Source organism: Helianthus annuus, chromosome 4 (genome assembly GCF_002127325.2).
Source record: "Helianthus annuus cultivar XRQ/B chromosome 4, HanXRQr2.0-SUNRISE, whole genome shotgun sequence".
In the NCBI taxonomy this organism is placed as follows: domain Eukaryota; kingdom Viridiplantae; phylum Streptophyta; class Magnoliopsida; order Asterales; family Asteraceae; genus Helianthus; species Helianthus annuus.
In genome coordinates this window covers 73,349,038-73,493,216 of record NC_035436.2, presented here as the reverse complement: position 1 = coordinate 73,493,216, position 144,179 = coordinate 73,349,038, and the positions used below count along the sequence as shown (strand labels likewise).

The window sequence follows — 144,179 nt, the reverse complement described above, 5'->3', positions numbered from 1 at the left end:
AGAGCCACTGGTTATAGTGAACTAGGTTTTAAAACGTTTTGTAAAACCAGACTATAACCGAACAACTTCGAAAATCGATCATGACACTCAGCTCCAGATTGCAAGGTTCGTTTCTCTCTCACTTTATACATTACTCGTTTAACAGTCACACACTCACAACGTATATGAACTGAAACGTTTAACACCATAGTGACTTGATAGTGTGACACTGCTCTTTGACTCATGTAAACCATAGAACTGTGATATCACCTGTTGTGTTGTCTGAACGGGGGAAACTTCGAGCGCAAGCTAAGAGGCACTGAGATAAGCATGCAAATTGCCTTATTATTATGGGTGCACACTTAATAATAACGCGGGGTGCATGCAAGTCCCAGTGAGGCTTATCGAGCGTGAGAAGGGTTCTGCCTTACTATGTGTGAACTTGGTAGTACGTAAATATCAGTATGATACTTGACTCCTATCTCGTTTCGATTCCTAAATCGGTTTATTCCCAACTATAGAAACATGAGTGGACGAGGACACGGACGTGGTAACATCACCATGACCCAGGCTGAGTTGACTGACCTAATCAATACTCGCGTAGCTGAGGCTTTAGCAGCCTATCAAGCTGGTACGGAATGTACCAAGTCCTCTTAACTTTTAAACCACGTACACGTCTTTTCATTTCTATAATGTGTTTCCTCCCGTTATTTAGGTCAGCAAGCGCAACCGCAACCTAATCAGCCTGTGTGCACATTCAAAATGTTTATGGACTGCAAGCCACAGACCTTCACCGGGACTGAAGGGGCTGTGGGACTCCTAAGATGGTTCGAAAAAGCAGAGTCTGTGTTTGCTATCTGTAACTGTCCCGCTGGGGACAGGGTGAAATATGCTGCGGGTACCTTGGCGGATGGTGCCCTAACGTGGTGGAACGCCCAGGTACAGTTGTTGGGCATCGAGGCAGCAAATGCGATAACCTGGGAAGACTTTAAAGAACTGATCAGGGAAGAGTACTGTCCTCGGGACGAGGTCCAGAAGTTGGAAAATGAATACTACAACTTGAAGATGGTTGGATCGGAAGTCGAAGCGTATGTGAAACGATCGTATGAACTGGCCGACATGTGCCCGAACTTGTCTCGGCCTATGCCCCGGAGGATTGAGTTATTTATCAAAGGGTTGCCTCCTCATGTGAAGAGCTTGGTCACTGCAGCCCATCTCAATGACTTGACCCAGATCGTTCGTCTGACTCACAAGATTGTGGATCAAGAGGTGGAAAGCGAATCGTTACCTCCGCGTATTTCAGCCGCTACTGCTGCTACACCCACTACCACTGCGTTCACTAATGATAACAAGCGAAAGTGGAGTGATCATGACAAAGCAACTAGTGCTGGCCAGACTCAGAAAAGGCCAGGCAACAGAAGCCGCAACATCAGCCAGTCGTCTTCTGTCAATCCAGGCCAGGGAAGCGACCACAGCCAGGGTTCGTATGCAGGGAGGAAGCCACGATGCAACAGGTGTGGCTATCATCATTGGGGGCCATGTGGTCGGACGTGTAACAAATGTGGTAAGGCAGGCCATGAGGCCAGGGATTGTAGGGCCTCACAACCCAAACACCAGCAGCAACAGAACCAGCAAAACCAAGGACAACAGGGGCAACCACCCCAGCAGAACCAGGGCTTCAGGAAGGGGTGCTATCAGTGTGGTGATGAGGGTCACTTTAAACGGGATTGCCCTCAGTTAAACCAGAACGCCAACAAACAACAACCGCCAGAATAACGACAATGCTGGAAGCAACAACAATGGCAACGAGGCAAGAGGTCGAGCTTTCGTGTTAGGACAAGGGGGCGCGATGAACGATATTTGAACTTATAACTTATTTTGGGTTTTCATTTTTTTTATGTTTTCGCTACTCAAACAAAGTTTGGTTTGAACATCAATCGTATTGGGTTTTATGAATTATTTTAACTACTATACTTTATATTTGATGTGATGGATGGTTTGATATTATTGAACGCACCTGCCGAATTTATGGACCTTATGAACAGGGCGTGCAAACCCTAACTAGACAAGTTCTCCATTGTCTTCATCGACGACATTTCCAATCTACTCCAAGAGTCAGGAGGAACACGAGCAGCATCTACGCCTTATTTTGAAGCTTCTTCAGAAGGAACAGCTGTGCGCTAAGTTTTTGAAATGCAACTTCTGGCTTCGTGAAGTCTACTTTCTAGGCCACGTAGTGAACGAGGATGGGATCCATGTCAACCCATCCAAGGTGGACTCGATCAGGAACTGACCTGCACCACGTACGCCAACGGAGATACGCCAATTCTTGGGTTTGGCAGGTTACTACGGACGGTATATCAAGGATTTCTCGAAGATTGCGCAGCCACTTACACTACTGGCGCAGAAGGGTGTCACCTATCGTTAGGGAGAGCCCTAGGAGACTGCTTTTCAGCACCTGAAAGATAGGCTTTGCAGCGCACTTATTTTCTCTTTGCCAGAGGGCACAGATGATTTCATAGTATATCGTGATGCACCCATCCAAGGTCTCGGGTGTGCATTAATACAGTGTGACAAGGTCATTTCTTACGCTCCGCGCCAACTTAAGAATCACGAACGGAACTACACGACGCCCGATTTAGAGCTGGGAGCTGTTGTTTTCGCGCTTAAGATATGGCGACACTACCTGTACGGTACCAGGCACGATTTACACCAATCACAGGAGTCTCGAGTATATTCTTTAGCAGAAGGATTCGAACATGCGTCAACGACGAAGGGTTGGACTACTGAACGATCGCGAATGCGTTATCAGGTACCATCCAGGCAAGACCAATGTTGTGACTGACGCCCTCAGTCGGAAGGACACTTTATCTCAGCGCGTGCGAGCGCTACAGCTTACGATTCAGCCTAGCCTTCCAGCACAAATACGGAATGCTCAGGTAGAAGCATTGCAACCCGAAAATGTCAAAGCTGAAGCCATACGTGGCTCACGACAGCGATTAGAACAGAAGGCAGACGGCGCTTACTACATAACTGGACGCATTTGGGTCCCATTCTTTGGCAAGCTTACTTTACGACGCGTGAGGCATTCGGAATACAGGAACAAACGATGATGCTCTTACCAGAATTGGAGGTCATCAGATCAGTTGGATATATCAGGGAATCCATCGAAAGCATGGGCTAAGAAGTCAAGGTTCGTTAGCAGGAGTCTTATGACAATCGTGAGGGCTTGTTAAACTCCAATACGTGGACAGAAGTTCACATAGGAACGGAAGGACATATTTAAACTTCGATATTCTCAATTGTTCAAAGGATTGCACCAACTCTTGGTATCACTGGTGAATTTCGGGACGAAATTTCTTTCAAGTTGGGGATGATGTGACACCCCAGGAAAAATCAGTAAATGATACAACTTACCTAGCTTCCTCAATAACCGCATGCTAAATTTCGGGACGAAATTTCTTTCGAGTTGGGGATGATGTGACAACCCAAGCTTTCAAGATTTTCACTCGACACGCTACTTGTTTCATACCGTGTTTTTCATGATTTATTTGCATGGTAACTTGTGCACGTTGATACATGATTGTTATACTATTGATGGGTGTGTAGTTGATGAAAACTTATTAACTTTTTATGATTGAATAAGCGTAGTCGTGCACCCTCACACCGATGCATTACACTCGACGAAAGAGTACACTTTCTCGACGAAACATAGAAATTTCGTCGCCACCCATTCTTTCTCCGTGTGGGCTTGTGGCCCAGGTAGGGCCCAGATATGAGTCTCTTATACTTACCTAATATTGATAACCGAAAAACCCTAACTCTCCTACTCTCAAAAACAAGTCGACGGCAACCATCTCGAAGAATCGTCTCAATCTTCCTTTCTTACTTCATTGGTTAGTGTGTCTCTTTAATTGATTATTGATATTCGTTTCTTTCACACAGTGGTGAATTCATGCAACTATATGATTGGTTAAAATTGTTACATGTATAATATGTGTAGGGCATGCCTGTATACAATGATAAATACGTTTATGATGAAAAGTGATGATTAGTATACGTTTAGATTATGATAATGTTGTTGTTAAATTTTGTCTGATGATCGATGATTGGGTACGGTTTTTATAATCAGTGGGTGCTTATAATTTTAGGATTAAACAACTGTTGAGAATGATATGGATAATGTGCATGCCATATTAGATAAAGTCTACTTCTTAAATTGTCGGCCATTGGTTCTTGTTTTGTATGTGCATTAAGACTTAATATATGACTGATAGTGCTCTCGAAAAATAGGGATTTAGCATGGATAAGTGGGATTTAATTGTTGCATAGTAAGTCAACCGTGTCAGATCGATTAACTCGGTCCAATAGAATAGTAATAATTGGATTTTCGGTCAAATGGCAGCTTGAAAACAACTACACTTGTCGGCCATGGATGAGTATTTTAATGATGTTTTTTTTTAGATTTGCAGGATGTTTGGATATTGATTGTTAAACTAGTGGGTTCAGTAGGTGAATGTTATGGAACAGTGCATGAAAAGGGCGGCTAATAAAGTCCCTAGGTTACAAGGCCAAATCTCGGTAGTGCATGAAGTCATGGGGGGATTTGGGCGGCCAACCAATCTGATTGGTGGGGTTGGGCGGCCAAGGGTGATCATTGGCTGTATTTAGCGGCCACTATAGGGTGCCAACCGAAAGTTTATGTTTGGAAGTAATGTTTGTGTGTTTAAATATTTCCATATAAGACAATTGACTTTCAGATCCATACATTATCATGATAGGCTTGTATGGATCGACATTTGTTAAGTAACAGACACACCCTGATGGGTCGCACAAATGATGGGCTGAGCATGTGAGTGGGCTGCTCGAATAAGGGGCCCTCGCACAAACCGAGCCCAGTTGACTGTTGTTTGTGTTCTCTTTCACGGGCTGGCATTCCTTGAGCCGTACCTGGTTAATAGTTGGACATGAAATGTTTGCAAATAAACTATGAATGTATGTATGAAGTGAGATTGAGCTGTTACATGTTATGCTGTCATTCGAGGACAATAGGTGAATAGATTATCGGTCACGACATGAACTATATGTGTGCGCTACATGTGCGATGAGTATGCTTTATGTGAACACTGAATATGTGAATTAATTGTACGTGAAAGGTGTGGAACATGTGTGTGTAGAACTGACTGTTAACGGTAACCCTTTTAGGACGTGTTCGTTCAACTGAATAACAAGTAACAAATCATACCGAGCAATCCCAGGTGAGTTCATTGCATTTTCTCAAGCATGCGTCCCGGTGGTTTGGGACAACTGGTAAACATTGGACGGGAAACATTGGGTAAATAACTTAATCGGTTTCGGTTATTGCCTGGAGGGCAATGGGGGTAATTAGTTGATAGCGCTATTAGGTACTAATTATCTGGGTTTCACTATGGTTGTTTAGAGGCACACTCCTCGGTTACGTAAGGGCGGTTCCCCTAGGGTAACTAACTGGACAACATAGTGGGTTGCTAAGAGGCACACTCCTCGGTTACGTAAGGACGTAGTCCCTAGGGTAACTAGCTTGAGCAACATCGTAACATATCAATGAATCGTATTAACACATATCTGGTAACACCACGCGTAATAACACCTTGAACTCACCAGCGTAGTCTGACACACTTGTTTGCATGCTTGTAGGTCGTTAACGTTTGGAACGTGGACTTGCTATCTGGGAGTGCTGGAGTGGTCATGGATCGAGACTCTTGGGTGACTTATAAACGTTACATTGATTTTGAATGTTATTATGAAACTATTATTAAACGAATTAATACATGCTTCCGCTACACAACTTTTGAGAATTGATAACATGTTGATATTTTGTATTAGTAGTTAAGGTCATGATGTATTTAATATCTATCATTGGTTCAATGTGATTGGTGGCTCGAACTCTGATGCGTAACACGCCTCGCGGGGTTGCCGCAGGTGAAATTTTGGGGGTGTTACAGTCTTTGTGCCCTAACATGTCTCGACCCCCACATCGGCGAATTGAGTTGTATCTCAAGGGCTTAGCACCAGCAGTTAAGTGGTACGTTACTGCTGCAAACTTAGACAATCTGCCCCGTATCGTCCGTTTGGCACATAAGATTACTGACCAAGAGGTCGAACGTGGCAACTTGCCGCCACGTGTTTCTGCTACTACCTCGACTGCTATAGCTACAACACCTGCCAGTGATAACAAACGCAAATGGAACGATACTGACAAAGCAACCAGTGCTAGCCAATCTCAGAAAAGGGCAGACAACAACATCCACCGCAGTTTTAGCCAGTCGTCTTCTGTGAACCGGAATCAGAGCAACAATTTAAATCAGGGTTCTTACGAGGGAAAGCTACCAAAGTGTGATAAGTGTATGTTCCACCATCGCGGGCCATGCACCCGGGTATGTCATAGGTGCAACATGGTGGGTCATATGGCTAAAGATTGTAGGGTCTGGCTTCCTAAGCAGCCGCAGTAGCAGCCACAGCAACAGGAGAGGCAACAGCCTCAACAGAATCGGGGAAATCAAAAGGGGTGCTTTCAGTGTGGTGAAGAGGGTCATTTTAAGCGGGATTGCCCTCAGCTTAACCAGAATGCTGGCAACAACAACAACGCAGGGAATAACAACAACGGGAACAACGGTGGGAACGGGCACGTGGAAGAGTATTTACTATTGGCGCGGGGGAAGCTCGCGATGATGGCAATGCTGAGACCGGTACGTCTTCTTTGAATGATCTTTTTGCTTCTGTTTTATTCGACTTTGGTGCCTATTTGAATTATGTGTTTCTAGGGTTCAGTCGCCAGTTAGGACTGACTCCCACCCCTCTTGTAAAATAAGCATGTAGTAGAATAAGTTGATAGTACATCGATAGAAGCTTCTCATGTTCTTTTTGGTTGTAAACTTGACCTTATGGGTCAAGTGTTCGACATTGAGTTACTTCTCGATACCCTTGTAAGTTTTGACGTGGTCGTTGACATGGACTTGGTTATCTATGCATCAAGCGGAAATTCTCTGCAAAGAGAAAATCGTCGTATCCCTCTCTCTCTCTCTCTCCCTTGGGGAATTCTTATCAGTTCAAGACCATTGTAGTGGCGCCATTGTTGGCATCGTCTCAGTCGTGAAAGTCTAGAAGTGACTACGGAAGGGCTACCCTGCTATACTAGCTCTTGTCACCGATTCGCAACCTTAGGAAAGGAAGATCGAGTATCTTCCAATTGTTCGTAAATTTTCTGACGTGTCTTCTGGAGAGTTACCTGGGTTACTTCCACATCGTTAGGTGGAATATCAGATTGACCTTATGCAAATCCCGATTTGCTTCTGGGATACAACAATCCCTTGGATTCGCTGGATACTATCGCAGATTCATCATGGGATTTTCGAAGATTGCGCAACTTCAACCTCCTTAGCACAGCGGGGAGCTGTGAATTCATGGGAAATAAAACAAGGGAAATGTCCTTTCAGCTTTTGAAACCCAACCCTGCAATGCATTGGGCATCACTTCTATCCGAGGATACTGATGATCTGGCGGTATACCATGATGGTTCGAATCAGAGTCCCAGTTACACATCAATGCAGCACAAGAAGGAGATGGCCCATGTGGTGGACTTACAGGAAGAACTGCACGAGTCACGACCTGCGGTGGAAGCCATGGTCTTTGGATTTAAGTTGGAGGCATTACTTGGACGGTACCAAATGCACTACCTAGACCGATCACAAGGGCCTCCCGTATACCCTTGTTTCAAAGGAGCTAAACATGTAACGAAATCGCTGGATGGAGCTATGGGATGAATACGACCATGAAACCTGGACGTGCACGAACTTTGCAGCCTGCTATCGACTCTAGCATACCTGATCCGACCCGCCTTGCCCAAACTGAAGAACTGAAGGGAGAGATTTCTCCAGATGGACCCATGTGGGGCATGGGGGAGCAACCTTTGGTAAATCGAACGATAATTGCTACTTCATGGGACGAATATGAACCTCACTATATAGCAACCCTACGGAACTGGTGCAGGCGAAGCACACGGGCCTCGATATCCTATTCATCTGAGTTTTGATAGGATGTCTTAAAACTTGAAGACCATGTTCGGGTGACCGGGCCTGAAGGTCCACATAACCACGCATGGGGATGAAGTTTGACATGTGAGAAAGTCAAGGTGGGATATGAGCAACCAGAAACACACGTATGGAAATGAGAACAGACTGCCATGGGTTTTTTACAACTCGAAACGGAAACATCATCACCTGGGTGATCATTGATGGACTCAAGATTACCAGCACACTTTCTTGCAATCAAGAAAACTGACGAGTCTTCACAGTTGTGAATGTTCCTCTGGGAGAGGCGGCTTTTAGGTACGAGGTGCCAACTCTTGTTACCTCTGATTTTGATTTACGTTTGATTTATGACAGACAATGCACAACATCTATGGCTCACGTCTAGACATGAGCATTGGACAAACGGTTAAAGTAAACGAACCACCCTGACACTCGAACCCATGCGGCGAGCATGTGTGGGACTGACCTTAGTAGATTGGAAGGACACTTACTTTGGTTGTGTTCTACTGTAGCAGATACCATTCTGGTATTCAGGCAGCTCTGTTGAGGCATCACATGAACGATAATGCCAATCTCCTTGTTGGATTAAGGCAATTAGCAACCTAATCCCAAGTCCAGGACTTGTATTCAAAACCCATGGGAAGATTACTTGGATCGGAAATCGTTTGGCGGCAATGAGTGACCGTCAGGAGAGCTGTTAAGATTAGGTGTAACAACTCTCACAAAAATCAATAATTAGGATAATAATTAGACAATAAGAAAACCCTAATTGAGACACCCAAGTGATTCTGCACAAACCCTAAAAATTTCAGAACAATCGGAATCAGGATCAGGACCCCTAAAACTCAAGGGGGGCAAACCCGAGTTGATGATTATCAACAGAAATTCGTTGTTAAATTATGATTGGACCAAATTTTGACTCAGCAAGGCTAGTCCCACGCGTGGCCACCCTATGACCCAAGGTGTCCCCTTACGGACCGTAAAGGGTTAGGCTTACGGTCCGTAAGCATGTCCAAATTCGTGTATAAATAGCAGACATTGGCACTTGAAATCTGTGATTGAAATGACGAAGAAATTCGTCTGAGGCACGAAGTTATACTCTGTTTACTACAATTAACACACACGATTCACGAGGTGCTGCCGCAATCAGGGTAATAACTCGATCGCTATTACGATTCAACGTCCGATCGATTATAACTATCCGATGATTGTCTGAGTGCTGCTCAAATTGAGCTGATACTTTGTTATTCATTGTGATTTCGACTTGAATATTTGAGTGCTGTTCGAATTCGGACTATGCTCTGTTATTCGTTGTGAATCCGATTGAATTATTAAGTATTGCACTTATTAATCGTTGTGAGGGTTTAATCTCGTGAATTGACGTAACTGCTGTATTAGTTACTAACCCGGTTGTGTGTGTGCCTTATTATTTAAATTAGGTTAATCACAGGCAAATCAGTAAGGCTTATACACTACTCGTTAAATCTGCAATGTGAGTCATTCTCTTTTCTCACAGTTTGTGAGTCATTCTCTTTTTATCAACTGTTTTACAATACTCCAAATTATTTTCAAAGTGTTATAATTACAGGGACTAAGTCGTGGATATCTTGATTTATTGGTTAGTGGGGTATTGTGCACATTACTATTTCTCCCAGTTAGGTTCATTGACCTACTAGGGAGGAACGTCACTTCAAGACTTGAAACCTTCACTTCAGCGGTTGTTCATTGACCTAATAGTGGTATGACCATCGTCACCATTGTGACAGAAAGCCAGATAAAGATAAGATAGGAACCATTGTATCGCTCTTATGCTGTAATTTATAACTATGGGTCATTTCCAAAAAACCTGAATGAACTCACTCAGTATTTTCCCGCTGACAAAACCTTTTTCAAACATGTTTCAGGTGATCTGTTATGAGCAAAGAAAAGTGCCAGGAAGCACTCCCAGCTTAGAAAAGTGGCTCAGTATAAATAAATAAAAGAAACATGTTTTGAAAATAAAGATTTCCCGGAGAAATCACATTATTGTAAATTAGGGGATTTTATCCCTCAGTTATAAAACGAGCAGTTCAAATTATTGAAAGATCCTGTTTTAAAAAGACTTCCGCTGTCGCCTAAAATTTAAATACCGCAGGATTTCTGTCCCGCGGCTCCTGAAACGGGTCAAACCAGGTCGGGGGCCGTGACAGAAATAAGGTGGTATCAGAGCCACTTCTCAAGCCACTGATTTAAGCCAATTAAGTATTTAGAAAATACTTAATTTCCATTAATTGCTATTTTGTGATTATTTGTTTATTTATCTGACTAATTGTGTACAGTATGAGCAGATCTTTATATGCTAGTCAATGTAGCAAGTAATGCAAATTCTTAAGTATTAGTACCTTTATTATCTACAGTCTAGGAGTCTTATCAAGAAAATCATAAAATTTACAAATAAAACCTCGTGTGATGTAAATTTCAGTTATTTTAATAGTACCCAGTAGGAACTAATATTTAAAAAGTTTTCTATAAATTTTATGAATTCTGACTATGTCTATTTTGCTAAACAGCATGAGTAACTTGTCTGAAGCCCTTCAGAATTTAAATCTCTATCCAATAAGAATAGAAGTTTCCAGAGATTTCAATAGATATATACCAGACATAGAGGAACCTATAGAATTCAACACTGTACCTTTCGAGAAACCTAAGCTCGAGGAAATAGAAATTGGGGAAAGTTCTAGGCAAATTGAAAAGTTACCATCTCAGGAAGAGTTAGATTTTATAATGGCAAGCTATAATACTATTAAGTCTGTTAATGAAAATATTTTTAATCGCTCTCTTGAAACACAACTACCAATGAACTTAGAACCAGCTATTCCAAACCCTTCAATCCACTCGCAAATAGACGAATGGTTGATTAACGAAATACAGTTACAAAACCATCCCTATAAGCTTTTTCCTCAGTTCAATTCAAAAGGTTTACCAAATCCACCAATAAGTAATGAGAATACAGCTGAACTTCGCCTTGGTAAAGAACTAATGGACAATGGAAATAGGATCCAAGAGATTGGGGGACAGATCTCCTGGAAATATGATGAGAGGGAACACCATTACTAGAATATCATCCACAGGATAGGGGATCTATGGAACTGTGCTTATATAATAGTAATAGTAAAAATCAACCTATAAAATCATTACAAGGTAAAAGTGTGTATTGATGTCTCCTATAAAATATAAAAATAGGAATCAAGAAATCGATAATTTGGTTATATGTATATTGTGAAATTTATGATGATTTTAGGTATAATTGTTGATGCTAATAAATTATATATTTATATATATACATTAATTATCAGATGGAAAACGCGAATAATGAACCAGTTAATAATTCTGAGCAACAACCGGAGGATCAATATATGACTAGGTAGGATATAGAAAATAACGTTGCTCAAGGGATAGCCAACACTATTCCAACAATGATAGCTCAAGGGATAGCCAACGCTATTCCAGCAATCGTTGCTGCTGTTAAGAATCCGGTAGAACCACAGCAAATCGTTCCTAGCAAACGTATTTCTGAAGATAACTTCAGTAATAGCATAAACGGAGGCAATGATCATGTTAATCATGACAATGAACCACAACAAGCGCCGCTCCCTAAGAAAATGAAAGTTGCAACACCTGGTTGCACTTACAAGGAATTTCTTGCTTGTAAACCATCTGAGTTTGCAGGCAATGAAGGAGCGACTGCGGCACTACGTTGGTTAGAGAAAACTGAGGCAGTAATTGCCATAAGTAAATGTGCTCAGGATGATCAGGTCATGTACGCGTCAAATCTTTTCAAAGAAGGGGCGCTAGAATGGTGGAATACGGTGTTACAATCAAAAGGAAGAAGGATGGCGTATGCTATGAACTGGGAAGAATTTAAGAACCTTGTAGAAAGAAAATTCTGTCCCGAATATGAAAAGGAACAAATGACAAACAAGTTTCTAATCCACCGGATGGTGGATGTAGATTGTCGAAAGTATACTACGACATTCTTCGAGTATGCTCGAGTAGTACCAACCCTGGCTTCGCCAAAGCCGGTACTTATTTCTCGATATATTTGGGGATTGATTTCTGAAATCCATAATATCGTCAAAGCTGCAAAACCTCGCACGATTGATGATGCGGTGGATTTAGCCAATACTCTGACCGACGAACTAGTACGGACAAGAGAAGAAAATAGAAGGAAGGAAGTAGCCCAAAAGATTACCCAGGTAATCCGTTCGGATAACCATAATGATTTCAAGAAAGGAAGGAATGGGCAATCTTCCACTAGTCCATTTTGCAATTTTTGCAAAAGAAAGCATTTTGGAAGATGCAAAGGATACTGCAATTTTTGCAAAATTCCAGGGCATCAGGAAGAAGACTGCAGGAGGAAGAAATTTTCAGTTTGTTACAACTGTGGAGAAACTGGACATCTTAGGCCAAATTGTCCAAAACTAAACAAACCATCTGACACTAAAGCCAAACATGCAGAAGAAGCAAAAAGGAATGCAAGAGCCTTTTAATTGACTGCTCAGGAAGCAGAGCTCATTCCAGATGCGATAGCCGTACGTCCTAGGTTACAACGTTTACACAAAAAGTATTATCTGACTCTGGTGCAAGCCAAAATTTTATAAATACTTCATTCTGTCAAACTCTTAACTTATCATTAATCGAACTTAGGCAAATCTTTACAGTCGAAATAGGCAAAAAGGAAAATACAGAACTCTCAGGTCATATAATTCTTTGCCAATCTAATGAAATTAGCCGAGTTTGATGTTGTGTTAGGAATAGATTGGTTAGTAGCCAACCCTGCTCGAATTCTCTGTGATAAGAACTTTATAGAAAATCCAGGCACCCGCCAGAGAAGTATTTATGATTACAGGAAATAAACCACGTAAGGTCACATGATGAATCATGAAGGTATTCACTTAGATCCTGCTAAGATAGCAGCAAATTACTAAAATGGAAGATCTCGCAATCCCTAAATGGAAATTAGGAATTTTGTAAATTTGGCCAGATACTATAGGCAGTTTATTAAGGATTCTCTTAGATAGATATATCCTTAACTAAGCTAAAACAGTTAATTCTAAATAAGAACCTAAACAAAAAGAAGCCTCTAGCATAAATTAACAAATATTCCAATCCTAGCCTTACCAGAAGGAACAGAAGATTTTAAAGTATACAGTGATGCTTCAAAGCTAGAATTTGGATGTATGGTAATGCAACGCAAAAAGGTAATTGTGTATGCATCAAGGCAATTGCAAAAGCACGAAGAAAGCCATACCACTTGTAAGCTTAAAAATTAGAAGCCACAAGTTACCCTTAAGATTAGGAAACATTATCTAAGCAAGTTTACTATCCATATGGGTCATAAGAATTTAAGATACATATTCGAGCAACAAGAATCAAACATGAGGAAAAGGAAATCCTCGGTGACTAAGACCGTGATATTTAGTATCACGAGGAAAGGCTGAAGACGGTTAAAAGAATTATACAAATAACAAACAAGAGCCGTCGGAGTTCGAGTTGGAGACAAAATGCTATTGAAAGTATTTCCTTGGAAAGGAGTAGTACGATTTGGTAAGAGAGGAAAACTGAGTCCAAGATATGTTGGACCATTCCCAGTGATCCAACGCATAGGACCAGTAGCTTATCGTTTACAACTACCAGAAGAATTAGCTGGAGTACATGATGTGTTTCATGTATCCAATCTCAAGAAATGTCTATCAGACGAATCCCTGGTAGTACCTCTTCAAGATGTGGAGGTAAATGAAAAACTGAAATTCGTGAAGAAACCACCACAAATAGAAGATAGAAAAGTCAAGTTTCTTAAACATAAGCAACTAGTACTAGTCAAAGTCGAATAAAATTCAAAGAGAAAACCAGAATACACTTAGGAACTGGAATTAGAAAGGAAGCAAAAGTATCCTTATTTTTTTATTTTTTTTTCCAGTAAATCTCGAGATTTTTCTTAAGGTGGGGAGGATGTAACAACTCTCACAAAAATCAATAATTAGGATAATAATTAGACAATAAGAAAACCCTAATTGAGACACCCAAGCGATTCTGCACCTAAAAATTTCAGAACAATCGGAATCAGGATCAGGACCCCTAAAACTCAAGGGGGGCAAACCCGAGTTGATGATTATCAATAGAAATTCGTTGTTAAATTATGATTGGACCAAATTTTGACTCAGTAAGGCTAGTCCCACGCGTGGCCACCCTATGACCCTAGGTGTCCCCTTACGGACCGTAAAGGGTTAGGCTTACGGTCCGTAAGCATGTCCAAATTCGTGTATAAAAAGTAGACATTGGCACTTGAAATCTGTGATTGAAACGACGAAGAAATTCGTCTGAGGCACGGAGTTATACTCTGTTTACTACAATTAACACACACGATTCACGAGGTGCTGCCGCAATCAGGGTAATAACTCGATCGCTATTACGATTCAACGTCCGATCGATTATAACTATCCGACGATTGTCTGAGTGCTGCTCAAATTGAGCTGATACTTTGTTATTCATTGTGATTTCGACTTGAATATTTGAGTGCTGTTCGAATTCGGACTATGCTCTGTTATTCGTTGTGAATCCGATTGAATTATTAAGTATTGCACTTATTAATCGTTGTGAGGGTTTAATCTCGTGAATTGACGTAACTGCTGTATTAGTTACTAACCCGGTTGTGTGTGTGCCTTATTATTTAAATTAGGTTAATCACAGGCAAATCAGTAAGGCTTATACACTACTCGTTAAATCTGCAATGTGAGTCATTCTCTTTTCTCACAGTTTGTGAGTCATTCTCTTTTTATCAACTGTTTTACAATACTCCAAATTATTTTCAAAGTGTTATAATTACAGGGACTAAGTCGTGGATATCTTGATTTATTGGTTAGTGGGGTATTGTGCACATTACTATTTCTCCCAGTTAGGTTCATTGACCTACTAGGGAGGAACGTTACTATTAGAGTTCATTGACCTAATAGTGGTATGACCATCGTCACCATTGTGACTTGTCACCATTGTGACAGAAAGCCAGATAAAGATAAGATAGGAACCATTGTAATCGCTCTTATGCTGTAATTTATAACTATGGGTCATTTCCAAAAAACCTGAATGAACTCACTCAGTATTTTCCCGCTGACAAAACCTTTTTCAAACATGTTTCAGGTGATCTGTTGTGAGCAAAGGAAAGTGCCAGGAAGCACTCCCAGCTTAGAAAAGTGGCTCAGTATAAATAAATAAAAGAAACATGTTTTGAAAATAAAGATTTCCCGGAGAAATCACATTATTGTAAATTAGGGGATTTTATCCCTCAGTTATAAAACGAGCAGTTTAAATTATTGAAAGATCCTGTTTTAAAAAGACTTCCGCTGTCGCCTAAAATTTAAATACCGCAGGATTTCTGTCCCGCGGCTCCTGAAACGGGTCAAACCGGGTCGGGGGCCGTGACATTAGGAAACGCTGGAGGATCGCTGAAGGCGATCGTATCGTGTTGAAAGTCTCACCCTGGGAGGGTGTGGAATGCTTAGGATGCATGGTGAACTTAATTGACGTACACGATGTCATTTATGTCTTGAACCTAAAGAAGCGTTTGTTCGATGCAACACTTGTGAGACCTTTGTTGAGAAACCCACTGTTAACACATTCGAATTTCAACTGTGAGAGTTCGTTGGAATTCAAGACGTGGACCGGAGTTCAAGTGGAAGCGTGAGGATCAGATGAAGCATAAGTATCCTCAACTTTTTCCTGAAGACGAGTCTAATTCTGGTACTCCTGGTGAATTTCGGGACGAAATTCCTCTTCAAGTTGGGGATGATGTGGTACCTGAAGAAAATCCGCGACAATCTTGATTTCTCATTTCACTCTTTCGTGCTTACTTGTCAAATTTCAGGACGAAATTTCTTTCAAGTTGGGGATGATGTGACAACCCGAACTTCGGAGGTTAGTGTTGTTTAACCTCGCGATCATAACTTTCCATAATTTTCTCACTCTACATTTTGCTATACTAAGCTTTTTGTTAAGTATTTTATTATGTTATTATTGTTAAGAGTAAACGTGATTGTCTGAGCGTATGTGTTTTACTTTTAATCCACATCGGTCCAATTGAGTAGTTAAGCACGTAAGTCAAGCCCATAAGAATTTGGACCCAAACCCCCTAACGGATTACACGTTTGATTTGCATGTTTGGGGGTAGGTTGGGCCTGACACCTTGAGATCTCTCACACACAGGTTCATAAGCCCAAACTTTGTTATGTTAAGCCCACTTCAGCTACTTATGATAACCGCCCAAGTTATCATAATATATGAATACGTGAATCATTCTAGACGTGAAACACAAGCCAAAAACCCTATATCATATTCCCCAAATCGCATCAACAGTGGACGGAACCCCCCACCATGTCGAGTATCATTCTACTTGATCAAATCGTGGTTAGTGAATCCTTACGTGTGTTGTATATTACTAGTTGGATCTTGTTCATGTATGAGTTTTATATGTGTACCATGTTATGTTACGTGATTATTATGAATGTATACGACGTAAGATCCGGCCGAAGGGTTTTGGTAATTGATAAGACTATGATTATTAGCTCTGTGATTGCATGAATTAATGATTTTTCGGATGGTTCTGTTTGCTGAATGAGTTGTAATCGCACACCTTTAAGGCCCCAAGTTTTGATAATATATGAGGCCCAATAAAATCAGTCAAATACATATTAACTAAAAGTTGTTAGACATTAATTAAATACACCTTGCTTGCACACTGTTCAAGATAAGTATCCAAAATTTTCAAGTTTTGATAATATATGTCGGCCACTTATTGAAAATATACCTAGTTTACATTGTATTGATAAATAGTGAATAAGATGCCCTAGATTTAGGAGAATTGCAGTGAATATTTCTTTGGTGTGACATGTATTTAATGAAAAGCAGTCGGTGATTTTGACAAAATAGTTATCAGCCAAATTGTATTCAATATCATTAGATGATGGTCCAATTAAAAAAAAAACTTGTGCATCTTGGGTCTACTGATCAGCGGATCATGGTTGTAAATGGAATATCATGTGATGGTTCAATAAAGTGGAAGTCCGTTGGTATTTTTTATGGGCCGACAATAAGTGACTTTGTCGGGCCTTGGAGGGGTCTCGGGTCACGCGTTTTCGAATGGGTGGAACATTTGTTTGGGCTATAAATCGTAGTTGGGCTGCATCTTTAAGGATGGGCCGATAATTTGAGGAAGTCATATACTTGGTGTGACACGCAAACTGTTAAGTGGGTTGTAAAACTTGTATGCACAAGGTGAATTGTATGAGATATAAACATTTAGTGTGTGTTATACAATAACTTTCCTGATACATGTAGCCTGTTGAGTATATGATCTGAATCTGTGCATAAATGCATATACATAAATACGAGTCTGATTATCATTAGTAACTATGTTAGGATTTGGTTTGGGCAACTTGAACACGTAACTAGTCTTACCGAGCAAACCGAAGGTGAGTTCATCTCTTGAGCATGCGTCCCGGTGGTTGGGACAGTCAGTGGATATCCCGGGGAGGAATAAGTCTTTTGGGTAAAAACGAGAATGTTGGATAATATACTCTTCCTATCACTATTAAAGTCCCTCCGTGTTGTTTGGTTACCTGGGAGGTAACATGGTATTAGTTAGTAGCGCTACTTAGGTTTGGCAACTTCACCCCGTATCTGGGAGGACGGGTGTTGAACTAATGACCTAGTCATGACCAAAGCTTTGATAGGAGCATTGGAGAAAGGGCAAAATAATCAGAAGCCATCTTGTATTGGGGTATTAGCAACATTGTTTTCAGAAATACAATCATTGAACTTAACTAAACATCTAGTAACCAACATTTTTGTAAAACTATGAACTCACCAGCCTTGTCTGACACACTTGTTACATGCTCGCAGGTCGTTAGGTATATTGGATTTGGGAACTTGCTGTCTGGAGAAGCAGGAGTGGTCATGGGTTGATTGGAGGAGTTTACGTGATCAAATTCTTGATACTATAAATTGGTTTTAAACAGTTTGACTTTAATTCATTATTTGCTTCCGCTGAACATATTGGTTTTTATTTAAACTTGTTGATGATATTTTATTTATGATTGGGAACTTTATTTAGAAACTTGTATGGGTTCAAAGTAATTAGTGGCTCATTGCTGGTACATCACACGCCTATCAGGGACACTCCCTAGGTGGTATTTTGGGGGTGTGACATATTTATTAACCGATTGGGTTTTTGAACTGGGCCGAGTTGGACCGTTTCTTTGTTAATCCTAGTTTTATTATTATTTACATATTTATATTTACATAATCTATCTACTTATCTATAAAAGGAGAAGTAAGGATGATGTAAATTTGGGTACTTGTCAATCATAGAGGCATGCCACATAGGATTTGATGATGTCATAAATATATCAATTAAAATGTTAAAGATTAACAGATATTGTATTTAGTTTGTAATTTTCAAAATTAAATAATAATAAGTAGATCGGGGGGAAATTTGAATTGCATGGGGGAAAGGTTATTGCATTTAATGATTCTGAATATCATCATCACATTTCTCTTCACATCTCTCACTTCACCTAAATCTCTCATCTCTCTTCAAATCCCCGGAACTTCTTCTTCTTCATCACTCTCTTCTTTTTTCTTTCTCTACAGATCTTCATCATCAATAACACACGGAGATGTCAAAATCGGACATGTTTGAAGCTTCTGGATCGACTTGTTCTCTCAGTTTCATCGATGATCTCAATCCGTCGAAAGATATGTGGAACCTAAAGTCTCGAATCATCAGAAAATGGAAGCAAATGTTTCGGATGGAACTAATCTTGCTGGATGAGAAGGTATATACTTTTTAACTTTCTTTTCCATGACTATTGTTCCGTGTTGTAAGATTCAGTTGAAAGATTCAGGCTACAAATCATCTTTGTAAGATTCATTTATTCGAGTTAGGGTTTGGGTACATTATGATATTAGGTTTTTTTAACTTTGTAATGTATTTTGATGTTACGGTTTTTTTCTTACATTTCAGGGTTGTAATGGATTTAAATTATTTTCATTTATTAAAAATGATTTGTATGAGAAGTTATTTGTATTTATTTATGTTTGTTGTTCTAAGGATGTAAACAAATGAGTATTGTTCCGTGGTGTATTCTCTTTTGAAAGATTAAAGTATTCAACACCTTCCTGTATTGTGGGTTGTAACATTCGGGACAATAATTCAGACTACAAATCATCTTTGTAAGATTCATTTGTTCGAGTTAGTGTTTAGGTACATTATGATATTATGTTTTTTAATAAAACTTTGTTATGTATTCTGGGATGAAAGATCCAGACTTCAAATCATGACTATTGTTCCGTGTTGTAAGATTCGGTTGAAAGTTTCAGGCTACAAATCATCTTTGTAAGATTCATTTATTCGAGTTAGGGTTTGGGTACATTATGATATTAGGTTTTTTAGCTTTGTAATGTATTTTGATGTTACGGTTTTTTTCTTACATTTCAGGGTTGTAAGATTCAGGCTAGTATCAAGGCCCTTTGATATCTTTTTTTGACTCCCAACTTCAGGAAGATTCGGTTGTTGTTTTGTCCAGGTTTGGTGTTGGTGAAAACCTGGACCCATACAAAGTTGTGAATCATGTTTATAAGATTAACTTTTATCGTTGTACAACTGTTAGACCTGCTGTTGGTTGGGAAGGTGTTGAATACGGTTTTAAGCTGATCTCACATTCACTTATTGACAAAGGAGAATGCCAAGACCTTTTGACTGTTGGTATGTATTTTGTTTACTTCCAGTTTTTATAACTTTTCCGAAACATTTGTTAAATTTGGTCTGTATTTTGGTTGGGAAGTGATCGTCCTTATTTTATTGCAGATGTTGCTGGTACTGTCCTTTCCTGTAGTGATATGGACATATATGGAAAAGCTCCTAAAGAAAGGAAAAGGATCAACTTTGAACTCCAAGATGTGGAGCAAGTATTTTTCTGTGATATAACCATATGTGAACATATTTGTTTGATAATGTAGATGTTTAGATTTTTGTGAACATATTTCTGTGATATAAACATATGTGAACATATTTGTGAACATATATAAACATAGATTCAGTTCGTTTCTTAAGTTTGTTCACCCTGAATATTGTTTAGATTTTTGTTCTTTTGTATGCGTTATTAGATATATGTTCTGTAAAATCATTTGCATTTTTAATTTCATTGGTATTATTTAGATGCAAATGTTTTGGATTTCATTGGTATTATTTAGATGCAAATATTTAGATATATGTAGGTTCATTCATCCGAAATTAATGCAAATGTTTTGGATTTAAATGATTTGCATTTATTAAAAATGATTTGTATGTATTTGTCTTCCTTGCAATAACTTTCCAACAATTACAAAATCATTACAAGTTGTCTATTTGTCATATATCACTTAAAGTAGATAAGCAGTTATCCCCTTTTGTTTGTATTTTTGAGATTTGTAAGAGAATTGTTATTTATATGTAACAAGATTGGTATTTATTATCAATGATTGTTGTCTATTTGTTATATATCACTTAAAGTATGAAGATGTATTAATTGCTGTTAGGGTTCTCTTATTTATTACAACTATCATGGTATATTAAAAAAAATATTGTATGTTGGAGATTACTTGCTATTGTAATTCAGCTTTAGTTAACTTTGAAGTTATGTGAATTTGTTTTGTAATAACAACCATGTTTACATCTGTTTTTTTTTCTTCTTCAGTGGTAATATAGTGGGTTGTACATTGTGGAATGAATACGCCCAACAGTTCAAAGATTTCTTGGATATAAAAAACCCGACTGAGTCTGTAATGGCTGTCATTCAGCACGGAAAGATTAATGAATGGCATGGTAATTTCGTCAATATAATTGATTGTTTTATTATTGTAGTATAATTTCGAATCTAAAATCTCCTAAATGAAGGAACATGAACAATGAATTCCATTTGATTAATTAAATGAATAAAGACGAACAAAGGTTACGTTTGTTCAGTTTAGTTTAGTTTATGGCCAGTAAAAGAAACTTAGATATTTGAAACATTATTTGGGATAATTATATTTATGCTTATTATGTCTAACTTGTGGCTTTCTTTGGGATTATTATCTTTATGATTATAATATCAAGTGCTTAAGAAGGTGAATGTATCTAATGTTTGGTATTAAAAATGTTGTTTTTTATTTATTAAAACGATATATGTTCGTCTGTATTCTTAAACAAGTTCGATTCCTTAGTGAATGAACACGAACAAGAAATTGTGTTCGATATGTGTTCATGAACAAATTTATTGCTAAACAAACAAAATTGAACAAGGCTTCGTTAAGTTTGATTCGTTTACATGCCTAATTTCAAACCTATACAAAGCAAATAAGAGAGTTAACACACCCTATAAATAGCAAATCAGAGAGGTAGCTCAACCTTATGTAGAACGAATTAAGAGGTGCCTCACCCTTATACAAAGCATATTAGAGAGGTACATCAATGCTATCATAATGAGTTTAGGTTTTTGGTTCGTTACAAAGCAAATTAGAGAAGTAGCCTAACTATATTGTAACAAGTTTAGGGTTTCAGTAATTACAGAGTTAGTTAGTAGTTGGTAAGGTAGCTTAACCCTGTATAATAATGCCTTGGTCGATGGGTGGTATGTGCAAAGCGTGATATATTTTTATTGATATTTTAAGCCCATTTTACACATAGTCAAGTTTTAAATTTATAAAACACGATATTCTACTAACACTAAACACACACTTGGTCAAGTGCACCCATCGTGAGCGTAGTATAGCGTTGGTAAGATACCGAGGTCGTCCAAGGACACAAGAGCTTTTAGTACCGGTTTATCCTCAACGTCTAATCAATCTAAAATTTTTTGAGAAAAGATTTCAAAACATGAAAATAAAAACTAAAAAATGCAGAAATAAAAATAAAATAAAACAGATAGACAAGATGAATCACTTGGATCCGACTCGCCTTTAATGTATCCTTTGATGATTTTTGCACTTTCGGACTTTTTAAGAGATTATCTTAGTTATAGTAGTTGGCCTCTCTTTTGAAGGTAACGTTACCCTCAACCCAGTGGTTTGAGTCAGCAAGGATACAATCTCAAAGGGTCGGAATATTGAAAGATAATTAATTAAGTTATTAATGCGAAAAGTGGTAGGCCCCTATTTTGAAGGTGACGTTACCATCGGCTAAGTGGTTTGAGTCAGCAGATATACAATCCCAAGTAGCCGGTTTAATGTATTAATAGTAGTTTACATACGAGGGGATCAGGCCATTCGCACCCTCGCCATCCAATACCAGTGGGTATTGAAGGAAGTCCTAGTAAGCTTGACCCAGGTCCTTGCAGGTTCTATACACTGAACAAGGCTGTAGGTCCCGTTTTTCCGGTGGATCGATAACGAAAACCTATCCTTGTTTATCACAAACACGGTAACGGGTGCGGAATCCCCGTGACGGTGCAAACCAAACAAAGTGTAAAATAAGAACACGCGTAACCAAAAGATTCAATATCTATTGATTAGGGATGAGAACGATACGAACATATACAAACAATGTTTAAAGACTGTCTCTCAAAGTCTCACAGCTCTCGTGTCTCGTCCAAGTTTCACACAGAAACTAAGAGAGCTATTTATACTAAAACAGAGACACAGACTTGACGAAACGCAACTAACTCTCGGTGAAACACTCAAAGTCGACGAAACAGAAGTGTTTCGTCGACAACCACTTCACATTTAGTTCTGTTTCGTCGTTTCTAATTTGAGCCCAAATGAAAGACAAAGGTCCAAGACAAGTTTCGGCCCCACATGTTTGGAATTACGGCCAGAACATGTTTCTGGTTAAATCTTTCATTTAGTCAACATAGGACAAAGGTTGTGACATCACCATGACATCACAATGATGATGTCATGGTGATGTGTAAACGGGAATGGGTCCGCGGCTCTCCGTGCTTCGCGTGTCGAACTCTGGGGCGCACGACGGAGGAATGTCGTGACGTCGGGCTTGAGCCGGACCTAACCATGTCGAGACCAAGTCGTACCGAGCCGAGTTGAACCGAGCCGAGTCGCGTCCACACAAAGTGTATCAACAAACTCCCCCTTGGACGCTACTCGTGATGGTTCATCTTCTGTGATTGTTCGTCTTCTGTGTCTTTCATGTCGGAGGATCTTCAAAGTCTTCACGCGTCGTAAGAAGAAAGTGTATCAACAAACTCCCCTTTTCATTTAGGAAGTGTGTTAACAAACTCCCCCTTATAATGAACTCTCCATTGAGTCATGCTCGTGAATCTTTTGACTTGTCAAATCGTCAGATCCTTGTGGTGTTGATAAAGGGTCAGCGGCAACTCGATCAATTTTATCTTTTGAGTGCCTCCACGTCGTGTCTTCATTCCGAAGATTGTTATCGAACATGTTCTCCTCGCCTTTAGCATCTGCGCATGCAAGAAATCTAAACGCATAATGAGAACAACCGCTTGGAATATAGTTTCCATAAACAAACGACACATGTGAGATCAAATCTCAATCAAACACCTACCGACAACAGTTTGAAAGTTTAGAAAATGTTCAGTCTTAATCTTTTAACTTTCAAAACATGTTAACTTTGACCATTTATGAAGATGCAATTGTTTTCCGGCTTACGATCAGGATTTTGGGTAGGATAGACTCGAGTTCCAACATTGGTCAATCAAAAATAAACTAGAAGCAAAATCTTTTTGGATTTTATAAAGTTTATATTAAAACACACCTAAAATCTTTTTGGAATTGTTTAATTTAATTTTTTTTTAAATGTAAAGACGGAAAACAATAAATAAATATATACCAAGATGCAAAAACTAAAAGCAGTAAACAAATATTTACGGACATTCTTTTTGCGAGTTTCGAGGGTAAGAGAATCATATCAGTGTACAGTCACGCCAAAACGCTCTTGTTGTTCAATTAGTTAACATTAAGATAAGCATCCTATAGCGATTATCGGTATTGTTGTCCACGTAAGCTCAACTTATCAGATGTAATCATGACGAGGGGATACGATTAGGTATGATTTATACTTACCGACCGGTGTTCATCTACACACGACACATTCCCGTATCAAGGTATGCACGAGGGTTCATCTTACCGGTGAGTATACCGATTATCATCTGTTTGACCGTATATGATGTGAGATTCTCACTTATTTTGATTGAAAACAAGCCCTATGTGATAGAATCACTTATTGATGAGGAACTTGATTTTCATGCATGAGGGCACAAGAGCAAGTCCGTGAACAGGTCAGTACTCTCGTACAACAAAGAGACGAACTTGACTCCCGCAAGAAATGTGATATATTATCACTTATTTTGTGGACATGTGATTGTTGATCACTTATTGAGGTCGAATGCAATATGTACACGTATGTATAGTATCATGGAAGATCTAGACTTGCGTCCCCGTTATTTTTCGGTAAAAGATACAACCATGATACCCAGATGATAAGCAGCATAAAGACCGAATATGTAACAACTCTCACCAAAATCAACACTTAGGGTGTTAATTATCTATTAAGGAAACCCTAATTGAGAAACCCAAGTAATTCTGCATAAACCCTAAAATTTTCAGAACAATCAGAATCAGGATCAGGGCCCCTAAAACTCAAGGGGGATAAACCCTAATCGATATTTATCTTCTAAATTCGTTGTTGAAACTGAATTTAATCACATACTGACTCATCTAGGCTATTTGGGACACGAAACAACCTAGGCTAGAAAGTAGACCCGTCGCGCCACGCGACGGGTACACATGTTCCTTTCGCGTGGCGCGAGGGGGGCAATTTTCTGGGTATAAATAGTCGGGTCTGGGACTTGACATTCTGCTTTAATTCGACGTTCAAATTCCTATTGTGTTCTAAGTTATAGTCGAAATAGTCCAACAACACACACAATTCACGAATCACTGCCGCAATCAGGGTAATAACTCGTTCGCTATTACGATTCAACGTCCGATCGATTGTAACTATCCAACGATTGTTGAGTGCTGCTCAAATTGAGTTTATACTTTGTTATTCATCGTGATTTCAACTTGAATGTTTGAGTGCTGTTCGAACTCGGACTATACTCTGTCATTCGTCGTGAATCCGTTGAATTGATAAGTATTGCACCTTATTAATCGTTGTGAGGGTTTAATCTCGTGAATTGTCGTAACTGCTGTATTAGTTACTAACCCGTTTGTGTGTGCATTGTTATTTAAATTAGGTTAATCAAGGCTAATCAGTAGGCTTATACTCTGCTCGTTAAATCTACAATGTGAGTCATTCTCTTTTTATCAACTGTTTTACAATACTCCAAATTATTTTCAAAAGTTATAATTATAGGGACTAAGTCGTGGATATCTTGAATCACTGGCTAGTGGGGTATTGTGCACATTACTAATTTCCTCCCAGTTAGGTTCATTGACCTACTAGGGATAATCATCACTATTTGGGTTCATTGACCTAATAGTGGTATGACCATCGTCACCATTGTGACATGTCACCATTGTGACACGGCGCCAGATAAATATAAGATATAAACCATTGTAATTGCTCTTATGCTGTACTTTTATAACTAAGGGTCATTTTATAAAACCTGAATGAACTCACTCAGTATTTCCCCGCTGACAAAACCTTTTTCAAACATGTTTCAGGTGATCTGTTGTGAGCTATGAAAAGTGCCGTGGAGCACTACCAGCTTAGAGAAGTGGCTCAATGTAAATAAATAAAGAAACATGTTTTGAAAAATAAAGATTTCCCAGTGAAATCACCTTATTGTAAATTACAGGGTTTTATCCCTAAATTATGTAACGTGCAGTTTTAATATTGAAAGATCCTGTTTTATAAAGACTTCCGATGTCGCCTAAATTAAATACCACGGGATTTCTGTCCCGTGGCTCCTGAAACGGGTCAAACCGGGTCGGGGGCCATGACAGAAAAAGGTGGTATCAGAGCCACTGATCAAGCCACTGATCTAAGCCAATTAAGTATTTAGAAAATACTTAATTTTTATTAATTGCTATTCTGTGATTATATGCTTATTTATCTGACTATTTGTGTAAAGTATGGGCAGATCTTTATATACTAGCCAATGTAGCGATTAATGCAAATCCTTAAATAATTTGACTCAAGATTTAGCACCTTTATTATCTACCGTCTAGAAACCTTATTCAGTAAATAAATACATTTACAAATAAAACCTAGTGTGTTTTAAATTTCAGTTGTTTTGGTAGTTACCCAGTAGGAAATAATATTTAAAAGTTTTTCTATAAAATTTTGTTATAAATTTTAACTTAGTAATTGTGTGTATTTTGCTAAACAGCATGAGTGACTTGTCTAACGCCCTGCAAAATTTAAATCTCTATCCAGTAAGAATAGAGGTTTCCAGAGATTTCAATAGGTATATACCAGACATAGAAGAACCTATAGAATTCAACGCTTTACCTCTCGAGAAACCCAAGCCTAAGAAAATGGAAATTGGGGAAAGTTCTAGGCAAACTGAAAGGTTACCATCTCAGGAAGAGCTAGATTTTATATTGGCAAGTTATAATACTATTAAGCTTGTTAATGAAAATGTTTTTATTCACTCTCTTGAAAAACTACCAATGAACTTAGAACCAGCTATTCCAAACCCTTCAATCCACTCGCAACCTTTAGGAATAGACGAATGGTTGACTAATGAAATACAATTCCAAACCAATCCCTATAAGCTTTTTCCTCAGTTAGATCCCGAACCTATCCTCCAATAAGCAACGAAAACTTATCCGAACTTCGTCATTTCAGTGAAGAACTGATAGGTACAGGGAATAGGATCCGGGAAATGGGGGAACAAATCTCCTGGAAATACGACGAGAGGGAGCATCGCTACTAAAACTGCCAGTTGACCAAAGAATAGTAAGGTTGGAAAGTATGTCTGTATAATAACGGTAATAGTAAAATATAACCCTGTAAAATAGGAAATAAAACATTGTAAGATAAACAGTGTGTATGGATGCCTATATAAACTATATAATATATATATATATATATATATATATATATATATATATATATATATACATATATATATATATATATATATATATATATAAGTCGAGAAAATCGACAATTTTGACTATATATGTGTGGTGTAAGATTTTATGTGCTTATGTGTAAATGTTTTGTTATATCTAAACTATCCAGTATTGGATACTAATAATTCACACCAATACTAAATATTAGATGGAAAACGCAAACGAACCAGTTAATGAGGTTAGTCAATCTGAGCAACAACCGGGGGATCAATATATGACTAGGCAGGATATAGAAAATATCGTTGCTCAAGGGATAACCAACACTATTCCAGCAATAGTTGCTCAAGGGATAGCCAATGCTATTCCAGCAATCATAGCTGCTGTTAAAAATCCAATAGGACCACAACAAATCATTCCTAGCAAACGTATTTCTGAAGATAACTTCAGTAATAGCGTAAACGGAGGCAATGATCATGTTAATCATGATAATGAACCACGACAAGCTCCGCTCCCTAAGAAAATCAAAGCTGCAACGCCTGGTTGCACTTACAAAGAATTTCTTGCTTGTAAACCCACTGAGTTTGCAGGCAATGAAGGAACGACTGCGGCACTGCGTTGGTTAGAGAAAACCGAGGCAGTAATTGCCATAAGTAAATGTGCTCAGGGTGATCAGGTCATGTACGCGTCAAACCTTTTCAAAGAAGGGGCGCTAGAATGGTGGAATACGGTGTTACAAGCAAAAGGAAGAAGGATAGCGTATGCTATGAACTAGGAAGAATTTAAGAGCTTTGTAGAAAGAAAATTCTGTCCCGAATATGAAAAGGAACAAATGACAAATAAGTTTTTAACCCACCGGATGGTGGATGTAGATTGTCGAAAGTATACTTCGACATTCTTTGAGTATGCTCGAGTAGTACCAACCCTGGCTTCGCCAGAGCCGGTACTTATTTCCCGTTATATTTGGGGATTGATTGCTGAAATCCGTAATATCCTCAAGGCTGCGAAACCTCGCAGGATTGATGATGCGGTGGATTTAGCCAATACTCTGACTGACGAACTAGTACGGACAAAAGAAGAAAATAGAAGGAAGGAAGTAGCCCAAAAGATTACCCAAGGATTTCGTCCGGGTAACCATAACAATTTCAAGAAAGGAGGGAATGGGCAATATTCCATTAGCCCATTTTGCGATTCTTGCAAAAGAAAGCATTTTGGAAGATGCAAAGGATATTGCAATTTTTGCAAAATTCCAGGGCATCAAGAAGAAGACTGCAGGAGGAAGAGATTTTCAGTCTGCTACAACTGTGGAGAAGCTGGACATCTTAGGCCAGATTGTCCAAAGCTGAACAAACTATCTAACAATAAAGTTAAACCTGCAGAAGAAGCAAAAAGGAATGTAAGAGCCTTCCAACTGACTACTCAGGAAGCAGAGCTCATTCCAGATGTGATAGCTGGTACGTTCTTAGTTTACAACGTTTACACAAAAGTATTATTTGACTCTGGTGCAAACCAAAGTTTTATAAATACTTCATTCTGTCAAGCTCTTAACTTATCTTTAACCAGCATTAGGCAAAATTCTACAGTCGAAACGACAGACGGAAAATCTGTTAGCATAAATAAAGTTTTGCAAAAAGAAAATATAGAACTCTCAGATCATAATTTTTTTTTGCAAACCTATTACCTACGAAATTAGCTGAATTTGATGTTGTGTTAGGAATGGATTGGTTAGTAGCCAACCATGCTCGAATTCTCTGTGATAAGAACTTTATAAAAAAATTCAGGCACCCGCCGGAGAAGTAATTGTGATTACAGGAAATAAACCACGTAAGGACACGAAGTTCATAGCAGTAATGGAAGTTGCTAGTTATGAACGAAAGCAAGGAATAGTATATATGATTTCAGTAATCATTAATACTAAGAGTAAAGGACTTAAGGAAATTCCTGTAGTTTCAGAATACCCAGATGTATTCTCAGAAGAGTTACCAGGATTACCACCAGATAGGGAGATAGAATTTAGGATTAATCTAATTCCCGAAACTATACCGATAGCCTAGGCACCTTATCGGTTAGCACCCACAGAAATATTAAAACTGGAAAATCAATTAGATGAATTATTAAGTAAAGGTTTCATACAACCTAGTTTATCCCCGTGGGAGGGGGTACCAGTGTTGTTTGTTAAGAAAAAGGATGATCCGATGAGAATGGGTGTTAATTATAGAGAATGGAATAAGGTTACAATTAATTAAGAATCGATACCCATTACCTAGGATTGATGATCTTTTCGTTCAACTTCAAGGAGCTAGATATTTTTTCTAAGATATACCTACGTTCCGGATATCATCAATTAAAAGTACAAGAGAAAGACATACCTAAATCTGCTTTCAGAACTAGGTATGGTCATTACAAGTTTACAGTCATGCCCTTCGGATTAATGAATGCACCTGCAGCATTAATGGACAAAATAAATAGGATCTGTAAACCATATTTGGATAAATTTGTAATTATCTTCATCGACGATATACTTATTTATGTCAAAAGTCGGGAAAAACATTATCAGCACTTGCATGCACTCTTAATTTTGTTAAGAAAAGAGAAGCTTTTCGCCAAATTTTTCGAAGTGTGAATTTTGGCTGCCAAAAGTGCAATTTCTAGGTCATATGGTGAATCATGAAGGTATTCACATAGATCCTGATAAGATAGCAGCAATTACCAAATGGCAGGTTCCGCAATCCGTAATGGAAGTTAGGAGTTTTGTAGGTTTAGCCAGATACTATAAACGATTTATTAAGGATTTTTCCAAGATAGCTATATCATTAACTAAGCTAACCTGTAAAAACAGTTAAGTTTGAATAAGGACCTAAACAAGAAGAAGCCTTTAGGATCTTAAAGTATAAATTAAACAAATGTCCCAATCTTAGCCTTACCAGAAGGAATAGAAGATTTTAAAGTATACGGTGATGCTTCAAAGCTAGAATTTGGATGTGTGTTAATACAACGCAAAAAGGTAATTGCGTATGTATCAAGGCAATTGAAAAAGCACGAAGAAAAGTATACCACTCATGACTTAGAATTAGGAGCCATAATTTTGCCCTTAAGATTTGGAGATATTATCTGTATGGAAGTAAGTTTACTGTCTATACGGGTCATAAGAATTTAAGATATATATTTGAGCAAAAAGACTTAAACATAAGGCAAAGGAGATGGATGAAAATCCTAAGTGACTACGACTGTGATATTCAGTATCACGAAGGAAAGGCTGAAGACGGCTAGAGATCGCCAGAAGAGTTATACAGATAATAGACGAAAGCCGTTGGAGTTGCAAGTTGGAGACAAAAATGCTATTGAAAATATCTCCTTGGAAAGGAGTTGTTAAATTCGGTAAGAAAGGAAAACTAAGTCCAAGGTACGTAGGACCATTTCCAGTGATCCAACGTGTAGGACCAGTAGCCTATCGTCTACAACTACCAAAAAAACCAGCTGGAGTACATGATGTATTTCATATATCCAATCTCAAGAAATGTCTATCTGACGAATCCCTGGTAGTACCTCTTCAAGATATAGAGGTAAATGAAAAGCTGAAATTCGTAGAGAGACCACTACAGATAAAAGATAGGAAAGTTAAATTTCTCAGGCACAAACGACTAGTATTAGTCAAAGTCAAGTGGAATTCAAAGAAAGGACCAAAATACACTTGGGAGCTGGAATCAGAAATGAAGTAAAAATATCCTCATTTATTCCAGTAAATCTCGAGGACGAGATTTTTCTTAAGGTGGGGAGGATGTAACAACTCTCACCAAAATCAACACTTAGGGTGTTAATTATCTATTAAGGAAACCCTAATTGAGAAACCCAAGTAATTCTGGATAAACCCTAAAATTTTCAGAACAATCAGAATCAGGATCAGGGCCCCTAAAACTCAAGGGGGATAAACCCTAATCGATATTTATCTTCTAAATTCATTGTTGAAATGAATTTAATCACATACTGACTCATCTAGGCTGTTTGGGACACGAAACAACCTAGGCTAGAAAGTAGACCCGTCGCGCCACGTGACGGGTACACATGTTCCTTTCGCGTGGCGCGAGGGGGGCAATTTTCTGGGTATAAATAGTCGGGTCTGGGACTTGACATTCTGCTTTAATTCGACGTTCAAATTCCTATTATGTTTTGAGTTATAGTCGAAATAGTCCAACAACACACACAATTCACGAATCACTGCCGCAATCAGGGTAATAACTCGATCGCTATTACGATTCAACGTCCGATAGATTGTAACTATCCAACGATTGTTGAGTGCTGCTCAAATTGAGTTTATACTTTGTTATTCATCGTGATTTCTACTTGAATGTTTGAGTGCTGTTCGATCTCGGACTATACTCTGTCATTCGTTGTGAATCCGTTGAATTGATAAGTATTGCACCTTATTAATCGTTGTGAGGGTTTAATCTCGTGAATTGTCGTAACTGCTGTATTAGTTACTAACCCGTTTGTGTGTGCATTGTTATTTAAATTAGGTTAATCAAGGCTAATCAGTAGGCTTATACTCTGCTCGTTAAATCTGCAATGTGAGTCATTCTCTTTTTATCAACTGTTTTACAATACTCCAAATTATTTTCAAGAGTTATAATTATAGGGACTAAGTCGTGGATATCTTGAATCACTGGCTAGTGGGGTATTGTGCACATTACTAATTTCCTCCCAGTTAGGTTCATTGACGTACTAGGGATAATCATCACTATTTGGGTTCATTGACCTAATAGTGGTATGACCATCGTCACCATTGTGTCATGTCACCATTGTGACACGGCGCCAGATAAATATAAGATATAAACCATTGTAATCGCTCTTATGCTGTAATTTTATAACTAAGGGTCGTTTTATAAAACCTGAATGAACTCACTCAGTATTTCCCCGCTGACAAAACCTTTTTCAAACATGTTTCAGGTGATCTGTTGTGAGCTAAGAAAAGTGCCGTGGAGCACTACCAGCTTAGAGAAGTGGCTCAATGTAAATAAATAAAGAAACATGCTTTGAAAAATAAAGATTTCCCAGTGAAATCACCTTATTGTAAATTACAGGGTTTTATCCCTAAATTATGTAACGTGTAGTTTTAATATTGAAAGATCCTGTTTTAAAAAGACTTCCGCTGTCGCCTAAATTAAATACCACGGGATTTCTGTCCCGCGGCTCCTGAAACGGGTCAAACCGGGTCGGGGGCCGTGACAGAATATCTCAGAACCTCGGCAATCTCTCAAACGAAATTTCGGTACCTGAAGGGGTATGGTCCTAGATCTCGCGTCAGCATCGACCACGAGTGACCATTACCCTTATCAAAACCTCCACTAGCTAACAACCTACTTGTGTCCGTGCGGGAATGCATCGACACAATGGTTGAATCCAATCTGTCCAGTGATGGAGGACTTACCTGGAATATTAGAACGGTAGAGTGATGCGGCATAGCATCACATCTGGTGTATGAAAACGGAAGTATTCACAGCGATGCGGCCCCGCACCGCATCCAGTGAACACTTCTATCAATACAAGGAAGCTGGATAACAGCAACAGTCGCCACAGGCGACGATGCGGCTGGCACCGCATCTCGCGTATTTCTTGATCACAAGAAAGAGACGCGATAACATCAGATGTTAACGCAGGCAGCGATGCGGCTCGCACCGCATCCTATACGGCCAACAAGTGGGACTGACACACCAGTGCAAGTAGCGCCAATGACAGTCATCTGTCAGGGCTACGTATGCAACAGACTGACGTGGCGTAACCTCCACACCCGACAAGCCTGACACACCTGCAAAGGTGCAGCACGTCGTCAGTCTGTCCTCATCCTCCTCCTTCACTCCTCGGCTATAAATACCAACCCCAAACCAGGTTTGAGGTATCTCTTCACAACTCTCTCACTACTACTACTATCATACTTTGCTTCCCAAGCAGATTACTGATTCTCACGCCGGAGAGTGGTAACAAGGAGCACCCCCCACCCCATCCTCCTTGTTACGAGTCACGGTTTGTTTCCTTGTGCAGGAGATCAACCCACCGGTGATCCAGTCAACGATCCTCGGGAGGAAGGGATTAACCCTTCTTGACGAGACCAGTGAGGTAACCCTGCCCGGTTAACCATTGTTTCACCAGTACCAAGACCATATGCCAATGAATGGTTCCCACCTGGTCTTCAGTCGATTTAAGATATATATATCATCCTGCACACTTTAAAATGATTGTGAGCCTACTGATACATCTTATATAGAGCTGTTTATCGTTTTTCATTTAAGGTTTAAAGAGGTTTGGATAGACCACTGATGTACTATCATATTCTCTTTTGCTCGCCAGGAAACTCATTTTGTTTTTTCCATGTTTTTGTGTTTTTTTTTTAAATTTTCGATGTTTTTGGATTTTTCAAATATTGGATTTACTCCCCCTAAAATCAACAAACTAAGATAAAATTTAAAAGACACAAAGATATTTACAAAAACGATTTCCCGATGTCGGTTAACTCATGTTTTACCTTAATGTCATTTACCAAAATTAAATTTTAATCAGAAATGATTTTATCGAATTTTGGAAAAATCACTTGGCATGTCGGTAAGCGGTGTGGACCATGACAACATTGACGAGTTTCATATTAAAACGATCACGTGTGAGGTGATATTCGAGATCAACGTGTCAGGCCAAAGAGTGTTGTACGAGATGATAATAGTTCATAAAGCAGCATAAAAATCAACAAGTATAGGAGAGATAAGAAATTCAAAACCGTAATCCTGCAACTTCTTCGTGTATTGCCAGGAATTTGAGTGCTCTCCCAAACTGGATATCCACCCGGTGTGGATTTCAAGGTCAATTCTTTGTAGCTACTGAGAAATCTCTTCACAGCAACAAGATCATAAACCTTTGGGTCTGGCTGGTCTTCCACATTGCACCAGCGAAGGTCTTTATCTTTCTCTTTGAGAAGTAGTGTGCAGTCAATCCCGCTTACCACGAAAAGGAAAGAACGGAAAAAGAAGAGCTGCAAGAGGATAGATAAAAAGATAACTAGATCAATGTTCAATCCACGCCAAGGAATCCGCACACCCAGTTGGTTTGTTCAACGAACACATTTTCATCAATCACACCGCGAAGAAATGTACACTGCACGTTCATTTTGTTGAATGTGAACTTCAGACGTGCTGCAGGTGCGTACAATTTGATTTGAATCTATCCCGGGGACCCGATCAAAGCCTTTAACAATCACACTTTTGGAATGATTTTCATTTTGTCGAAGTTATCAATTTCTTTCAACAGACAACTCTGTTTCCCCTTTCTTTTTCTCTCCATCAAAGGCAACAATTTCTTATGTCGCCTATCTTGTGCAAGAACGCTCCACTATCAATTATCCTATGACTATCTATAGTTCCTCCTGGAACTTCCTGCACACTCACTCAGAGATTAGTTGGAAAGGGGGACCCAAGCCTTCATAGACTTAGGTTTCCCCTGAGAATCAAGAAATATAATTTCAATTTCTTGAAGATTTTCAAACACCGCACCTCCCCCTGAACTTTCACCCTTTTTAGGTTTCCAAGTTTGTTTTTGTTTACCAGTTTGATTCTTATAAACAGATTTTGAAACTTCTGGTTTTAATGATTGTGAAGAACTTGGTTCCCTTTTTACCGTTTTGACTTTAGATTTCAAAGCCTTTTCAACAGCTTTGATGTTTTGACGTCGTTGTTTTGTTTCTTGTTCTTTAACAGTTCGTTTATCATGTTTTGGTGAAACAGGACGACGTTGTGGGTGAACCTTTTCAGGTGGGGCTCTTTCAATAAAATTTGGTTTGGGCGAGTTTGTGCAGTCTTTAGTAATGTGCCCAAACTTCCCACATTTGAGACAAGTTCTCCTTTCAACAAACTTAGGAGAATCTGATCGATGACCTGACGTAGAAGTTGTAGCCCAGAGGTACTAGCTTCACACCCGTTTGTGTGTTGGGTGTAATTGTTATCACTATTACGTTTCAAAATGTTGACTTTTTGTACAAAATCGGTATTTGATTTATTTTCAAAAGTCTCCACTTTATCAGTACCTTTGGAGGCCACAAACTTAACGTCTTTTGCTTTCTTCTTGTAATGAGCTCCTTTTGAATCAACCTTAGCCTTTGGCTTTGGAGCTCGTTGTTGTTGTTTACCCTTAAAAGCAATTGGTTGTTGCTTTGTCGGTGATTTTTGATTTCCGAATTGTTTCCTGATTTCAGCTTTTGGAATTGGATCACATTGTGTTACCACAACTCCGGGGATGGTCTTTCCCAAAAACTTGCTTGTGTTATCTTCAAAAACTTTATCAATCAAAGATGGATTGACATTTTTAATTGGAAAATCATTGTCTGAATAAATTTTAACATCTCCGACCAAAGTATACAACACGTTATCACTTTTAACGGTAGACACAAATTCTTTGACTTCCTTTACATGATTAATCACTTGTTTGGCAACTTGTTGCACAACTGGAATATGAGGATCACAAAGAATATGATTCTCAATTGGAATTTCTATTCCCTTCTTCATATCAAGTGATTCATCCTGATCACTCAAACCTGATTCATCATCCGAAGAATCATAGTCCTCAATGGTTGGAGGGCTTTGATTTGAAGCACATGATGACTTTTCCTTTCTATCAGATGAGCCCTCCGATGAATTGTCCGTTTTGAACCCTAAGCCAGTTGTAACTTCCTCATAATCAAGAGGTACAGTTGACCCAAAACACGGCATTTCCTCCTCATCGGGCATTCGAGTATAGTTGTGTCTCAAAGGGGGTGGACACGCCTTATACCCAATGCCTTTTCTTTTCCCTTTTTGCTGTTGAACGTCAATGATGTGATCAAGCACAAATCGGGAGTTAGAATAACTCTCCAATTTTTGCTTGATAGCATCATGCTCGCATTTGGCAATGGCTAGTTCCTTTTTGGTTTCCTCAACAATGTTAATATAATCGTTAATACTAACTTGTTTGTGATAAACAACTTTGTTCAATTTGGAAACACTTTTCTTTAGGGTTTCAATTACAGATTTAAAATCCTTTTCGTTTCGAGTTAACGCCATGTTTGCCTCTTTGCACTTAGACAATTCAATAACCAAACTCTGATTGTGACTATGAACCGTTTCAGATTCACGTTTCAATTCAGCACATTTAAGTTTCATATCAGCACAATCACTACATATGCTAGGAGTTTCAAATTTTACCTGACTTGTAGAAGCTGTGACATTAGCCATAAAGGCAGTCTGAGAAGAGAAAGATCCATCTTCAGTGAGAACCTTCTCCTTTTCTTTTGATGTAGCATCAGCTTTCTTGATCAAGTCAGATTTCTTGTCAGCATCATTCGACAAATCAGCTTCAGAATCCATTCCCTCCTTCACGTCCGATTCTGAACCGTAATCACTCACACCTGACCCATGTTCATCAGTACTGCCACTGTATCCCGAACTATCATCTTTTCCTGAAGATTCACCATCATTGACATTCTTGACAATTTCAGCATAAAACACAGTTCCTCCTTGATCTCCACCTCCACATTGTACAGACCAGTCACACCTTTCATCAGTTTGATTTGAGTTGGACGTGGATGTAACTGTTTGATTTCTGAAAGGATTCCGGTTGCTCTCTTGAGGTTGAGCTTGAGATGGTTTTGGAATATAGGCATTTGGATCAAAAGGTCTTCCAAATGTTTGTGGTTGGACTTGTGGTTGTGATGGAACAGGAATATAAGCCCTCAGATCGAACTGAGGTTGAGTAGTATTAACTTGAGGTGGAGGTTGGGGTGTTGGAATAGGAATATAAGGACTACTCAAATGAGGTGCAGAATAAGCCTGAGCTTGAGCACTCATATGCGCTGGCGGATAATAGGCACTCGGATCGAAAACCGGAGGTGGAGCTGAATGTGGAAACGGAAAGAAGCTCGACATTGGATTGTTATTTGTGAGTAATTACTTGAAACACCAAATGCGAAACCCAAATGAACGACAAGGCCCAAACCACCTTAAATTGTTGAGGCCCACCACTTAGTGATATATAATCCAAAAATTAGCCCAAGTCAACAAAACCTAACAATAGTTTATAAGCCACTATCGATTCAGATCATATGTCTTCCTCTCTTTCTTCGATACCCACCACCAAACAAAACCCCAAATAACAACAACTGGTGCAGCTTCTTTCAACCAAAATTTCAACAATTTCAAACTTAAACTCACTAAAAATATCTGTGATTTTTTTTTGTAAAGATTAGGCCCAACTCCAAAATGACTATTTAAGCCCAAACTTTGCTTTCATAATCACGTGACTACCTTAAGTTGTCAAAACTCTTCACTTTGATTGATTTTTATTATTTTTAAAAACAAACAATTTGACATTTGAAGACACAACCTGATAATGTTTTTTTTTTTAATTAATTGTAAGAATTTTGAACCTCTTTCATTAAAAAATATGTCACGTGAATATGTAAGTGGCTGGAAATACTTAATTCTATTGGGCCGAAACTCTTGAACAGTTAATGGGTCGGTGCAATGTTTGTTTATGAATGACGACACTGAATTGAAGGCTGAAAATGAAACCTCTTAAAATTTAAAATTTAATATATATATTTTTTAATTATATCGAAACCCTATTTGACTAAACAAAACTTTTGTTTGAATTTGACGAAACCGAGATAATTGGACGAAACTGAATGAATAAGGTTTGCGACGAAACTGAATGTTAATTGGACGACGAAACTGAAATGATGATGAAATGACGAAACAGATTGGGATTGATATGTGCGACGAAACAGTTCAGATCGACGAAACTGAAGGGAATTCAGATCCGACGAAAAGGAATGGCGAAATGTAATGAATTATCGACGAAAAGAAATGGCGAAACTAATTCGACGAGACTCAATACATGTCGACGAAACTGAGTTTGAGTTTATGATCGACGAACCAGATTTATATGACGAAACTGATTTTTGATGCTGTTCGACGAAACTGGTGAATGTTTTTTTTTAAATCGATGAAACTTAATATAAATAAATCTTACGAAACTGATGTTAATTTTTGGGCGACGAAACTGAGTTCCTTTTGACCTCTATGTGTGAAACTATGGGTTTAGTCTCCTGTAAGTTTCACCGAATGAAGGATATGGACAAGACAGAAAGTTGGTAAACTTTTTCAAATGGTAAATCTTATCCCTTACCTTTTTCCTTTTCTCTGACACAGTGTACACCAATTTCAACTCATGGCCATGCTTATCTTACCAACAAAGCATGGTGATACAATATTTTAATCAAATAATCGGTAGGTTATTTTTTTTTTTTTTAATTTTAAAATCCACCAACAACTTCTACCTTCACTTTATAAGATCAAAAAGTGGAAATATGAAGAACACAAATGAACAAGTGAAGAACACTTTGAAGATATGAACTTGATGAGTTTTCCGGTGAAATTATGATGATTCCGGTCACCGAACACTTTTCTGAAACACGATTTTGCTTAAAACTTTCAACAAAAACCAAAAGCTAACATGTAGAAAAGCAAAATAATAAGGTTTGTACTGCAAAACAACACTTCAAACACTGATTTTCAACAAATATTTCCGGTAAATATGATTTTTTTTAAGAACAAGAACTGAAAAATCACTAAAAACCACTTGATAAAAACCCAAACTTGTTTGGTTTTAAACAAGGATTAGAGCCAAAGCTCTGATACCAATTGTAGGTCCCGTTTTTCCGGTGGATCGATAACGAAAACCTATCCTTGTTTATCACAAACACGGTAACGGGTGCGGAATCCCCGTGACGGTGCAAACCAAACAAAGTGTAAAATAAGAACACGTGTAACCAAAAGATTCAATATCTATTGATTAGGGATGAGAACGATACAAACATATACAAACAATGTTTAAAGACTGTCTCTCAAAGTCTCACAGCTCTCGTGTCTCGTCCAAGTTTCACACAGAAACTAAGAGAGCTATTTATACTAAAACAGAGACACAGACTTGACGAAACGCAACTAACTCTCGGCGAAACACTCAAAGTCGACGAAACAGAAGTGTTTCGTCGACAACCACTTCACATTTAGTTCTGTTTCGTCGTTTCTAATTTGAGCCCAAATGAAAGACAAAGGTCCAAGACAAGTTTCGGCCCCACATGTTTGGAATTACGGCCAGAACATGTTTATGGTTAAATCTTTCATTTAGTCAACATAGGACAAAGGTTGTGACATCACCATGACATCACAATGATGATGTCATGGTGATGTGTAAACGGGAATGGGTCCGCGGCTCTCCGTGCTTCGCGTGTCGAACTCTGGGGCGCACGACGGAGGAATGTCGTGACGTCGGGCTTGAGCCGGACCTAACCATGTCGAGACCAAGTCGTACCGAGCCGAGTTGAACCGAGCCGACTCGCGTCCACACAAAGTGTATCAACAAAGGCAAGAACCTTAATAAACCATTCCCTTAACCCGCGACCAGGTAGCCAACATATCTCTATATAGACCGTAGAGACATGAATGATGTAAATAGACAGTAAAGTAATGTCAAGACACCACGGACAAATGATAAAGAAAATTCACCTTCAACATAATGATGATGTGTAACTCGTGATTGTTATTTTATTCAATTTAGATTTGCGAAAAAGTCAGAGTCACCGGATAACAATTTAGAAGACATGCTTGTCTTTGCACAATTCACAAGAGAATCCTTTCCAAGCTTGTCAACCTAAAGAAAAACAAAAGAATACTTAAGGTTAGGGGCGAGCAGAAACCGAAAAAACTCATCCAAAAAACAGAATTGCACAAGAAACCGTAAAAAACAAACCAAAATTTATGGTTCAGTTATAGTTTTACATTTTTTAAAACCAAAAAAATCATTTTTAATGGTTGTTGTATATTGGTTATAGGAATTATTAGTTTCAATCTTGAATGTTGAGTATTTATAATAAAAACATTAACATGTTTATCTATCTTTGAAATGATTTATCCATTGCTTAAAAAATAACAAAATTTAAGATATAGCTAAAATGATTTTCAAAGTATTATAAAAGAAAATGTCTTAATAAAAAATTTGGAGAAACATAAAAATAGATTAGAAGGTTAGGTTTATGTGAACAATATTAATTAAAAACTAAAAAGGTTAGATACAATAACTTAAATGTAAACATCTAAGAAAGATTCTTGAAACTTGGTTTTAACTTTTTTTTTGAATCTTACAAAATTTTGTTCCAAAAACAGGAAAACTGAATCGTTGCTAAAACCGAAAAAACAGAAACCGAACGGTTTTCAATTACCGAAAACCAAAAATTTCAGTTGTGTTTTTGGTTTTACCATAAAACCGAACCGTTACTGGAACAAAAAAAAAAAAAAAAACCAAACGGTTTTCAATAACCAAAAACCAAACATTTTGGTTGTGGTTTTCGTTTTACCGTAAAACTGAACCGTGCACACCCCTACTTAAGATAATCAAAAGATAATATAGCTTCTTCAACATAAACGTAAGAAAATCCAATTCTTGTAGACGTACTTTCGGCATTTTCACATATTACTATACAATAGTATTACCTTAATCGCGAGCTTCTCTTCAATATATTTGCATGCTTCTCTCATTGCAAGCTACGAACATTAAAACAAAAAAAAAAAATATATATGCCCATGAGCAAAAATTAATAAAACAATATTATATAGAAGACGAAGAATTGATTAACACTCACTCTGTAAAATCATTCGCATTTTTAATTTCATTGGTATTATTTAGATGCAAATGTTTTGGATTTCATTGGTATTATTTAGATGCAAATATTTAGATATATGTAGGTTCGTTCATCCGAAATTAATGCAAATGTTTTGGATTTAAATGATTTGCATTTATTAAAAATGATTTGTATGTATTTGTCTTCCTTGCAATAACTTTCCAACAATTACAAAATCATTACAAGTTGTCTACTTGTCATATATCACTTAAAGTAGATAAGCAATTATCCCCTTTTGTTTGTATTTTTGAGATTTGTAAGAGAATTGTTATGTATATGTAACAAGATTGGTATTTATTATCAATGATTGTTGTCTATTTGTCATATATCACTTAAAGTATGAAGATGTATTAATTGCTGTTAGGGTTCTCTTATTTATTACAACTAGCATGGTATATTAAAAAAATATTGTATGTTGGAGATTACTTGCTATTGTATTTCAGCTTTAGTTAATTTTGAAGTTATGTGAATTTTTTTTTGTAATAACAACCATGTTTACATCTGTTTTTTTTTCTTCTTCAGTGGTAATATAGTGGGTTGTACATTGTGGAATGAATACGCCCAACAGTTCAAAGATTTCTTGGATATAAAAAACCCGACTGAGTCTGTAATGGCTGTCATTCAGCAGGAAAGATTAATGAATGGCATGGTAATTTCGTCAATATAATTGATTGTTTTATTATTGTAGTATAATTTCGAATCTAAAATCTCCTAAATGAAGGAACATGAACAATGAATTCCATTTGATTAATTAAATGAATAAAGACGAACAAAGGTTGCGTTTGTTCAGTTTAGTTTAGTTTATGGCCAGTAAAAGAAACTTAGATATTTGAAACATTATTTGGGATAATTATATTTATGCTTATTATGTCTAACTTGTGGCTTTCTTTGGGATTATTATCTTTATGATTTTAATATCAAGTGCTTAAGAAGGTGAATGTATCTAATGTTTGGTATTAAAAATGTTGTTTTTTATTTATTAAAACGATATATGTTCGTCTGTATTCTTAAACAAGTTCGATTCCTTAGTGAATGAACACAAACAAGAAATTGTGTTCGATATGTGTTCATGAACAAATTTATTGCTAAACAAACAAAATTGAACAAGGCTTCGTTAAGTTTGATTCGTTTACATGCCTAATTTCAAACCTATACAAAGCAAATAAGAGAGTTAACACACCCTATAAATAGCAAATCAGAGAGGTAGCTCAACCTTATGTAGAACGAATTAAGAGGTGCCTCACCCTTATACAAAGCATATTAGAGAGGTACATCAATGCTATCATAATGAGTTTAGGTTTTTGGTTCGTTACAAAGCAAATTAGAGAAGTAGCCTAACTATATTGTAACAAGTTTAGGGTTTCAGTAATTACAGAGTTAGTTAGTAGTTGGTAAGGTAGCTTAACCCTGTATAATCATGCCCTGGTCGATGGGTGGTATGTGCAAAGCGTGATATATTTTTATTGATATTTTAAGCCCATTTTACACATTAGTCAAGTTTTAAATTTATAAAACACGATATTCTACTAACACTAAACACACACTTGGTCAAGTGCACCCATCGTGAGCGTAGTATAGCATTGGTAAGATACCGAGGTCGTCCAAGGACACAAGAGCTTTTAGTACCGGTTTATCCTTAACGTCTAATCAATCTAAAATTTTTTGAGAAAATATTTCAAAACATGAAAATAAAAACTAAAAAATGCAGAAATAAAAATAAAATAAAACAGATAGACAAGATGAATCACTTGGATCCGACTCGTCTTTAATGTATCCTTTGATGATTTTTGGACTTTCGGACTTTTTAAGAGAGTATCTTAGTTATAGTAGTTGGCCCCTCCTTTGAAGGTGGCGTTACCCTCAACCTAGTGGTTTGAGTCAGCAAGGATACAATCTCAAAGGGTCGGAATATTGAAAGATAATTAATTAAGTTATTAATGCGAAAAGTGGTAGGCCCCTATTTTAAAGGTGACGTTACCATCGGCTAAGTGGTTTGAGTCAGCAGAGATACAATCCCAAGTAGCCGGTTTAATGTATTAATAGTAGTTTACATATGAGGGGATCAGGCCATTTGCACCCTCGCCATCCAATACCAGTGGGTATTGAAGGAAGTCCTAGTAAGCTTGACCCAGGTCCTTGCAGGTTCTATACACTGAACAAGGCAAGAACCTTAATAAACCATTTTCTTAACCCCCGACCAGGTAGCCAACATATCTCTATATAGACTGTAGAGACATGAATGATGTAAATAGACATTAAAGTAATGCCAAGACACCACGGACAAATGATAAAGAATATTCACCTTTAACATAATGATGATGTGTAACTCGTGATTGTTATTTTATTCATTTTAGATGAAGTAAAAAATAAAACTGGAACTTTAGAAAAATAATAAAAGCGTACCAGATTTGCGAAAAAGTCAGAGTTACCGGATAACAATTTAGAAGACATGCTTGTCTTTGCACAATTCACAAGAGAATCCTTTCCAAGCTTGTCAACCTAAAGAAAAACAAAAGAATACTTAAGGTTAGGGGTGAGCGGAAAACCGAAAAAACTGATCCAAAAAACAGAATTGCACAAGAAACCGAAAAAACCAAACCAAAATTTATGGTTCAGTTACAGTTTTACATTTTTTAAAACCAAAAAAATCATTTTTAATGGTTGTTATATATTGGTTATAGGAATTATTAGTTTCAATCTTGAATGTTGAGTATTTATAATAAAAACATTAACATGTTTATCTATCTTTGAAATGATTTATCCATTGCTTTAAAATAACAAAATTTAAGATATAACTAAAATGATTTTCAAAGTATTATAAAAGAAAATGTCTTAATAAAAAATTTGGAGAAACATAAAAATAGATTAGAAGGTTAGGTTTATGTGAACAATATTAATTAAAAACTAAAAAGGTTAGATACCATAACTTAAATGTAAACATCTAAGAAAGATTCTTGAAACTTGGTTTTAACTTTTTTTTTGAATCTTACGAAATATTGTTCCAAAAACTGGAAAACTGAACCGTTGCTAAAACCGAAAAAACAGAAACCGAACTGTTTTCAATTACCGAAAACCAAAAATTTCAGTTGCGTTTTTGGTTTTACCATAAAACCAAACCGTTACTAGAACCAAAAAAAAAAAAAAAAAAAAAAACAAAACCAAACGGTTTTCAATAACCAAAAACCAAACATTTTGGTTGTGGTTTTAGTTTTACCGTAAAACTGAACCGTGCACACCCTTACTTAAGATAATCAAAAGATAATATAGCTTCTTCAACATAAACGTAAGAAAATCCAATTCTTGTAGACGTACTTTCGGCATTTTCACATATTACTATACAATAGTATTACCTTAATCGCGACTTCTCTTCAATATATTTGCATGCTTCTCTCATTGCAAGCTACGAACATTAAAACAAAAAAAAATATACATGCCCATGAGCAAAAATTAACAAAACAATATTATATAGAAGACGAAGAATTGATTAACACTCACTCTGTATTCACAAGATCATTTGCTCTCTGCAAAATTATCATAAGAATATATTAATAAACATTTTACATCAGGGGTCGAATTCTTTTATGAAAAATAGCAAATACAAAGATGTATTTACTAGAATATGTATATTAATACCTTGAGTAATTCAGCTGCTACAATGACAACAGAAGTAGTGCCATCTCCTACTTCTCTATCTTGGAGCTCGGCCAGTTCAACAAGAACCTATAATATAATCATACGTTACAAAAAATGACATATTGAACAGACAAATAGCAAGAAATGAAAAACTACAAAAGACGAAAAAGATAAACTTTTTTTGTCTAACCTTGGTAGCTGGATGCTCAACGTCTAACATCTTGAGAATTGTAGCACCATCATTTGTGATGGTTACATCCCCAATGTCATCGACCAACATCTGAAACATGAGCTTACATTAGTTACACTCACAAGGTTTGATTTAATCAGAAAATAATAGAAGCATAAAAACAAAACATAATAGAGAAGCAATTACAATTGCCAAAGTACTATAACGAGTTATAAGAAGCGAAACCGGATACTATGTACAATACAAGAGAAAAAGGTTTATTGTTTCCTTTACTTCAGCTTAATATTAATCCATCACTAATTCGTAAGCAAAAGGTTTATGTTTCCTATGCACTGATTCTGTAGTATGTAGCATAACATTTTATAAACACAAGAGCAACGACAAACGCTACTAAACCGCATTCACAAAACACTCATACTTTGAAACATGTACGTGAGCTCAGCCTCATCGGTCGCATACTATAAAAATCCCGACCGAAACCACAAGATCACAGACTTGCCTATCCTCAAACTTTATCACAAACTATTAACTACATATGCTACCAAAAATTCATCATCTTTTAAATTTTGACAATGTCATCACCATATTGCCATCTACCACATAAAGCAGTAAACTTTATCCCTTAACTTTGGTAGGCAAATAATACTAGTCATGTTAAATTCATAAATCACATATCTTGATTTAGGGTTTGTAAAAACTTTGTGCATACTCAAATCTATCCAATTTTTACAGCACAGACATAATAGATATACGCTATACAAAACCCTAAAAACCTAAATCTGTTATAACCAAGCAACAAATACCTTGTCGAGTCCAACGGGACCAAGTGAAGTCTTGACGATATTCGAAATAGATTGACAAGCAGTAACTGCACCAAAACATTAAGGATCAATTGAGTGATTGTCTATCGAGTGAAGAAATTAGGGTTTTAAAAGATGAACACAAACACTTACTGTTGTTGGTGCAGTCATCTGTCGACTACGTCTAATGTCGAGTTCTGGTTGCGATGCGGATCCGGTCAGCCATGACATCACGAGTGACATCACCCATATGACATCACAAGTGATGTCATGAATTAACAAAATGGATATTAGCCGTTTACCAATTCACATCAAGGTCTTGATAATTAATAATGTCAACATTTTGTGATTGGACCACTAAGTGGTCAAATGAGAAGTCACCAATCAAAGGACCAATAAGGTGGTGCCTTTTGAAGGACCAATCACATGGGAGGTCCAATCGATGAAGATGATGCTGCTATTTGAAAGATCACAAGACGACAAAAGCTTATTCGGAAGCATGTGGAATCGCTTTTAAGGCAACCAGTGGAATCGCTTATTCAATATGTGGAACCGCCTTTACGGTTTAGTGTAGGATCGCCTTTATGGCATGTCCTTTTGAGCGGTTCCTAGCATACTATATATAGGCTTAATTGTCAATTCATTTGTAACGTTTTTCAGATCAGGTACCGAGGTATTGCCGGTTTTCCTTGTGAATGTAAACATTGTAAAATCAATCTACAAGAGGTTTAAAGTGTGAATCTAGCTGTGTACGCATCCGTTTCTTTGTTTCCGCCTCTGAAACGGAGTTGAGCTCTTCCGAACGACTCGTTTAGGTCGAAATCCGATCCTACAATTGGTATCAGAGCCAAGGAGGAGGAGATCTCGCATATACAGCTCGTGTTTATCATTTTTTCTGCTTCTACACTTTTCTTTTTCGAAAAACGCAACTTTTTACGGTCAAAATCGCTCCAAATTCTCACAATATGTGCGGAATCATGATTTAACAAAACCTGGAAATTTTCAGACCTTAATTCGGCTTAAATTTGATTAAAATTGAATTTTTGCTTAAAAGCGGTTCGTGTTTGCTGACATCACCTCTGGAACCGCTCGAAAATACTGTCTGGAACCGCTCATAAAAATATGCTTTGAACCGCTCATAGGACGGACCGCTCAAGTGAGGACCGCTTTTTGAGACATTCGTGAATCGCTCATAAGACATCGTCATAAAAGCGATTCACGCTCATAAAATTCTGTCGAGGTTATCACTGTCATCAGGTCAAAGTAGTCAGTTGATATGCATGTGGTGACAATGAGACTTATCTTTTAGTTTGGCAGTGAAAGTGTCGGATAAAGGCCCAATCATCGGCCCACACTACTCAGCACCGCCCATTTGCACGTGAACCATCGGAAATATAAAAAATAAATAGCCCAATTACGGCCCACCAACCAGCCGTTAATAAGCCACCGCCCATTACTCCAATCATATTTGTTTGTAGGTGCCGTCATTGTTCCACCACCCAATTACTGGCCAATGTGTTAGTGTTAAAGGTGATCAAGTTTGAAAATTCATTTGTATCAGTTGTTTGTTGAAGGTGTGTTCTGTCGACTTAAAAGCTTGTTCAAATTCGTCAGTGTGTTCTAATCGCGTGAAATCGTGTGGAAGGTCACATTCGCTTGAACGTCGATTCTAGTTCGTACAGTTTGGAGTTCAAAAATCTCAAAGGCTCAGTTCATTTGAAAGTTCGTCAGTTTATACGAAAAAGTGTCAAGTCATCTGTATTTGATCCAAGTCATCGCTGTCTGTTCTGTGTGTCAACCCTCAATCCGCACAGAATTGATCATCAGTTCGAGTACCAGTTCGCTTCTATTAAATTGATAATACTTTAAACTGATTGTGTTTTGTTTGTTTGTTTCAGGTGTTTCACAAGGTGAATCATTTCATTCGAAAGGGGATCTAGTTTGAATTTGAGATTTCATTTTAAGTGATTGTCTCGATAAACGTGTTTCCGAATCATGGACTTAAAATTCTTTAATATGACTAGTGAAACAGTTAATAGAATAAATGTATTAAAGAAAGAATTTGATTTGTTTTCAGGTTGTCCAGGAGAAAGTACAAAGAGTATCATTGAGAGGTATAGTCATCTTGTTCGCTCAATGTCTGAGAAGGGTATTCAGCAAAATCCAAATGAATGGGTTAAGAAATTAGCCAATTCCATACCTCAACAAGAATGGGGTACATATCTGTTGGATTTAAAAAGAAATGGAGAATACTCTAGATTGTCAATTTGTCAATTCATTCAGAAGCTTGAAGAACAAATGGAGAACAATGATGTGAATAAGAAGAATCAAGAAGAAAAATCTGTTTCATCCGATGAAAGTTCAGAAGAATCAATTGTTGTTGATCAAACATCAACTGATTCTGGTTCTTCAGATGAAAGTTCCGAAAGAGCATTCGTTTTTGATCAAACATCATCTAACTCTGGTTCTTCGGATGATAGTTCTGACAAATTAGTAGAGTTTATTGAAGCAGAGACTGAAGCTGAGAAAGTTGTTGAAGTTGAAAAAATCATAGAGATCGAAAAGATTGTTGAAGTCACAAAACCTTGTCTTACATGTTTAGAGTCTTGTAAACAATGTATAGAAAAAGATGAGAGGTTTAGTGAGTTAGAAAAGTTGAAAGAACAATTGTTGTTTGATGTAAAAAACTTGAAAAAGTCGTATGATGTTTTGAATAGGAATGTGAATGGTCTGGAGAAGACTAACTCTGAAAGAGAGAAAGCTTTGAAGATGCTAAATGCAACAATGATGACAAAGCAAAAAGAGATCAACATGTACATAGAAGAATGTGCAAAGTTGAAGAAAGAGTTAGAGAATGAAGCAGCAGAGAATGAAAGAATCAGAAGATTGCTGCAAAGTTACAAAGGTTGTGACTACGTAATCGACAGAATTTATCCAACAGTTGAAGGTTTTGAGGCATTTAAAGATGAACAACCAACGAAGAGAAAGGATACTGGTAAGAAACAGGGTGTCTGTTATAATAGGTGTCCGCCTCCGATTTGGGAAGGGTACTCGCCTAGAAAACCTAACGAGGAAGAACTAAAACAGGCGGTCAATATTAAACTAGAATCCGAGATAACCGATGTTTTACCGGACAATATTGACGTCACGTTCACAGCGTCCGACACAGATCATGAGTCTGAACTGATAAAACGAGTAGTCGATCAGGTGTTGGATAAGGATGAGGAGTCAGAGTCAAAGTCCGAGTCCGAAAGTGCGTGTCAGTCAGTCAGGAGTTCGAGTTCGTCTGAAAAGAGTTCGAAATCATCGGGAAAACGGGTTTACAGTAAAGAATTTTTATTGTCAAAATCTAATTTGAATGACGAAACGTTTGAAGTTGCATATACTTTGAATGGTTCTGACAAATTATATTTTGATAAAGAGTTTCCAATAAGAGGTGTTAAACCAGAAATGATTAAAAAGGTTTTCAAACTAACAGAAATTAATATTTCTGAAATAAAAGATGAAAATCTTATTGTAAAACCTAAATTTTACACCTCAAAAGTTCAACAACGACTAAACAAGAAAAAAGGTTACAATTCTGGTTCGGGTTTTCAAAAGAAACCAAACCAAAATCGTAGCTACAAAAAGAAAGGACTTGGTTTTACTCCACCAGAAAACTATAAAAACAAAAAATTTTCTAAAACAAATACAAAATTTGTTTCAGGTACTAGCTCAGAAGAGGAAGCAAAAAGCACATTCTGGAGACAATCTAACCAAGAATTTCTTGCCGAGAAAAGAAAGAATGGAGCTTACATGAAGAAAGAAACCAGAACCTGTTTCCGATGCAATGAAGCTGGTCACATTGCATGGAACTGTCCGAAAGCGACAAACACAAAACAGGGAGTTTCTGGAAAACTGAAAGAAGTTTTTGTTGATAAAACCGAACCACCAACTGAAAAATTTAAAGTTTTCAAAAATTCAACATTTGAAGTTGGTGAGTGTTCGAAGAGATTTTACAAGCGTAGTGTGAAACTTGACAATCAAAAATGGGTTGTTAAGAAATCTGAGGTAAAATCTGGCGATGAATCTGATTCCACAAAATCAGAGGAGCCACAGTTTGATGAGAGTGATCAAAACTCAGTTCCTTCAATGGATGACGAGAACTTTCCACCATTGAGGACTGAAAATTTTAAGAGAAAAGTTGGAAAGACTGAAATCTCAAATCAGGATTTTTCTGAAAAAGATAATTTTGATGTTGAGAAAGCTTTTAATGGGAATGTAAAGAAAATTTTTGGTAAAATGGTTGATAGGAAGGTGAAAGGGGTAAAAGACTTCTACGCTACAAAGAAAGCAACTTACACCCCAACAAAATCTGAATTGAAAACACCCAAGGCTGGTCAGGCTTGGGTAGACATTTTCTTCGATTAAAAAACCTGACTTTGCCGGAGATCCCAAGTTGGTAATCGTGGATCAGGAATCGGCATCTTTCTAGTGTTTGAAAAATTTGTTTGAAAGATTTTGAATAGTGTTTGAATGTTTACAGGTGAGAGGACTACGCCGGAGCTTCCAGGTTGGTAAGTGCGAAGCAGGAATCGGCATCCTGATTGGTAAAATGGTGATGTAGATGTAACATTCCTACAAGTGGTAACCATTGTATCTACAAGTGGTAATCTTGATCCCACAAGTGGTAATTGTGGTTAAATTTTGAGATGCTTGGATACTATGAAGTGATTACATTTACAAGTGGTACAGGAATCTATTGAATGCAAATGGTAAATCAGGGACATTAATTTGTACTTGATTTACTATTCATGACAAAAGATAGACAAGATGATGAACCACATCCCCGTTTTAAAATTGATAAACCTACAAGTGGTTGATATCAACACAAATTCATTTTCCGGAAAAGTCATTTTGATTAAAACAAACTTAAGTGTTTTGAAATCTAAATGAGAAAATGATTTGTGATAGGGGGAGTTCAGATTGTTTATGCCTAGTGAATGGCGATTTGATGTGATTCAGTGTCAGTTGTCAAGTTTTGTATAGTTTGTTTTACTTTTTATGTTTCTAGTAGGTAAAAATTTAGAAGTTTTCAAATTTTCTTTAAAATGTGTTTGCATTTTAGGGGGAGTAGGGAAATTTCAGAAAATCCAAAAACATTTGAAAATTTGAAAAAGCCAAAAACATGATAAAATTCAAAAATGAGTTTTGTTGCGAAAAAGAGGAAATGATAGTACATCAGTGGACTATCACGGCACGCTAAAGAAATGAAAAGTTAAAAAGTGTTAAACAATCTTACTGCGGATGTGTCAGTAGATTTTCACACATTTAGTAAATTGAAACGAGATATAAACCTAAATCAAACTTGCTTAATTCGTGGGTAACTATTCTTGAATATATGGGTAACCCCCGAAATCTTGTTTGAAAGGTCCCGTATTCTGAGATACTAGGTCTTTATACTCAGTGATATCTGGGGTATTATCCCGGGACTTCTGCTGTATGGAAGTACTGACCTAGTCCCCGGATAATACTTTCTGCTAAAGCTTTGAAACATAAGCTTCGCCCTCAGCATGCTGATGAAACAATAAAATTGATAGTCGTTGCTGTTGAAATGCAAAAAGATCCTCTAAAGGGGACCCACCAAAAGTCGAGCCGTCATCTCTCTGCTGAACGGAAGTTCTGACCTGAGCTCTCACGGTTTCGCATTTAACCCCTTTACAGATATCATCTGTGGTATACTCACCTGTAAGACTGAATATTTGGGATCTGGATACGGGAGTATATTCAAGTGGAGTGATACACAATTAAGTTTAAGTCTCTAAAACATTAATATCGTTTCTCGAATCGATTGAAATTTGTGTTGAAAATTTAAGTGGACAAACATGTAGGACCGGTTTGGCGACCGTTCGATTGCGTAACGTTCGTTTCACGTGCGGAATCCGTGAACGAACGAGACCGAACACACAATAACGTACTTTTAACGTGATTCCATTGCTAACTTTGACAAGATTGATACAAGAATCACAACTTTACAGCTTTCTCTCTCTACTTTCTCTCTCTAGAAAGTCTTCTCTCTAAATCTCTTACAAAAGTCTTCCAAAAATCTAACTAAAAATATGACATAACTCCTATTTATATGGTCAAGGCAACTTAGTGAGAGTTCCCACTAATTACAAGTTTGCCACCTTGCCATTTCTAACTAGATATGACATAATACGCTTGATTTCTTCTCGGCTTTTCACTATGACTCGGATTAACCGGATTGACGAAGGCAATAGACAAAATATGCATCAACAATCTCCCCCTTGGATATTGCCGTAGTCAATCTCGTAGTGAACACACGTAACGACTTGTCTTTCTCTCTCTCTCTCTAAGACTCAAACTAAGATGTAGTCGACAGACAACTGCACTAACAAACTCCCCCTTGAATGTTGACGGAATCTTTAGTGAGAGTCTTCAATCATTGACAACACCTCAATCTTGTTCGATCTTCTTCAGGAACTCATCCTGGAATCATATGCCTGAATCTTTCTCTGGCTCTAACTTTCGTCAGACTCCCCCTATCATCATGCTGGGATCTCTGTCTGGAAATCGTTATCACCATTGAAATCAACTCCTGGCTTTCTCTGTTTAAGCTCTTCTCTGGTTCTGATGTGTCTCCTGGCTATCCGTAGCGACAGGATCAGAAACCTGCACAACTCAAACATACTATCACAAACCAATACAATTTGTAATTCAACTTAATGAATTAACTAATCGTAAAAGAAAAATTATGAAGATCAAACTGTAGGTTACCATTCAACTTATTCATCAAGTTAATGAACCAAATTTGCATTTCAAATCTTCACAATTTAACACTCTCTCTCAAACCACAAGTTCAACATGTTTAGCACTTGAAATGTCAAATATCAGTTCTTCACACTCTGTTGTCGAAAATCTTTTTGTAGTTTTCAAATATCAAACAAAAATACAATATTTTTGAATTTTTGAATTTTGAACAATACAGAAATGAACACTATTTTTGAGAGATTGTGCAAGAGGATCATATCGGTTTTTTGAGACATATCACCAACACCGTTGATCTTGATTAATCAGCAAATGTTAAAAACAAATTTACTTCTGATTGTCAGTATTGTTGTCCACTTAAACCTCTACACAAATTTTCAATTGATTCTAGATACGTATTTAATGTATTAGCACTTAAACTTATTTGAGTGTCCCACCTCTTGAATATACTCCCGTATCCAGATCCCAATATTCTGATCTACAGGTAAGTATAACTACAAATGATATCTGTATATAAATTAGGGGAAAAATGCGAGAACTGAGGGATCTCAGGTCAGAACTTCCGTTCAGCAGAGAGATATCAGTTTCGACTTAGCAGTGGGTCCCCTTTAGAGGATCTTTTTAGCTACAACAACTGATCATCAATTTTATTGTCTAATCAGCTGAGGGCTTTATGCTATGTTTCAAGCATATGGAAGCAAGTATTAGCCAGGGACTAGGTCAGAACTACCGTTCAGCAGAAGTCCCGGAATAATACCCCAGACATCAATTGAGTACAAGAACCTAGTATTCCAGAATAAGAAACCTTTCAAACGAGATTTCAGGGGTTACCTATATATCCAAGTAGTGTTCCCCACAAAATAAGTAAGTTTTGATTTTATGTTTATATCTCGAATACAATCTACTAACTGTGTGAAGCCTACTGACACATCATTAGTAAGACTTGTTTAAAAACAATTTTGTCTTTACAAATCTCTAGCATGCTGTGATAGTCCACCGATGTACTATCATCTCCTCTTTTTGCAACAAAACTCATTTTCATTTTTCAATTTTTTTTTTTTAAATTTTTCAAAATTTTAATACTCCCCCTAAAATCAAAATATGTTTCAATTTTGATTTTCTGAAGAAAAATTGAAAACAAACTATACAGAAACATGACAACATTATGTGAATTACCTCAATTCACCATTCTCGTGCAAAAACAATCAGAACTCCCCTCACAACAAACTATTTTCCCATAATGATTTCAAAACACTTAAGTTTGTTTCAATCAAAATGGTTTTTCCGGAAAAATTAGTTTGTGTTCAAACCATTTGTAGATTCGGGGTTATCTCTTCATCTTGTTTTCTTCAAACATTTTAAAGATTTATCATTTCCAGTTTGATCATAAACCATCAGTAGAAAATCAAGTACAAATTAATGTCCCTGATTTACCACGTACGAGGCGAAAAATCACCAAAGTGAAATTTCTCAAGAAATGTGCCGATTCCTGATCCACAATACCATCTTGGGATCTCCGGCAAGTCAGGTTTTTCTATTTAAACAATTTCACCCAAGCCTGACTGACCTTGGGTGATTTTGAATTCTTGCTCAACAATGGTGGAAAATTTGCATCATCCATTGCTAAACTAGAATTCTCAACTTTTACCTCAACCAATGGCTCCTCTGGTTTTACCATACCAGAATCATTGCCTGCAGGTGGCTTGTCCGACTTTGATCTGTCAGATTCATCGCCGACCTTTTCCTTCTTCTTCCCTCTCTGTTCTGTCCTCAGATTTGTATCTGATGAATTCTTTTTGCTCGACTTTGCAGATGAAGGAGTAGATTCATCAGAACTATTAATCTGTTTGTCCCGTGAACCCGAGGACAAAATCTTCTCGAGATACTCTCTCGCCTTCTTCCTCTTTTTCCTCAGTCTGTCTTTCTGCCCCTGTGAAAGTTTGACTTTCTTTTCCGGAATTAACTGTTCTTGAACTTTAGGTTTCAAAACCTTCTGTTCCTGGGGCTTGACTGTGACTGGAATCTTTGCCATTTTCTGAAAATTAGCCCTCAATCTTTCATTCGATTTCCTCGGGCAATCTCTGGCAATGTGACCTTTGATGTTGCAGTTAAAGCACCTCCTGGTCTCATAGCTCCAATACTGGCAGTTAACAGCAATGTGTCCATGATAGCCGCAGCTGTAACACACTCTGTTATCGTACCTATCACCATTTTGAGTCCAAACGCTCAGATCAAAGCATTGTTTGGCTTGGTGATATTCTTTTCTCAAACTTGCTGGATTTGGCTTTTGAGCACTGTGGTCCGACCTGCACCACTTATTACCAACAATTTTTGAATTTTCATTTTTTACTTTTTGTAATTTTTTCTTTTGATTGGATGATCGATCTGATGAACTTTTATTACCTTTTTGTTTCTGTTCCACTTTCTTCTTCAAAGGTTTCTGTTTAGAACATTCACCTTTTTCAGTCGATTGTAGAACAGTTTTCTGAAATTTTTCTTTTAAATTTAAAAACAATTTTTGTTTTTCAATTTTAACATGTTCATCATCAGATTTTACATCACAATCTTCAACTTTGACAGAGTCAAAGTTTGTGACACAGTCACTTATTGGAACAGAATTGATCGGTTTTGGACAAGGAAAATTCAAACCATCAGATTTAGTCACAAAACCTTTCAATTTCTTCTCAAGTTCATCAATTTTGTTCCTCGAATTCTCAGCTTCACTTTCAAGCTGAGATATTCTCCCAAAATGAGACTTGATAGTTTTCTCATTCTCATTCTTCAAATTTTCAAGAACAGATTTTTCATTCATCAAAACTTTTATCTGTTCCTGAAATTTTGATTCATTTGCTTTCAGGTTTTTGTTTTCAAGCTTTATCCAGAAATCCTCATCTTCTGACGATTTCTTTTTGCTTTCACACTCCTTTTCTAGCTCTTTGATTTTCTTTCGAGCACATTCACCTTCTTTTTCAAGTTTAATGATTTTCTGAAGATGGGAATTTATCATTTTTTGCTTCTCAATGTTGTTTTGACTAAAAACATTTCTCCCATCTTCAAGAATTTTTAGTTGATTTTGAAATTCTTTTTCACTTTTCGTTTTTTCAATTTCAAAATCCTTAATTTTTCCTTCAAAAACCTTTTCTTTTTCTTTCAATTTTTTGTTTTCAAATGTCAAACTGTTCAAACCAACCAACAGTTTGTCATTTTCAGCTTTCAGGTTTTTGCAATTTTCCTGAACCATAAGAATCTGTTTATGATCAGCTTGCTTCATATCTCTCAACTTTTTGATCTCCAATGCCAAACTTTCCGCATCTTTGACAAGTTTGTCATTATCGGTCTTCAAGTTGTCACATTTTGAACATGCTGATGCTGAGCTTGAAGATCCAAACTCTACAGATTCTTCAATCTTTGGCGTATCCTTTGTTTCCATCTTGTCGATTCCTGCACGAAAGAGTTTAACAAAGTCAAAAGGATTCATATTATCATCAATATAACATTTCCTTTTGATATCATATTTCAGAATACTCTTTGTTGCAAGAAATACACAAACTCTTCTATCAACTTCAATGAGTACATCCAAATCCAATTTATGTAAATTCTTTTCCATCTCAGCCAAAAACTCTCTCCTTTTCCTTTCTTCTTTATAATACTCTGCTCTAATTTCATTAAAGAACTGATGTGGAAAAAGCTTGGGAAAGAAATCTTTCTGTTTTAGCTCAACCATAAACTCATTCCATTTAGCAGGTAATGCAGTTGTCAATTTTGAAAGATATTCCTCATTTGACAACTTAATACCCCTATTCCACATATTATCCGTTAAGATTTTAAACCGATTTTCTATCTCTTTCAACGTCTCCTCCTTTTGACATATGAATAGTTCAAAGCTTTTAGTCCAAGTGTCCGTACTCACATTTCTATAACCGGTATCCATCGTTCGCATATACCAATTGTTAAAATCCTCTAGCAAAATGTTTTCTTGTTCATCAAATACCATTTCCATTTTTTTCGAAAAAACAAACTCGACACGTGTTTAGCTTCAAATGGGGATGCTTAGGCTAAAAGTTAAAAGGGCCGTGCACTTGGGCCAATGCAGGCTCCTTTCTGTTTAACAAATGGGCAGCAAGCAAACAAAATCCAATTGGTTTATAGGGGCGGTGGGTAACAACCAATGATTGGGCTGTGGAGTGGGCTAATAAGCTGATTTTCTAACAGCAACACATCAACCTTTGTAATGATGGGTGGTGATGTGTATTAATGGGTTGGGCGGTTCAATGAACTTTGATTGGGCGATGAACTTTAGGTATGATTGGTTAATAGGGCGGTTGTAAACAATTCACAACAACAAGGTGTGGGGAGGTGGTGGGCTGCAATTGGGCCGTTGTTTTATAAAGTGGGGCGGTTGTTGGGCGGTGGAACAAGCCTTTAAGAGGGCAGTATTTGTTTTAGTGAGGCGGCAATACTAACAACAATTTGTCAACACCCTGTCAACAACCTGCAACATCAGATAATCACGTGAAGAAGACGATGACACTAAAGCGAACCACACTCTGTCACATAAGCGATTCAGAAAATTTCTAAAAGCGATTCAGACTGACACTTGGAGCGGTTCAGAATGTTGTTTACGAGCGGACCAGACTTGTATCTTTGAGCGATCCAGATAATACCTTTGAGCGAACCAGAAACGAATCTAGGAGCGATCCAGAAGATCTTTGAGCGAACCACGATGACTTTGGAGCGGTTCAGACAATCAAACCATACAAGCGATCCAGGATGTTCGTATAAGCGAACCAGACCTGAAATGTGACGCAAATTCGGACAGAAAAATCGCAATTACTCCTAAACGGCTCGGAATTTCGAGCTGAAACTTGGTAGGGTTATAGATCGGGTCTATACGCACAACATATCCAAAAATCAGACGATTTGGACCATATTTACCTATTCAATTTAACGTTTTTCAGAAAAGAACGAGTAGAATATGAAAAATCGACGAAATTGGATCTGAATCTGCTTTGAATCGGCTGAAATCAGTACGAAAACAACGTGTTTGATCAAGCAATCGAGCTCCTAGCTCTGATACCAATTGTAGGACCGGTTTGGCGACCGTTCGATTGCGTAACGTTCGTTTCACGTGCGGAATCCGTGAACGAACGAGACCGAACACACGATAACGTACTTTTAACGTGATTCCATTGCTAACTTTGACAAGATTGATACAAGAATCACAACTTTACAGCTTTCTCTCTCTACTTTCTCTCTCTAGAAAGTCTTCTCTCTAAATCTCTTACAAAAGTCTTCCAAAAATCTAACTAAAAATATGACATAACTCCTATTTATATGGTCAAGGCAACTTAGTGAGAGTTCCCACTAATTACAAGTTTGCCACCTTGCCATTTCTAACTAGATATGACATAATACGCTTGATTTCTTCTCGGCTTTTCACTATGACTCGGATTAACCGGATTGACGAAGGCAATAGACAAAATATGCATCAACAAAACATACTGACAATCTAGGTAAATTGTTTAAAACTGAGAATGTTTAAAGCTTAACGGTGTTATTGATTTGTCTCAAAACTGATATGATCCTCTTGCACGAATTCACAAAAATATTGTTTGTAAATAGTTTATTTCTGCATTTTAGTTTCTTTATTTCAAAATACAAAAAGATTTTAAGTGTGTTTTAGCATAAATTTTGAAAAAGTCAAAAAGATTTTCGACAACTGATGTTGGATGGCTGATTTTCAAAATTCCAAGTGCTAAACATGATGAGCAATACTTGAGGGGGAGTGTGTGTGTGAAATTGAAATGTTTTTCATAATCTAACCTTTTCAAGTGGTTCATCACAATCTGAGTTTGTTTTGAATGAGAATCTGGATTGGTTCAAATTCATATGTTTGAAATATATGTGAGAGAAATTTACTCTGAGGTAGAGTTTTTACAGGAAAACCAGACATCGATCCTGAAGATGTTGCTGAAGATCAAAGGAATACCAGCAAATCGAGAGGGGGAGTTTGAAGATAGAGAGAAAGAAGTCCAAAGACTGATAAAGACTGAAGTCGTTGAAGACTCGACACCTAAGACTCGTCAACATCTGAGGGGGAGTCTGTTGGTGCAGTCATCTGTCGACTACGTCTAATGTCGAGTTCTGGTTGCGATGCGGATCCGGTCAGCCATGACATCACGAGTGACATCACCCATATGACATCACAAGTGATGTCATGAATTAACAAAATGGATATTAGCCGTTTACCAATTCACATCAAGGTCTTGATAATTAATAATGTCAACATTTTGTGATTGGACCACTAAGTGGTCAAATGAGAAGTCACCAATCAAAGGACCAATAAGGTGGTGCCTTTTGAAGGACCAATCACATGGGAGGTCCAATCGATGAAGATGATGCTGCTATTTGAAAGATCACAAGACGACAAAAGCTTATTCGGAAGCATGTGGAATCGCTTTTAAGGCAACCAGTGGAATCACTTATTCAATATGTGGAACCGCCTTTACGGTTTAGTGTAGGATCGCCTTTATGGCATGTCCTTTTGAGCGGTTCCTAGCATACTATATATAGGCTTAATTGTCAATTCATTTGTAACGTTTTTCAGATCAGGTACCGAGGTATTGTCGGTTTTCCTTGTGAATGTAAACATTGTAAAATCAATCTACAAGAGGTTTAAAGTGTGAATCTAGCTGTGTACGCATCCGTTTCTTTGTTTCCGCCTCTGAAACGGAGTTGAGCTCTTCCGAACGACTCGTTTAGGTCGAAATCCGATCCTACAACTGTTTTGAGTGCACACATCTTGACCAGATTGACGATCTCCGAGAATATCAAGCGGCTGTGAACCAAGCGCTATTGTTGATTGTGATTCTTGAGGGATGTGAAGCTTAAAATAATAGTTTTGGAAGAACCCTAATATTGTGAGTGTGTGAGCCCTTGATGTCTGCTTGTTATGGAGGGTTTTCTATCTCCGGCTTATTTATTAACCGATTGGGTTTTTGAACTGGGCCGAGTTGGACCGTTTCTTTGTTAATCCTAGTTTTATTATTATTTACATATTTATATTTACATAATCTATCTACTTATCTATAAAAGGAGAAGTAAGGATGATGTAAATTTGGGTACTTGTCAATCATAGAGGCATGCCACATAGGATTTGATGATGTCATAAATATATCAATATTATGATGTCATAAATATATCAATTAAAATGTTAAAGATTAATAGATATTGTATTTAGTTTGTAATTTTCGAAATTAAATAATAATAAGTAGATTGCGGGGAAATTTGAATTGCATGGGGGAAAGGTTATTGCATTTAATGATTCTGAATATCATCATCACATTTCTCTTCACATCTCTCACTTCACCTAAATCTCTCATCTCTCTTCAAATCCCCGGAACTTCTTCTTCTTCATTACTCTCTTCTTTTTTTCTTTCTCTACAGATCTTCATCATCAATAACACACGGAGATGTCAAAATCGGACATGTTTGAAGCTTCTGGATCGACTTGTTCTCTCAGTTTCATCGATGATCTCAATCCGTCGAAAGATATGTGGAACCTAAAGGCTCGAATCATCAGAAAATGGATGCAAATGTTTCGGATGGAACTGATCTTGCTGGATGAGAAGGTATATACTTATTAACTTTCTTTTCCATGACTATTGTTCCGAGATGTATTCTGGGATGAAAGATCCAGGCTTCAAATCATGACTATTGTTCCGTGTTGTAAGATTCGGTTGAAAGATTCAGGCTACAAAACATCTTTGTAAGATTCATTTATTCGAGTTAGGGTTTGGGTACATTATGATATTTGGTTTTTTTTTAACTTTGTAATGTATTTTGATGTTACGGTTTGTTTCTTACATTTCAGGGTTGTAATGGATTTATGTAACACCCCAAATTTTCCGTGCTTAACGTCACACCGTTCGTATATGGTATGTTCTGAACAAGCTGAAAGATGTGCAACTTAAGAATAGTTGGAGGACTTTAAGTGTATATCAAAAACTTTAATTGGGATCATTACCATAAAATACGATAAATGGGAGGACCTAATTTAATCATCTGAATAGGATGCAACATGAATGAAATTGGAGGGATCCATATGTACATTACCAATCATCCTTCACCCTAAAAACCCTAACTATCTAGTTTTTTTTATGCGGCTGAAATAGAAGCGAGAAAGGCAGGAAAACGATAGGAGGCGACCAGGGTGGTTTTGGGTTCGTTTGATTATCCGAATCGCATGCGAGGTAAACGCTTGTTCCGTCTATTCGTGTTTTGTGTTTCGGTTTACATCGGGTTCTAGGGTATGGTTTCGGTCGGTTTGCGAAGCCATGTGAAGTGACGTGGTGCTCACCTGTGGCTGTGGTGGTTGTGTTTTGTGATGATGGGATTGGGTAGCAATGGTGTGTGGCGGTGTGTAGGTTAATGGACGAGGATGACGTGAAGATGAATGAGTATGATGAGAGTAGCGATGTGTGGTGAAGGTGAAGCAATGGATGCGGCTACGGAATGAGAATGGAGATGGTTTGTGGTTGCTACAAGTGTGGTGTTCGGTCGTGCGGGATGATGAGGGGGCTCGGTGGTGATGGAGGAGTGGGTTACGAGGAAGGTGAAGTGTTAGGCTTTATGGTGATTTACGTCTAGCTCCTGCGTGGGTTAAGTGTAGGGTTTGCAAAGATGCTAACTTTACGTTTGCAGGTGAGGATGAACTATGGGGCCTAGTTATGAATGTGCTTGTGTGTTTAAATAATTAATTAAGGGTGTGGGTGTGTGTGGTTCGATGCTAGCATCAAAGAAAAAGAAAAGAATAAATATAAGGTTGTTGTGGTTGATGGTGATCTAAGGTTAGTTGATGCTTGCTGATGTAAATTGTTATCATGTATGGATAGATTAATGTTCGCATGATGGTATAATTCGTGTCGAGTTTACTTATGTAGCTAGTTCCATGCATTTAGGTTTAGGCATCCTATTCAAATAAATGTTTAATCGAATCAATGATGAAATGAAGGAGAATAATAGACATGCATGGGAAAGGATGATGGTTACATATCTTGGGTTGTCTTTGGGTTATGATTTCATACAAGTGGGGAGCACATGGCATGCAAATAATTTATTTAAAAGTGTTGATGGGTGCACATGTGAAGATTGGTTCACATATATGTGTTTAGCGGGTATCATGGGTTTCGTGTGGAGTTAGACGCGGAGATGTTGACGGTTCGGGTTATACTTTCTTTATTTAAATGAACTATAATCACGAGTTTTTCGGTTAAAGGTTTGGTTTGAGATCGCAGTTCGAGACGGTAAGTTTATGGATTGGAAGCTTTGCAATCGGTGAGTTCTTGAGCCCATTCTTTTAAATGTTTTTAAATCTTTCGGGCTAATGTGCATGCTAAACTCGTATGATTATTTTCATGAAGAAAGTTGTGAAGTTCTTTTTACATATTTATAAAATTCATTTTTTTTCTCAAATGTTTTTTTTAGCATGAATTGTGAGTAGGGTTATATATTTTTATATACCTATTCGTGTGAAGGCAATTATTGATGAGAATAAATTTATATATGTTTACATATATATAAGAATAAATTTATGTAGATATATTGTTAATACTCTAGTTTATGAGGGAATATACATATTTATGAGGTGTGTAGGTACGAAGGTATATGTATGATGGTTGAAGTATATATATACGCACGTATGTATTTAAGTTTAAGTTTATGATGCCTTTTATTTAATATCTTAAAGTTTAAGGGCTTATAGGCATGCTTGATGTATTAAATTGTTGATAAACTTCTAAGATGTTTGTATAGTTACTTTTAATCTACATTTTAACTATACATGAGGATTATTTGCTTGCCCTTTTATGTGCTTGCGTGTGATGTGTTGGGTCATGCCACAACCAGGTCGAACAGAGGAAGTCCCCTAACAGTTTATCTGTTCTTGGGGCAAGAGGAAGTCCCCTAGCAGTTTATTTGCCCTTGGGGAAAGAGGAGAAGAAAAAATTCTTTTATCCCCAACTTTATGTTTGGGATTTAAGGTGAGGAGATTTGTGTTGTGTGCTCGACTCATTAAAAGATGAATTTTAATTATGAGGATAAAATAAATACAATTATTTATTTATGATCGTGATGTAAATTATTATACTGCATTAATATGTATGTAAATATGAATTTGAATGTGTAGGTTTTTGGGTATTGCCATGACTGGGTCGAAAAGTCCCCTAACTGTTTAGTTGATTTATGTGGGCAGAAGTAGTCTTCGCAGCTTAACAGTCCTTGGGGCAGAGGAAGTCCCCTAACCGTATCTATCTGTCTTGGTGGGAAGACCCCTCACAGTTTAGAGGTCCTTGGGGCAAAAAGGGTCCTTTTTCCTTACTTTGTGTTTGGCTTTAAAGGTCGAGGAGACCCATTGTTATGTGCTTGACCCATTTAATAGTTTGAGGTTATCTTAAAGAATGTTTCAAAGAAGTTGATGTTTATTTAAGACGTTGTGATGAAAATGTTTTGCAACTATTTTATTGTATTACAACATTAAAAACTAGAATTCACTCAGCCTAGCTGACTTTTGCATGCATGTTAGATTGATTTCAGGTTAGCTGGATGAACGATGGTCTCTTGGATGTTGCATGAAGCTACCCGACATTTGGAGATGGCATTTCTAGTTGAAGACCATGCTTTAATAAATAAAGTTTAAACATTAAAATTTTGTATTTTTAGTTTGAATGTTCCCATAATTGGGAATTTGACTTAAATGTTTCCGCTGCTATTCTTCAAATTACGAAATTAATATTAATAATTAAAACTTTTAAGTGTTTGGACCGTTATGCATTGATGTCTCAACTGTGAGACACCCAGATTTTGGGGTCTTACAATTTAAATGATTTTCATTTATTAAAAATGATTTGTATGAGAAGTTATTTGTATTTATTTCTGTTTGTCGTTCTAAGGATGTAAACAAATGAGTATTGTTCCGTGGTGTATTCTCTTTTGAAAGATTAAAGTATTCAACACCTTCCTGTATTCTGGGTTGTAACATTCGGGACAATAATTCAGACTACAAATCATCTTTATAAGATTCATTTGTTCGAGTTAGTGTTTAGGTACATTATGATATTATGTGTTTTAATAAAACTTTTTAATGTATTCTGGGATGAAAGATCCAGACTTCAAATCATGACTATTGTTCCGTATTGTAAGATTCGGTTAAAGTTTCAGGCTACAAATCATCTTTGTAAGATTCATTTATTCGAGTTAGGGTTTGGGTACATTATGATATTAGGTTTTTTAGCTTTGTAATGTATTTTGATGTTACGGTTTTTTTCTTACATTTCAGGGTTGTAAGATTCAGGATGGTATCAAGGGCCCTTTGATATCTTTTTTTGACTCCCAACTACAGGAAGATTCGGTTGTTGTTTTGTCCAGGTTTGGTGTTGGTGAAAACCTGGACCCATACAAAGTTGTGAATCATGTTTATAAGATTAACTTTTATCGTTGTATAACTGTTAGACCTGCTGTTGGTTGGGAAGGTGTTGAATACGGTTTTAAGCTGATCTCACATTCACTTATTGACAAAGGAGAATGCCAAGACCTTTTGACTGTTGGTATGTATTTTGTTTACTTCCAGTTTTTATAACTTTTCCGAAACATTTGTTAAATTTGGTCTGTATTTTGGTTGGGAAGTGATCGTCCTTATTTTATTGCAGATGTTGCTGGTACTGTCCTTTCCTGTAGTGATATGGACATATATGGAAAAGCTCCTAAAGAAAGGAAAAGGATCAACTTTGAACTCCAAGATGTGGAGTAAGTATTTTTCTGTGATATAAACATATGTGAACATATTTGTTTGATAATGTAGATGTTTAGATTTTTGTGAACATATTTCTGTGATATAAACATATGTGAACATATTTGTGATCATATATGAACATAGATTCAGTTCGTTTCTTAAGTTTGTTCACCATGAATATTGTTTAGATTTTTGTTCTTTTGTATGCGTTATTAGATATTTGTTCTGTAAAATCATTTGCATTTTTAATTTCATTGGTATTATTTAGATGCAAATGTTTTGGATTTCATTGGTATTATTTAGATGCAAATATTTAGATATATGTAGGTTCATTCATCCGAAATTAATGCAAATGTTTTGGATTTAAATGATTTGCATTTATTAAAAATGATTTGTATGTATTTGTCTTCCTTGCAATAACTTTCCAACAATTACAAAATCATTACAAGTTGTCTACTTGTCATATATCACTTAAAGTAGATAAGCAATTATCCCCTTTTGTTTGTATTTTTGAGATTTGTAAGAGAATTGTTATTTATATGTAACAAGATTGGTATTTATTATCAATGATTGTTGTCTATTTGTCATATATCACTTAAAGTATGAAGATGTATTAATTGCTGTTAGGGTTCTCTTATTTATTACAACTATCATGGTATATTAAAAAAAATATTGTATGTTGGAGATTACTTGCTATTGTAATTCAGCTTTAGTTAATTTTGAAGTTATGTGAATTTTTTTTTTTGTAATAACAACCATGTTTACATCTGTTTTTTTTTCTTCTTCAGTGGTAATATAGTGGGTTGTACATTGTGGAATGAATACGCCCAACAGTTCAAAGATTTATTGGATATAAAAAACCCGACTGAGTCTGTAATGGCTGTCATTCAACACGGAAAGATTAATGAGTGGCATGGTAATTTCGTCAATATAATTGATTGTTTTATTATTGTAGTATAATTTCGAATCTAAAATCTCCTAAATGAAGGAACATGAACAATGAATTCCATTTGATTAATTAAATGAATAAAGACGAACAAAGGTTGCGTTTGTACAGTTTAGTTTAGTTTATGGCCAGTAAAAGAAACTTAGATATTTGAAACATTATTTGGGATAATTATATTTATGCTTATTATGTCTAACTTGTGGCTTTCTTTGGTATTATTATCTTTATGATCAAGTGCTTAAGAAGGTGAATGTATCTAATGTTTGGTATTAAAAAAGTTGTTTTTTATTTATTAAAACGATATATGTTCGTCTGTATTCTTAAACAAGTTCGATTCCTTAATGAATGAACACGAACAAGAAATTGTGTTCGATATGTGTTCATGAACAAATTTATTGCTAAAGAAACAAAATTGAACAAGGCTTCGTTAAGTTTGATTCATTTACATGCCTAATTTCAAACCTATACAAAGCAAATAAGAGAGTTAACACACCCTATAAATAGCAAATCAGAGAGGTAGCTCAATGTAACACCCCGAAATTTCATCTACTTTATTGTATGGTTTGTATAAGATGTATATAGCGGAAGCGCGATGCAAATTTAACTTTGGATCCAAACGCATCAAGCTAAGATAAGGAGGCCATTTATGTTTTTGACACAAAACAAGGTTTGGGTTCATTGTGGTTACTAATATTAAAGGAAGGTAGTCAAGAGTAAATTATGGCTAATTCTTTTTTTTTAATTAGCTTGCAATCGAAAAAAAAAAAACAAAAAGAGAAGGAAACCATATGGCATGAACATCTTTTCTTGAAAACCCTAGTGCAGTCACTAGTGGAACCGGCTCCATGTACATCTCTTCGAATGAGAACAAGATCCAGATTAACATCGGGGCCTCTTATTGTCATTAAGGTAATCTCCAGCAAAACTTGTATCAATAGAAGTTAGTTCTTAATATCGGTGGTGGTAGTTCAGCAAACCCGTGATTAAGTTCGGTGTAAAGTTGTTAAGTATACTCGAATATTGTGGGTTACGAAGTGCACATTTCAGGCATTGAATTCTTACTGTGTTATGGTTGCGATAGGCTTAGGGGTTTGGTTGTTTGAGGGGGGTTACGAAGGTGTTCTTTGTTTAGTGTTTTGTTCAACGTTGTTGTTTGTAAGCTGGAACCGAGTATCCTACGGATGGGTCGGGGTTAGCGGTGAGTGTTTACTAGATGGATTTTGGTGAAAAAGAAACTCTTGTGGGCTACTATAGAGTCAATCTGGTGATGATGGTGAACGACACCTAGTACGATTGGAGGGTGATAATCAGGTTGCTTGAAGTTTTCCAGATGAGGTTTCAATGGCTAGAGTGGATGGCGAGGTATGGTGGTGTACACGATTGATCATGATGAGGTTCAAAGTCGTTGCCTCGGAGAACCCGTTTCCGCTACGCGAAGCCGATTATGGTTTGTGGGGTGACTACGACTAAGTGATGAATATGATGATGGGTTGCATGTGGTGTACGATGGTGGTGGTTGGATGGTACGGAAGTAACGGTGGTGAGCGGTAGTCGCGGATTGGTAGTGGTGGCTTTTGGAGAGGGTGAGTGGTGCGCGGTAGCGTTCCTGGTCATGGTCGAAAGACGTCATGACGGTGAAGATGGTTCGAATTCAGGCGAGTGAAGGTGGAGGTTGTGAGGGTGACTATTGGTGGTGCGATGGCGACGCGATGGCGGCTCTAGCTGAATGCTGCAAGGGTGGAAAATGGGCATGAAAGTGTTGATGTTGCAGTGAGGATGTTTAGGTATCAGGTTGGTTAAGGGAGTTAGCTCAGCTCTTAAGCATGCATGTAGATAATAATAATAATAATAATAATAATAATAATAATAATAATAATAATAATAATAATAATAATAATAATAATAGTAATATGGCATGTGAAGGTTTTGGTTTGCATGTGGTGGTGAAAGATTACGTAAGAATGGTTAGAAAATCATGACATACTCATGATGATAATGATAATGATATTGTGATAATGGCTCCATGATTAGGTAGTAGAGCTGAAAGTTATTCTAGGGATCAGTATGTATTTCGGGTTATGTATTTCGGGTTATATGATACTTTATAAAATCATTTGTTTTGTGATGATTTTATTTAATCGATCAGCGATCAGTGGGTGGAGGTAAAATGGATCTTTGGATATAAATATTTATGCATGATGGTTGCTTAGGTACAATTGCATGAGGTCATGGAATCACGATGATGATGGTGTTGTATTAGATTTGCATGGTGTTATTTTAATGGATCAGCCTAATGTATATTGAGGTGTGTATGTTCTGCCATAAAGAAGAGATTAAATTGATGTGAGTTCTTGAGCCCACTTTTTTTTAAATGTTTTTAAATTTTTTTCGGGCTAATGTGCATGCTAAACTCGTATGATTATTTTCATGAAGAAAGTTGTGAAGTTCTTTTTACATAATTATAAAATTCATTTTTTTTACTCATATGTTTTTAAGCATGAATTGTGAGTAGGGTTATATGTTTTTTTATACCTATTCGTGTGAAGGCAATTATTGATCAGAATAATATATATATACACTCATATTTATATATGTTTACATATATATATAAGAATAAGTTTATATATGTTTACATATTTATGAGGGAATATATATATATATATATATATATATATATATATATATATATATATATATATATATATATATATATATATATATATATATATATATATATATATATATATATATATATATATATATATATATATATATGAGCTGTGTAGGTACGAAGGTACATGTAGGATGGTTGAACTATATATATACACATGTATGCATTTAAGTGTAAGTTCATGATGCCTTTTATTTAATGTCTTAAAGTCTAAGGGCTTATAGGCATGTTAGATGTGTAAGTTCATGATGCCTTTTATTTAATGTCTTGAAGTCTATGGGCTTATAGGCATGTTAGATGTATTAAATTATTGATAAACTTGTAAGATGTTTGTATAGTTACTTTGAATCTACATATTTACTATACATGAGGATTATTTGCTTGCTCAATTTGTGTGCTAGTGTGTGATGTGTTGGGTCATGCCACAACCAGGTCGAACAGAGGAAATCCCCTTGCAGTTTATCTGTTCATGGGGCAAGAGGAAGTCCCCTAGCAGTTTACCTGCTCTTGGGGCAAGAGGAGAAGGAAAATTCCTTTATCCCTTACTTTGTGTTTAGGATTTAAGGTGAGGAGATCTGTGTTATGTGTTTGACCCATTAAAGATGAATGTGTAGATAAAATAAATATATTTATTTATAATCATGATGTAAGTTATTTTATTGCATTGATCTGTATGTGAATATGAACGTGAATGTGAATGTGTAGGTTTTGGGTCTTGCCATGACTGGGTCGAAAAGTCCCCTAACTGTTTAGTTGACTTATGTGGGCAGAAGTAGTCCTCACAACTTAACAGTCCTTGGGGCAGAGGAAGTCCCCTAACCGTATCTATCTGTCTTGGTGGGAAGACCCCTCACAGTTTAGAGGTCCTTGGGGCGAAAAGGGTCCTTTTTCCTTACTTTGTGTTTCGCTTTAAAGGTCGAGGAGACCCATTGTTATGTGCTTGACCCATTTGATTGGATGTTTGAAACTATTTCGAAGAATGTTTGAAAGAAGTTGATGTTTTACTTAAGACGACGTGATGAAAATGTTTTACAACTATTTTATTGTATTGCAGTATTAAAAACTTGAATTCACTCAGCCTAGCTACTTTTGCATGCATGTTAGATTGATTTCAGGTTAGCTGGATGAACGATGACCTCTTGGATGTTGCATGAAGCTACCCGGTATATGAAGTTGGCATTTCTAGTTGAAGACGATGCTTTAATAAATAAATTTTAAATAATAAATTTTGTATTTTTAGTTTGGATGTTTCCCATGTTCTGGAAATTTGACTTAAACGTTTTCCGCTGCATATTTTTTTTCATATTAAGAAAATAATAATAATTAAAATTTTCTAGTTTTTGGATTATTTAAGCAATGATGTCCCAACTGTGCGACACCCGGATTTTGGGGTCTTACACTCAACCTTATGTACAACGAATTAAGAGGTGCCTCACCCTTATACAAAGCATATTAGAGAGGTACATCAATGCTATCATAATGAGTTTAGGTTTTTGGTTCGTTACAAAGCAAATTAGAGAAGTAGCCTAACGATATTGTAACAAGTTTAGGGTTTCAGTAATTACAGAGTTAGTTAGTAGTTGGTAAGGTAGCTTAACCCTGTAAATCATGCCCTGGTCGATGGGTGGTATGTGCAAAGCGTGATATATTTTTATTGATATTTTAAGCCGATTTTACACATTAGTCAAGTTTTAAATTTATAAAACACGATATTCTACTAACACTAAACACACACTTGGTCAAGTGCACCCATCGTGAGCGTAGTATAGCGTTGGTAAGATACCGAGGTCGTCCAAGGACACAATAGCTTTTAGTACCGGTTTATCCTCAACGTCTAATCAATCTAAAATTTTTTGAGAAAAGATTTCAAAACATGAAAATAAAAACTAAAAAATGTAGAAATAAAAATAAAATAAAACAGATAGACAAGATGAATCACTTGGATCCGACTCGCCTTTAATGTATCATTTGATGATTTTTGCACTTTCGGACTTTTTAAGAGATTATCTTAGTTATAGTAGTTGGCCCCTCTTTTGAAGGTAACGTTACCCTCAACCCAGTGGTTTGAGTCAGCAAGGATACAATCTCAAAGGGTCGGAATATTGAAAGATAATTAATTAAGTTATTAATGCGAAAAGTGGTAGGCCCCTATTTTGAAGGTGACGTTACCATCGGCTAAGTGGTTTGAGTCAGCAGATATACAATCCCAAGTAGCCGGTTTGATGTATTAATAGTAGTTTACATATGAGGGGATCAGGCCGTTCGCACCCTCGCCATCCAATACCAGTGGGTATTGAAGGAAGTCCTAGTAAGCTTGACCCAGGTCCTTGCAGGTTCTATACACTGAACAAGGCAAGAACCTTAATAAACCATTCCCTTAACCCCCGACCAGGTAGCCAACATATCTCTATATAGACCGTAGAGACATGAATGATGTAAATAGACAGTAAAGTAATGCCAAGACACCACGGAAAAATGATAAAGAAAATTCACCTTCAACATAATGATGATGTGTAACTCGTGATTGTTATTTTATTCAATTTAGATGAAGTAGAAAACAAAACTGGAAACTTTAGAAAAATAATAAAAGCGTACCAGATTTGCGAAAAAGTCAGAGTCACCGGATAACAATTTAGAAGACATGCTTGTCTTTGCACAATTCACAAGAGAATCCTTTCCAAGCTTGTCAACCTAAAGTAAAACAAAAGAATACTTAAGGTTAGGGGCGAGCAGAAAACCGAAAAAACTGATCCAAAAAACAGAATTGCACAAGAAACCGTAAAAAAACAAACCAAAATTTATGGTTCAGTTACAGTTTTACATTTTTTAAAACCAAAAAAATCATTTTTAATGGTTGTTGTATATTGGTTATAGGAATTATTAGTTTCAATCTTGAATGTTGAGTATTTATAATAAAAACATTAACATGTTTATCTATCTTTGAAATGATTTATCCATTGCTTAAAAAATAACAAAATTTAAGATATAGCTAAAATGATTTTCAAAGTATTATAAAAGAAAATGTCTTAATAAAAAATTTCGAGAAACATAAAAATAGATTAGAAGGTTAGGTTTATGTGAACAATATTAATTAAAAACTAAAAAGGTTAGATACAATAACTTAAATGTAAACATCTAAGAAAGATTCTTGAAACTTGGTTTTAACTTTTTTTTTGAATCTTACGAAATTTTGTTCCAAAAACCGGAAAACTGAATCGTTGCTAAAACCGAAAAAACAGAAACCGAACGGTTTTCAATTACCAAAAACCAAAAATTTCAGTTGCGTTTTTGGTTTTACCATAAAACCGTACCGTTACTAGAACCAAAAAAAAAAACCAAACGGTTTTCAATAACCAAAAACCAAACATTTTGGTTGTGGTTTTGGTTTTACCGTAAAACTGAACCGTGCACACCCCTACTTAAGATAATCAAAAGATAATATAGCTTCTTCAACATAAACGTAAAAAAATCCAATTCTTGTAGAAGTATTTTCGGCATTTTCACATATTACTATACAATAGTATTACCTTAATCACGAACTTCTCTTCAATATATTTGCATGCTTCTCTCATTGCAAGCTACGAACATTAAAACAAAAAAAAAAATATACATGCCCATGAGCAAAAATTAACAAAACAATATTATATAGAAGACGAAGAATTGATTAACACTCACTCTGTATCCGCTAATTACAGATGTTGGGTGAATCTTGTTTTTCACAAGATCATTTGCTCTTTGCAAAATTATCATACAAATATATTAATAAACATTTTACATCAGGGGTCGAATTCTTTTATGAAAAATAGCAAATACAAAGATGTATTTACTAGAATATGTATATTAATACCTTGAGTAATTCAGCTGCTACAATGACGACAGAAGTAGTGCCATCTCCTACTTCTCTATCTTGGAGCTTGGCCAGTTCAACAAGAACCTATAATATAATCATACGTTACAAAAAATGACATATTGAACAGACAAATAGCAATAAATAAAAAAAACTAAAAAAAGACGAAAAAGATAAACTTTTTTTGTCCAACCTTGGCAGCTGGATGCTCAACGTCTAACATCTTGAGAATTGTAGCACCATCATTTGTGATGGTTACATCCCCAATGTCATCGACCAACATCTGAAACATGAGCTTACATTAGTTACACTCACAAGGTTTGATTTAATCAGAAAATAATAGAAGCATAAAAACAAAACAGAATAGAGAAGCAATTACAATTGCCAAAGTACTATAACGAGTTATAAGTAGCGAAACCGGATACTATGTACAATACAAGAGAAAAAGGTTTATTGTTTCCTTTACTTCAACTTAATGTTAATCCATCACTAATTCGTAAGCAAAAGGTTTATGTTTCCTATGCACTGATTCTGTAGTCTGTAGCATAACATTTTATAAACATAAGAGCAACGACAAACGCTACTAAACCGCATTCACAAAATACACTCATACTTTGAAACATGTACGTGAGCTCAGCCTCATTGGTCGCATACAATAAAAATCCTGACCGAAACCACAAGATCACAGACTTGCCTATCCTCAAACTTTATCACAAACTATTAACTACATATGCTACCAAAAATTCATCATCTTTTAAATTTTGACAATGTCATCAACATATTGCCATCTACCACATAAAGCAGCAAACTTTATCCCTTAACTTTGGTAGGCAAATAATACTAGTCATGTTAAATTCATAAATCGCATATCTTGATTTAGGGTTTGTAAAAACTTTGTGCATACTCAAATCTATCCAGTTTTTACAGCACAGACATAATAGATCTACGGTATACAAAACCCTAAAAACCTAAATCTATTATAACAAAACAACAAATACCTTGTTGAGTCCAACGGGACCAAGTGAAGTCTTGATGATATTCGAAACAGATTGACAAGCAGTAACTGCACCAAAACATTAAGGATCAATTGAGTGATTATCTATCGAGTGAAGAAATTAGGGTTTTAAAAGATGAACACAAACACTTACTGTTTTGAGTGCGAACATCTTGACCAGATTGACGATCTCCGAGAATATCAAGCGGCTGTGAACCAAGCGCCATTGTTGATTGTGATTCTTGAGGGATGTGAAGCTTAAAATGATAGTTTTGGAAGAACCCTAATACTGTGAGTGTGTGAGCCCTTGATGTCTGCTTGTTATGGAGGGTTTTCTATCTCCGGCTTATTTATTAACCGATTGGGTTTTTGAACTGGGCCGAGTTGGACCGTTTCTTTGTTAATCCTAGTTTTATTATTATTTACATATTTATATTTACATAATCTATCTACTTATCTATAAAAGGAGAAGTAAGGATGATGTAAATTTGGGTACTTGTCAATCATAGAGGCATGCCACATAGGATTTGATGATGTCATAAATATATCAATATTATGATGTCATAAATATATCAATTAAAATGTTAACGATTAATAGATATTGTATTTAGTTTGTAATTTTCAAAATTAAATAATAATAAGTAGATTGGGGGGGAATTTGAATTGCATGGTGGAAAGGTTATTGCATTTAATGATTCTGAATATCATAATCACATTTATCTTCACATCTCTCACTTCACCTAAATCTCTCATCTCTCTTCAAATCTTCGGAACTTCTTCTTCATTACTCTCTTCTTTTTTCTTTCTCTACAGATCTTCATCATCAATAACACACGGAGATGTCAAAATCGGACATGTTTGAAGCTTCTGGATCGACTTGTTCTCTCAGTTTCATCGATGATCTCAATCCATCGAACGATATGTGGAACCTAAAGGCTCGAATCATCAGAAATGGATGCAAATGTTTCGGATGGAACTGATCTTGCTGGATGAGAAGGTATATACTTATTAACTTTCTTTTCCATGACTATTGTTCCGTGGTGTATTCTGGGATGAAAGATCCAGGCTTCAAATCATGACTATTGTTCCGTGTTGTAAGATTCGGTTGAAAGATTCAGGCTACAAATCATCTTTGTAAGATTCATTTATTCGAGTTAGGGTTTGGGTACATTATGATATTAGGTTTTTTTTAACTTTGTAATGTATTTTGATGTTACGGTTTTTTTCTTACATTTCAGGGTTGTAATGGATTTAAATGATTTTCATTTATTAAAAATGATTTGTATGAGAAGTTATTTGTATTTATTTATGTTTGTTGTTCTAAGGATGTAAACAAATGAGTATTGTTCCGTGGTGCATTCTCTTTTGAAAGATTAAAGTATTCAACACCTTCCTGTATTCTGGGTTGTAACATTCGGGACAATAATTTAGACTACAAATCATCTTTGTAAGATTCATTTGTTCGAGTTAGTGTTTGGGTACATTATGATATTATGTTTTTTAATAAAACTTAGTAATGTATTCTGTGATGAAAGATCCAGACTTCATATCATGACTATTGTTCCGTGTTGTAAGATTCGGTTGAAAGTTTCAGGCTACAAATCATCTTTGTAAGATTCATTTATTCGAGTTAGGGTTTGGGTACATTATGATATTAGGTTTTTTAGCTTTTTAATGTATTTTGATGTTACGGTTTTTTTCTTACATTTCAGGGTTGTAAGATTCAGGCTGGTATCAAGGGCCCTTTGATATCTTTTTTTGACTCCCAACTTCAGGAAGATTCGGTTGTTGTTTTGTCCAGGTTTGGTGTTGGTGAAAACCTGGACCCATACAAAGTTGTGAATCATGTTTATAAGATTAACTTTTATCGTTGTACAAATGTTAGACCTGTTGTTGGTTGGGAAGGTGTTGAATACGGTTTTAAGCTGATCTCACATTCACTTATTGACAAAGGAGAATGCCAAGACCTTTTGACTGTTGGTATGTATTTTGTTTACTTCCAGTTTTTATAACTTTTCCGAAACATTTGTTAAATTTGGTCTGTATTTTGGTTGGGAAGTGATCGTCCTTATTTTATTGCAGATGTTGCTGGTACTGTCCTTTCCTGTAGTGATACGGACATATATGGAAAAGCTCCTAAAGAAAGGAAAAGGATCAACGTTGAACTCCAAGATGTGGAGTAAGTATTTTTCTGTGATATAAACATATGTGGACATATTTGTTTGATAATGTAGATGTTTAGATTTTTGTGAACATATTTTTATGATATAAACATATGTGAACATATTTGTGAACATATATGAACATAGATTCAGTTCGTTTCTTAAATTTGTTCACCATGAATATTGTTTTGATTTTTGTTCTTTTGTATGCGTTATTAGATATATGTTCTGTAAAATCATTTGCATTTTTAATTTCATTGGTATTATTTAGATGCAAATGTTTTGGATTTCATTGGTATTATTTAGATGCAAATATTTAGATATATGTAGGTTCGTTCATCCGAAATTAATGCAAATGTTTTGGATTTAAATGATTTGCATTTATTAAAAATGATTTGTATGTATTTGTCTTCCTTGCAATAACTTTCCAACAATTACAAAATCATTACAAGTTGTCTATTTGTCATATATCACTTAAAGTAGATAAGCAATTATCCCTTTTTGTTTGTATTTTTGAGATTTGTAAGAGAATTGTTATTTATATGTAACAAGATTGGTATTTATTATCAATGATTTGTTGTCTATTTGTCATATATCACTTAAAGTATGAAGATGTATTAATTGCTGTTAGGGTTCTCTTATTTATTACAACTATCATGGTATATTAAAAAAAAATATTGTATGTTGGAGATTACTTGCTATTGTAATTCAGCTTTAGTTAATTTTGAAGTTATGTGATTTTTTTTTTTTTTTGTAATAACAACCATGTTTACATCTGTTTTTTTTTTCTTCTTCAGTGGTAATATAGTGGGTTGTACATTGTGGAATGAATACGCCCAACAGTTCAAAGATTTCTTGGATATAAAAAACCCGACTGAGTCTGTAATGGCTGTCATTCAGCATGGAAAGATTAATGAATGGCATGGTAATTTCGTCAATATAATTGATTGTTTTATTATTGTAGTATAATTTCGAATCTAAAATCTCCTAAATGAAGGAACATGAACAATGAATTCCATTTGATTAATTAAATGAATAAAGACGAACAAAGGTTGCATTTGTTCAGTTTAGTTTAGTTTATGGCCAGTAAAAGAAACTTAGATATTTGAAACATTATTTGGGATAATTATATTTATGCTTATTATATCTAACTTGTGGCTTTCTTTGGGATTATTATGTTTATGATTATAATATCAAGTGCTTAAGAAGGTGAATGTATCTAATGTTTGGTATTAAAAATGTTGTTTTTTATTTATTAAAACGACATATGTTCGTCTGTATTCCTAAACAAGTTCGATTCCTTAATGAATGAACACGAACAAGAAATTGTGTTTGATATGTGTTCATGAACAAATTTATTGCTAAAGAAACAAAATTGAACAAGGCTTCGTTAAGTTTGATTCGTTTACATGCCTAATTTCAAACCTATATAAAGCAAATAAGAGAGTTAACACACCCTATAAATAGCAAATCAGAGAGTGTTAGGATCCGAGGCTGACATGATTGTGTTAGTTTGTTGAATTGTGACAAATCAATGATGATACAACAAGATTTAGTGCAGCGGAAATGAAAACAAACTTTTGTAAACACAATCAATATAGAGAAAATAGTTTCGTAAACAATTGCTTCTCATTGAGTCGAATGATTAAAGTACAAAGCAAATGATTACAACATGTTTACATACTAAACTCCCCCTCAGCCTGATACTCCAGAGTTGGTTGCACAAGATGAAAGGATTGAATTGAGGAGGAGAACTCACTCAAAACGAATCAAATGTAACAGTACAGAGTACCGCTCCATTTATAGGCAAACCAAACTACTGATGTACCTCAGCTGACGTCACCATGATGGTGACATCTAACGACCTAACAAACTTTAAACACTCTTCTATACAAACTACTGATATACAACATCTGATAATCAGCATAATACAAACTAGAGATAACTACTTCTTCACGTTCCACTGTTGTAGCCTAAGCACTGATTACTTGAACATCAGTGCTTTCTTCAAAAGGTGATCAGTCTTTGAATGAGCAGTGCTTGAGTCTTCAGCAGTTCTTAGAACACAGCAGTAGATAGAGCAACAGTGTTTGTCTTCAACAGTCTTTAGGAATATCATCAGTGTTTGGTTCATCAATTGTTGTAGTTGAGCAGCACTTAAGGTCCATCAGCTGTTAGAATACCACTGTCAAGGGGAGAGCTAAGAGTAAACTGCTGCTTATTGGTAGTCCACTGATGTGATCCGGTTTTGGCTTTACATTATCTGTTCCTCTGGTAGGGGTCAATCCCAACAATAATGCCAAAACCCTTCATTATTCAGGACCTTTATTACTCATCAAGAGTGCCTTAGCTTGATCCTTGAATTCAGCTTCAAATTCCTTTGCACTCTGGTCATCCTCATCCCTACACAGTGAAAGTTCAAGGAGATCCTGCAAATCTTCAACACTAAGGCCTAGTGCTTCTTTCCTTGATATGTACTTTACTTCGCCATTGGCTCTGACCAGGGTCAATACGTGGGTCTTTTGATCAGACATCCACTTTAGTATTTTAAAGCCAAGTGGGTTTCTTGGGAGAGACTTATTTGCTGATGAGTTGAGGGATGATGGCCTTGAAAACATCTGCAGACTTTTAGACATTCTATTGAAAGCTTCTTCAATGACTCTGTCTGCTGCAGCTATATCATCTGCAGTTTCTTGTTCAATAAGCTCTTGTCTTTCAACTTCTGTTTTGTCTTTTGCAGTGTTTGGAGATGCAGGTTTGTTGAGTACCTTCTTAAAAAGGTTTTGAAGCTTTGATGAGCTGTCTTCATTCAGACCCATTGTCATGATGGTGTCCTTGAAGTACTCTGCTTCTTTTTCATTGACCTCTTCTTCAGTCATCTGTTTACCTTCTTCTTGGTTTGACACAAGAGTAGGTTTGTATGCTGATTTGAACATTGTTCTGAGCTTTTCTATTTTCTGTTCAAGCTTCATCATATGTTCTCTTTTCTTTGAAGCATCTGAAGCAATTTTCTTCCTTTTCTTTAGCCTCTCATAGGCTTCATCAATCTGCTGCCTAGACCATTTTGATATGGCTTCAGCAGTGTCCATCTTAGCATCCACCAGCTCCCTTTTCTTTCCTTTATATTCAGCAGTGAGGTCAGCAATGAGCTTTTTGTATTTACTCCAGTTTGAAGCATTTTTCTTCTTTGAAGGATCATTCTTGATTCTTTGGATCCTTTCAGCCTCATGCTTTAAAGCTACTAATGGCCATTCTTTGAACTGTTGTTCTTCAGCAGGATAGAATTTTTCTTTCATGATAAAGGCTAGAAGTTGTTCTCTTAACCTCCTCTTTTGATCAGCCTTTTCTTTGTCTAGTTCTTGTGCAAATTCTTCTATCTGCTTTACCTTTGTAAAGTAGAACTCCAGTCTTTTAGCAATGCCTTCTTCGCTTAGACTTTCTTTTTCACTGTCAACCTTGGCTTTTACTTTAGCTTCCTTGCCTTTATCTTGAGATAATCATTAATATCTTCTGGTGCTATGTAGCCTATGAGTGAAGATAATTTTTTTTTAGGGATCTTCTTCTGTATAAAATTGCTTCATCTCATTTTTAATGGCTTCAAGTTCCAGTGGATACTGTGCAGCATTTGGATCATGTATCCCTTCATTGGCAGTGATTGGCTTTCTTTTTCTGCTAAAGAGCTTAGGTTGAGATATAGGAAAGGATAGAGCAGTGGTGGATGGTTGACTAACAACTGTTGAAACAACTGGTGTCTCAACTGCTGTTGTCATTACAACTGCTGATGTATCAGCAGATGTCTTCTGCTTTTGAGCAGGGGTTATTGTGGCAGTTGTTTGGGTGGTGATCAGTGGTTGACTAACAGTAGTTGAAACAACTGGTGCTTCAACCACTGTTGCCATTACAACAGATGTTGTAACATCTGTTGTCTTCTGCTTTTTGGCAGGGGGTGATGATGGTTTGGTAGTTTTTGGTTTTGATGGTGGTTTTTGTGCTTTAGACACAGGTGGTGGTGTAACAGTAGTTGTGGTGGTTTGTGTTGAGATGGTGTGTGTTGGAGGTGTGTGTGTTGATGAGATGGCAGCTGTTTGGCTACTAACAGTAGTTTTTGTAACTACTGGTGTATCAGCTGTTTGTGTTGAAGTTTTTGAGGTTTTGGGTTCCTCTGATTCAATGTACAGCCCGTCTTCTATACCTTTCTTTCTCAACTTGATTTTCTCCCCCTTTTTGGCATTATCTACCAGGGGTGCATCCATGAAGAAGATGGTAGATGGAGCTTTTTCACTCTGGGCAGTCTTTTGGATGCTAGCCTTTATAGCTTTGATATCTGCTTGAGTGTCTTTGAACCTTGATTCTACCATGTTGGTCAGCATTTGTACTTGAAGAGCATGCTTTTTATCAGCCATTTGTTGCTGTTTTTCAAGCATTGGTTGGAAAATATTCCATAGCTCATTTGCAGCAAATGCTTGTGGAGCAGATGCTTGAGCAGGAGGAACAGTTGATTGGGCTTTTTGAGCTTCTAACAGCTGCTGCACCATATCTTTTATCTCGGCAACAGAAGATTCCAAGTTTTCAACTCTGGCCGTCAATTCATTATATTTTGAATCATCACCTGAATTAACAGGATCATCTGAATCCCCACCAGTGGTGGTTGTATCAATGTGTGACTTAGGAACAAAGTCCCAACAATCATCCATTGATGCCCCTTTTTCTTGGTACTGGGGACTTCTTTCTTCAGCAACCGACAAACCTTTGATGGTACCGGTGGTTAATAAGTTAACTCACTGGTGGTTACTGAAGTTGCCATGGAAGAAATTGCCTTCAAGGGAGTCTTATTGATGTAACAACTGTCCAACTGAAGATCTGTTGATCCATCAGTTGTAGTTGCTGCTCCACTTGAACTACCACCGAGAGTTACTTGTAACTCAGGGGGTGTAACCTCCTCAGCTGTTGCTGGGATAGCAGAGGTATTAGCAACAGACCCAGTCACTTGTGGTGGTGTACTCTCAGTAGTGGGTGATTGAGAGGAACTGGTTTGTGTCTGTGCAATAACAACTGCATGCAACATGGGTATTATTGATTGTGGCAATATGATTGGTGAGGGTATGGGTGTTGAAAGAGACATGTCCTTGGGATCAGGACTGTGGAAGATAGATCCGAGTGGATCTAGAGCTTCATGTTGTGGTGACCCTGTGCTTACAACCTGATCCTTTTGTGAGGATGCAGGAGGAGTTTTAGGCTGGGTTTGAGATCTTTCTTCCAACTGCTGTGAGGAAGTAGCAGCAGTGGTTATTGGTGACTTTTGTGCTGTCACTGGCATTGTCTCTGGGATCTCATCTTCCAGAGATGCCTTTGATTTGGGTTTGGTGGGTTTTCTGGATGTTTTTCTTTTGGTCTTTTTGGTGGCAGGTGTGGGTTTCAAAGCAGTGGGTGTGCTACTTTGATCACCTGGAGCAGTGGGCTCAGCAGAGGTTGCCTGAGGATCAGTGGCAGTTTCTAACACCTGCTCAGGCATTTTTGTTTTTAATTTTATTGGTGCCATCATTCTTGAAAATGTTTCAATTGTTAAACAGTTTATTTTGAAAGAGACACCCTGTTTGGGTAATTCTGCATCTTTCTCTACAAATTTTTGTTCAAAATAGTAGCTTAGAAATCTTGGAAAGAGCAGAAATGCCTTATTATCAACGTTCTTTACCAAATCATCAAATATTTCCTGGGTGTAATTATAGTTTTTATCGTTTAAAATTGCATACCCCAGGCATTGGATTTTTGTTGGTATCTCATTAAAAGACGTTGTTTTATTAGAAACACACATGAGTAGTGTGTGGAATAAAAATCTGGGTGCAGAAGGGAAGTAACCCTTTTGTAGGGTATCCCTATTTGGTTGTTCTGCATAGCCCCTGTTCATGAAATCCTTTATTAACTCGTCTTTAGTAAATGAGGTTTTTCCTTCCAAATCATCGAGTTTAAAGATTTCAGAGATGGATTTTGGAGAGATTTGTACCTTCTTACCCTGTATCGAGGAGTTGATGGCGGCGATGATATCTCCTTGTTTTTCAAGGGTGGCATTTTTCCAGAACACTCCCTGGGTATCAAGATAAATGGGAGCGTCTGCTGTTATCAAAGTTTTGTACTTTGATGCAGAAAGGATGTCAAGGATGGAGTCGAAGGTGTGGTTATCGGTAGGTTTTGTGAGTATACCTACATAGTTGTGTGGAGCTTTGTAGCGAATCTCCGGTGTTTCAGCGGCCATTTGAGTGGCATCTGCTGTTGTGGAGGAAGATGATGGTTTTGATTTTGTTTTCGATTTTGGTTTCGTCATTTTTGATGAAGAAGATCGAAGAAGATTTTTGGAGTTATGAGAGGGAAACTGCTATGAGAAGAGAACTTTTGGAATTCAATTCGACAGTAAAACCCTGTTTTGGTGTTAGGGCAGGGTTTTATTTAGGAAAAAGGTGAATGCTGATGTGAGAGCGGTTATAATGATCTGACGGCTAAAAGCTGACCACGTGCCAACCCCTGATGAAATGGTGAATAATGGAGGACAGTTGTTTTGACACCTACTGATGGAACAATCATCAGTAGTTACAACGGTAATGAAATGAAACAGTGGATGTATCAGTGGATGAAACAAAGATTTTAAACATCAGTGTTTTGTAGAAGCAGAGGTTGACTCTCAGCAGTGGAAAGGCTTTAGAAAACAGATGTTGAGGCACAACAGTATTTTAAGAACAACAGAGGATAAGGATAATTTGTATAGCAACTGGTTGTGCAGCAGTGTTTTGACTACTGACAGATAATTTTAGCATCTGTTTGTTCAGATGTAGGAATCTATCATCTGTTGAGTACCAGAAATGCTATTCTTATCAAAATACATTTTAGATGTAGATTATCAAGATTAAATTGCCAGCAGTTATCTACAGGAATTTTGTTCAAGGTTTTGCCAATTTTCAATTATTTAGACAATGGTTTAGCATCCCAGATGATGAAAACTTTTCTACTAGACCTACTCATTTTGTGTCTAATTACTTGAACTAGAACATGAGTGTCTAGTAGTTCAAAATCAATTTGCAATCAATTTTTGATCAGTGATAACCAAACTTGAGCTTAACATGACCTTGATATGAGTGTCATTTCCTTTTGATCAGTTTTAAGGATAGTAATTTCACACAAAAATAAGGAAATTACATCCTGACCAGAGATGAACTTTTACTATCAAAAAATGAGTAAAAGTACAAAATATATTTTATAAAAGGTAAAACATATCTAGTTTTATTTAGAGAAAAACACCTTAAAAAAATTTAAAGGAAATTTTGAAAAAAATAAAAGGATCTGACAACTTTTCAATTAGGTTCATGATCATATTATTCTCAAGTTATTTTGACCATAGTTTGGGGTCATTTTCTTGACAATTGATTGTAAATCCTACTTTTAAGAGCTATCACTGGTGATGCCATTTGTTACCTGAACAATTTCTGCATTGATGAGTGCACACAGTTGTATGACTTCATTGTTTTACCCAACTGTAACCTCAAGAGTGTTTTATGCTTATACTCCTTTCCTTTTGGATACAAAAGTTTTGAGATAGCCACACTTTGAGATTTGTTCATTTTCTTTTTCCCTTTCTACCCTTTTTATTCATATGTTCAAAAATGCTCACTGGGAGATTATATTTTGAACATACTTTGTCCATAATCACTTTTGAAGTAATGTTTTGGGAAATCTGACCATTTTTGAGCATGTTTTATTTACTTATGATTAGGACTATTTTGACACCTTATTTTCTCAATGTGTTTTGGACACGGTTGATTTGGTCCTTTTGAAGGTTTTCAACCTGCCTTTGAACACATGAGAGATTTTGAAAAAACATCACAAATATCAAAACAACAGTTGAAATCAATTTTGGAAAGAATCGAACTAACCCATAATTTACCAGATACTTTACAGATCTAAAAACTATGAGTTACATGTGCATGATAACACTTGTTGTGTGAGATTTGTGTGTAATATGACATCTTGGTTGATATACAAAGTTTCTGAATAATCATTTTGATCATAATTCACTCGTTACTCTGTCTTTCAACTGAATACAACCATCCCTTAGTATCAATGAATTTTTGAGCTGAACTGTTATGTCAAATTGATTGTTAGATCGAATTTGACTGTCCGAGCTCTGATACCAATTGTTAGGATCTGAGGCTGTCTTGATTGTGTTTGTTTGCATAAAATGAACATTCAAAACATATGTGATGATGTAAGTGCAGCGGAAATGAGTAGCAAACTTTGTAAACACAATCAAAGGAGAATATAGTTTGATAAACAATTGCTTCACATTAAGTCAAATGATTAAAATACAAAGCAAATGATTACAACAAGCTTACAGACTAAACTCCCCCTCAGCCTGATACTCCAGAGTTGGTTGCACAAGATGAAAGGATTGAATTGGGGAGGAGAACTCACTCAAAACGAATCAAATGTAACAGTACAGAGTACCGCTCCATTTATAGGCAAACCAAACTACTGATGTACCTCAGCTGACGTCACCATGATAGTGACATCTAACGACCTAACAAACTTTAAACACTCTTCTATACAAACTACTGATATACAACATCTGATAATCAGCATAATACAAACTAGAGATAACTACTGCTTCACGTTCCACTATTGTAGCCTAAGCACTGATTACTTGAACATCAGTGCTTTCTTCAAAAGGTGATCAGTCTTTGAATGAGCAGTGCTTGAGTCTTCAGCAGTTCTTAGAACACAGCAGTAGATAGAGCAACTATGTTTGTCTTCAACAGTCTTTAGGAATATCATCAGTGTTTGGTTCATCAATTGTTGTAGTTGAGCAGCACTTAAGGTCCATCAGCTGTTAGAATACCACTGTCAAGGGGAGAGCTAAGAGTAAACTGCTGCTTATTGGTAGTCCACTGATGTGATCCGGTTTTGGCTTTACATTATCTGTTCCTCTGGTAGGGGTCAATCCCAACAGAGAGGTAGCTCAACCTTATGTAGAACGAGTTAAGAGGTGCCTCACCCTTATACAAAGCATATTAGAGAGGTACATCAGTGCTATCATAATGAGTTTAGGTTTTTGGTTCGATACAAAGAAAATTAGAGAAGTAGCCTAACTATATTGTAACAAGTTTAGGGTTTCAGTAATTACAGAGTTAGTTAGTAGTTGGTAAGGTAGCTTAACCCTGTATAATCATGCCCTGGTCGATAGGTGGTATGTGCAAAGCGTGATATATTTTTATTGATATTTTAAGCCCATTTTACACATTAGTCAAGTTTTAAATTTATAAAACACGATATTCTACTAACACTAAACACACACTTGGTCAAGTGCACCCATCGTGAGCGTAGTATAGCATTGGTAAGATACCGAGGTCGTCCAAGGACACAAGAGCTTTTAGTACCGGTTTATCCTCAACGTCTAATCAATCTAAAATTTTTTGAGAAAAGATTTCAAAACATGAAAATAAAAACTAAAAAATGCAGAAATAAAAATAAAATAAAACAGATAGACAAGATGAATCACTTGGATCCGACTCGCCTTTAAGGTATCCTTTGATGATTTTTGCACTTTCGGACTTTTTAAGAGATTATCTTAGTTATAGTAGTTGGCCCCTCTTTTGAAGGTGACGTTACCCTCAACCCAGTGGTTTGAGTCAGCAAGGATACAATCTCAAAGGGTCTGAAAGATAATTAATTAAGTTATTAATGCGAAAAGTGGTAGACCCCTAATTTGAAGGTGACGTTACCATCGGCTAAGTGGTTTGAGTCAGCAGAGATACAATCCCAAGTAGCCGGTTTAATGTATTTATAGTAGTTTACATATGAGGGGATCAGGCCATTCGCACCCTCGCCATCCAATACCAGTGGGTATTGAAGGAAGTCCTAGTAAGCTTGACCCAGGTCCTTGCAGGTTCTATACACTGAACAAGGCAAGAACCTTAATAAACCATTCCCTTTACCCCCGACCAGGTAGCCAACATATCTCTATATAGACCGTAGAGACATGAATGATGTAAATAGACATTAAAGTAATGCCAAGACACCACGGACAAATGATAAAGAATATTCACCTTCAACATAATGAGATGTGTAACTCGTGATTGTTATTTTATTCAATTTAGATGAAGTAAAAAACAAAACTGGAAACTTTAGAAAAATAATAAAAGCGTACCAGATTTGCGAAAAAGTCAGAGTCACCGGATAACAATTTAGAAGACATGCTTGTCTTTGCACAATTCACAAGAGAATCCTTTCCAAGCTTGTCAACCTAAAGAAAAACGAAAGAATACTTAAGGTTAGCGGCGAGCAGAACACCGAAAAAACTGATCAAAAAAACAGAATTGCACAAGAAACCGAAAAAACCAAACCAAAATTTATGGTTCAGTTACAGTTTTACATTTTTTAAAACCAAAAAAATCATTTTTAATGGTTGTTATATATTGGTTATAGGAATTATTAGTTTCAATCTTGAATGTTGAGTATTTATAATAAAAACATTAACATGTTTATCTATCTTTGAAATGATTTATCCATTGCTTAAAAGATAACAAAATTTAAGATATAACTAAAATGATTTTCAAAGTATTATAAAAGAAAATGTCTTAATAAAAAATTTGGAGAAACATAAAAATAGATTAGAAGGTTAGATTTATGTGAACAATATTAATTAAAAACTAAAAAGGTTAGATACAATAACTTAAATGTAAACATCTAAGAAAGATTCTTGAAACTTGGTTTTAACTTTTTTTTTGAATCTTACGAAATTTTGTTCCAAAAACCGGAAAACTGAATCGTTGCTAAAACCGAAAAAAATGAAACCGAACGGTTTTCAATTACCGGAAATCAAAAATTTCAGTTTCATTTTTGGTTTTACCATAAAACCGAACCGTTACTAGAACCAAAAAAAAAAAACCAAAACCAAACGGTTTTCAATAACCAAAAACCAAACATTTTGGTTGTGGTTTTGGTTTTACCATAAAACTAAACCGTGCACACTCCTACTTAAGATAATCAAAAGATAATATAGCTTCTTCAACATAAACGTAAGAAAATCCAATTCTTGTAGACGTACTTTCGGCATTTTCACATATTACTATACAATAGTATTACCTTAATCGCGAGCTTCTCTTCAATATATTTGCATGCTTCTCTCATTGCAAGCTACGAACATTAAAACAAAAAAAAATATACATGCCCTTGAGCAAAAATTAACAAAACAATATTATATAGAAGACGAAGAATTGATTAACACTCACTCTGTATCCGCTAATTACAGATGTTGGGTGAATCTTATTTTTCACAAGATCATTTGCTCTCTGCAAAATTATCATAACAATATATTAATAAACATTTTACATCAGGGGTCGAATTCTTTTATGAAAAATAGCAAATACAAAGATGTAGTTACTAGAATATGTATATTAATACCTTGAGTAATTCAGCTGCTATAATGACGACAGAAGTAGTGCCATCTCCTACTTCTCTATCTTGGAGCTCGGCCAGTTCAACAAGAACCTATAATATAATCATACGATACAAAAAAATGGCATGTTGAACAGACAAATAGCAAGAAATAAAAAACTACAAAAGACGAAAAAGATAAACTTTTTTTGTCTAACCTTGGCAGCTAGATGCTCAACGTCTAACATCTTGTGAATTGTAGGACCATCATTCGTGATGGTTACATCCCCAATGTCATCGACCAACATCTGAAACATGAGCTTACATTAGTTACACTCACAAGGTTTGATTTAATCAGAAAATAATAATAATAGAAGCATAAAAACAAAACAAAATAGAGAAGCAATTACAATTGCCAAAGTACTATAACGAGTTATAAGAAGCGAAACCGGATACTATGTACAATACAAGAGAAAAAGGTTTATTGTTTCCTTTACTTCAACTTAATGTTAATCCATCACTAATTCGTAAGCAAAAGGTTTATGTTTATTATGCACTGATTCTGTAGTCTGCAGCATAACATTTTATAAACACAAGAGCAACGACAAACGCTACTAAACCGCATTCACAAAACACACTCATACTTTGAAACATGTACGTGAGCTCAGCCTCATTCGTCGCATACTATAAAAATCCCGACCGAAACCACAAGATCACAGACTTGCCTATCCTCAAACTTTATCACAAACTATTAACTACATATGCTACCAAAAATTCATCATCTTTTAAATTTTGACAATGTCATCACCATATTGCCATCTACCACATAAAACAACAAACTTTATCCCTTAACTTTGGTAGGCAAATAATACTAGTCATGTTAAATTCATAAATCACATATCTTGATTTAGGGTTTGTAAAAACTTTGTGCATACTCAAATCTATCCAATTTTTACAGCACAGACATAATAGATCTACGGTATACAAAACCCTAAAAACCTAAATCTGTTATAACAAAACAACAAATACCTTGTCGAGTCCAAAGGGACCAAGTGAAGTCTTGACAATATTCGAAACAGATTGACAAGCAGTAACTGCACCAAAACATTAAGGATCAACTGAGTGATTATCTATCGAGTGAATAAATTAGGGTTTTAAAAGATGAACACAAACACTTACTGTTTTGAGTGCGAACATCTTGACTAGATTGACGATCTCCGAGAATATCAAGCGGCTGTGAACCAATCGCCATTGTTGATTGTGATTCTTGAGGGATGTGAAGCTGAGAATGATAGTTTTGGAAGAACCCTAATACTGTGAGTGTGTGAGCCCTTGATGTCTGCTTGTTATGGAGGGTTTTCTATCTCCGGCTTATTTATTAACCGATTGGGTTTTTGAACTGGGCCGAGTTGGACCGTTTCTTTGTTAATCCTAGTTTTATTATTAACATATTTATATTTACATAATCTATCTACTTATCTATAAAAGGAGAAGTAAGGATGATGTAAATTTGGGTACTTGTCAATTATAGAGGCATGCCACATAGGATTTGATGATGTCATAAATATATCAATATTATGATGTCATAAATATATCAATTAAAATGTTAAAGATTAATAGATATTGTATTTAGTTTGTAATTTTCGAAATTAAATAATAATAAGTAGATTGGGGGGAAATTTGAATTGCATGGGGGAAAGGTTATTGCATTTAATGATTTTGAATATCATCATCACATTTCTCTTAACATCTCTCACTTCACCTAAATCTCTCATCTCTCTTCAAATCCCCGAAACTTCTTCTTCTTCATTACTCTCTTCTTTTTTCTTTCTCTACAGATCTTCATCATCAATAACACACGGAGATGTCAAAATCGGACATGTTTGAAGCTTCTGGATCGACTTGTTCTCTCAGTTTCATCGATGATCTCAATCCGTCGAAAGATATGTGGAACCTAAAGGCTCGAATCATCAGAAAATGGATGCAAATGTTTCGGATGGAACTGATCTTGCTGGATGAGAAGGTATATACTTTTTAACTTTCTTTTCCATGACTATTGTTCCGTGATGTATTCTGGGATGAAAGATCCAGGCTTCAAATCATGACTATTGTTCCGTGTTGTAAGATTCGGTTGAAAGATTCAGGCTACAAATCATCTTTGTAAGATTCATTTATTCGAGTTAGGGTTTGGGTACATTATGATATTAGGTTTTTTTAACTTTGTAATGTATTTTGATGTTACGGTTTTTTTCTTACATTTCAGGGTTGTAAGATTCAGGCTGGTATCCAGGGCCCTTTGATATCTTTTTTTATAACTTTTCCGAAACATTTGTTAAATTTGGTCTGTATTTTGGTTGGGAAGTGATCGTCCTTATTTTATTGCAGATGTTGCTGGTACTGTCCTTTCATGAAGTGATATGGACATATATGGAAAAGTTCCTAAAGAAAGGAAAAGGATCAACTTTGAACTCCAAGATGTGGAGTAAGTATTTTTCTGTGATATAAACATATGTGAACATATTTGTTTGATAATGTAGATGTTTAGATTTTTGTGAACATATTTCTGTGATATAAACATATGTGAACATATTTGTGAACATATATGAACATAGATTCAATTCGTTTCTTAAGTTTGTTCACCATGAATATTGTTTAGATTTTTGTTCTTTTGTATGCGTTATTAGATATATGTTCTGTAAAATCATTTGCATTTTTAATTTCATTGTTATTATTTAGATGCAAATGTTTTGGATTTCATTGGTATTATTTAGATGCAAATATTTAGATATATGTAGGTTCATTCATCCGAAATTAATGCAAATGTTTGGGATTTAAATGATTTGCATTTATTAAAAATGATTTGTATGCATTTGTCTTCCTTGCAATAACTTTCCAACAATTACAAAATCATTACAAGTTGTCTATTTGTCATATATCATTTAAAGTAGATAAGCAATTATCCCCTTTTGTTTCTATTTTTGAGATTTGTAAGAGAATTGTTATTTATATGTAACAAGATTGGTATTTATTATCAATGATTGTTGTCTATTTGTTATATATCACTTAAAGTATGAAGATGTATTAGTTGCTGTTAGGGTTCTCTTATTTATTACAACTATCATGGTATGTTAAAAAAAATATTGTATGTTGGAGATTACTTGCTATTGTAATTCAGCTTTAGTTAATTTTGAAGTTATGTGAATTTTTTTTGTAATAACAACCATGTTTACATCTGTTTTTTTTTTTCATCTTCAGTGGTAATATAGTGGGTTGTACATTATGGAATGAATACGCCCAACAGTTCAAAGATTTCTTGGATATAAAAAACCCGACTGAGTCTGTAATGGCTGTCATTCAGCACGGAAAGATTAATGAATGGCATGGTAATTTCGTCAATATAATTGATTGTTTTATTATTGTAGTATAATTTCGAATCTAAAATTTCCTAAATGAAGGAACATGAACAATGAATTCCCTTTGATTAATTAAATGAATAAAGACGAACAAAGGTTGCGTTTGTTCAGTTTAGTTTAGTTTATGGCCAGTAAAAGAAACTTAGATATTTGAAACATTATTTGGGATAATTATATTTATGCTTATTATGTCTAACTTGTGGCTTTCTTTGGGATTATTATCTTTATGATTATAATATCAAGTGCTTAAGAAGGTGAATGTATCTAATGTTTGGTATTAAAAATGTTGTTTTTTATTTATTAAAACGATATATGTTCGTCTGTATTCTTAAACAAGTTCGATTCCTTAATGAATGAACACGAACAAGAAATTGTGTTCGATATGTGTTCATGAACAAATTTATTGCTAAAGAAACAAAATTTAACAAGGCTTCGTTAAGTTTGATTCGTTTACATGCCTAATTTCAAACCTATACAAAGCAAATAAGAGAGTTAACACACCCTATAAATAGCAAATCAGAGAGGTAGCTCAACCTTATGTAGAACGAATTAAGAGGTGCCTCACCCTTATACAAAGCATATTAGAGAGGTACATCAATGCTATCATAATGAGTTTAGGTTTCAGTAATTACAGAGTTAGTTAGTAGTTGGTAAGGTAGCTTAACCCTGTAAATCATGCCCTGGTCGATGGGTGGTATGTGCAAAGCGTGATATATTTTTATTGATATTTTAAGCCCATTTTACACATTAGTCAAGTTTTAAATTTATAAAACACGATATTCTACTAACACTAAACACACACTTGGTCAAGTGCACCCATCGTGAGCGTAGTATAGCGTTGGTAATATACCGAGGTCGTCCAAGGACACAAGAGCTTTTAGTACCAGTTTATCCTCAACGTCTAATCAATCTAAAATTTTTTGAGAAAAGATTTCAAAACATGAAAATAAAAACTAAAAAATGCAGAAATAAAAATAAAATAAAACAGATAGAAGATGAATCACTTGGATCTGACTCGCCTTTAATGTATCCTTTGATGATTTTTGCACTTTCGGACTTTTTAAGAGATTATCTTAGTTATAGTAGTTGGCCCCTCTTTTGAAGGTAACGTTACCCTCAACCCAGTGGTTTGAGTCAGCAAGGATACAATCTCAAAGGGTCGGAATATTGAAAGATAATTAATTAAGTTATTAATGCGAAAAAGTGGTAGGCCCCTATTTTGAAGGTGACGTTACCATCGGCTAAGTGGTTTGAGTCAGCAAATATACAATCCCAAGTAGTCGGTTTAATGTATTAATAGTAGTTTACATATGAGGGGATCAGGCCATTCGCACCCTCGCCATCCAATACCTGTGGGTATTGAAGGAAGTCCTAGTAAGCTTGACCCAGGTCCTTGCAGGTTCTATACACTGAACAAGGCAAGAACCTTAATAAACCATTCCCTTTACCCCCGACCAGGTAGCCAACATATCTCTATATAGACCGTAGAGACATGAATGATGTAAATAGACAGTAAAGTAATGCCAAGACACCACGGACAAATGATAAAGAAAATTCACCTTCAACATAATGATGATGTGTAACTCGTGATTGTTATTTTATTCAATTTAGATGAAGTAAAAAACAAAACTGGAAACTTTAGAAAAATAATAAAAGCGTACCAGATTTGCGAAAAAGTCAGAGTCACCGGATAACAATTTAGAAGACATGCTTGTCTTTGCACAATTCACAAGAGAATCCTTTCCAAGCTTGTCAACCTAAAGAAAACAAAAGAATACTTCAGGTTAGGGGCGAGCAGAAAACCGAAAAAACTGATCCAAAAAACAGAATTTCACAAGAAACCGTAAAAAACAAACCAAAATTTATGGTTCAGTTACAGTTTTACATTTTTTTAAACCAAAAAAATCATTTTTAATGTGACATCTCGTATTTTCAATCTTTCCATTTTTGGCAAGTCTGCTTGTACTTTCTATTTTTGTAAGTTGTACCTTTGTGGTATTTGATTCTATTCCCAAATTGTACTCGAGACTTGAAATCATAATGAAAATGCATGATTTTATCCATATTTGTGTTTGAATGCTATGTATTGTTGAAACAATTGATAACATGTTGAAACTATGTTAAACACGTAAAAACAGTGAAATTACATCTTAATCTCAGCTCTTAAATTCATCGTTGCCAAGAGATTTCCCTAAACCGTACGAAAATTGGGAATTTATACGTTAATTCGGTAAAAATATCAAAATTTGGGTTAAAATGATTTCTATATTACTTTATTAATATTTTAAATAAGTAAATTTATAATTAAAACTAAATAAATAAATATTTAAAACTAAGTTTTATTGATTTTTGATGATTTTGGTTAGTTAAACTAACCTGGTTAGCTAAATCCTGGTTAAATCAGCTAACCAGGTTAAGTTTATTTAAGGGCAGCACTAACTGAGTCAGAAAACTCAGTTAGTGACTAACCCAGTTAATTCAGACTAACTGTTAATAAAAAAGATTGGGTTTGAACCGTATGCGCGTGGAACCGGATTCGAACCCGCGACCACTAGTTCTCAAACAAGCGCATTAACCAACTGGGCTGTCTTCGTTATTGTTATACATTCCAGAAACCATTTCATATATCATGTCATTAAATACGCTGAATTTGAATCAAAAGAAACCGCCTGAACAGATCGTCTTCTTCGTCCCTTCAATTGCTTACCGGAACCCGACTTTCCATTACCCGTAACCGATACCTGCTAACTTCTATATAAACCGGTTAACCAAACCATTTTTTTCCCTTTCATTCGTTCCCGATCAAACCGAAACAAACCGAAACAACTCGAACTCGATTCGTCTCCGATCGTCACCTTCGTCTCGCCGGACCTCCGACCGTCGCCTTCGCCGGAGTTCATCAGCCACCGCCATTGTCCGGTACGAATTCCCGTTTCGATTCGTTTTCCCGTTTTCTTTTTCAGTTCGTTTATATTACTGTTATTATTATTATTATTATTATTATTATTATTATTATTATTAAAATTCAGATATAACTATTATTATTACTATTATTATTATTATTATTAATATAATTATCATTATTATTAAATCAGATTTTATTTAGGATTATTTTAGATTTTCAGAATTATTATTTAAAATCAGAAATTATTAATAACAGAATAATTATTTTATTCAGATTCATTATGATTATATTTTTAAATCAAAATTATTGTTTTAATCAGAATTTATATTATAAAATCAGAAGTATTATTTATTTTAAATAAGAAATTATATTTCAGAATTATTATTAAATCAGAATTTATATTTTGAAAATCAGAACTATTATTTTTATTAAATCAGAATTAACATTATATATATATAATCAGAATTATTATTTTACTAATTAAATCTAAATTAAAAATCAGATTTATTATTTTATATATATAATCAGACTTCTTATTTGTTTTATATATATCAGAATTATTATTTTTAAGTGTATAAAAAAATCAGGAATTATTGTTTATATAATCTAGAATTTTAGAAATATTATTTATTATTATTCACTTATTTATAAATAAATTGTATTTATTTCATTATTTACCAAATAGTAAAATGAAACACCTGATTATTATTTTAGACATGTTTATATTAATTTTATGCCTTGCTATTTAAATAATCTCTAAAGTTCCCAATAATTAACAAATCCTCAAAATTAATAGGGTAATTCTCTTGTGCACATCCTCTTGGGAAATCTCTTGTTCTTAATTATTCCAAGAAAAACGCAACGCAACCTAAGGTGAGTATACATGACCCATTTTCTGTTTTATCACATTTTGGGTGCTGTATGCATTTCCTATATCAAAAACACTATGTTAAACATTTTTGCACCGTCAATCCACATTTCATGTGAATCTATTTGACTCATGTTAATCATGTTATGCTAATGTTAAACATTTATGATTGTGTGTTCATTAACTTTGCAAGCCTCCCCTAACAATGGCAGCGCTGTAGGTTTTAACGCCCCTCCCATAATATTATGGGTATTGTTAGGTTTATTCTACGTTACTCATTTTACCACCCTTTTTGGGTAGGCACGTTAATTGCGTTAAACATTGGTTTGAACACATAGATTCATCGTTACGAGTATAACTGTTAATATGAAATCATGTATTCACGTGGATTTGATCATGTTAAACTATTTCAAACATATTATACTATATTTAAACTTGTATACTCGCCAACATGTTTTGTTGACTTTATTTTAAATGCATACTGCAGGATGAGGAAGTCAAGTTTTGAAGAAATGAATAGGATGGCCTAGAAACCCACCTTAGAAATAATCTATGTTGATGTTTGTTATTTTCCTTTTTGACATTGTATGAAACTTTGCAATTTTAATAAATGAAATTTAATTATATTGTCACATTTAGTGTTATGATGTCTTTGAACAGTTTGTACGTCTCATCCCGATGTTTCCGCCATCGGTTGGGGTGTGACAGATTGGTATCAGAGCCATAACTATAGGGAATTAGGTAGGATTGCCTTACTTTTCCCTAGTCTATAGTAGGAGTACTCTGATACCAGATTGGTATTAGAGCCATAACTATAGGGAATTAGGTAGAATTGCTATACTTTTCCCTAGTTTATAGTAGGAGTACTCTGATACCAGATTGGTATCAGAGCCATAACTATAGGGAATTAGGAAAAGTAGGAATGCTTTTACCTAGTCTATAGTTTAGGAGCTTTCTCATTTATTTGCTGTTTAAGACATTATTCCCTTCTCTCTTCCTTGCTTCCCTCTATTCTTTTGGACTTCTAATATACAAGCCTTTCCTAAGGCTAACACAATACACACATGGAAGCTGTGAAGACACTCATGTATCACAATCGAAATGATTCATCAAAACAGGGGTGATTCCCATATTTGGTGATGATTTTCATTCAGCTTAAATTTGATTTTTGCACGAAACCTACCCTCAAGTTAGGAGTGACATCTAAACCTTGATGGGAGTTTCCATTTCATATTCTAGTGGACCCTCATCCTTGGATGAGTACCAACCACATCAGGGTACGATGTTATCAAGTTAGAGGTGAAACTCGCATCTTGTTAACTAGTCCCATTCCTCGATTTTTGATCTCGCCAAAGTTTCGATTTTCCCAATCGATTAAGGACGTGTAGTAACTGGAAGGACAAACATCGTTAGTCGCTCCTCGACGAGAGTGTTTGTCTATTAGGCCAAAGCACGTCTCCTTAATTCGAAAAGGATTTCGATTCACTTTGGAATAGTCTTATGTTACGTTCCGTGACAATCCATGTTTTTATGATAAATCTCCTTTATGTTATCTCAATTATTATGTTTTACGTTAAATCTCTTTTATGCTATCTCATTTTCTTCATGTGTTCTACATTTGTACGTTATATAATTTCAATTTAATACATGCATACTAATATGTTATACTGGATTCGTGATTACTGGGTTATTCTTATGTGATGAACTTGTCTTTTAACCCACACCTTAACATGTATAGCACTATGCGTAGTGCTATAGGAGTAGCGCCCGCCCGTATTCTAGTGGTCATGTTAAGTCTTTCAATTGCGGTACACGATGGGTTGACATGTTTATTCACATGCCAGTGATACGTTAATCTTTGTTAACTAAGTGTGTCATGTGGATTGTTCTAAATCTTATGCTAATATCATCAAGATAGGAGTGATTTCCTTACCTTGACGATTAGCTTCTCTGAATTTTCAACTTCACCAATGAGCCAGGGGTGATTTCCTTACCTCAGAGGTAGTTGCCAACTCTTTTTCGTTTTCAACGAAACTTTATATTTGAGCGTTATCTTCATTTCAAGTTTGGGAACACGAATTAGTCTTCTTCTTAAGATTTCGAGGACGAAATCTCCTAAAGTAGGGGAGACTGTGACATCTCGTATTTTCAATCTTTCCATTTTTGGCAAGTCTGCTTGTACTTTCTATTTTTATAAGTTGTACCTTTGTGGTATTTGATTCTATTCCCAAATTGTACTCGAGACTTGAAATCATAATGAAAATGCATGATTTTATCCATATTTGTGTTTGAATGCTATGTATTGTTGAAACAATTGATAACATGTTGAAACTATGTTAAACACGTAAAAACAGTGAAATTACATCTTAATCTCAACTCTTAAATTCATCGTTGCCAAGAGATTTCCCTAAACCGTACGAAAATTGGGAATTTATACGTTAATTCGGTAAAAATATCAAAATTTGGGTTAAAATGATTTCTATATTACTTTATTAATATTTTAAATAAGTAAATTTATAATTAAAACTAAATAAATAAATATTTAAAACTAAGTTTTATTGATTTTTGATGATTTTGGTTAGTTAAACTAACCTGGTTAGCTAAATCCTGGTTAAATCAGCTAACCAGGTTAAGTTTATTTAAGGGCAGCACTAACTGAGTCAGAAAACTCAGTTAGTGACTAACCCAGTTAATTCAGACTAACTGTTAATAAAAAAGATTGGGTTTGAACCGTATGCGCGTGGAACCGGATTCGAACCCGCGACCACTAGTTCTCAAACACGCGCATTAACCAACTGGGCTGTCTTCGTTATTGTTATACATTCCAGAAACCATTTCATATATCATGTCATTAAATACGCTGAATTTGAATCAAAAGAAACCGCCTGAACAGATCGTCTTCTTCGTCCCTTCAATTGCTTACCGGAACCCGACTTTCCATTACCCGTAACCGATACCTGCTAACTTCTATATAAACCGGTTAACCAAACCATTTTTTTCCCTTTCATTCGTTCCCGATCAAACCGAAACAAACCGAAACAACTCGAACTCGATTCGTCTCCGATCGTCACCTTCGTCTCGCCGGACCTCCGACCGTCGCCTTCGCCGGAGTTCATCAGCCACCGCCATTGTCTGGTACGAATTCCCGTTTCGATTCGTTTTCCCGTTTTCTTTTTCAGTTCGTTTATATTACTGTTATTATTATTATTATTATTATTATTAAAATTCAGATATAACTATTATTATTACTATTATTATTATTATTATTAATATTAATATAATTATCATTATTATTAAATCAGATTTTATTTAGGATTATTTTAGATTTTCAGAATTATTATTTAAAATCAGAAATTATTAATAACAGAATAATTATTTTATTCAGATTCATTATGATTATATTTTTAAATCAAAATTATTGTTTTAATCAGAATTTATATTATAAAATCAGAAGTATTATTTATTTTAAATCAGAAATAATATTTCAGAATTATTATTAAATCAGAATTTATATTTTGAAAATCAGAACTATTATTTTTATTAAATCAGAATTAACATTATATATATATATATATATATATATATATAATCAGAATTATTATTTTACTAATTAAATCTGAATTAAAAATCAGATTTATTATTTTATATATATAATCAGACTTCTTATTTGTTTTATATATATCAGAATTATTATTTTTAAGTGTATAAAAAAATCAGGAATTATTGTTTATATAATCTAGAATTTTAGAAATATTATTTATTATTATTCACTTATTTATAAATAAATTGTATTTATTTCATTATTTACCAAATAGTAAAATGAAACACCTGATTATTATTTTAGACATGTTTATATTAATTTTATGCCTTGCTATTTAAATAATCTCTAAAGTTCCCAATAATTAACAAATCCTCAAAATTAATAGGGTAATTCTCTTGTGCACATCCTCTTGGGAAATCTCTTGTTCTTAATTATTCCAAGAAAAACGCAACGCAACCTAAGGTGAGTATACATGACCCATTTTCTGTTTTATCACGTTTTGGGTGCTGTATGCATTTCCTATATCAAAAACACTATGTTAAACATTTTTGCACTGTCAATCCACATTTCATGTGAATCTATTTGACTCATGTTAATCATGTTATGCTAATGTTAAACATTTATGATTGTGTGTTCATTAACTTTGCAAGCCTCCCCCTAAGAATGGCAGCGCTGTAGGTTGTAACGCCCCTCCCATAATATTATGGGTATTGTTAGGTTTATTCTATGTTACTCATTTTACCACCCTTTTTGGGTAGGCACGTTAATTGCGTTAAACATTGGTTTGAACACATAGATTCATCGTTACGAGTATAACTATTAATATGAAATCATGTATTCACGTGGATTTGATCATGTTATACTATTTCAAACATATTATACTATATTTAAACTTGTATACTCGCCAACATGTTTTGTTGACTTTATTTTAAATGCATACTGCAGGATGAGGAAGTCAAGTTTTGAAGAAATGAATAGGATGGCCTAGAAACCCACCTTAGAAATAATCTATGTTGATGTTTGTTATTTTCCTTTTTGACATTGTATGAAACTTTGCAATTTTAATAAATGAAATTTAATTATATTGTCACATTTAGTGTTATGATGTCTTTGAACAGTTTGTACGTCTCATCCCGATGTTTCCGCCATCGGTTGGGGTGTGACATTTAATGGTTGTTGTATATTGGTTATAGGAATTATTAGTTTCAATCTTGAATGTTGAGTATTTATAATAAATATATTAACATGTTTATCTATCTTTGAAATGATTTATCCATTGCTTAAAAAATAACAAAATTTAAGATATAGCTAAAATGATTTTCAAAGTATTATAAAAGAAAATGTCTTAATAAAAAATTTGGAGAAACATAAAAATAGATTAGAAGGTTAGGTTTATGTGAACAATATTAATTAAAAACTAAAAAGGTTAGATACAATAACTTAAATGTAAACATCTAAGAAAGATTCTTGAAACTTGGTTTTAACTTTTTTTTGAATCATACGAAATTTTGTTCCAAAAACCGGAAAACTGAATCGTTGCTAAAACCGAAAAAACAGAAACCGAACGGTTTTCAATTACCGAAAACCAAAAATTTCAGTCGCGTTTTTGGTTTTACCATGAAACCGAACCGTTACTAGAACCAAAAAAAAAAAAAACCAAACGGTTTTCAATAACCAAAAACCAAACATTTTGGTTGTGGTTTTGGTTTTACCATAAAACTGAACCGTGCACACCCCTACTTAAGATAATCAAATGATAATATAGCTTCTTCAACATAAACATAAGAAAATCCAATTCTTGTAGACGTACTTTCGGCATTTTCACATATTACTATACAATAGTATTACCTTAATCGCGAGCTTCTCTTCAATATATTTGCATGCTTCTCTCATTGCAAGCTACGAACATTAAAACAAAAAAAAATATACATGCCCATGAGCAAAAATTAACAAAACAATATTATATAGAAGACGAAGAATTGATTAACACTCACTCTGTATCGCTAATTACAGATGTTGGGTGAATCTTGTTTTTCACAAGATCATTTGCTCTCTGCAAAATTATCATAAGAATATATTAATAAACATTTTACATCAGGGGTCAAATTCTTTTATGAAAAATAGCAAATACAAAGATGTATTTACTAGAATATGTATATTAATACCTTGAGTAATTCAGCTGCTACAATGACGACAGAAGTAGTGCCATCTCCTACTTCTCTATCTTGGAGCTCGGCCAGTTCAACAAGAACCTATAATATAATCATACGTTACAAAAAATGACATATTGAATAGACAAATAGCAAGAAATAAAAAAACTAAAAAAGACGAAAAAGATAAACTTTTTTTGTCTAACCTTGGCAGGTGGATGCTAAACGTCTAACATCTTGAGAATTGTAGCACCATCATTTGTGATAGTTACATCCCCAATGTCATCGACAAACATCTGAAACATGAGCTTTCATTAGTTACACTCACACGGTTTGATTTAATCAGAAAATAATAGAAGCATAAAAACAAAACAGAATAGAGAAGCAATTACAATTGCCAAAGTACTATAACGAGTTATAAGAAGCGAAACCGGATACTATGTACAATACAAGAGAAAAAGGTTTATTGTTTCCTTTACTTCAACTTAATGTTAATCCATCACTAATTCGTAAGCAAAAGGTTTAAGTTTCCTATGCACTGATTCTGTAGTCTGCAGCATAACATTTTATAAACACAAGAGCAACGACAAACGCTACTAAACCGCATTCACAAAACACACTCATACTTTGAAACATGTACGTGAGCTCAGCCTCATTGGTCGCATACTATAAAAATCCCGATCGAAACCACAAGATCACAGACTTGCCTATCCTCAAACTTTACCACAAACTATTAACTACATATGCTACCAAAAATTCATCATCTTTTAAATTTTGACAATGTCATCACCATATTGCCATCTACCACATAAAGCAGCAAACTTTATCCCTTAACTTTGGTAGGCAAATAATACTAGTCATGTTAAATTCATAAATCACATATCTTGATTTAGGGTTTGTAAAAACTTTGTGCATACTCAAATCTATCCAAGTTTTACAGCACAGACATAATAGATCTACGGTATACAAAACCCTAAAAACCTAAATCTGTTATAACAAAACAACAAATACCTTGTCGAGTCCAACGGGACCAAGTGAAGTCTTGACGATATTCGAAACAGATTGACAAGCAGTAACTGCACCAAAACATTAAGGATCAATTGAGTGATTATCTATCGAGTGAAGAAATTAGGGTTTTAAAAGATGAACACAAACACTTACTATTTTGAGTGCGAACATCTTGACCAGATTGACGATCTTCGAGAATATCAAGCGGCTGTGAACCAAGCGCCATTGTTTATTGTGATTCTTGAGGGATGTGAAGCTTAAAATGATAGTTTTGGAAGAACCCTAATACTGTGAGTGTGTGAGCCCTTGATGTCTGCTTGTTATGGAGGGTTTTCTATCTCCAGCTTATTTATTAACCGATTGGGTTTTTGAACTGGGCCGAGTTGGACCGTTTCTTTGTTAATCCTAGTTTTATTATTATTTACATATTTATATTTACATAATCCATCTACTTATCTATAAAAGGAGAAATAAGGATGATGTAAATTTGGGTACTTGTCAATCATAGAGGCATGCCACATAGGATTTGATGATGTCATAAATATCTCAATATTATGATGTCATAAATATATCAATTATGTGACACCTCGGATTTTTCCCGGATAACCTTTCGATGTAACTTATGTGCATATGTTATTAAATGAAAGTTTGTGAATCATCTTGATGTGCTACTTGTCGATAATGTGCACGTATTTTATGTATGTATAAATATATGTGTATGTGTGCGTTTATGTGGAGAGCCGAAACCACGAGACCAACTCGAGACCCCTTGGTCTCGAGTGAACAGTAAGCCAGTTGGGCCGGTTGGGGGTTTACAACCAAGGAGCCCAAATCGTACCCCACCTAGCCCACTCGAAACCCTATATAACCCGAATGGATGACCACCTTTCACACCTTTTACCATTTTGCAAACACTCTCCCTCATTCACTCTCTCCTTCACTAAAACCCCAAAACCCTAAGGTTCTAACACCACCCTCTTATCTCCTTCTCCCTCTCGGATCAACCGACAACAAGGAACTCGGCTTTCCATCTCGGATCAACGCACACACCCACCCGTTTAGAAGTTCATCCTCACACCTTAAGCCTAGCCGGACGTGGTGACCAACATACTTGACCGGGTAAAATATCTACCGAGCAACCCAAGGTGAGTTCACAACTTAAAAGCATGCGTCCCGGTGGTTTGGGACACGAGACTAGAACAACCCTATCCCCTTGTAAAGGGGATACCATTTACATTCCTTCCCTAGTTACTGGGAACAAACTTACTTTACCTTCCCTTGAGTTGGGAAACCTTTTAGTTAATTACTGTTTATACGGAATGAAACCAAACGGCACTAAACGCAACTCTATCACTCAAGTCCCTACTACATAATACCGATTAGTCGCCGGGGCCAGGCGAACGGGTTATTAGTTGATAGCGCTATTTAGGTTTTACCAACCTCACACCGTGCCATGGTATGGGATCGGTCGTGAACTAATGTACTCAGGCATCCGTCAATGATGATAGAACATTGACATCGGGGCATCCTGCGGAAACGCAAACGGTTACCTAGTGTTCGGTATTGGAAAAACAGTTTAGTCGCTAACTTTTGGGGTAGCTCCCCATGGCACGTATAAACGGATAAATTAACTGGTGAAACGAGTTTTTGGTAATTAAAACTGGACAACTAGTGAACTCACTCAGCATTATTGTTGACCCCCTTACTGCATGCTTTGCAGGTGGCCAGTGACTGGAGCAGCTGCTTGGGATGTGTAGTGGTCGTCTGCCCGTGTGTTGGGCATTTATCATGACTTACCTTATGAACATTGTTAAAACTGTTTATTTATGCTTCCGCTACTCATTACTGTTTGAGCTTGGAAACCTTAAACTCTGAACTTGATATTTGCTAATCTTATGGTTAGTAAGTATCACTTTTTGTTATCAATTTAATTATTCAGTATAATTGGTGGCTGGATCCTGGTCAGTCACGCCCTCGAAGCGGGTGTTATCCGCAGGTGGATTTTTGGGGGTGTGACAGATTGGTATCAGAGCCATTGGTTATAGTGAACTTGGTTTTAAAAAGGGGAAAATCTTTTTGAGAAAAAAAAACCAGACTATAACCCGTGACTCGTGACGACACTACACTCCAAGTGCAAGGCTCGACTTATCTGACCTCGTAGCTCGGACCCGTATTTACTTGCTTAATTGTTTTATGCTTTCTGCTTTACTATACGTACTAGTTTGCCTGATTAGATAGATACGCCTCCTCTCTTCTATCTCATTCTCGCTATGTTACGACACCACACTCATACTATGTTTTCTGGTTATGAAGACAATGAGTGGACGCGGACGAGGAAACGTCAACATGACTCAGGCTCAGTTCACTAACCTGCTCAACACTGTGGCTGCAGCTTTCGTAGCTCACCCTATAGGTAAGCTCGTTGTTTTAGGATGTTTAGATCCTACCGCCACATCGTCTTTTCGCCTCTAAACCTATTTCGCTTCACTCCTCACAACAGGTCAGCCTGCGCCTGTGCAACCACGTGTCTGTACCTTCAAGACCTTCATGGATTGCAAGCCTCTTCCATTCAGTGGCACTGAGGGTGCCATAGGTCTCTTGCACTGGATCGAGAAGGTCGAAGCTGTCTTCGCTGTCTGCGAGTGTCCCCCTGCTAATTGGGTGAAGTTTGCTACCAGTACTCTGGAGGGAAGCGCACTTTCTTGGTGGAAGGCACAAATTCAAATGCTTGGTTTGGAGACTGCTAACGCTACTACGTGGGAAGATTTCAAGGATATGATCAAGGAAGAGTATTGTCACAGGGATGACATCCACAAACTCGAGGACGAGTACTATGAACTCAAGATGGTTGGGTCAGAGATTGAGACCTATACCAAGCTGTCTAACGACTATGCTGCTCTTTGTCCAAACATGTCCCGACCCATGTATCGAAGGACCGAATTGTACATCAAGGGCTTAGTCCCGGAAATCAGGAGCCACGTAACCTCGGCCAACCTCCCTACCATACAGCCTGTGGTTCGTCTTGCCCACAAACTCACCAACCAGGCTGTGGAGGAGGGCAGGTTGCCCAAAAGGATCAGTGCTGTGGAAGGAACTTCTAGTGATGGTAAACGAAAGTGGGATGGAAATCAGGGCAAAGATGCTAACTCTACTCAGGCCCCAGCCCAGCAAAGGAAAACTGACAACAACAAAGGCACTCAGCAACAGGGTGGCTACCGGGGAAGCTACCCTAAGTGCAACAAGTGTAACAGGCACCACAATGGGGCATGTAACAAGGGCCAGTGTCAGCGATGCCACAAGATGGGGCACGAAGCCAAAGATTGTAGGAGTCAGTTCCCAGCAAGGCAGAATCAGCAACAACCTCAACAGCAACAGCAGCAGGGAAACAACCGGGCATGTTTTAAATGTGGGGCGACAGGGCACATGCGAAAGGATTGCCCTGAACTGAATCAGAATCGCAACAATAATCAGGGAGCTGGGAACAATGAGCAAAACAACAATGCTGGGAATGCAAGGGGAAGAGCTTTCGTGATTGGAGCTGGAGAAGCAAGGAACGACCCCAACGTAGTGGCGGGTAAGTTCCTACTTGATGATCGTTATGTTTCTGTGTTATTTGATTCCGGTGCCGATGCCAGTTATGTATCCCTTCGCATTAGTAAGAAACTTAAGCACTCGCCTGCATTATTAAGTTCTAAGCACATCGTCGAGGTAGCTAATGGTAGGAACATCGAGGCCACGCACATGATCCACGACTGCACCCTAGAATTGTCTGGCCACACGTTTAGTATCGATCTTTTCCCTGTCAAACTTGGAAGCTTCGATGTCGTCATTGGTATGGATTGGTTATCCAAACATCGCGCTGAGATCCTCTGTCAAGAGAAAGCAGTTCGTATACCTCGTCGTTCTGGCCAACCCCTCATCGTCAAAGGCAACAAAGGTGGAGAAGTCACAGGCATTATCTCGCTTTTAAAAGCCCAGAAGTGTTTGCAAAAAGGGCACACCGCTATCCTAGCACTTGTCACCGATACTCACGAAAAGGAAAAGAGGATTGAAGATTTTCCTGTAGTACGTAACTATCCCGAGGTATTTCCTGAGGAACTACCTGGACTCCCTCCCCACCGTCAGGTCGAATTCCAAATCGAGCTAGCTCCTGGAGCAGCACCCATAGCCCGTGCACCTTACCGTCTAGCCCCTGCAGAACTGAAAGAGCTCTCTACGCAACTACAGGAACTTTTGGATAAAGGGTTTATCCGTCCCAGTTCATCACCATGGGGAGCCCCAGTACTCTTTGTCAAGAAGAAGGATGGCACATTCCGAATGTGCATCGACTATCGTGAGCTGAACAAGGTTACCATTAAGAATCGTTACCCTCTCCCACGCATCGACGACCTATTCGATCAGCTGCAAGGATCGAGCTACTATTCTAAGATTGACCTGCGATCAGGCTACCATCAGTTGAGAGTTCGTGACGAAGATATTTCCAAGACTGCGTTTAGGACCCGTTATGGTCACTATGAATTTCTCGTTATGCCTTTCGGAATGACTAACGCACCTGCAGTGTTCATGGATCTTATGAACCGCGTATGTAAGCCTTACCTCGATAAATTCGTGATTGTGTTTATCGACGACATCCTGATTTATTCAAAAAGTCAAGAAGAGCATGAACGACACCTACGCCTCATCCTCGAACTCTTACGCAAGGAGCAATTGTACGCCAAATTCTCTAAATGCGACTTCTAGCTTCGAGAAGTCCATTTCCTCGGCCATGTAGTTAATAAGGACGGAATTCACGTCGACCCCGCTAAGATCGACTCAATAAAGAACTGGCCTACGCCTAAGACTCCCACTGAAGTTCGCCAATTCTTGGGTTTGGCAGGCTACTACCGCAGATTCATTCAGGGATTCTCAAAGATTGCACAACCCCTCACTACACTCACTCAGAAAGGCATCGCCTACAAGTGGAATGAAGCACAGGAATCTGCTTTTCAGAGGCTTAAGGACAACCTCTGTAGCGCTCCTATTCTCTCGTTACCTGAAGGCACTGACGACTTTGTGGTTTACTGCGATGCGTCTATTCATGGGCTCGGTTGCGTATTAATGCAACGCGAGAAAGTTATCGCTTACGCCTCTCGACAACTCAAGACACACGAAAGGAACTACACAACGCATGACTTGGAACTAGGAGCAGTGGTTTTTGCTCTTAAGATATGGAGACATTACCTGTACGGTACCAAGTGCACTATTTACACCGATCACAGGAGTCTCGAGCATATCTTTAGGCAAAAGGAATTGAACATGCGACAACGTCGATGGGTTGAACTCTTGAATGACTACGAATGCGCCATCAAATACCATCCGGGCAAGGCCAATGTCGTGGCAGACGCCCTCAGTCGAAAGGACACCATACCGAAGCGCGTGCGAGCATTGCAACTTACCATCCAGTCTAACCTCCCTACCCAGATTCGAAATGCTCAAGTTGAAGCATTGAAACCGGAAAACATCAGGGCTGAGTCTCTGCGAGGGTCGAGACAGCAACTAGAACAGAAAGAAGATGGCGCTTACTATGTAACAGGGCGCATTTGGGTCCCTCTCTATGGAGATTTACGTGAACTAGTGATGGACGAAGCCCACAAGACCCGCTACTCAGTACATCCTGGTTCGGACAAGATGTATCACGACTTGAAGACTACATATTGGTGGCCTGGTATGAAGGCCCACATAGCAACATACGTCAGCAAATGTTTGACTTGCGCCAGAGTCAAGACAGAGTACCAGAAGCCAGCAGGTCTACTCTAACAACCAGAAATCCCGAAATGGAAATGGGAACAAATTTCCATGGACTTTGTTACAGGGCTACCTAGGTCTCAACGCGGAAATGATACTATTTGGGTAATAGTAGATCGATTGACCAAGTCCGCGCACTTTCTGGCTATTAAGGAAACAGACAAGTTTTCTACCTTGGCGGAGGTTTACTTAAAGGAAGTAGTTTCGAGGCACGGAGTGCCAACCTCGATTATTTCCGACCGAGACGCTCGTTTTACTTCGGAACTGTGGCAAGCTATGCACAAATCCTTTGGCTCACGTTTGGACATGAGCACCGCTTATCACCCGCAAACGGATGGACAGTCTGAACGCACCATCCAAACCCTAGAGGACATGCTTAGAGTGTGTGTGATCGATTTTGGCAAGAACTGGGAGAAGCATCTACCGTTAGTAGAGTTCTCATACAACAACAGCTACCACACTAGTATTCAGGCAGCACCTTTTGAGGCATTGTACGGTCGTAAATGCCGGTCACCTCTCTGCTGGGCGGAAATCGGTGATAGTCAAATCACGGGCCCGGAGATGGTGGTAGATACGACGGAAAAGATTGCCCAGATCAGACAACGCATGGCGGCAGCTCGTGACCGTCAGAAGAGTTACGCTGATAAGCGTAGGAAACCATTGGAATTCCAGGTCGGTGACCGGGTTCTACTCAAAGTCTCACCCTGGAAGGGTGTGGTTCGCTTTGGTAAACGGGGCAAGCTTAATCCGCGATATATCGGACCATTCGAAATTACCGAGAAAATCGGTAAGGTTGCTTATAGATTGAACCTGCCTGAAGAACTGAGTGCGGTACACAACGTTTTTCACGTATCTAACCTGAAAAAGTGTTTGTCGGATGAAACACTTGTGATCCCTTTCAAGGAACTAACTATTGATGAACAGCTACACTTTACTGAGGAACCGATTGAGATCACGGATCGAGAGATCAAAACCCTCAAACGTAGCCAGATACCTCTTGTACGAGTCCGTTGGAACTCGCGACGTGGCCCAGAGTATACCTGGGAGCGGGAAGACCAGATGAAGCACAAGTATCCCCAGTTGTTCCCAAACGAAAACCCCAGCACTGAAGCTACAACCGAATTTCAGGACGAAATTCCAAACTAACGGGGGGATGATGTGACACCCCGTTGAAACGCTTTCACTTACGCTAGCTTGACAGTGGCTGCCTTAACTTTCGGGACGAAAGTTCCTAAAACTTGGGGATAATGTGACACCTCGGATTTTTCCCGGATAACCTTTCGATGTAACTTATGTGTATATGTTATTAAATGAAAGTTTGTGAATCATCTTGATGTGCTACTTGTCGATAATGTGCACGTATTTTATGTATGTATAAATATATGTGTATGTGTGCGTTTATGTGGAGAGCCGAAACCACGAGACCAACTCGAGACCCCTTGGTCTCGAGTGAACAGTAAGCCAGTTGGGCCGGTTGGGGGTTTACAACCAAGGAGCCCAAATCGTACCCCACCTAGCCCACTCGAAACCCTATATAACCCGAATGGATGACCACCTTTCACACCTTTTACCATTTTGCAAACACTCTCCCTCATTCACTCTCTCCTTCACTAAAACCCCAAAACCCTAAGGTTCTAACACCACCCTCTCATCTCCTTCTCCCTCTCGGATCAACCGACAACAAGGAACTCGGCTTTCCATCTCGGATCAACGCACACACCCACCCGTTTAGAAGTTCATCCTCACACCTTAAGCCTAGCCGGACGTGGTGACCAACATACTTGACCGGGTAAAATATCTACCGAGCAACCCAAGGTGAGTTCACAACTTAAAAGCATGCGTCCCGGTGGTTTGGGACACGAGACTAGAACAACCCTATCCCCTTGTAAAGGGGATACCATTTACATTCCTTCCCTAGTTACTGGGAACAAACTTACTTTACCTTCCCTTGAGTTGGGAAACCTTTTAGTTAATTACTGTTTATACGGAATGAAACCAAACGGCACTAAACGCAACTCTATCACTCAAGTCCCTACTACATAATACCGATTAGTCGCCGGGGCCAGGCGAACGGGTTATTAGTTGATAGCGCTATTTAGGTTTTACCAACCTCACACCGTGCCATGGTATGGGATCGGTCGTGAACTAATGTACTCAGGCATCCGTCAATGATGATAGAACATTGACATCGGGGCATCCTGCGGAAACGCAAACGGTTACCTAGTGTTCGGTATTGGAAAAACAGTTTAGTCGCTAACTTTTGGGGTAGCTCCCCATGGCACGTATAAACGGATAAATTAACTGGTGAAACGAGTTTTTGGTAATTAAAACTGGACAACTAGTGAACTCACTCAGCATTATTGTTGACCCCCTTACTGCATGCTTTGCAGGTGGCCAGTGACTGGAGCAGCTGCTTGGGATGTGTAGTGGTCGTCTGCCCGTGTGTTGGGCATTTATCATGACTTACCTTATGAACATTGTTAAAACTGTTTATTTATGCTTCCGCTACTCATTACTGTTTGAACTTGGAAACCTTAAACTCTGAACTTGATATTTGCTAATCTTATGGTTAGTAAGTATCACTTTTTGTTATCAATTTAATTATTCAGTATAATTGGTGGCTGGATCCTGGTCAGTCACGCCCTCGAAGCGGGTGTTATCCGCAGGTGGATTTTTGGGGGTGTGACAAATTAAAATGTTAAAGATTAATAGATATTGTATTTAGTTTGTAATTTTCAAAATTAAATAATAATAAGTAGATTGGGGGGGAAATTTGAATTGCATGGGGGAAAGGTTATTGCATTTAATGATTCTGAGTATCATCATCACATTTCTCTTCACATCTCTCACTTCACCTAAATCTCTCATCTCTCTTCAAATCCCTGAAACTTCTTCTTCTTCATTACTCTCTTCTTTTTTCTTTCTCTACAGATCTTCATCATCAATAACACACGGAGATGTCAAAATCGGACTTGTTTGAAGCTTCTGGATCGACTTGTTCTCTCAGTTTCATCGATGATCTCAATCCGTCAAAAGATATGTGGAACCTAAAGGCTCGAATCATCAGAAAATGGATGCAAATGTTTCGGATGGAACTGATCTTGCTGGATGAGAAGTATATACTTTTTAACTTTCTTTTCCATGACTATTGTTCCGTGATGTATTATGGGATGAAAGATCCAGGCTTCAAATCATGACTATTGTTCTGTGTTGTAAGATTTGGTTGAAAGATTCAGGTTACAAATCATCTTTGTAAGATTCATTTATTCGAGTTAGGGTTTGGGTACATTATGAAATTAGGTTTTTTTAACTTTGTAATGTATTTTGATGTTACGGTTTTTTTCTTACATTTCAGGGTTGTAATGGATTTAAATGATTTTCATTTATTAAAAATGATTTGTATGAGAAGTTATTTGTATTTATTTATGTTTGTTTTTCTAAGGATGTAAACAAATGAGTATTGTTCCGTGGTGTATTCTCTTTTGAAAGATTAAAGTATTCAACACCTTCCTGTATTCTGGGTTGTAACATTCGGGACAATAATTCAGACTACAAATCATCTTTGTAAGATTCATTTGTTCGAGTTAGTGTTTGGGTACATTATGATATTATGTTTTTTAATAAAACTTTGTAATGTATTCTGGGATGAAAGATCCAGACTTCAAATCATGACTATTGTTCCGTGTTGTAAGATTCGGTTGAAAGTTTCAGGCTACAAATCATCTTTGTAAGATTCATTTATTCGAGTTAGAGTTTGGGTACATTATGATATTAGGTTTTTTAGCTTTGTAATGTATTTTGATGTTACGGTTTTTTTCTTACATTTCAGGGTTGTAAGATTCAGGCTGGTATCAAGGGCCCTTTGATATCTTTTTTTGACTCCCAACTTCAGGAAGATTCGGTTGTTGTTTTGTCCAGGTTTGGTGTTGGTGAAAACCTGGTCCCATACAAAGTTGTGAATCATGTTTATAAGATTAACTTTTATCGTTGTACAACTGTTAGACCTGCTGTTGGTTGGGAAGGTGTTGAATACGGTTTTAAGGTGATCTCACATTCACTTATTGACAAAGGAGAATGCCAAGATCTTTTGACTATTGGTATGTATTTTGTTTACTTCCAGTTTTTATAACTTTTCCGAAACATTTGTTAAATTTGGTCTGTATTTTGGTTGGCAAGTGATCGTCCTTATTTTATTGCAGATGTTGCTGGTACTGTCCTTTCCTGTAGTGATACGGACATATATGGAAAAGCTCCTAAAGAAAGGAAAAGGATCAACTTTGAACTCCAAGATGTGGAGTAAGTATTTTTCTGTGACATAAACATATGTGAACATATTTGTTTGATAATGTAGATGTTTAGATTTTTGTGAACATATTTCTATGATATAAACATATGTGAACATATTTGTGAACATATATGAACATAGATTCAGTTCGTTTCTTAAGTTTGTTCACCATGAATATTGTTCAGATTTTTGTTCTTTTGTATGCGTTATTAGATATATGTTCTGTAAAATCATTTGCATTTTTAATTTCATTGGTATTATTTAGATGCAAATGTTATGGATTTCATTGGTATTATTTAGATGCAAATATTTAGATATATGTAGGTTCGTTCATCCGAAATTAATGCAAATGTTTTGGATTTAAATGATTTGCATTTATTAAAAATGATTTGTATGTATTTGTCTTCCTTGCAATAACTTTCTAACAATTACAAAATCATTACAAATTGTCTATTTGTCATATATCACTTAAAGTAGATAAGCAATTATCCCATTTTGTTTGTATTTTTGAGATTTGTAAGAGAATTGTTATTTATATGTAACAAGATTGGTATTTATTATCAATGATTGTTGTCTATTTGTCATATATCACTTAAAGTATGAAGATGTATTAATTGCTGTTAGGGTTCTCTTATTTATTACAACTATCATGGTATATTAAAAAAAATATTGTATGTTGGAGATTACTTGCTATTGTATTTCAGCTTTAGTTAATTTTGAAGTTATGTGAATTTTTTTTTTTTTGTAATAACAACCATGTTTACATCTGTTTTTTTTCTTCTTCAGTGGTAATATAGTTGGTTGTACATTGTGGAATGAATACGCCCAACAGTTCAAAGATTTCTTGGATATAAAAAACCCGACTGAGTCTGTAATGGTTGTCATTCAGCACGTAAAGATTAATGAATGGCATGGTAATTTCGTCAATATAATTGATTGTTTTATTATTGTAGTATAATTTCGAATCTAAAATCTCCTAAATGAAGGAACATGAACAATTAATTCCATTTGATTAATTAAATGAATAAAGACGAACAAAGGTTGCGTTTGTTCAGTTTACTTTAGTTTATGACCAGTAAAAGAAACTTAGATATTTGAAACATTATTTGGGATAATTATATTTATGCTTATTATGTCTAACTTGTGGCTTTCTTTGGGATTATTATCTTTATGATTATATTATCAAGTGCTTAAGAAGGTGAATGTATCTAATGTTTGGTATTAAAAATGTTGTTTTTTATTTATTAAAACGATATATGTTCGTCTGTATTCTTAAACAAGTTCGATTCCTTAATGAATGAACACGAACAAGAAATTGTGTTGGATATGTGTTCATGAACAAATTTATTGCTAAAGAAAAAAAATTGAACAAGGCTTCGTTAAGTTTGATTCGTTTACATGCCTAATTTCAAACCTATACAAAGCAAATAAGAGAGTTAACACACCCTATAAAGAGCAAATCAGAGAGGTAGCTCAACCTTATGTAGAACGAATTAAGAGGTGCCTCACCCTTATACAAAGCATATTAGAGAGGTACATCAGTACTATCATAATGAGTTAGGTTTTTGGTTCGTTACAAAGCAAATTAGAGAAGTAGCCTAACTATATTGTAACAAGTTTAGGGTTTCAGTAATTACAGAGTTAGTTAGTAAGGTAGCTTAACCCTGTATAATCATGCCCTGGTCGATGGGTGGTATGTGCAAAGCGTGATATATTTTTATTGATATTTTAAGCCCATTTTACACATTAGTCAAGTTTTAAATTTATAAAACATGATATTCTACTAACACTAAACACACACTTGGTCCAGTGCACCCATCGTGAGCGTAGTATAGCATTGGTAAGATACCGAGGTCGTCCAAGGATACAAGAGCTTTTAGTACCGGTTTATCCTCAACGTCTAATCAATCTAAAATTTTTTGAGAAAAGATTTCAAAACATGAAAATAAAAACTAAAAAATGCAGAAATAAAAATAAAATAAAACAGATAGACAAGATGAATCACTTGGATCCGACTCGCCTTTAATGTATCCTTTGATGATTTTTGCACTTTCGGACTTTTTAAGAGATTATCTTAGTTATAGTAGTTGGCCCCTCTTTTGAAGGTGACGTTACCCTCAACCCAGTGGTTTGAGTCAGCAAGGATACAATCTCAAAGGGTCTGAAAGATAATTAATTAAGTTATTAATGCGAAAAGTGGTAGGCCCCTATTTTTAAGGTGACGTTACCATCGGCTAAGTGGTTTGAGTCAGCAGAGATACAATCTCAAGTAGCCGGTTTAATGTATTAATAGTAGTTTACATATGAGGAGATCAGGCCATTCGCACCCTCGCCATCTAATACCAGTGGGTATTGAAGGAAGTCCTAGTAAGCTTGACCCAGGTCCTTGCAGGTTCTATACACTGAACAAGGCAAGAACGTTAAAAAACCATTCCCTTAACCCCCGACCAGGTAGCCAACATATCTCTATATAGACCGTAGAGACATGAATGATGTAAATAGACATTAAAGTAATGCCAAGACACCACAGACAAATGATAAAGAATATTCACCTTTAACATAATGATGATGTGTAACTCGTGATTGTTATTTTATTCAATTTAGATGAAGTAAAAAACAAAACTGGAACTTTAGAAAAATAATAAAAGCGTACCAGATTTGCGAAAAAGTCAGAGTCACCGGATAACAATTTAGAAGACATGCTTGTCTTTGCACAACTCACAAGAGAATCCTTTCCAAGCTTGTCAACCTAAAGAAAAACAAAAGAATACTTCAGGTTAGGGGCGAGCAGAAAACCGAAAAAACTGATACAAAAAACAGAATTTCACAAGAAACCGTAAAAAACAAACCAAAATTTATGGTTCAGTTACAGTTTTACATTTTTTTTAAACCAAAAAAATCATTTTTAATGGTTGTTGTATATTGGTTATAGGAATTATTAGTTTCAATCTTGAATGTTGAGTATTTATAATAAAAACATTAACATGTTTATCTATCTTTGAAATGATTTATCCATTGCTTAAAAAATAACAAAATTTAAGATATAGCTAAAATGATTTTCAAAGTATTATAAAAGAAAATGTCTTAATAAAAAATTTGGAGAAACATAAAAATAGATTAGAAGGTTAGGTTTATGTGAACAATATTAATTAAAAACTAAAAAGGTTAGATACAATAACTTAAATGTAAACATCTAAGAAAGATTCTTGAAACTTGGTTTTAACTTTTTTTTTTAATCATACGAAATTTTGTTCCAAAAACCGGAAAACTGAATCGTTGCTAAAACCGAAAAAACAGAAACCGAACGGTTTTCAATTACCAAAAACCAAAAATTTCAGTCGCGTTTTTGGTTTTACCATGAAACCGAACCGTTACTAGAACCAAAAAAAAAAAAAAACCAAACGGTTTTCAATAACCAAAAACCAAACATTTTGGTTGTGGTTTTGGTTTTACCGTAAAACTGAACCGTGCACACCCCTACTTAAGATAATCAAAAGATAATATAGCTTCTTCAACATAAACGTAAGAAAATCCAATTCTTGTAGACGTACTTTCGGCATTTTCACATATTACTATACAATAGTATAACCTTAATCGCGAGCTTCTCTTCAATATATTTGCATGCTTCTCTCATTGCAAGCTACGAACATTAAAACAAAAAAAAAATATACATGCCCATGAGCAAAAATTAACAAAACAATATTATATAGAAGACGAAGAATTGATTAACACTCACTCTGAATTCACAAGATCATTTGCTCTCTGCAAAATTATCATAAGAATATATTAATAAACATTTTACATCAGGGGTTGAATTCTTTTATGAAAAATAGCAAATACAAAGATGTATTTACTAGAATATGTATATTAATACCTTGAGTAATTCAGCTGCTACAATGACGACAGAAGTAGTGCCATCTCCTACTTCTCTATCTTGGAGCTCGGCCAGTTCAACAAGAACCTATAATATAATCATACGTTACAAAAAATGACATATTGAACAGACAAATAGCAAGAAATAAAAAACTACAAAAGACGAAAAAGATAAACTTTTTTTGTCTAACCTTGACAGCTGGATGCTCAACGTCTAACATCTTGAGAATTGTAGCACCATCACTTGTGATGGTTACATCCCCAATATCATCGACCAACATCTGAAACGTGAACTTACATTAGTTACACTCACAAGGTTTGATTTAATCAGAAAATAATAGAAGCATAAAAACAAAACATAATAGAGAAGCAATTACAATTGCCAAAGTACTATAACGAGTTATAAGAAGCGAAACCGGATACTATGTACAATACAAGAGAAAAAGGTTTATTGTTTCCTTTACTTCAACTTAATGTTAATCCATCACTAATTCGTAAGCAAAAGGTTTATGTTTCCTATGCACTGATTTTGTAGTCTGTAGCATAACATTTTATAAACACAAGAGCAACGACAAACGCTACTAAACCGCATTCACAAAACACACTCATACTTTGAAACATGTACGTGAGCTCAGCCTCATCGGTCACATACTATAAAAATCCCGACCGAAACCACAAGATAACAGACTTGCCTATCCTCAAACTTTATCACAAACTATTAACTACATATGCTACCAAAAATTCATCATCTTTTAAATTTTGACAATGTCATCACCATATTGCCATCTACCACATAAAGCAGCAAACTTTATCCCTTAACTTTGGTAGGCAAATAATACTAGTCATGTTAAATTCATAAATCACATATCTTGATTTAGGGTTTGTAAAAACTTTGTGCATACTCAAATCTATCCAATTTTTACAGCACAGACATAATAGATCTACGGTATACAAAACCCTACAAACCTAAATCTGTTATAACCAAGCAACAAATACCTTGTCGAGTCCAACGGGACCAAGTGAAGTCTTGACGATATTCGAAACAGATTGACAAGCAGTAACTGCACCAAAACATTAAGGATCAATTGAGTGATTATCTATCGAGTGAAGAAATTAGGGTTTTAAAAGATGAACACAAACACTTACTGTTTTGGGTGCGAACATCTTGACCAGATTGACGATCTCCGAGAATATCAAGCGGCTGTGAACCAAGCGCCATTGTTGATTGTGACTCTTGAGGGATGTGAAGCTTAGAATGATAGTTTTGGAAGAACCCTGAGTGTGTGAGCCGTTGATGTCTGCTTGTTATGGAGGGTTTTCTATCTCCGGCTTATTTATTAACCGATTGGGTTTTTGAACTGGGCCGAGTTGGACCGTTTCTTTGTTAATCCTAGTTTTATTATTATTTACATATTTATATTTACATAATTTATCTACTTATCTATAAAAGGAGAAGTAAGGATGATGTAAATTTGGGTACTTGTCAATCATAGAGGCATGCCACATAGGATTTGATGATGTCATAAATATATCAATATTATGATGTCATAAATATATCAATTAAAATGTTAAAGATTAATAGATATTGTATTTAGTTTGTAATTTTCGAAATTAAATAATAATAAGTAGATTGGGGGAAATTTGAATTGCATGGGGGAAAGGTTATTGCATTTAATGATTTTGAATATCATCATCACATTTCTCTTCACATTCTCACTTCACCTAAATCTCTCATCTCTCTTCAAATCCCCGAAACTTCTTCTTCTTCATTACTCTCTTCTTTTTTTCTTTCTCTACAGATCTTCATCATCAATAACACACGGAGATGTCAAAATCGGACATGTTTGAAGCTTCTGGATCGACTTGTTCTCTCAGTTTCATCGATGATCTCAATCCGTCGAAAGATATGTGGAACCTAAAGGCTCGAATAATCAGAAAATGGATGCAAATGTTTCGGATGGAACTGATCTTGCTGGATGAGAAGGTATATACTTATTAACTTTCTTTTCCATGACTATTGTTCCGTGATGTATTCTGGGATGAAAGATCCAGGCTTCAAATCATGACTATTGTTCCGTGTTGTAAGATTCGGTTGAAAGATTCAGGCTACAAATCATCTTTGTAAGATTCATTTATTCGAGTTAGGGTTTGGGTACATTATGATATTAGGTTTTTTTAACTTTGTAATGTATTTTGATGTTACGGTTTTTTTCTTACATTTCAGGGTTGTAATGGATTTATGTAACGCCCCAAATTTTCCGTGCTTAACGTCACACCGTTCGTATATGGTATGTTCTGAACAAGCTGAAAGATGTGCAACTTAAGAATAGTTGGAGGACTTTAAGTGTATATCAAAAACTTTAATTGGGATCATTACCATAAATACGATAAATGGGAGGACCTAATTTAATCATCTGAATAGGATGCAACATGAACGAAATTGGAGGGATCCATATGTACATTACCAATCATCCTTCACCCTAAAAACCCTAACTATCTAGTTTTTTTTATGCGGCTGAAATAGAAGCGAGAAAGGCAGGAAAACGATAGGAGGCGACCAGGGTGGTTTTGGGTTCGTTTGATTATCCGAATCGCATGAGAGGTAAACGCTTGTTCCGTCTATTCGTGTTTTGTGTTTCGGTTTACATCGGGTTCTAGGGTATGGTTTCGGTCGGTTTGCGAAGCCATGTGAAGTGACGTGGTGCTCACCTGTGGCTGTGGTGGTTGTGTTTTGTGATGATGGGATTGGGTAGCAATGGTGTGTGGTGGTGTGTAGGTTAGTGGACGAGGATGGCGTGAAGATGAATGAGTATGATAAGAGTAGCGATGTGTGGTGAAGGTGAGCAATGGATGCAGCTGCGGAATGAGAATGGAGATGGTTTGTGGTTGCTACAAGTGTGGTGTTCGGTCGTGCGGGATGATGAGGGGGCTCGGTGGTGATTGAGGAGTGGGTTACGAGGAAGGTGAAGTGTTAGGCTTTATGGTGATTTACGTCTAGCTCCTGTGTGGGTTAAGTGTAGGGTTTGCAAAGATGCTAACTTTATGAGATATACGTTTGCAGATGAGGATGAACTATGGGGCCTAGTTATGAATGTGCTTGTGTGTTTAAATAATTAATTAAGGGTGTGGGTGTGTGTGGTTCGATGCTAGCATCAAAGAAAAAGAAAAGAATAAATATAAGGTTGATGTGGTTGATGGTGATCTAATGTTAGTTGATGCTTGCTGATGTAAATTGTTATCATGTATGGATAGATTAATGTTCGCATGATGGTATAATTCGTGTCGAGTTTACTTATGTAGCTAGTTCCATGCATTTAGGTTTAGGCATCCTATTCAAATAAATGTTTAATCGAATCAATGATGAAATGAAGGAGAATAATAGACATGCATGGGAAAGGATGATGGTTACATATGTTGGGTTGTCTTTGGCTTATGATTTCATACAAGTGGGGAGCACATGGCATGCAAATAATTTATTTAAAAGTGTTGATGGGTGCACATGTGAAGATTGGTTCACATATATGTGTTTAGCGGGTATCATGGGTTTCGTGTGGAGTTAGACGCGGAGATGTTGACGGTTCGGGTTATACTTTCTTTATTTAAATGAACTATAATCACGAGTTTTTCGGTTAAAGGTTTGGTTTGAGATCGCAGTTCGAGACGGTAAGTTTATGGATTGGAAGCTTTGCAATCCGTGAGTTCTTGAGCCCATTCTTTTAAATGTTTTTAAATCTTTCGGGCTAATGTGCATGCTAAACTCGTATGATTATTTTCATGAAGAAAGTTGTGAAGTTCTTTTTACATATTTATAAAATTCATTTTTTTTTCTCAAATGTTTTTTTTAGCATGAATTGTGAGTAGGGTTATATATTTTTATATACCTATTCGTGTGAAGGCAATTGTTGATGAAAATAAATTTATATATGTTTACATATATATAAGAATAAATTTATGTAGATATATTTGATGTGCGTGAAGTGTGTTATATTTTAGATGTATATTTAAGCCCTTTTTACACTTTTAGCCAAGTTTTAAATTTATAAAACACGATATTCACTAACACTAAACACACATATGGGCAAGTGCACCCATCGTGGACGTAGTATAGTGTTGGTAAGATACCGAGGTCGTCCAAGGACACAAGAGCTTTTAATACCGGTTTATCCTCAACGTCTAATCAAATCAAAAAGTGAGAAAAATGTTTTAAACTAAGAAAAATAAAAACTAACTAAATGCTGAAAAATAAAATAAAATAAAAACAGATAGACAAGATGAATCACTTGGATCCGACACGTGTGTTAGTATAACCTTTGATTATTTTCGCACTTTTGCACTTGTTTAAGAGATTATCTTAGTTATTGTAGTAGGCCCCTCTTTTGAAGGCGACGTTACCCTCAACCCAGTAGTTTGAGTCAGCAAGGATACAATCCTAAAGGGTCGGATTATTGAAAGATAATGAATTAAGTTATTAATGCAAATTGTGGTAGGCCCCGCTTTCGGCGGTGACGTTACCCTCGGCTAAGTAGTCTGAGTCAGCAGGGATACAGTCCTAAATAGCCGGGTTATAGTATTAATAGTAGTTAACTTATGAGGGGGTCAAAGAGTTTGGATCCCCGCCATCCAATACCTATGGGCATTGAAGGAGATCCTACTAAATTTGACCCAGGTCCCAAGCAGGACCTCTAAACGCTGAACAAGGGCAAGACCCTTACCAAACCGTTCCCTTAACCCCCGACCAGGTAGCCAACATACCTCCATATAGACCGTGGAGATATGAATGGTGAAAATCTTTTATTTTATATAGGCAGTAAAATAATGCCAAGACACCACGGACAAACGATAAGGAAAGATCACCTTCAACATAAGTAACTAGTTATTAAAGTCATTAATACAAAACCAAATAAAAAGTGCAACAGATTAAAAATAAAAAGTATTATACTAAACACTTGTCTTCACCAAGTGATGTAAGAGACTTAGGCAAACATGGCCTTGATTGTCAAGAACTCTTACGATCAATCTTGGATCCCGAGACGACTCACACACTCTACGATGGACAATGGATGATGGTGGTGGATGATGGTGTTATGGTGGTGGTGGGTGGTGGATGAAGTGTGAGAGAGGTGGTGTGCCAAGGGATGAGATGGAATGAAACCAAGCACCCCTATTTATAGGCTGAACAGAAGGCTGGACACGCCCCCGTGCCCGTCTGACATTCTCTCTCTTCATTAATTGTAATTTGCAATTACAATTAATGCGCCTGCTGTACTTTCACCACGCCCCCGTGCCCGCTGGACACGGCCCCGTGGTGGGCAATGGAAGCTTCTACTGGTTTGTCTTTTCTGCTGCTTCTTGGGCACGGCCCCGTGTTCGCTGGATATGGGGCGTGTTCAGTCTTCTGTTTTCTCTTCTTTGCCTTGGGAGGTGCCGTTGAGGATCCGGGCAGTCTACTTTTATTCCTTTTCTTGTATTTATGCTAGAATTAGTTGTCTTTTTGCTTCTTTTGTAATTTTGAGCTCATTTCATCCTGAAAATACAAAAGGAAGACAAAAACACTCTTTTTCCAACATTAGTACTTAAAAAGGGTTAGTTTTATGCCTTAATTGATGTGATTTATATGTTGCATTTTACACACATCAAATACCCCCACACTTGAACTTTTGCTTGTCCTCAAGCAAAACTCTTTTAAATATGGCTTACACTCCCAAATGGAATAAGTAGAAGAGAAAGTTTTTAGCTTGTCCTAGAGTGTCGGGAATCCAAGGTCTTTGTAAGTTTTATTTTTATTTATTTACAATCCTATTCGTTATGATTTATTTTGAACGTTTCATAAGATAAATTACTTATTTGGGCATAGCATGCCTTATTAAAATTCCATTTATATACAAGTTCGCATACCTCGCGGGGGATCACTCAACACTCGGCCGAAGGTGTAATTTTTAGTGAATCACTCGAGAGCAGCATGGAACTTACGCCTTCCATAGGCTTGCCAAGCAATCAATCCTCCTCCTTTTTAACTTTTTACCTTTGTAAATATCAAGAGGACTTTTAGGGTGAAGGGTTAGGCTTGGGTTAAAGGTGGTTGGTTGGGTTAGTTAGAAAAAAGGACGAAAATCGTAAAAAGCGTCGGTTTTCGTGACATACCTTGTTTTTAGTGACGTTTTATTTTGAAGTATTTCTCCAAACAAGCTTTTATATAGCTTTTGTTTGTTTTTGACTTCATCATTGTTTTTTTTTTTTTTTTCCGAGCTTGTTACGAAAATAAATGGTGAAAAATAAAAAGGGTTTTTGGTGGGTAAAAAGGGTTTTGGGGTAATGAAATGAAAGGTTTAGGTTCAAAGGGGCTATCTAGGGGGATTTTAGGTAGGTGGTAAAAAAAATGAAAAATAATGGTTTAGAAAGAAAAATATGGTTAGTCCTAATGCCTCCATCACTTACTTACTTGGGTTTAAGTTGGTAAGGACCGGGAATGTATCGTCGTGGCAAGTTCTAGAGTTGTAAGAACCAAGCGGCTATTCACACAAGAAACGAAAAATGAGCATTTAGTCTAAATATGTATATTTTTATGCTCAATAAAGGCTCAAAGCTCACTTTTGTGGGAATGGGTTTTTAATGTGATCAAGTATATATAATCGAATTTTTAACTAGACTTGTTATGCCGTTTCGTAATTTTCTTATGTTGGTTCTTGGTTATCACGACGCTATCGGTTGTAAATTTTTAAAAATATAACCTTTTTAGAACTTGTTATTCCCAACTTAAACTAAGACAAGTAAATGATAAAAAAAAATGAAAAGTTTTTGAAAAAAATTTGGGGTGTTTAGCGGTTCCAATAGAGTTTTGTGTAAGGCTTGTATTTAGGATTTGCAAAATTCAAGGTTTTAGCATCCCCCCCACACTTAAATTACACATTGTCCTTACTGTGTCCAAAAATAAGGTTTTTGGTTGATTATAATGTGTAAAAGTAGGTTAAAAAGCAAAGATTTATGTTACTGGCATCCTGGACACGGCCCCGTGGTGACCGGGCACGGCCCCGTGGTGACCGGGCACGGCCCCGTGGTCAGGTGCCAGTAACAAAAATTAAAGAATTAAAACAGAAGGCTGGACACGGGGGCGTGCCCGCTGAACACGGCCCGTGTCCAGTTACCTGAACTGAGTGTTTTTCTGCAGGTGGCTCAGCACGGGGTCGTGTTGGTTGGGCACGGCCCGTGTTGAGCCTTCTGTGATGGAGATTTGTGTCGGGTTGCTCTGTTCTTTGTGCATGGGTCCATTTTTCTCGTTCCCCTTTTTCATCCATTACCACCATGAGTGTGTTTTATTCGCAAAACAACCATCAATCTTAAAAACCATCATAACATTGCAAACATAGAGAGACATTACATAAAGTTAAAGATGAAAGTTCATAAATATTAAACCATGGAGTTCTAGCCCTATGTTTTATTCTAATTTAGCAAAATTTCCAAGAAGCTACTAATCTTGGTTAGATAAGGCTTTTTAGAACTCCTTCTTCCGGGTGTAGTCCTCCTCATATGTCGGCGAGCCACTCCTCTACCTCTCTTGGAAGGAGGAAAGAGGGCTCATTTGCATTAGTTTGAGGAGTTTCAACTTCCGCTGGAATTTCTTGTGGGTGTTCCATGGGAGGTTCTGCGGGAAAGTCTTCCCACCCGGTAGGGTTGTTAATCCCGAGTGCCAAGTTCCAGTCTTGTTGTGGAAGGACTGGTTCCATAGGAGGTGCTACCAGAATGTTTAACCTTTGGTGCAAAAGGTTAATTTCTTGGAAGCTACTTTCAAGTCCCATTGTAAGATCGTTAATACGGTCAATAAGGACCTCCTCTACTGACGTCATTTCGTCGAGAGCTTCCCTCAATGCTATCACATAGTGCACAAGTGTAGCTTCAACGGAGGGCCTTCTTCCCCTTCTGCTGTTTGAGGAATGAACGGATGATGTTTCGCTGTTTTCACTCGCCATTCTACGAAAAATAAACCAAAAGTAGTTTATATGACGAAACAGTTGCTGGACACGGCCCCGTGCTCATTGAGCACGACCCCGTGTTCATCTTTCTGCAGAATTTCGAAGCAAGGAATCTTGGGTTTTTAAGTTATTTTCTGAATTTATGTAGACTTTTTGGCAATAAATAACTTTAAACAATGTTACACAACATGTTTTCACCAAGATTCCATGATCAAAACTCATTGTTTCCTACCACAAAGGTTGAAGAATTCAAACTTTTCATGGTAGTTCTTGAAGAAAGATGAAAAGAAGGAAATGTCTAGAAGAGGAAAGGACAAGATGGGTTGTTGGAACCTTCTTTTAGACTTACCTAGGATTGTTTGAGAGAAGATTCCTTCAAATCTCTGTCCCAAGTTGGTCCAAATGTGCAGGATTTTTGGCTGCATTTATAGAAAACGACAGCCTTCTGGACACGGCCCCGTGTCCGCTGGACACGGCCCCGTGTGCAGATGAAATTCTGACACAGTTTGTCCGTATTCTGATGTTCTGATCAGAAGGGAATCTTTTGGTGGACACGGGGGCATGTTGGCCGGGCACGGCCCCGTGTTGAAAAGCTGTTTTATGAAGTTTGTCGCTACTAAGGAGTTTATTTATATCGGGTGGTTCTTGATTTGTTGGAACAACCCCAAAGTGCCTAAGATACCTTAATTGTCCTATACTAAGGCGAGAACGCAAGAGGTTATCGGTGAGGGTAATTCCTATTTTCATTCTAGGTGGACAAGTCCAACCCTTTTCCGGGCTCTCGTTAAAGAAGGTGTATGCCGAATCGCTCAGGTCTATGTATGCACCGAACGAAGTCGATGGGGAGTCCTTCACGGCACAATCGACACAGGGACGACTATCGTCCACGTCTTTTCTAGGTATGAAGGTATTTTCGGGAGCAACGAGGTTGTCGGAATGCGGTTCCAACATTTCCTCATGGTTATCTTCTTGGGATGGATCTATAAAATCCTTCCTAAGTTCTTTTGACCAATTGAGAATTAGCTCTTCTAGTTGAAATAACTCGTCAAGGAGCATTTCTCCTAGAATATCTGGCTGGGCGCATTCGAGGGAGAGATAGTGCTTATTTTTACTTTCGCCCCTCTTAAGGTTACAAGGAATCGGTGGGTCTATATAGTGGGGCCTATAATTGAGAAAATAACATTTTAATTCCTCATGTTCGCCTCCACATAATCGACACCACATACCATAAGAGTGCCGAAAGTAAAAAGAATTACTATCACTCATGTTTGTGTCATAAATTACCAACTGCCGGGATCTAACGGTTCTGTATTCAGTAAGAGAATCTAGGGCACGGGGGCGTGTTGAGTGGACACGGCCCCGTGTTCAGCTTACTGTCTGACTTAAAACAGGATTGCCAGTTCCAATGATTGAGCACGGGGGCGTGTTCAGCAGGCACGGCCCCGTGCTAAGCTCTGCAGAAGCTGAAAATCTAAAAAAAAAAAAAATCCTAAAAATTAAAGAAAATAAAAGTATGATTAGGCCGTTGATTTCTAACTTTCTTAAAATCCTTGTGTCCCCGGCAACGGCGCCAAAAACTTGATGTGCGTGAAGTGTGTTATATTTTAGATGTATATTTAAGCCCTTTTTACACTTTTAGCCAAGTTTTAAATTTATAAAACACGATATTCACTAACACTAAACACACATATGGGCAAGTGCACCCATCGTGGACGTAGTATAGTGTTGGTAAGATACCGAGGTCGTCCAAGGACACAAGAGCTTTTAATACCGGTTTATCCTCAACGTCTAATCAAATCAAAAAGTGAGAAAAATGTTTTAAACTAAGAAAAATAAAAACTAACTAAATGCTGAAAAATAAAATAAAATAAAAACAGATAGACAAGATGAATCACTTGGATCCGACACGTGTGTTAGTATAACCTTTGATTATTTTCGCACTTTTGCACTTGTTTAAGAGATTATCTTAGTTATTGTAGTAGGCCCCTCTTTTGAAGGCGACGTTACCCTCAACCCAGTAGTTTGAGTCAGCAAGGATACAATCCTAAAGGGTCGGATTATTGAAAGATAATGAATTAAGTTATTAATGCAAATTGTGGTAGGCCCCGCTTTCGGCGGTGACGTTACCCTCGGCTAAGTAGTCTGAGTCAGCAGGGATACAGTCCTAAATAGCCGGGTTATAGTATTAATAGTAGTTAACTTATGAGGGGGTCAAAGAGTTTGGATCCCCGCCATCCAATACCTATGGGCATTGAAGGAGATCCTACTAAATTTGACCCAGGTCCCAAGCAGGACCTCTAAACGCTGAACAAGGGCAAGACCCTTACCAAACCGTTCCCTTAACCCCCGACCAGGTAGCCAACATACCTCCATATAGACCGTGGAGATATGAATGGTGAAAATCTTTTATTTTATATAGACAGTAAAATAATGCCAAGACACCACGGACAAACGATAAGGAAAGATCACCTTCAACATAAGTAACTAGTTATTAAAGTCATTAATACAAAACCAAATAAAAAGTGCAAAAGATTAAAAATAAAAAGTATTATACTAAACACTTGTCTTCACCAAGTGATGTAAGAGACTTAGGCAAACATGGCCTTGATTGTCAAGAACTCTTACGATCAATCTTGGATCCCGAGACGACTCACACACTCTACGATGGACAATGGATGATGGTGGTGGATGATGGTGTTATGGTGGTGGTGGGTGGTGGATGAAGTGTGAGAGAGGTGGTGTGCCAAGGGATGAGATGGAATGAAACCAAGCACCCCTATTTATAGGCTGAACAGAAGGCTGGGCACGGCCCCGTGTCCGCTGGACACGCCCCCGTGCCCGTCTGACATTCTCTCTCTTCATTAATTGTAATTCGCAATTACAATTAATGCGCCTGCTGTACTTTCACCACGCCCCCGTGCCCGCTGGACACGGCCCCGTGGTGGGCAATGGAAGCTTCTACTGGTTTGTCTTTTCTACTGCTTCTTGGGCACGGCCCCGTGTTCGCTGGACACGAGGCGTGTTCAGTCTTCTGTTTTCTCTTCTTTGCCTTGGGAGGTGCCGTTGAGGATCCGGACAGTCTACTTTTATTCCTTTTCTTGTATTTATGCTAGAATTAGTTGTCTTTTTGCTTCTTTTGTGATTTTGAGCTCATTTCATCCTGAAAATACAAAAGGAAGACAAAAACACTCTTTTTCCAACATTAGTACTTAAAAAGGGTTAGTTTTATGCCTTAATTGATGTGATTTATATGTTGCATTTTACACACATCAATATTGTTAATACTCTAGTTTATGAGGGAATATACATATTTATGAGGTGTGTAGGTAGAAAGGTATATGTATGATGGTTGAAGTATATATATACGCACGTATGTATTTAAGTGTAAGTTTATGATGCATTTTATTTAATATCTTAAAGTTTAAGGGCTTATAGGCATGCTTGATTGTAACACCCCAAAATCAGGTCTGGTAATCAAACTTTGCTAATAGTGATGAACGGGTAAAATACCGTTAATGGTAAAATTAACCCCATGAATATTAGAACTTAAACAAATAATCCTAATATTAAAAAAAGGAGAATAAATGTTTTGAGAAAAACAAAGTTATAAGGAGCCCGGGTTAACGGGACTTAAAATAAACGGGTTATAACTCCCGGAACCCACTAAGTTATCTAGGAATAATCAACCTGGTTAGTTATTTCTTTTAAGAAAATATATAAGCATGAACTTGTAAGCCTTTTAAATAACGTTTGAAACTAAAGGGACCAAAAGGGGGCAAAGATGAAAGATTGTTTTTTATTAAAATAAATAAACACCAAAACACACACTTGAGTGTGTGTTTGGTCGTACATCATCAGGAGCACAAGAAGGGTTCCTTCAAAACCCTAAAACCCAAAAATTCAACAAAATCAAAGGGAAATAGAGCTAGAGGATTAGGGCTTTAACTAAATTCGTGATCACCCCAGTAAAGGGATCATAAGGTATGCTTAATTTCATTGTTTGATTTCATCTTGAATTCTTGATAATAATTGAAGTCGAAAATTGGGTCTGCATGATTGATGTTCGAATGAAATTAGGAATGAAATCATGACTAGGAGTAAACCCTAGTCAATATCTTGTTGAATTGATGTTCAAATTATGAGATTCATGATCATCCACTCATGGGTTAAATGGGTCTTGTAGAAATAGGATGAACACTAGAATTAAAATTGTCAAACTAGTGTTATTTGAGCTCTATGAAGCAAGCTTAGAATGTTAATGAATAAAATTAGACATATGAACTTAAGGAGGATGTTAAAAGTGGTTAAATAACTAGTCTTGAAACTAGACAATAATTTTATAAAACGATGCACATAAGGTGTTTGTTAGAATGCCTAAGAGAAAGCTAAAATGTTAAGTTTCAAATAAAAACGCATATTCGAATAACATAGTGAAATATGTGTTATATGTCATGAATGGAGTTCTAAACAAATCGTTGATTGAACTCTATAGACAAAGGAATCGAGTCTTTAAGCGGACAAACCGGAGTGGACACGCGCTTGAAGGGAATGCTTTAAAGGTACGCGGCTTATCATCTCGTTACATTTATGTAGACAGGCTTAGTTTAAATATGTGTAATGTATATAGTAGCGAAAATGGTTGTGTTGCTATGTCATTGAAGTGATGGGATTCACTCGACAACCAAATGGGTCAAATTATTAGTTAAAAATAAAAGTGATCGAAATGAAGACACCATTTGGTAAAAGTTATAATGGGTCGAACAATTTAAAAATATTGTTTTTAAGTAATAAGAACCATGGCGCGAACCGGAATAGGTTCAAGGGGCATTATGGTATTAATCTACCACCATACGTTGACAAATGGTCATGTCGACTAAACGGGTCAAATAGTGTGCAAATACCATTTGACAATAATAACTAACGACTACTTGTTGAGTTTTTTGTATAACAGGAAATAACATGTATTTGCGTTGCTTTAACTAGAAAATTTTAAAGCAAAAAGTATGTATACGGGTCGATGCTATGACTCGAGCCAGGTACGCATATTTAGAGTTCTAGTAGAAGTGATATTTTGGTCAAAATTATAGCGAAAGTCCTTTGTCGTAAAATGAGGGACTAAAATTGACCAAAAGGCCCTTATTAGATAAACCGGGTAAACGACCCTTAGAGGTTGTTTAGGAACTTGTGTTGTGATTATGTAGCCCTTAGACACGTATATGAGTCTTAGGCCAAAACCTTTTGTGAGTTAAACGCCCTAAAGGGGTCATTAGCGTAAAGTAACTAAACGAAGGGTAGATTGGGATTTCGGGTTTTCTTAAGTTAAATCCACCGCAAAAATAGTTGTGGTGGAAAATAAGTAGACACTTAAATTTGGAAATATAAGGCGTGAAAAGAGAAAAGCGGATTTGATACTTAAATGCGTAAAAACCTGTCGCACCCCCAAAATCCCACACGCGGAGTACCACCGCTTGGAGGCGTGACGTGACCAGGATCAAGCCATCAATCATATTGAACATAGCATAATATAAATAAGATAGTTCGTAAAACCCAATTCAATATAATTGATGTTCTAAACCAAACATAGTATCAATAGCGGAAGCATAATAATGTAAACCCAAAGTAAATCATAAGTTCGAATATTCGAAACGTTAAACATAGTGTTCATGATCTGTGCTCCAGAACGACCCGCTCCTCCTTGTGCAAGCTCCATATGATACCTAAGGTCCTGCAAGGCATGCAGCAGAGAGTCAACAACTAGTTGAGCGAGTTCACAGAAAATAAGTTCGTAATAGTAATGAGTATGTTCATCTAGTTGGGGGCTTCCCATGCATGTATGTACTAATGGTGGGGGTTTCCCATTGCCTTGTATATAAATATTAATAGTGGGGGATTCCCACGTTTATCTTTACTAATGGGGTTTCCCATTATGGTACTTACTAGACTATTTGCAACCATGTGTTCTTCTTAAACCGAGAACAGGAATACGTACAAGGTCACGTAGGATTTACGTGAGTGCCCTTCCCCGAGGACAGTGGTACGTGTGGGGTTTACGTAGGATTTACGTAAGTGTCCTTCCGACCCGGAAGACAGTAGTAGGTATTAGTTTACGTAGGTTTTACGTAAGTGTCCTCCCGACCCGGGAGACAATGGTAGATACTAGTTTACGTGGGTTTTACGTAAGTGTCCTGACTATCCTGAGGACGATGGTCTATAGTCTAGCAATAGCGTAAGTACGAGTAATCATCCATTTCAAATAATCCAACCCAATTCCCAACCCGGGAATCCCATGCCTTGGCTGTGTGAACTCACCTTGGTTTGCTCGGTATGCTAAGTATGTGTTCAAAGTAAATCAATCACGTCCTAGAGTATGCATGTACACAATCAGTTTGAATTCATACAGTTCACGTATAAGCATAATCAATGATCATCAAGTAGTACACATCACTAATCAACATCACACAAGTCATGCATAGTGTTTAACATCAGTTAGTTAACTCAGTCAACACTTAACAGAATTAAATCAGTTTACTGTGCAGGTTATCCAAGTTGGCGAAACAGAAGTTGGTGAATCACATACTTGGCGAAACACATGTTTGATGAAACACTTGTGTTTCGTCAACTACCCTTTGGCGAAATAGGGGTTCTATTTCGTTAAAGACCTTTGGCGAAATACATTTTCTAATTCGTCGACATCCTTGGCGAAACACATTCTGTTTCGCCAAGACTTCCAATTCGTCAAACATTCACATTCGTTAAGCAGCAGTTACGTCAACATGTCAGTTACCGAAAATCATGCAGTCAATTACAGAACTTATCACAGAAACCCTAATCATGGTTAATAGCCGTCATCATCATCATCATCATACAGTAAATCATATAACACAGAAAATCATCATCAAATCAATACACGAATTCATTGATACTACTAGGGCTAATACATGCATTCATTTAGCAATCGTTTGAGACCTAACTGGTGGCATCGCAACTGTATTTATCAAACCGCAATCATCAGTTGGGTTTAGTCTAGAATATCAAGCCCTATGTATCAACCGATCAATCCGTTCAACAATCTAATCTTAGCATAAAATCCGTAATCTATAAGTCTATATCATAACAACAACAATTTATCAATAAATCATGAGCATAAGCACTACATCAGAAATCAGTTTACAACAATTCCAAACCATCAATCAATACGAGTAGAAAATACTAACCGCGACAAAGGAATGTTAACAAGGTTGAATTGGGACCTCAGGAACACAAGTTTGCCGTCACACACACACACAGGAGTTCTAGGGTTTTCTGTTTTGCCAAAGTTGTGAAACAGGAGGTCGTTCCACGTTTTAAACACATACAGACGATTTGGGCCCGTAATGGGCTTTGGCGAATTAGATGGGCCGGCGAAACAAGCTTTGTTTCGTTAAGAGTGGGCTGGCGAAACAGGATTGGCGAAACAGGTTTCCTGTTTCGTCGAATGGTTCTTGGCGAATCAAAATTCTGATTCATTGAGATGTTTGTTGGTGAAACGCTCTAAGTGTTTTACAATAATCCATGTTATTCTCATAACAATAAGCCACATATGTGCACAATCATAACACGTTTCAATAAAACATAGCATGCATGATTACCAGTCAATCAGTCAAACAACTACACAGTCAAAGTTAACGGTCAAGGTCAACGTGCGTTTAAATTCGAAAGGTCGAGTTGTCACATTATCCCCAACTTGAAAGAAATTTCGTCCCGAAATTTGGTACGTACTTACTAGGAAGCTAGACAGGTTGCATCGTTCACTGGTTTTCCTGGGGTGTCACATCCTCCCCCCGTTGATCTGGAATTTCGTCCCGAAATTCCGTGGTAGTAGCTTCAGCCTCAGCAGTGGTTGCATTGGTTCCGAATAACTGGGGATACTTTTCTGTCATCTGGTCTTCGCGTTCCCAGGTGTACTCTGGGCCACGACGGGAGTTCCAACGAACTCGAACAAGAGGGATTCTCTTGCTTTTGAGGACCTTAACATCCCGGTCCGTGATTTCAACTGGCTCCTCGACGAACTGCAACCGCTCGTCGATAGTGAGTTCCTTAAAAGGAACTATGAGGGTCTCATCTGACAGGCACTTCTTCAGATTCGACACGTGAAATACATTGTGAACTGCACCAAGTTCAGCTGGTAGGTTTAGCTTGTAGGCCACTTTGCCTATTTTCTCAATGATCTCGAACGGTCCGACATATCGTGGATTTAATTTGCCCCGTTTGCCAAAACGAACCACACCCTTCCAGGGTGAGACTTTTAATAAAACCCGGTCCCCGACCTGAAATTCCAATGGCTTTCTACGCTTATCCGCGTAGGCTTTCTGACGGTCGCGTGCTGCCGCCATGCGTTGTCGTATCTGTGCAATCTTTTCTGTGGCGTCCACTACAATCTCTGGACCCGTGATCTGACTATCCCCTACTTCTGCCCAACAGAGAGGTGACCGGCATTTACGTCCGTACAATGCCTCGAATGGAGCGGCTTGTATGCTGGTGTGATAACTGTTATTGTATGAAAACTCTACCAAAGGGAGATGCTTTTCCCAGCCATTGCCGAAATCGATAACGCATGCCCTAAGCATGTCTTCAAGAGTTTGGATCGTCCGCTCAGACTGCCCATCCGTCTGAGGGTGATACGCTGTGCTCATGTCTAACCGTGAGCCGAAAGATTTATGCATCGCTTGCCATAGTTCTGACGTGAATCGTGCATCGCGATCCGAAATGATGGATGTGGGCACCCCGTGCCTCGAAACAACTTCTTTACGATAGACGTCTGCGAGAGTGGAGAACTTATCCGTTTCCTTTATAGCCAGAAAGTGTGCAGACTTGGTGAGTCGATCCACGATCACCCATATGGTATCATTCCCCCGCTGGGATCTAGGTAAGCCCGTAACGAAATCCATGGAAATTTCTTCCCATTTCCATTGCGGTATCTTGGGTTGCTGAAGTAGGCCCGCTGGTTTCTGATACTCCACTTTGACCTTTGCACAAGTCAAACACTTGCTAACGTAAGTAGCGATGTGGGCCTTCATACTAGGCCACCAATATGTTGTTCTGATGTCGTGGTACATTTTATCCGACCCTGGATGTACCGAGTAGCGAGACTTGTGAGCTTCGTCCATTACCAGCTCTCGTAAACCGCCAAAAAGTGGGACCCAAACACGCCCCGTTACATAGTAGGCGCCGTCTTCCTTTTGTTCCATTCGTTGCCTTGAGCCGCGTAAGGCTTCAGCCTTGACGTTTTCGGGTTTTAAAGCTTCTATCTGAGCAGTTCGTATCTGTGCAGGAAGACTGGACTGAATAGCGAGCTGCAAAGCTCGTACGCGTCTAGGTAAAGTGTCTTTCCGACTGAGAGCGTCAGCCACAACATTGGCTTTGCCTGGATGGTACTTGATGGCGCATCCGTAATCGTTGAGTAGTTCAACCCATCGTCGCTGACGCATGTTCAATTCCTTCTGCCTGAAGATATGCTCGAGACTCCTGTGATCGGTGTAAATTGTGCACTTGGTACCGTACAGGTAGTGTCGCCATATCCTAAGTGCAAAAACAACAACTCCCAGCTTTAAATCGTGCGTCGTGTAGTTCCGTTCATGAATCTTAAGTTGGCGTGAAGCGTAAGCAATAACCTTGTCGCTCTGCATTAACACACATCCAAGACCCTGAATGGATGCATCACAATAAACCACGAAGTCGTCTGTGCCCTCTGGCAAAGAGAGGATAGGTGCGCTGCAAAGTCTATCCTTTAGGTGCTGAAAAGCAGTTTCCTGCGTGTTGCCCCAACGGTAGGTGACACCCTTCTGTGTCAGTAGTGTAAGCGGCTGAGCAATCTTTGAAAAGTCTTTAATAAATCGTCTGTAGTAACCCGCCAAACCCAAGAATTGGCGTATTTCCGTTGGTGTACGCGGTGCAGGCCAGTTCTTGATCGAATCTACCTTGGATGGATCGACATGAATCCCATCCCTGTTCACCACATGGCCTAAGAAGTGGACTTCACGAAGCCAGAAGTCGCATTTGGAAAACTTGGCGTACAATTGTTCCTTTCGAAGAAGTTCCAAGATCAATCGCAGATGATGTTCGTGCTCCTCCTGACTCTTGGAGTAAATCAGTATGTCATCGATGAAGACAATCACAAACTTGTCTAAGTACGGCTTGCACACCCTGTTCATCAGGTCCATAAATACGGCAGGCGCGTTCGTTAGCCCGAATGGCATGACTAGAAACTCGTAGTGACCGTAGCGAGTTCTGAAAGCGGTTTTGGAGACGTCCTCATCCCGGACTCTCAGCTGATGATAACCTGACCTCAGGTCTATCTTCGAATAGTAGCACGACCCTTGCAACTGGTCGAATAAATCATCTATGCGTGGAAGAGGATAACGGTTCTTCCCCGTCACCTTGTTAAGTTCCCTGTAGTCTATACACATCCTGAAGGTACCGTCCTTCTTTTTCACAAATAGTACTGGAGCTCCCCATGGCGAAGAGCTTGGACGAATGAAGCCCTTTTCCAAGAGCTCTTGTAGCTGCTTTGACAGTTCCTCCCATTCTGTTGGAGCTAGACGATATGGTGCGCGAGCTATGGGTGCTGCTCCTGGAGCGAGCTCGATTTGAAATTCGACTTGACGGTGAGGCGGTAAGCCAGGTAAGTCTTCAGGAAACACCTGAGGGTAGTCGCGTACAACTGGAATATCCTCCAGTTTCTTTTCCTTCACTGATGCATCTGAAACGAGTGCCAAGATTGCGGTGTGACCCTTCCGCAACATTTCTGAGCCTTCAAGAAAGAGATGATGCCAACCACAGCACCACTCTTGTCGCCTTGAACTTCGAGAGGTTCTTATCCAGAACGAGGAATGCGAACAATCTTTTCTCTGCATAGGATTTCTGCTTGCTGTTGCTGCTGGCGATTCTGATTTGCAGGCCGTGGGCTCCTGAATCCTTAGCTTCATGGCCCATCTTGAGACACCTCTGGCAACGTCCCTCGTTGCACTAACCACTGTGGTGTCTGTTGCATTTGTTACACAGTGGGTGAATTCCCTGATATCCACCCTGTCCCTAATCACCAGAAGTTGGCTGACTCGGCTCTGGTGATTACTATTCTTGCGCTGCTGCTGTGCTTGAGACTGAACGGTAGCGGAACCCTTGCTGGAATACCCATCCCATTTCCGCTTGTTGTCACTAGTAGTAGCGGGAGTAGCAGAAGTGATAGTTGTAGTAATAGCGCTGATACAACTAGGCAGCCTGTTCCGTTCCACTGCCTGATCCGTGAGGCGGTGAGCAAGACACTGAATGTCTTGGTTATTGTCGAGGTTAGCCGATGCAGCATGGTTCTAAATCTCTGAGGCTAGACCCTTGAGGTACAATTCGATACGCTTGCTTGGAGGGTCCACCATGGTTGGACACAAGATGGCCAGTTCGTTTGACCGTTTCGTATGAGCTTCTATTTCTGACCCCGTCATTTTCAAATGGTAAAGCTCCACTTCCAACTTGTGGATGTCATCTCGCGTGCAGTATTCCCTTTTAATGCGTTCTTTGAATTCGTTCCAGGGGGTGGCGTTAGCAGCTGCCAACCCGAGTATTTGTACTTGCGCGTTCCACCAGGTTAGCGCGATTCCTTCCAAAGTACCAGTGGCGTACTTGACCCTGCGAGCCTCAGGGCATTCACACATCTCGAATACTGACTCGAGCTCCTCAAACCAATGGAGTAGTCCCACTGCTCCTTCTGTGCCACTGTATGTGCTTGGACGACAGTCCATGAAGTTCTTGAATGTGTAGACAGGTTGCTGTGCGTTCTGACCCGTTACGCGAGAAAGATAGGTCAAGGTTAAGCGCGAGAGTTGGGTCACGAGAGTAGGATCTAACATCCTAGGATAGGTTTGGAATAGCAGGTTATACCTCCTGCTTGTGCGGCTGCAAGCGCCGCAGCAACTTGTTCGTTAATGAGAGCTGTCAACTGGGCTTGAGTCATGTTAACATGTCCAGACATGATCGAGTAGTAAAAGTAGCGTACGTGAGAATGGTTCGCGAGTAGTGCGATGACAGAAAAGTGTAAGCACGTAAGTGTTCTCATGTAATAAAGTCATGTGTATCTAAGCGTAATACGAGCAAAGTTCTATATAGTTCTAGCATGCAGGTAATAAACATAAACCATATTACCTAGAATGTCGAGTCTTGCACGTGGAGCGAAGCGTCGTTGTGGATTGTTGAGAGCACTGTTCTGGTTATAGTCTGGTTTTAATAAAAATGTTTTCCCATATTAAAACCGAGTTCTCTATAACCAATGGCTCTGATACCAATCTGTCACACCCCCAAAATCCCACACGCGGAGTACCACCGCTTGGAGGCGTGACGTGACCAGGATCAAGCCATCAATCGTATTGAACATAGCATAATATAAATAAGATAGTTCGTAAAACCCAATTCAATATAATTGATGTTCTAAACCAAACATAGTATCAATAGCGGAAGCATAATAATGTAAACCCAAAGTAAATCATAAGTTCGAATATTCGAAATGTTAAACATAGTGTTCATGATCTGTGCTCCACAACGACCCGCTCCTCCTTGTGCAAGCTCCATATGATACCTAAGGTCCTGCAAGGCATGCAGCAGAGAGTCAACAACTAGTTGAGCGAGTTCACAGAAAATAAGTTCGTAATAGGAATGAGTATGTTCATCTAGTTGGGGGCTTCCCATGCATGTATGTACTAATGGTGGGGGTTTCCCATTGCATTGTATATAAATATTAATAGTGGGGGATTCCCACGTTTATCTTTACTAATGGGGTTTCCCATTATGGTACTTACTAGACTATTTGCAACCATGTGTTCTTCTTAAACCGAGAACAGGAATACGTACAAGGTCACGTAGGATTTACGTGAGTGCCCTTCCCCGAGGACAGTGGTACGTGTGGGGTTTACGTAGGATTTACGTAAGTGTCCTTCCGACCCGGAAGACAGTAGTAGGTATTAGTTTACGTAGGTTTTACGTAAGTGTCCTCCCGACCCGGGAGACAATGGTAGATACTAGTTTACGTAGGTTTTACGTAAGTGTCCTGACTATCCTGAGGACGATGGTCTATAGTCTAGCAATAGCGTAAGTACGAGTAATCATCCATGTCAAATAATCCAACCCAATTCCCAACCCGGGAATCCCATGCCTTGGCTGTGTGAACTCACCTTGGTTTGCTCGGTATGCTAAGTATGTGCTCAAAGTAAATCAATCACGTCCTAGAGTATGCATGTACACAATCAGTTTGAATTCATACAGTTCACGTATAAGCATAATCAATGATCATCAAGTAGTACACATCACTAATCAACATCACACAAGTCATGCATAGTGTTTAACATCAGTTAGTTAACTCAGTCAACACTTAACAGAATTAAATCAGTTTACTGTGCAGGTTATCCAAGTTGGCGAAACAGAAGTTGGCGAATCACATACTTGGCGAAACACATGTTTGACGAAACACTTGTGTTTCGTCAACTACCCTTTGGCGAAATAGGGGTTCTATTTCGTTAAAGACCTTTGGCGAAATACATTTTCTAATTCGTCGACATCCTTGGCGAAACACATTCTGTTTCGCCAAGACTTCCAATTCGTCAAACATTCACATTCGTTAAGCAGCAGTTACGTCAACATGTCAGTTACCGAAAATCATGCAGTCAATTACAGAACTTATCACAGAAACCCTAATCATGGTTAATAGCCGTCATCATCATCATCATCATACAGTAAATCATATAACACAGAAAATCATCATCAAATCAATACACGAATTCATTGATACTACTAGGGCTAATACATGCATTCATTTAGCAATCGTTTGAGACCTAACTGGTGGCATCGCAACTGTATTTATCAAACCGCAATCATCAGTTGGGTTTAGTCTAGAATATCAAGCCCTATGTATCAACCGATCAATCCGTTCAACAATCTAATCTTAGCATAAAATCCGTAATCTATAAGTCTATATCATAACAACAACAATTTATCAATAAATCATGAGCATAAGCACTACATCAGAAATCAGTTTACAACAATTCCAAACCATCAATCAATACGAGTAGAAAATACTAACCGCGACAAAGGAATGTTAACAAGGTTGAATTGGGACCTCAGGAACACAAGTTTGCCGTCACACACACACACAGGAGTTCTAGGGTTTTCTGTTTTGCCAAAGTTGTGAAACAGGAGGTCGTTCCACGTTTTAAACACATACAGACGATTTGGGCCCGTAATGGGCTTTGGCGAATTAGATGGGCCGGCGAAACAAGCTTTGTTTCGTTAAGAGTGGGCTGGCGAAACAGGATTGGCGAAACAGGTTTCCTGTTTCGTCGAATGGTTCTTGGCGAATCAAAATTCTGATTCGTTGAGATGTTTGTTGGTGAAACGCTCTAAGTGTTTTACAATAATCCATGTTATTCTCATAACAATAAGCCACATATGTGCACAATCATAACACGTTTCAATAAAACATAGCATGCATGATTACCAGTCAATCAGTCAAACAACTACACAGTCAAAGTTAACGGTCAAGGTCAACGTGCATTTAAAGTCGAAAGGTCGAGTTGTCACAAAACCCCCAAACGGGTCAAAATGAATTACGCGCGTAGCTTGGGTGTTTGCCACGTAATTCACAAAACTTATGTATCCAAGATAGATATTTTTAGTTAAATACCTTGGTCTAAGAATTTTGATTAGCTAGAATCAAGTTTGGGAGGTCGTAAATACAAACGGGTCAAATGTTAATTTTGAACAATAAGCCGAATACTTAGAAATCCAGAATTTTATTAGTTTGAATGTTGGATTTTAACTCCATAAGGTGGAGAATCAAATTACAATTGCGTAGGAAGAAACGCTATGTCAAACGGACGAGCGGATTGAAAGATACGAAAGGTTTCGTGTAAAAAAAACGGCAAAATGGGAGTTCTGATACAGGGGCCACCGTAAGTTACGGTGGAGTTGAAAGCATTACGGCAGCTGCCTACTGATCTACGGTAGGGGCATGTTATACCAGGGGCCACCGTAACTTACGGTGCCCACCGTAAGTTACGGTGGAGGCCAGTTTCAAATCCTTGTTTTTGGGATCAAGATACCCATGTTGGAATTTCTCGATTTCCTTATTTAATTCGATTATTCGACCCAATCACCCTTGTTGTACTAGTTATTTAATTATCAAAACTAACTTTTAAGTTGGTTTTGATCTCAGGTGAATGTCAAGAGTCCCGGATGAAGATCAAGCATCGAGCAAGAACCGAACACGCGTTAAATGAAGCTTCCGCAAGTTGTTTCGTCGTTATTCTAAAACGATGAATTAAATTACATTATGTTGTTTTGCTTTCAAGTTTAGTAAAGTTTTAATAAACCCGTAATTGAGCATGAATGTTTAAATATTAATACTCAGTAATTTGCGATTATTTACAGAAATCACTAAATAAAATTTATGGTTGTTACAAGTTGGTATCAGAGCCCCGGTTTAAGGGATTCAAGTATGGTGTGGAATCAACTTGTTGTTTTACAGGTACTGAGAAATCAACTTTAGTGGTGATTAATCCTTACTCTGTTTTTCAACGACGAACAAACGATCAGTATCAACTATTTTGAGCTGAACTATTTACGTCAAAATGATTGTTAAATCAAATTTGACTGTCCAAGCTCTGATACCAATTGTTGGATCTGAGTTTCTTTTTGATTGTATTTTGTGTTTGAAGTTAAGATGAAAATGGATGAGTTGTGCAGCGGAATTAAAATGAAAACAAACTTTGCATACAATCAAATGAGAGTAATACTTTAATCAAACATCTTTTACACAAAGAACTGAATGATTGAATTTAATTTCAACAACGATTACAAAGATAGATGTATGAATGAAAACTCCCCCTCAGCCCCAGCTCAGTAGTTTGTTCGTGCAAAGAAGACGAATGATATGAAGAGCTAATAGAACAGTACAAAGTACTGAACTATTTATAGGCACTTGCAAACTACTGAGCATCTTTGCTGACGTCACCATGAAAGTGACATCTAACCTCCTAACAAACTCTAACCTCTGATCTATACAGACACTGCTTGTGTTAACTACTGCTAATACATTCTATTACAAGACAGACTTTAGAACAGCTGCTGCAACCTTCTACTGCTGTGAACCCAGCAGCACTTGTCCGGATCAGCAGTGCTTGACTCAAGGCAGTAGATTGAATCAGCAGGACTTTAGTCTTCCATCAGATCTTTAGTTGAGTAGCAGTTATGAGTCAGCAGTTTGGTAAGATCAGCAGATAGGAGGTCATCAGTAGTTGTAATCACTTTCAAGGGGAGAGATTTGTATATCAGCATCTGCTTATTCAGAATCCACTGTTCTGATCCAGTTTTGGCTTTAATTATCTGTTCCTCTGATAGGGTTCAATCCCAACAATCTCCCCCTGGAACAGATAATGCCAAAACCCTTCATTATTTGTGGATATTTTATTGCCTCATTAACAGCTCCCTTATCTGACCTTTAAATTGTAATTCAAAGTCAAGGGCATCTGTATCTTCATCATCCCTGCTAAGTGGAAGATCAAGGAGATCCTGCAAATCTTCAAGACTCAGGCCAAGAGCTTGTTCCCTTGATATTTTCTCCACTTCTCCACCAGACCTGAGCAAAGTCAATACGCAGGTCTGTTTGTCAGTTGCCTACTTTTGTATTTTTGAGCCTGGTGGGTTTCTTGGGAGGTGTTTATTTGCAGAAGTATTTGGTGAGGCTGGCCTGTTCATTACTGGCTGAGCAGTGGTAGCAGAGTTTTCCTGTTCAAGTTCTTCTTTTAACGTTCTTAACAAGCCTTCTTTTAAAACAGCATTTCCAGTAAGAATTTCTTGAACAGTTTCAGCTCCTAACTGGCTTTGTGTCCTTCTTTTGTAGATGGCATTACCAGCTGGAGCAGTGGCTCTCCTGATTTGCAGCTTTGATGGTCCTTTTGAAACCGCTGCTTCAGGGTAGTCAGGTTTTTGAGGAATTTTTGGATCTTTCTTTCTTAATTCCTCCAACCTTTTGTAGGTTGACCTGACCAAATCTTTTTTCCATCTAGCAACTTGTCTTTTGGTGCCAAATTCAGCAACAACCAGTTCTTCTTTCATTCTCTTTAGTTCCAACTGCTTTTCAGGTACATTTCTTTTGAACTTTGCCCAATCAGGAGGAGTGTGAGTGACTTTCCTTTTTATCATATCTTGAATTCTGGCTGCTTCAGTTCAAGCTCTAGAACAGTCCACTCTTTGTACATGTGTCTCTCTCCTTTGTATTTCTTGTAAAACATAATGCTTACAATGTAGTCTTTCTTCAAAGTTTCAGCTGCTCTTTCTGAAATTTGTTGATTGACATTCTTTGCAAAACGTTCTAGGTGTGACATCTCGTATTTTCAATCTTTCCATTTTTGGCAAGACTACTTGTACTTTCTATTTTTGTAAGTTGTACCTTCGTGGTATTTGTTTCAAATTCCAAATTGTACTCGAGACTTGAAATCATAATGAAAATGCATGATTTTATCCATATTTGTGTTTGAATGTTGTGTATTGTTGAAACAATTGAAACACGTTGAAACTATGTTAAACACGTAAAAACAGTGAAATCACATCTTAATCTCAGCTCTTAAATTCATCATTGCCAAGAGATTACCCTAAACCGTTCAAAAATTGGGAATTTATACGCTAATTCGGTAAAAATATTGAAATTTGGGTTAAAAATGATTATTATATTATTTTATTAATATTTTAGATAAATAAAATAACAATTTAAATTAAATAAATAATCATTTTCTGAATTTTTATTGATTTTAGGCATTTTCGTTAACTAAACTAACCCCGTTGGTGAAAACCCGGTTAAATAAGACTAACCAGGTTAAGTTTACTAAAGGGCAGCACTAACTGAGTCAGAAAACTCAGTTAGTGGCTAACCCAGTTAGTTAAACTAACTGATATAAAAAAAAGGGATTAAATCCCAAGTAAATGCGTGACCCGGGTTTCGAACCCGCGACCTTCAGTACAGCAAACAGAAACTTAACCAGTCGGTCGGGTATACCACATCCGAAAGAATTTGGATCCTAATTCTATTTAACGTGTATTAAATGCTGAATTTGAATCAAAACAATAACCGCCAGTGACTATTCATTGTCTTCTCCGATTGATAATTGATCGGACCCGACCCTTCATAACTCACCGGAAAACCGGTGACCTTCCGGTTCTTGAAACCGTCGGCCACCGTATCGTTATAAAACCCGAGCAACCCTTCCTCACTTTTGTTCCTTTCACTCTCATTCTCGGCTCACGAAATCACAACCAAACCAAACGCAAACCCGGAACCCGACTTCATCTTCGTTCGCCGGAGAAGCCGTCTCGTCGCCGGAACGCCTGAGTCTCCGCCGCTGACCACCACCCGCCACCGTCGTCGCACCGGTAAACACTTCCGACCCGTCTTTCTTTTCCGATCGTGATAATTATTACAGTAACTGTTATATTATTATTAATATTATTATTATTATTATATTATTAAAACTAGGTTAATTATATTATATATTAATATATAAATCAGGTTTATATTTGTTAATATATGATTCTTAATAATAAAATAAAATCAGATATATTTATTTAGAAAACAGATTTACTATTTATATTTATTATTTACTATTATAAATAAAACAGAATTTTATTTTTCTGAAATTTATTTATTTCAGTTCTAATTATAAAAAAATCAGAAATATTATTTATTTATTTATATCTGAAATATTACTTAAATCAGATTTATTTAATTATTAAACTAATTAGATTTACAATTATTATTTTATTATTAAAACAGATTTATTATTTCAGAATTTATATTATTTCAAAATTTTATTTCTTATTTATTTAATTCAGAAATTTTTATTATTTTCAGAATTATATATATATTTCAGAATTATTATTGATTAAATCAGAATTATTATTTTTGTTATTTATATAAACAGAATTATTATTTTATATGCATCAGAATTATTGTTTATATATATTAAATCAGAATTTTTAAATTAATAAAAACAGAATTTATATTGCATTTATTTATTAATTCCATAATCTATTATTTAATTTTTTTGATTTATTATCTTATTTTATATAACTAGAATTTTATAAATAGATTTATTATTTATAGAATTGTTAATTGATACTAGATTATTTGTTTAAGATTGTTAATCTAAAATAATTATATACATATTTAAATTTTTATTTATTTAATCCAACATTTTGGAAATTCTATTTGTGATGTTTTGGTAAGATTAGTATTTATTTTACCTATTTAATTGTCATATTATAATTCCCAAAATTCCCAATATTTAACAAAATCCTTCCAACTTAATAGGGTAATCTTCTTGTGCACGCCTCTTGGGAAATCTATTATTCTATTATTCTATCTTATTCCAAGAATACGCAACGCACTCTAAGGTGAGTATACATGACCCATTTTCCATTTTACACTTTTGGGTGTAGTATGCATTTCCTATATCAAAACACACTATGTTAAACATTTTTGCACTATCTATCCACATTCTTGTGAATCTATTTGACTCATGTTAATCATGTTATGCTAATGTTAAACATTTATGGCTGTGTGTTCATTAACTTTGCAAGCCTCCCCTAACAATGGCAGCGCTGTAGGTTGTAACGCCCCTCCCGTAATATTATGGGTATTGTTAGGATTTTTAACTCTATGTTACCACCCTTTCGAGGGTTAGGCTATGTTAATTGCGTTAAACTATGGTTTGAACACATAGTTTCATCGTTACGAGTATAACTGTTAATATGAATTCAAGTATTCACGTGGACTAGATCCTGTTAAACTATTTTAACTCTATTATGCTATGTACAAACTTATATACTCGCCAGCATTATTTGTTGACTTTATTTTAAATGCATACTGAAGGGTGATGATACAAGAAGTGAAGAAATAAATAGGATGGCTTAGAAACCCACCTACGAAATAAACTTGTTTAATGTTATGTTATTTCTTTTGAGACTTTGTATGAAACTTTGAATTATTAATAAATGGAATTTTAATTATTGTCACATTTAGTGTTATGATGTCTTTGAACAGTTTGTACGTCTCATCCCGATGTTTCCGCCATCGGTTGGGGTGTGACAGATTGGTATCAGAGCCATAACTATAGGGAATTAGGTAGAATTCCTATACTTTACCCTAGTCTATAGTAGGAGTACTCTGATACCAGATTGGTATCAGAGCCATAACTATAGGGAATTAGGAATGCCTTGCTTTGCCTAGTCTATAGTTTAGGAGCTTTCTCATTTATTTGCTGTTAAAGACATTATTCCTTTCTCTCTTCCTTGCTTCCCTCTATTCTTTTGGACTTCTAATATACAAGCCTTTCCTAAGGCTAACACAATACACACATGGAAGCTTTGAAGACACTCTTACAACACAATCGAAATGATTCATCAAGATAGGGGTGATTCCCACACTTGGTGATGATTTTCACTCATCTATACTTTGATTTTTTGCACGAAATCTACCCTCAAGTTAGGAGTGATATCCAAACCTTGTTGGGAGTTTTCCTTTTCATATTCTAGTGGACCCTCATTCTTGGATGAGTACCAACCACATTAGGGTACGATGTTATCAAGTTAGAGGTGAAACTCGCATCTTTTTAACTAGTCCCATTCCTTGATTTTCGATCTCGCCAAAGTTTCGATTTTCCCAATCGATTAAGGACGTGTAGTAACTGGAAGGACAAACATCGTTAGTCGCTCCTCGATGAGAGTGTTTGTCTATTAGGTCAAAGCACGTCTCCTTAATTCGAAAAGGATTTCGATTCACTTTGGAATAGTCTATGTTACGTTCCGTGACACTCCATGTTTTTATGATGAATCTCTTTTTATGTTATCTCAATTATCATGTGATTTACATTTTGAGCGTTATCTTCATTTCAAGTTTGGGAACACGAAGCACGTTATTATCGCAATCTAAAACAATTAATAATTACTCCTTCGTGAACAAACTAAATTTATCTTGCTTTCATTATACATGATATTCTATGTGTAACACTATGTTATTCTATGTGCAATACTATGCTATTCTATGTGAAACTATTTGGCAATTCATGTGAAAAACAATGTGCTATGTGATGCATACATGAAATCAATTTTCCTAAACAAAAACATTATGATCAAAGTCTCATTTATTTCCCTCTTTTTGAATCATTAGATGTCATCTTTTCAAAAGTTTTCCTCTTAGATTTCGAGGACGAAATCTCCTAAAGTAGGGGAGACTGTGACATCTCGTATTTTCAATCTTTCCATTTTTGGCAAGTCTACTTGTACTTTCTATTTTTGTAAGTTGTACCTTCGTGGTATTTGTTTCAAATTCCAAATTGTACTCGAGACTTGAAATCATAATGAAAATGCATGATTTTATCCATATTTGTGTTTGAATGTTGTGTATTGTTGAAACAATTGAAACACGTTGAAACTATGTTAAACACGTAAAAACAGTGAAATCACATCTTAATCTCAGCTCTTAAATTCATTATTGCCAAGAGATTACCCTAAACCGTACAAAAATTGGGAATTTATACGCTAATTCGGTAAAAATATTGAAATTTGGGTTAAAAATGATTATTATATTATTTTATTAATATTTTAGATAAATAAAATAACAATTTAAATTAAATAAATAATCATTTTCTGAATTTTTATTGATTTTAGGCATTTTCGTTAACTAAACTAACCCCGTTGGTGAAAACCCGGTTAAATAAGACTAACCAGGTTAAGTTTACTAAAGGGCAGCACTAACTGAGTCAGAAAACTCAGTTAGTGGCTAACCCAGTTAGTTAAACTAACTGATATAAAAAAAGGGATTAAATCCCAAGTAAATGCGCGACCCGGGTTTCGAACCCGCGACCTTCAGTACAGCAAACAGAAACTTAACCAGCCGGTCGGGTATACCACATCCGAAAGAATTTGGATCCTAATTCTATTTAACGTGTATTAAATGCTGAATTTGAATCAAAACAATAACCGCCAGTGACTATTCATTGTCTTCTCCGATTGATAATTGATCGGACCCGACCCTTCATAACTCACCGGAAAACCGGTGACCTTCCGGTTCTTGAAACCGTCGGCCACCGTATCGTTATAAAACCCGAGCAACCCTTCCTCACTTTTGTTCCTTTCACTCTCATTCTCGGCTCACGAAATCACAACCAAACCAAACGCAAACCCGGAACCCGACTTCATCTTCGTTCGCCGGAGAAGCCGTCTCGTCGCCGGAACGCCTGAGTCTCCGCCGCTGAC

The 144,179-nt window shown here is 36.9% G+C and overlaps 1 protein-coding gene, 2 long non-coding RNA genes and 1 pseudogene across 3 annotated transcripts; 1 reads left to right on the top strand and 3 right to left on the bottom strand.

Annotated features, from left to right (window-relative positions):
• Positions 1-39,716: 39,716 nt before the first annotated feature.
• LOC110933216 (T-complex protein 1 subunit alpha-like) lies at positions 39,717-87,320 on the bottom strand. Its single transcript, XM_035989351.1, has 7 exons — positions 87,242-87,320; positions 87,092-87,156; positions 71,682-71,771; positions 71,489-71,575; positions 71,317-71,376; positions 40,658-40,708; positions 39,717-39,818 (listed from the first exon to the last, which is right to left on the bottom strand). Exons 1-7 carry the CDS (start codon positions 87,312-87,314, stop codon positions 39,717-39,719), a joined length of 528 nt encoding a protein of 175 aa, XP_035845244.1. The 5' UTR covers positions 87,315-87,320.
• A 3,807-nt stretch (positions 87,321-91,127) lies between these two features.
• LOC110936161 lies at positions 91,128-99,164 on the bottom strand. Its single transcript, XR_002589763.2, has 5 exons — positions 99,146-99,164; positions 98,955-99,041; positions 98,784-98,842; positions 98,638-98,688; positions 91,128-91,232 (listed from the first exon to the last, which is right to left on the bottom strand). It is a non-coding gene; the product is annotated as an uncharacterized LOC110936161 (long non-coding RNA).
• A 14,566-nt stretch (positions 99,165-113,730) lies between these two features.
• On the bottom strand, positions 113,731-115,119 carry LOC110933217 (annotated as a pseudogene).
• A 10,630-nt stretch (positions 115,120-125,749) lies between these two features.
• On the top strand, positions 125,750-137,301 carry LOC110934550. The gene is made up of 3 exons (XR_002588428.1): positions 125,750-125,837; positions 126,349-126,415; positions 137,086-137,301. It is a non-coding gene; the product is annotated as an uncharacterized LOC110934550 (long non-coding RNA).
• The last annotated feature ends 6,878 nt before the right edge of the window (positions 137,302-144,179 follow it).

Coding starts and splice junctions, on each gene's coding strand:
- LOC110933216 (XM_035989351.1), bottom strand. CDS start 87,314: ATGGCGATTGGTTCACAGCCGCTTGATATTCTCGGAGATCGTCAATCT. Junction 87,157..87,241: donor AGATGTTCGCACTCAAAACA/GTAAGTGTTTGT, acceptor GTTTTGGTGCAG/TTACTGCTTGTCAATCTGTT. Junction 71,377..71,488: donor TAGCAGCTGAATTACTCAAG/GTATTAATATAC, acceptor ATAATTTTGCAA/AGAGCAAATGATCTTGTGAA.